Genomic DNA, 144,179 nt, shown 5'->3' with positions numbered 1-144,179 from the left:
TCCTGAAATGAGTGTCCTTTGTTGTTAAGATGAATGTAGACAGCCGAGTCCTGGCCTGAGGAGCTGGCTCTCCTGTGTTGAGCCAAGCGCCTGTATAGCGGTTGTTTCGTTTCCCCAATATAGGAGTCCACGCAATCCTCACTGCACTGAATTGCATACACTACGTTGTCCTGTTTGTGTCTGGGTATTCTGTCCTTAGGGTGGACCAGTTTCTGCTTCAGGGTGTTACTGGGTCTGAAATGTACCGGAATGTTGTGTTTGTAGAAGATCCTCCTGAGTTTCTCAGATGGACCAGAAATGTAGGGAATGACAATGTTCTTGCATTTGTTCCTGTTATCATCCTTATCAGTTATGTTCCTTTTTATGCTCTTTAGGAAAGCCCAGTTGGGATAACTGCAATTCTGATGTGCTTTCTTGATATGATTCTGCTCCTTCTCTTTTCCCTCTAACATTGTAGGAATGTTCTGAGCCCTGTGTTGCATGGTCCTAAAACCCCCCAATTTATGTTCCAGTGGGTGGTGAGAGTCGAAAAGTAGGTACTGGTCTGTGTGTGTGGGTTTCCAGTAGACCTCGATACTAAGGCTTCTGTCTTGTCGAATGTGTACATCACAATCCAAGAAGGCTAGATTATTCCCACTGACATCCTCCCGAGTGAAGTTGATGTTGCTATCCACTGCATTGATGTGTTTTGAGAAAGCTTCCACCTCATGGATTTTGATTTTAACCCAGGTATCATCCACGTATCTAAACCAATGGCTGGGAGCAACTCCTGAAAAAGTGGTCAAAGCTATATGTTCCACTTCCTCCATGTATAAATTGGCCACAATAGGGGACACCGGTGATCCCATGGCGCATCCATGCTTCTGTCTGTAGAAACTTTCATTAAACTGGAAATAAGTGGTAGTCAGGCAGAGGTCAAGCAGGGTGCAAATCTGATCCGTGGTGAGTTTCGTTCTATCCAGTAAGGAGCTATCCTGAAGGAGTCGTTTTCTTACAGATTCGACTGCTTCTGTGGTGGGAATGCAGGTGAATAGAGAAGTGACATTGTAGGAAACCATGGTTTCATCTGAATCTAGTTTGAGGTCTGCAACTTTAGTAGCAAAATCTTGAGAATTTTTGACATGATATGGTGAATTCCCAACCAGAGGAGCCAAGATGGTGGCTAGGTGTTTGGCAATGTTATATGTGACCAAGTTTATACTGCTGATAATAGGTCTGAGAGGAGCTCCTTCTTTGTGAATCTTGGGGAGTCTGTATATGAGAGGCACGGCTTCCCCAGGGTACAATCTGTAGTAAAGAGATCGGTTGATGGCTTGGTCCATTTCTAGTTGTTGCAAACAGCTAACAACTTTCCTTTTGTAACCACTTGTGGGGTCCCTCCTCAATGTTTCATAAGTGGTTGTATCACTGAGGAGACTGGTCATCCTGGAGTGGTAGTCCTCTGTGTTTAGCACCACTGTGCATCTCCCTTTGTCAGCAGGAAGGATGGTGATGTTCCGGTCTCTTTGAAGCACTGTAAGAGCCCTCCTTTCTTGGCTGGTGAGGTCGGAGGGGGGTGCTTTCACACTGGATAGAGCAGCTGATATCTTCAGTCTAAGTTGTTCTGACTCTGTGTTGGTCAGGTTGTTGTTCCTGATGTCTGTCTCTGTGGCTGTGATGAGTTCTACTACCGTAATCTGCTCAGGTGAAACTGCAAAGTTAAGACCCTTGGATAAGACATCTCTCTCTGGTTGGGTGAGTACCCTGTCGGATAAGTTCTTCACCCATTTCTCTTCTATGTCCTGTTGTTTAGCCTGGTCAGATTTCCTCCTCCAAGTCAGCCCTTCTGTCTTGCCAGAGGAGGTGGTTTTAGACAACAATTTTTGAAATTTGCGCATCTGTCGTTCCTTACCTTTGGTGTGTTGTGAAAGCTGTGCCGTCTCAGTGAGATCAGAGACTTGTTCCAAAACTTCACTGGGAAGAAGGGCTGTCAACTCCTCAAACCTCAGTTTAGTCTTATTCTGGAGAGCATCGATGGTGAAATGTACTTGTTTCACTCTCTCAATGAGAAGCTGCTTTGGGCTTTCTGCAGGATTATCTCAGTTCTGTGTCCTTTAACTGTTGAAAATAGGCGTAGGCTAGTGGGGATAATGGTGGATTGTCGGCATCTCAGATTAAAACGCAGGTGGTTTCTGTAGTCTGCCAGTTTTCTGGAACACTTCTCATACTCCCGCACCAGTCGAAGGGTTCTCATCCCAAAATGCGTGGAAACATGTCTGTGAAGATTCTCAATCATCCAGGTCATAGTAAACTGTGGGTGGTAGAAAAGGGCAACTGGACTTGCTTGAAGATTCTTGAAAATGTTTCACCTCTCGTCCGAAAGGCTTCCTCAGTTCTGTCTGACTAATAGGGAGTATCAGATATTTATCCTCTCCTGGATCAGAATTGTCTAATAGATGAGCTGGTCATCAGAATTCTGATTCTGATCCAGGACAGGATAAATATCTGATACTCCCTATTAGTCAGACAGAACTGAGGAAGCCTTTTGGACGAGAGGTGAAATGTTTTCAAGAATCTTCAAGCAAGTCCAGTTGCCCTTTTCTACCACCCACAGTTTACTATGACCTGGATGATTGAGAATCGTCACAGACACATCGCCATTACTGTCATTACCATCACAATCATCACTGTTGTCATCACTGTCACCATCACCAATACTGCCATTACCATCACAATCACCGTCGTCATCACTGTCACCATCACCAATACTGTCATTACCATCACAATCATCACTGTCACCATCACCAGTACTGTCATTACCATCACAATCACCATCGTCATCACTGTCACCATCATCAATACTGTCATTACCTTCACAATCATCATCACTGTCATCATCACTGTCACTATCACCAATACTGTCATTACCATCACAATCATCATCACCATCATAATCACTGTCACCATCACCAATACTGTCATTACCATCACAATCATCACTGTTGTCATCACTGTCACCATCACCAATACTGTCATTACCATCACAATCATCTTCATCTTTGTCAGCATCACCAAAACTGTCATTACCATCACTGTCATCATCAGCAATACTGTCATTAAGATCACTGTCATCACCATCACCAATACTGTCATTGCCATCATCACTGTCATCATCATCATCATCATCATCATCACTGTCATCACCACCATCACTGTCATTACATCACCATCATCATTACCATCACAATCATCATCACCGTTGTCATCACTGTCACCATCACCAATACTGTCATTACCATTACAATCACTGTCGTCATCACTGTCACCATCACCAATACTGTCATTACCATCACAATCATCATCACTGTCGTCATCACTGTCACCATCACCAGTACTGTCATTACCATCACAATCACCATCGTCATCACTGTCACCATCACAATCATCATCACCGACATCATCACTGTCACCATCGCCAATACTGTCATTACCATCACAATCATCATCATTGTCATCATCACTATCATCAGCAATACTGTCATGAACATCACAATCATCTTCATCTTTGTCAGCATCACCAACACTGTCATTACCATCACCGTCATAATCAGCAATACTGTCAATAAGATCACTGTCATTACCATCACCAATACTGCCATTGCCATCATCATCACTGTCATCATCATCATCATCATCACCATCATCATCATCATCGTCATCATCATCACCACCATCACTGTCATTACCATCCCAATCATCATCACCATCATCATCACTGTCACCATCATCAATACTGTCATTACCATCACAATCACTGTCATCATCACTGTCACCATCACCAATACTGTCATTACCATCACAATCATCACCGTTGTCATCACTGTCACCATCTAATACTGTCATTACCATCACAATCATCACTGTCGTCATCACTGTCACCATCACCAGTACTGTCATTACCATCACAATCACCATCGTCATCACTGTCACCATCACCAATACTGTCATTACCATCACAATCATCACTGTTGTCATCACTGTCACCATCACCAATACTGTCATTACCATCACAATCACCTTCGTCATCACTGTCACCATCACCAGTACTGTCATTACCATCACAATCACCATCGTCATCCCTGTCACCATCACCAATACTGTCATTACCATCACAGTCATCACTGTCATCATCACTGTCACCATCACCAATACTGTCATTACCATCACAATCATCATCATTGTCATCATCACCGTCGTCATCACCAACACTGTCCTTACCATCACCGTCATCATCAGCAATAGTCATTACGATCACTGTCATCACCATCACCAATACTGTCATTGCCATCATCACTGTCATCATCATCATCATCACTGTCATCACCACCATCACTGTCATTACATCACCATTGTCATTACCATCACTGTCACCATCATCATTGTCAGCATCACCATCACAGTCACCATCACTGTCATCATCAGCAATACTGTCATTACATCACTGTCATCACTATCAGCAATACTGTTATTACCATCACCATCACTACATTATCATGTCATCACCACATCACTGTGATTACCATCATCATCACCACTGTCATTACCATCACCATCATCACATCACTGTCATCATCATCACTGTCATCATCACCATGTTCATCGCCAATACTGCCATCACCATCATCACTGTCATCACTGTAATCCCCATGTTCATCATCCCTATCACCAATACTGTCATTACCATCACCACCACCATTAGTGCTGCCATCACCACCATCATTATCATTACCTTCACCATCATTATTACAGTCATAATCATCCTCATCACAATCATCACCCCTTTCAGTCCATCATCTTCAACATCACCACCACAGGAGGCAGTGTTTTGAAGTTCCTGCTGTGTTCCACACCCAGTTTTAACATGTTTATATTTCTGTGAGTGGAGTATCGTGGTATATCACTGACTCTCAACACCCTGCTGTGTGACACTGAATAAAACACATCCAGAGTCGAGTGTAATCTCACCAACGGGGACGAACGGGTTCTCCTTGGCCTTCCTGAGGAACTTGGATCCCTCAGACTCATCATACAATACGAAGGACATCTTGGTGGAACTGAAAGGAGACACATTAAGTCTTAGATTGAATGAACGCTGTTAAATACTGCTACGCTACAGTCAGATACCGTGGAATGAAGTGAAGCGCAGAACTTCCTGGATTGTGTAAGTGTTAAAAAAAAAATAAATCACTTCTTTCCTGGTGTCCAGGTGACAAACACCAACATCTGATCTGATTAATCATTTCATCAGACACCAGGAAGTGCTCAGCATCAGTACAAAACACTGTGGGTGCGTTTTACGGGAAGGTACGTGTGATGTAATGAAGCAGAGACACCATTACTACCCTGAAGTTGATTTTCCGAGAACAGCATGTTTTCCAGTGTTTTACTCCTTTAATACCACAGCAACCATCACCACTTCTTACCTTTATTACAGAATTGACTGTTACAAAGCACTGACACTGGAGACTCCTCTTACAACTGTTCATCATCTCAGAGCTGCTGTTAGAGAGAATTAATCAACTACTAACTGGAGAATTAATCTTCTGGAATTATTTTGAGGAAATTAATTATACAGATGTAAGTCTTTTATTTTATCAGATGGAGAAATTTATTTTTCGGATTTTTCGCGTTCCTAGACGCGGCGTAATACTTCGCATCGTCCTTGCATGGGCGCAGTCCTTAAATAGCCCAGACATAGTTCAAGGTGTTCTTTGTTAACGGTGCGTGTGCCGGAGCTCGTTAGCTGGTGCATGTGCACTATATATTCCTATGTAAATATGAACATAAATAAATATAGAGATAAATGGGAGGTTTGATAGTGTCAAGTATAAGAATGTTGTTCACTCTCTTAAAAAAACTGCTTTGGGTTTTGGATTTGTACACACACACATACACACACACACACACACACACACACACGCATGGCGCAAAATCATAGACAAATCCAAGAGCAAAGTACACTATATAGTACTACACCTTGGGTTAAAAACTGTTTACACTTTAAAACTCTTGCATTTAAAATATTAGTATGTCTTTAAAACAGCAGTAGAACATTCCATTCTAATTACTAAGCTTAGCCATTTAAATGAAGAAAGACCAGAAAGACCAGAAAGTTTGCATCTCATAGTTTGCATTTGAAAGCAAACTTCTGTAGAGGTCATGTTTGGATAGTGTTGGAACATACTTGAGAGACACCTTTTTCAGTGTCCCATAATTCCTTTAACCAGAGCCAACATGAGACTTTATGTAGTCGTAATGAGTCTATTTTAAGCATTGTTTACAAAGGACTTGTGCAAATATAAAATTTATTTAATATTTCCGTATTCCTCTTGTTAAAGTTATAAACATTGTCGTTGGCAGTGGCTGTTCATTGCTAGTGATGATGACTGCTTCATTTGGATGTGCAGAAATGCAGTTGGGCCATGAGGCCTGCACCAGAGCAACAGAGTTGCCTGCAGCAGTGGCACAAACGGCCTGGCTGAGCTGCCATGGAATGTCTGGCCTTGTGAGCTCTCGCATACTATTCTCCTCTCCTAACAAAATCCCTTGCACAGTAAGGTAAGACAAACGATGTCATGCCCCCATTGTGTTGTCTCTCTGGACCACCAAACATGATGCCAAGTGCTGCACAAAAGTGCTACAGACCTGATTGGTATGGAAGTTGCCCCACAACTGACAACTGACTTGCTGAGTGATGCCATCCATTGGCCATTTGAGTGGCACTTTTGTAGGCCATCTGGTGGTATGCCATTGACCCTGTTAGGTCCATCTGCCACAATGCCCTGAAAAGCGCCCTGCTGCCAGCACCTTATTGGTGATGCACTCTGTTTAATGCATTGCTGGAACCCAGGCAGGTGCTACCACTTTGGCTCAGAGCAGACCTTGGAACAATGGTGATTAAGGGGTAACTCCATTTTCCCCAATACTCAAGTCCTCCTGGACCTGAGACTCACCACTGGTTGCAGTTTAAAATCATACGCAGGACTCAAACATTAAACATCACTGCTTATCTAACCAGCATAGTAAACAGTTTAGTTGTGTTCACCAGCCAAAAAACAAAACAAAAAACAACCCCTACAGCATTAGTTTTCATTATCTTATTAACTCACTACCTAGTTGTCCAGCTAACATGAGCAATGAAAAGTGTTTATGGTCTGTAGACATTGCTGTCTGCAGCAGAGCTTCAATGGGGGCCGTGGGGGCCGCACCCTCACAGCCAAGCCCCACTGCTAGCAAAAATAAATTCTGCAAGCAGCAGTGTTTCAAAATATGTTCAACAAATGGGTTAATCAGAAAGTGTCTGGTGCATTTTAATCAAGGATTTTTTTTTTTTATCAAGTGTTACTGTGTCCCTATAGGCCTTCTCCTGTCAGTGCATGGGCAGGTTGGGCTTACATGGGCAAATTAGTTAACTTGGCACACCTGTAGAAGGGTGTGGATATAAAAGGGGCTTTTCTTTCTTACCTGGAGGGACTTGCCTTTCTTCGTGTAGGCACACAATTTGATTTTGGCTTTTTACCAGCACAGTCTCATACTCTATTTATCCCTCTCCTCCTTTCTTTTGTTTCTGTTTCTCTCTCACATAGCTGACAGACTGACAACTTCATTTGCATCCACGCATGCATGCCATCTTTCACACCTTTACCCCTTGACCTGAGTAGTGATTATTGGCTCTTTTTAATAAACATTGCTTGTTTTACAATAGATTTTTAGTTGTAGAACTCATTTTATGTTGTGTTCTGCAAGCCGGCCATAACATGTGTTGGGGGCTCATCTGGGCTAACAAAGACCGGTTGTGAGATTGGACCGCAATTCAGATGAGAACATCTTCTGTTTTTTTGTTTAAATACAGTCTGGAGGGGCACCCCCAGTTAATTTTAGCCATTACCCTACTAACAAGGCAGAGGTTATTGGCTTTTATTGTAAGATGGTCGGGCATAAGGTGTCTGAGTGTTCACAAGAAGCGTAAGCCTGCAAAAACTATGGCCTTGATATCATCTTGTGAGTCTGGCTTGTCTCCCAAAAGTGTTAATGAATATTGGGAAGACTCCTTTGTGACTACCAGTCGGTGTGGAGATGGCTGGGGTCAGCCTGATTATACTCCTTTTATTACAGAGGGCCTCATGTCTTTGCCTGATGGGTCACATGGTGTGTGTGTCTGTATTTTGCAAGACACAGGGGCTGCTCAGTCCTTTTTGTTGGCTGATGTTGTCCCACTATCAGACCGCACTGCGACAGGTTCCCATGTGCTAGTTCAAGGGTTTGATATGACCTCTGTTCCAGTTGCTTTACATGAAATCCATCTTACATCTAAGCTAGTCACCGGTACTGTCTTAGTTGGGGTGTGTCCCTTGCTCCCAGTGCCTGGGGTTTCTTTTATCTTGGTTAACAACGTAACTGGGGGGAATGTGGGGGGTAATTCTGTGGTATCTTCACTCATCGCGGTGGATGTGCCGGAGGCACTGCCGAAACCTGATGAGTGTTCACATAAGCATCCAGATGTGTTTCCAGCATGTACTGTCACACAGCTGATGGCAAAACTGCTTGATGCTAGTGTAGATTCAGAGTTTGTAGGGTTAAAAGACACCTTTCTTGCTGCACCTGAGGTCGAGGAGTCTAAATGGAGTAGTTCTCCAGATTCTCTTGTGGGGCAGGTAAATACTGGTCCTGTTCTCACAGCTAATTCCACTGAGGGTTTGGAAGCATCAGGGGTGGTGACTAAGCTTGTCAAGACACTACCTCCAGTGGAAATTGTTGATGGTGAGGTAAATTCCATCATAGTAGAGTTTGATAGAATTGACACCTATTCTTTGTCTGATCTATTTAAGATCACCGAGTGAGGATCTGATGAAGGAGCAACTAGCGGATAGCACTCTTAAGCCCTTGTGGGATCTAGCTTCATTGAAGTAAAATCGGGGGGTGAGTTACCTTACTACTTCATACAGGATGGCTTGTTGTGTAGGCAGTGGGTGACCAAGAAAGATGCCTTTTCCAACACTGTGGTACAGGTTGTGCTTTCTGAATTTGGAATCCGAGGACCTCAATGCCTGAAAGGTGGTGATTTCTGGAATCACTTGTGGAAGGGTGAACTCAGGCTGAAAGCCAGGTGTCCAAATGTTCTGTTGATTCCTGTGGCCAACGCAGACACATCCTCCCATCCTCCCAGGAACCATCATTGGAGGTACAGCTCCCCCCATCAGTCCTGGTCATGTGGCTCCCTTGCTTGCCACCTGGATCCCTGGTGGGGAGCCAAGTGGTGTGGATGAGGACTGTGCATCCTTCTCATCACCATTAACAACAGATCCTTTGTGCAGGCTATGTCCTCCCCCCTTTCATCTGACTCGTTCTTATTCTCTCTGAAAGCCATGTGGTGAGGGACAATGTGTGACAGGGCAGCTGCTGGATGGCAGTGGAAGCCCTCAGCTCAGAATTGAGATCCTCACCAAGGACCGCGTGAACTGGAAGCAGACTGTATCCCAGGGAGTCCACCACTTCAAGGAAGAATGGACCAGGCTGTGGGATGAGAAATGAGCCCAGGTTGTGGTTCCCTGTCAGCTGAGGGGGTCTTTGTTGGAACTGGCCCATAATGGGATAGCTGGACATATTTGGGTACGTAAAACCTGTGACAGGATTGTGCAAAGGTTTTTCTGGCCAAGATTGAGGAGGGATGTTTCCTCTTGCATAAAATCATGCCATCTTTGCCAGTTAACTGGTAAACCTAATCAGAAGGTTCTTGTCACCCCTTTACAGCCCATCTCTGCCATCTCAAACCCATTTGAACATCTCCTTATTGACTGTGTTGGTCCATTGTCCCATTCCAAGGCTGAACATAGTTTCTGCTTGACTGTGATGTGTCAGTCAGCATGTTATCCAGCTGCCTATCCTTTGAGGTCCATTACTACTAAGGCAGTATTGAAAGTTCTTACAAATTTTGTCTATTTTTGGAATACCTAAGGTCATTCAGAGTGACCAAGAGTCTAATTTCATGTCAAAATAGTTCTTCAGGGTGTTGTGACAACTTAGAGCCAGGCATGACCTCTCAATTGTGAATCATTCACAAAGTCAGGGTGCCCTGGAATGTTTCCATCAGACCTTGAAGTCCTTATTAAGCACTTACTGTGTAGAGCTCAGATCTGATTGGGAAGAGGGTCTCTCATGGCTACTGCTAGCAATCAGGGAGGTTGCTCTGGAAAGCACTGGCTTTATTCCAAATGAACTGGTTTTTGGACATATAGTAAAGGGGCCAAATGCTGTCTTGGCAGATGGATGGTGCACTTCAGAGGGACCTGTCAATGTTTTAGACTATGTTAGCAGGCTATCGACTTTATGAGGCTAGGGCGGCTGGTAGATGCAGACTTGGTAAGTCTCAGTCAAGGATGTAGCATTTAAATGGAAAGCTGAACCGTGGAGTTTTAAACCAGGTGTCCTGGTGTTAGCATTGTTGCCCATCTTGAACAGTCCTTTCCAGGCAAAATTTAGTGGACCTTATGACATTGCTAAATGCCTCTCTGACCATAATTATCTAATTAATACCCCTGATTATAGGAAGAAGGTGCAGGTATGCCATGTTAATTTATTGAAACCATATTTTTCCTTGATGCAGCCTGCATCAGTTGGGTTAATAGCTTCCACTCCAGTTAATGAGAACCCTGGGTCTGACTGTGCCTTGTACCCTGTGGTTAAGAACTCCGAGGAGATAGATGCTGTTGATTAGGATTCAGAGGCTGGAGTGAATAGTCCCTCTCAGGGTATTGCAGAGGGTCAGCTTAGGAACTCAGAGGTTCTAGCAGATCTATTTTTACATCTCCATCACTTGATTTCTGTGGAGAAATCAGATATAATTGGGTTAGTGGTGTCTTTTCCTTCTCTCTTCCCTGATGTTCCTACTCATACATACTCATAGATAGACAAGCTCTCATTAGTTTTAAATGCAGCAGCAAGAATCCTTACTAGAACTAGAAAATATGACCATATCACCCCTGTCATATCCACACTGCATTGGCTCCCAATCAAATTTCATATTGTTTATAAAATACTATTACTGACCTTTAAAGCACTGAATGGTCTCGTGTCACAGTACCTGAGCAAACTTCTGATCCTTTATGACCTGCCACACCTACTTAGATCAAAAGGTGCAGGCTATCTGCTGGTACCTCATATAGTGAAGGCTACATTGGGGGCAGAGCCTTTTCTTACAAAGCCCCACAGTTATGGAATAGCCTTCCAAGTAGTGTTCGGGAATCAGACACAGTCTCAGTGCTTAAGTCTCAGCATGCCCGTGTTACCTTCTGGCTCTCCATTTTTAGTTATGCTGTCATAGTTAGTTTTGCCAGAGTCCCTGCTTGCACTCAGTGCAAAATGTATACTGTTCCTACTTATCAGGTGACATTGGGCATACCTAACAACCTGTGTCCCCCCTCCCCCCAAAATCTGTCCCTCTGAGTTACATGTCAATCCTGAGATTGAGATGCTGACCTCTTCTGCTCCTCGGACCTGACTGATTCATCCTGATGCCCTATGTCTGGTTGGAGTGTCATCACATCGCTCCTGTGGAGGATGGCCTCATATGGACAGTTGAAAGTCACACTTGGAAGATGCTCTGGACACTTACAGTAATGCTTTTATGGCTGAGGACAAAAGTTGACTTGCTAACTTTAGGACTGCAGTAGTCATGAACAGTTTTGCACTCAAGTTTCCATCAATGTAGAGTTTATAACATCAATGAAACAGACTTCATGTTAAAACTGTTAATTTTATAATCCATTGTCTGTTATCACCCAAATGAGGATGGGGGTTCCCTTTTGAGTCTGGTTCCTCTCAAGATATCTTCCTCGTGCCATCTGAGGGAGTTTTTCCTTGCCACTGTCACCACAGGCTTTTCATTGGGGATAGGTTAGGGATAAAATTAGCTTGTGTTTAAAGTCCTTAAAATACTGTAAAGCTGCTTTGCGATAATGTCTATTATTAAAAGCGCTATAAAAATAAACTTGACTTGACATCCCTGATCAAACACAATACTTATGTTGATGGGGCACTGCCAAAAAAACCAGCATGCGTACCATATCAATCCCAGGAAGAGAGAACAAATAAGTAGGGAAGTTGACTACCTCCTAATCCAGCTGAACCCAGTTTCAGTGCTTAGAGCACCTCTTGTCTGCTGGTAAACAAACCAGATGCAGAACATGTTGAATCAGCTCAGTTTACCAGTAAGTTCAACCTTCTTAAAGAATATTGGCAGGCACCTTTAACATCTAGGGCTAGGGAGTTGTCTTTTTACTCCTGACAATTTCCTACAATATGAGGTTATGCACTTTGGGCTACGAAATGCACCTGCCACTTTCCAGAGACTCATTAATCATGTCTTATCTGGGATGTGTGGTTGTGAGGCCTACCTTGATGATGTTGTCCTCTACAATGCTACCTGGACTGAACATACAGAGCAGATTAGAGAACTCTTTTCTCAGGTCACTGCAGCCAACTTTATGATCAATCTGGCTCAATGTGAGTTCGGGAAGGCCAGAATTGCATATCTTGGCAAGGTAGTTGGGGTGGACAAGCTCAACCAGTGGAAGTGAAAGTTGAGGCCATATGTGACTTCCCTGTGCCCAAAACTCACTGGGAACTCTGGAGGTTTCTTGGCATGGTAGGATATTACAGGGTATTTTGTAAGAATTTCGCTCCTGTAGTTGCACCATTAACTAATCTCCTCAGTCCCAAGATACAATTTGAATGATCCGAAAGATGTCGAGAAGCTTTTGACAATGCAAAAACAATGCTTGCAACTGTACCTGTATTGTTGGCTCCAAATTTTGACTGACATTTCAGTGTTCCCGTTGATGCCAGTGAGAGTGGCATAAGTGCTGTTTTATTACAGCTGAGTACTGATGGGGTGGGGCCATTACGTTGGTCTCTTATCTTGTAGACTTGTAAGACATCCCTGCCAAGGAGTAGGAGAATCTGCGCATCAGGGTCAAGTTCAGGTATGAGGTGAGCAATAGGCTTAAAGTGGGAGTGGTGTTTGGCAGCCTCAGGAATAGGTATTTCTGGCCTATCATCCGGCATATGGTCGCACTCTGAGTGTGGGAAGAGCCACGCTGAGACTTCCATCTAAGGGCTGAGCGATAAAGCCAGTTCCTCTTCTTCCAGACATCTCTGTGACTCCAGCACATGTGCACAGAGTGTAGGGAAAATCTGAGCCTGTGAGGTTGAACAGGTCAAAGAACTCGAACTGAGTAAGAGACCTATTGCTGTGGTCGTTGAGTACAGCATAGACTTTTATCGATCTGTCTGGTTGTTCTTTTGAATGCACCTTTATGAGGCAGATTTTGTAGCAGGAATGGGAGGTGTTGAATTTACCACACACTTCTGTGCATTTGGAGATTAAGTCAGGAGAACCTTCTTCCCTTTCCTCCCTGCCATGCTCTGAGTTAGGCTCTTTAAAGGTCCATGGAGCTGGTCCTGGGTGAAGAGCTGCCACATGTTTATTGCTGTCACACTCTTTGCACTTAATGACTGTTTTGCAGTCTTTAGCCATGTGATTTATTTTATATAAAATAAAATATAAATATTCACGAACACTTATCTATAAAGATGCAACATACAGTATAAACTCACGAACAAAGCTTCTCCAAGGCTTAACACTGGCAGATGTGATGGATTAAACAAAGCATGCTCTGGAGCACATTACCATGTAGATCACAAAAACAAGATGGCTGGTCTGAACTATAACCCCGACGGAGTGATCACAAATGACCAATAGCAAACCCTCTATACCAAACTGACATCAGTCTTCAAAACAACCACTAGGAGGCACTGCAATGCACTTCACCTATATATGTGACCTTACCTTATAGCTGACTGACTGGCACCTTCATTTGCATCCATACACACTCAGACCAATATTCACACCTTTACCCCTAAACTTGAGTAGTGATTATTTGCTTTATTTAATAAAGATCACTCATTTAACAAGAGATTTTTGGTTGGCCACCTCATTTCATGTTGTGGGCTATGAGTCAGCCATAACTATAGTCCCCTCTAAAACACACACACACACACACACACACACACACACACACACACAGGTGAAGTTAGATTGGCAGAATGGTCACCCAGCCAATTCAGCAGAGTCAGAGAAGACAGAACAAATTCAAAGTCCATTGATGTAGGCTACAGAACTAACCTTAAATATGTGAAAAAGCTTGAAGCCATCAACAAATTTAAGGCCAGAGATGATACTGTATCAGGCTGTGTAGACAGTAATGTTGAATTTACTTTGCAGTGTTTTGCTTCATGATTCCAGCTCACATCCATGGAAGGACACAAGTTCCAGAGGCTGAGGGGCAGCCTCTGGTCTACTGCCAGTGCCAGAGACTGACAGGTTGGCCTCTGCTCCACTGCCAGCTCCAGAGCCTAGGCCAGAGGCTGACAGGGCAATTCTCCCCCACTGCCAGCTCAAGAGCCTACACCATAGGTCAACAGGATGGCTTCTGCTCCACTGCCAGCTCTAGAACCTACACCAGAGGCAGGCAGGGCAGCCTCTGCTCCACTGTCAGCTCCTGCGGCAGCACCAGAGGACAACAGGGCAGCCTCTGGTCCAGATTTCAATGCAGATTCAAGTTTTGTCAAGTTTATTTTTAGAGCACTTTTAACAATAGACTTGTTGCAAAGCAGCTTCACAGAATTTTAATGACTTTAAACATGAGCTAATTTTATCCCTAATCTATCCCCAATGAGCAAGCCTGTGGTAACAGTGGCAAGGAAAAACTCCCTCAGATACACAAGGAAGAAGTGTCGAGAGGATCCAGACTCAAAAGGGAACCCATCCTCATCTGGATGACAACAGCCAATGTGATCATAACATTTTTAATATGAAATCTGTTTTGTTGAAGTTATAAACTGTTCACTGATGGAAACTTGAGTGCAAAACTGTTCATAGTAAATGCAGTCCTAAAGTTAGCAAATTAACTATAGTCCTCAGCCATAAAAGCATTACTGTAAATGTGCAGAGCGTCTTCCAAGTGTGACTTTCAACTGTCCATATGGGGCTGTCCTCCACACGAGCTATGTGATAAGACTCAAGTCAGACGTAGGGCATGAGGATGGATCAGGCAGGTCCGAGGAGCAGAAGTGGTCAGCATCTCGATCTCAGGGTTGACATGTAACTCAGAGGGACACATGGGGAAGAGAAAAGAAAGAGAGAGAAAACACAGGTTGTTAGGTATGCTCAATGTCACCTGATGAGTAGGAACAGTACACATTTTGCACTGAGCGCAAGCAGGGACTCTGGCAAAGCTAACTATGACAGCATAACTCAAAGGGGAGAGTCAGAAGGTAACACAGACATGAAGGCGCCCTGAGACATAAAGCAGCCAGCACCATCAACAAACTCGAGTGAGCAAGTGAGTGGGGGACTGACAGCATCCATACATCCCAGTTTACTAAAACACTCTTTGCCTGAGGACCCTCCAGAACTACTCCCTTACCTAATAAAATTAACAAAAGGCTTGACTAAACAGATAAGTTTTCAGCCTAGACTTAAATGATGAGACTGTGTCTGAGTCCCGAACACTACTTGGAAAGTTGTTCCATAACTGTGGGGCTTTGTAAGAAAAGGCTCTGCCCCCGATGTAGCCTTCATTATATGAGGTACCAGCAGATAGCCTACACCTTTCGATCTAAGTAGGCGTGGCAGGTCATAAAGGACCAGAAGTTCACTCAGGTACTGTGGCGCTAGACCATTCAGTGCTTTAAAGGTCAATAGTAGTATTTTATAAACAATACGAAATTTATTGCCAGCATTGAGCTCTTCACCCAGCTGCCCGGCTTTGAAGATATCATCTCAACGTCTGGCTTTGAAGACGTCACCGCCATACCACCTAGCTTAGGCTTTGAGGAAGACGTCACTATCATGCTGCCCGACTTGAGCAAAGACAAGAGCATTGCTCAGACAAAGCCACAAAGCCAATGACTTTCCCTGAGCCCATGCCAACACCTGCACCCATGCTGATGTCAGTGTCCATGCTCAAGCCCATGTTTGAGTCCATGACTAGTCCTGAACCCAAGTTCATGCCTACCCTGGAGCCTGAGCCCATGTCCAAGCCAGAACCCAAATCCTATCTCGAGCTCAAATCTTATCCAGAGAACATGTCCATATTCAGTCCAGAGCCCAAGTCCTGTCCAAAGCCCAAGTCCAGTCTGGAGCCCAAGACCTGTCCAGAGCTTGAGCCCATGTCTAGGTCCTGTCCAGAACATGAATCCAAGTCTCGTCCAATACCCAGGCCTCCGTCTGAGTCCTTGCATCTATTCAAGGCTTGACCTTAGTCCAAGCCCCCACCTGAGCCAAGAATCCGGGGCCAGGTCCAGCCAGAGCCAGAGCGGAGCACTGATGGCACAGTGTCCAATGCCAGGCCCTCATCCCCAGGGCCATCAAAGATGGGTTTTATCTCCTTGAGGGAGCTCTTTGGGGGGGGTTCTGTCACATCCACACACATTGGCGCACACAACAGACTTTCACTCACACACTCTCTGTACAGTGCATGCCTATAATGACTAACATCTGCCCGAGATTAAGGCACAATCAGCACGCACATAAAAGGACACTGCACACACCTAGACTTTGTGAAGTATTGCATTGTTGATCACCATTACCGAGCCTTTGTAATCTTACTGTCTTTTTGATTTCCTGACTCTTGCTCTGTTTTTTTTTTCCGATCTAGTCTTGCCGAATCTAGTCTGTTTGTGCCTTGCTCGACCTTTTTGCCTGTTCATCGATATTGATTCAGCCTGCCATTTTGGACTATATGCCTGTATGTTTCTTTTATAATAATGACTCTCTTCCTGCATTTTCTTACAATAAGTCAATTGTCCAGTTACTTTTTAGTCTGTGAAAATAGAGGGACTATGTAAAAAAATGGCTGTAATTCCAAAAGGTTAATGTGATATTTCTGTTCAACCCAGTGAATTAGAGCTGAGAGGCTACACATCATTAACAAATTAATTGTGAAAGACCTTGTGGTGGTGCACAGAGGCAACGTTACAAAACTTGTCACTGTTCAAACACTTATGAACCTGACTGTATTTGTGATGCAGATGACCTGTCTGCAGGCTATTTTGGAGTCTGATAGCCTGCAGGAAACACTGTTCTTTAGTTGGCTTTTCCATGACTGGATGCTCTGAAAATGGTTTACAGATGGCAATTCAAAGAATAGACTGTGTGGGTGACTGAGGTCTGAGGTGGTTTATTTTGTGCCTTCCTCAAGCACCATGACTGTTAAAGGTCCTGTAAAGTTAGGAGTTTGTTGGCTGTGATGTGTTCTGCTATTCTCACCACTCTCTGGAGAGCCTCGTGCTTGTGTATAGAGCAATTCCAATACCATACAGTAATACACCCAAGCAGGGTGCTCCCTGTGGTATACTGGTAGAAGCTGGTTAAAATTTGTAGGTTCCATCCAAACTTCTTCAGAAGTAGCGCCTCTAATGTGCTGGTCTTGTGATCCTCTCGGTGTGGAGAGACCAGCTGAGGTCATCAGCAGTGATGTGGACACTGAGGAAATTGAAGTTCTTGACAGTTTCCACAACAGCTCTATTGATGTGAAAAGGGATCTGTATTCTGCTCTCGGACTTCCTGTAGTTGACTATCATTTCCTTAATTTTCTTGATATTAAGAGAGAGATCATTGTCATGGCACCATTCTGACACACCTCTGATCTCCTCTCTGTAGGCTGTCTCATCTCTGTTTGTGATGAGGCCCAGGATGGTTGTCTCACCAGTAACCTTGAAAATGATGCTGGAACTGTGATTGATAACACAGTCATGAGTGAACAGACAGTAGAGCTGGGGGCTGAGTACACATCCCTGTGGGGTGCCTGTGTTTAGCAGGCATTAAGTGTGGATCAGGTTGAGTTGCAGATTCTCACAACTTGGGGTCTGCCCATCAGCTGACAGCCTTAGGGACAGATTAAATATGTCTGGGAAGACCTCTGCTAACTGGCGCATGCTTTAAGGATCTGGCCATGGATGACATCAGGTCTTGGTGCCTTGTGTGGATTTACTACGGTGAAAGTGTTGACCATGCCCTCACTCCATTGGTAAACTGTGCAGGTAACCAGTTTATCCTGTTTGAGTGTTTATACAATTCTAAGCAACTGGCACCCAGTTTTTCCTTTGTTAATTATGGTACCAGTTATTCCTGCTTGGGTGCTAGGTTGTTAAAATATTCTTTTTCAATAACAATAATGGGCAGCATGATGGTGTAGTGGTTAGCACTGTCGCCTCACAGCAAAAAGATCCTGGGTTTGAGCCCAGGGGCTGGCAAGAGCCTTTCTGTGTGGAGTTTGCATGTTCTCCCTGTGTCCGCGTGGGTTTCCACCGGGTGCTCCGTTTTCCCCCACAGTCCAAAGACATGCAGGTTAGGTTAACTGGTGGCTCCAAATTGACCGTAGGTGTGAATGTGAGTGTGAATGGTTGTTTCTCTCTGTGTCAGCCCTGCGATGACCTGGTGACATGTCCAGGGTGTACCCCACCTCTCACCCATAGTCAGCTGGGATAGGCTTCAACTTGCCTCTGACCCTGTACAGGATAAGCGGCTACAGATAATGGATGGATGGATGGATGGAATAACAATAATTGAGCTGACATCCAGAATTTTCAGCTGAATGGCTAACATGAATATTATAGACATATATGAATTTACCTAAAAAGTAGTTTTAAAATCCTGGCAAGTTAGCTACTTTTAGCAGTCAAGATTATAGATGTAGGAATATATTCTGAACATTATTTTAGAAATCCTGTCAGGTGAACTCAGGTACACATCATGGTACACATCAGGTACACTCCTTTTAAACCTGCTGAGAAATTATTTAAAAATTATTTGGGTTTAAAACAGTTTACACTTTGGGTTCAAAACCATTTACACTTTAAAACTGTTGAGTGTAAAATAGTATTATGTATTTTTTAAAACAGCAGTAGAACATTCCACTCTAATTACTAAGCTTAGCAATTTAAATGAAGACTAGAAACACTAGAAAGACCAGAAAGTTTGCATCTCATAGTTTGCATTTGAAAGCAAACTTCTGTAGAGGTGTTTGAATAGTGTTGGAACATACTTGAGATTCACCTTATTCCCTTAAGGATTCCCATAATTCCTTTAACCAGAACCAACATGAGACTTTCTGCAGTTATAGTGAGTCTATATTAAGCATTGTTTACAAATGACTTGTGTGAACATAAAATCTCTCTCATATTTCTGGATTCTCATCTTATCTCATCTCATTATCTCTAGCCGCTTTATCCTGTTCTACAGGGTCGCAGGCAAGCTGGAGCCTATCCCAGCTGACTACGGGCGAGAGGCGGGGTACACCCTGGACAAGTCGCCAGGTCATCATAGGGCTGACACGTAGACACAGACAACCATTCACACTCACACCTACGGTCAATTTAGAGTCACCAGTTAACCTAACCTGCATGTCTTTGGACTGTGGGGGAAACCGGAGCACCCGGAGGAAACCCACGCGGACAACATGCAAACTCTGCACAGAAAGGCCCTCGCCGGCCACGGGGCTCGAACCCGGACCTTCTTGCTGTGAGGCGACAGCACTAACCACTACACCACCGTGCCGCCTATTTCTGGATTCCTGTAGTTAAAGTTACAAACATCACAGCTTATCTAGCCAGCATAGTAAACAGTCTAGTTGTGTTCACCAGCCACAAAATAAAAACCACCCCCCACAACATTCGTAATCAATATCTTATCAACTTGCTACCTAGTTGTCCAGCTAACATGAGCAATGAAAAGTGTTTATGGTTTAGAGACAGTGCTGTCTACAGCAAAGCTTCAATGGAGGCCATGCCCCCACAGCCGAGCCCTACTACTAGCAAAAAGAAATTTTGCAATCAGCAGCATTGGTCTTTTTAAAAGATATGTTCAACAAATGGGTTAATCAGAGTGTCTGGTTTAGCACAGTTTCTGGTGCATTTTAATCAAATATTTTTGATTGCAGCAAGCACACTATTGTTCTTAAATATTCATTCATTCATTAATGATCACTTAATTTTTGGACCTGCTACTCCTCCTACAACTTTTGAGATAGCAACACACTCCAGATTTCCTATGCCTATGCACACTCCATTTCCTATGTCTATGCACACTCCAAATTTCTGTTTTTAATAATAATAATAATAATAATAATAATAATAATAATAATAATAATAAGTCCACCAAAAGAAGGTCAGGATGCCATTTCAATGGTGTAGCAGCCACAGTCCCACCAAAATGTGCATGAAAATAAGTCCCATACCGCCTGCACAGGTGCTGCGATGCTACTGGGCAACATAGCTCAGAACACTGTGCCAAGTACAAAAGCACTGCCACACACTGCGCTGGACAACCACGATGTTAAAAGAGCAATGATCTCACTGCAGTCCATAGTTAGGAGCACAGGCATCACCAACAGCGAACCAAGGCCTGGAGGGAACTGACACCCAAAACTGGGTCTGGAGCTACACCACAACCGGCGGACAAAACACTCAAACATAAACAAAAAACAAATGTCAAACTACACAAACACAAAAAAGAAAAACAAAAGGGAAAATAAAATAAAAAGCTCTGGTGAGAAGCGGCAACCAGAATGCGCAGTGTACTCTCAACAGGAAACGGGAACATGAACTGTTTTTTCATCTTAATTATTGTTTGTGTCACAATAAAACAATTTTCACCTTTAAAGTAGGAGGGATGTTGTATGTTTCAAATGGTGTTAACCCTCCAAAAATCCATTTTAATTCCAGCTTGTAATGCGACAGAACAGGACAAACACCAAGGGAGATGAATACTTTTGCAAGACACTGCATATGAATGATATTACTGTAATTGTTAGGACTAGGACTGTTTTGGCCTCTAGAGGCCGCTGTTATTTCCTTTTCGTGTCATGTTTGTTTTGGCCTCTAGAGGCCGCCACTGTTCCTGTGTTTTGTGTTTGTTAATTGCCTGTTTAGTCCTGATTATTTTCACCTGTGATCAATTTAGTTTGTGTATTTATACCCCCTGAGTTCAGTCCTCTTGTCACGGAGTCTTTGTGCTGTTATGTTTATCTCCAGTTTCCTCTGTACCGTGTTCTTTGTTTTGCACTTTGGTTTTCTTTTGGACCTAGTAGTGACTGTGTTTTTGGATCTTCTGAGCTTTGGTATTTTTGCCTTTTCTTTTCTGGTTTTTTGGCTTTTGTTTTGTACTTTTGGATTTTTTTTTCCCTTATATCTTCTGAGCGTTTTTGGATTATTACTTTTTGGATTTTTTGTGTATATATTGTAAACAAACCTTTTGATACTTTTTCTACTTCTGCCTCATGCCTCTGCATTTGAGTCATCCCCCTAGTGGCCTAGTGGGGGTTTGCTGGATTATCACACCAACGAACCAGGTTGGAATCCCAGCAAAACAGTAATCAGCAGATACACAAATTGGGGTTTGGAACTGATCCATTGTTCTAAGTTATTTACATTTTTATTGTTTGCCTCTGTTACTTCTTATTTTTGATTGTGTTTTGTGTTAAGTGGTTAAGGCTTTGGGTTACTGACCTGAAGGTTCAAGCCCCAGCACTGCCAAGCTGCCACTGTTGGGCCCTTGAACAAGGCTCTTGACCCTCTGCTAACCCTCTCTGTATTATGGCTGACCCCAACAAACTGGTGATATGAAAACAATTTTACTGAACTGTAATTTCCAGGGTGTCCCAAAAATCTCCATATATAGAGGAAATTTATTTATTTATTTATTTATTTATTTATTTTCGCAGCGGCACGGTGGTGTAGTGGTTAGCATTGTTGCCTCACAGCAAGAATGTCCTGGGTTCGAGCCCCGTGGCCGGCGAGGGCTTTTCTGTGCGGAGTTTGCATGCTCTCCCCATGTCCGCGTGGGTTTCCTCCGGGTGCTCTGGTTTCCCCCACAGTCCAAAGACATGCAGGTTAGGTTAACTGGTGACTCTAAATTGACCGTGAATGTGAGTGTGAATGGTTGTCTGTGTCTATGTGTCAGCCCTGTGATGACCTGGCGACTTGTCCAGGGTGTACCCCGCCTTTCGCCCGTAGTCAGCTGGTATAGGCTCCAGCTTGCCTGCCACCCTGTAGAACAGGATAAAGCGGCTAGAGATAATGAGATGAGATTTATTTTTGCAAAACAGCAGGTGTGTGAAACCGAGTTCATCCTGAGTGGGAGAGATGATTCTTTGTGTATTTCCAAAGAAATAGCGATCATGTAGAGAGGAAGTTACCAATAAATTATATTTTGAAGACGCATTTATCTGTCACAAAGTCTTGCAAAAGTATTCACCCCCTTAGTGTTTGTCCTGGGTTTTTTTTTTTTTCGCATTACAAGATGGAATTAAAATGGATTTTTGGGGGGTTAGCACCATTTGGTTTACACAACATGCCTACAACTTTAAAGATGAAAATTGTTGTTTCATTGTGACACAAACAATAGTTAAAATGAAAAAACAAATCTGGAGTGTCAAGTTGTCAAGTTTATTTGTATAGTACTTTTAACAATAAACATTGTCGCAAAGCAGCTTTACAGAATTTGAATGACTTAAAACATGAGCTAATTTTATCCCTAATCTATCCCCAATGAGCAAGCCTGTGGTGATGGTGGCAAGGAAAAACTCCCTCAGACGACATGAGGAAGAAACCTCGAGAGGAACCAGACTCAAAAGGGAACCCATCCTCATTTGGGCAACAACAGACAACATGACTATAATATTAACAGTTTTAACATAAAGTCAGCTTCGTTGATGCTAGAAACCCCCCACCGATGGAAACCCGAGCGCAAAACTGTGCATGACAACTGCAGTCCCAAAGTCAGCAAGTCAACTGCAGTCCACAGCCACAAAAGCACCACTGCAAGAGTCCAGAGCGTCCTCCAGGTGCGACCCCAAACTGTCCACATGGGGCCGTCTTCCACAGGAGTGATGCAATGAGACTCCAACCAGACACAGGGCACCAGGATGGATCAGGCAGGTCTGAGGAGCAGAAGAGGTCAGCATCTTGATCCCAGGACCGACATAACTCAGAGGGACAGATTTGGGGGGGAAGAAAACACAGGTTGTTAGGTATGCCCAATGTCACCTGAATAAGTAGGAACAGTATACATATTGCACTGTGTTCGGTTATCCCACCAAAAGGGGGCATCAAGACGCAGTAGATCGTAATAACTCTTTGTGGTTCTTTATTCCTTTTCAATTCAAGTTTAGTTCCACGTTTTCTTTAGTGGTTTCACACTTTTTCATTAGCTGAATTCATGTTCATTTCCACATTTCTTTAGTTGAATTTAAGGTTTACTTCCACAATCTTTAGGTTATTAACCTATAAACACAAGAGGCCATAAGGCCATGATGTAAGTGAAAGCTAAGTCCACTAAACAACAACATCAGAGTACACAAACATATATAGCAATAGGCTAAAGATGAAATATGTACCCAGAATTATAAATATTAGTTAAATTAAATCGCATTATACTACATGTCTATAATGTCAACATATCAGTAAATGCACATTTAACTGAATAAGGAAAAGGCCACAATACAACAACAGCCTTGCTCTTTAACTCTAGCCACACAAGTTTAGCATTTCAAATAAACCACATAGCATAGCAGTTAGCAATGTAAATAAACAGCATAGCACAGTTAGCACAACATAGCAGTTAGCAATATAACACATAGCCATAGCCAGTAAGTTTAACACTATATTTACACAAGACAAGCCCACAAATAATACTTATCTGGGCATCCAAGAGCACAAAGCCATAAATGCAATTATCAGTAAACTAATTCATTGTCAACGCAAACGTCGGACCAAATCAGATACCGCGACCAGCGCCAAGCTTACAATCAGTGGATTTCACCCAGTGGACTAAAACAGTGGATTAAGGCCAAAAGTACAATTTAAAACCGCAGCTTGAATGGATGAAGGAGAGATGACTTACCAGTGGTGTACTGCTGTCTTGATGGAACGCCATCTTAAAACTTTGGATCTTGCGCCGGTTTAAAGCGCATGTGCAGCTCCAATTGGATGCCAAATTGGCAGCTTCAGATCGCATTGGCTCGCGTCACAACAGTTAAATTTGCCCTGCACACCAACCAGGGAAGACATCTCTCTCGCTCATTTTCTTGCATTGCGTTGTTTTCAATTTCATTTGCCACGTGCAACCTAGTGAACCCCACCCACTATCTCGGCCATGCACCGTGAGCAAAACAAAACAAAACACACTGAGTACAAGCAGGGACTCCAGCAACTAACTATGACAGCATAACTAAATGGGGAGAGCCAGAAGGTACATAGGTATTCACCCCCCTAAAGTCAATACTTTGTAGAGCCACCTTTTGCTGCAATTCCAGCTGCAAGTCTCTTGGGGTATGTCGCTCTCTTCGTTTAGCACATCAAGCCACTGGGATTTTTGCCCATTCCTCAAGGCACAACTGCTCCAACTCCTTCAAGTTAGATGGGTTGCATTGGTGTACAGCAATGTTCAAGTTATGCCACAGATTCTCAATTGGATTTAGGTCTGGGCTTTGAATAGGCCATTCCAAGACATTTAAATATTTAATAATAACAACAATAATAATAATAATCAGTTTAATTTATATAGCACCTTTCTCATACCCAAGGTCGCTTTACAATTAGGGAGAACAAAAAGCCCACCAAAATAAGGTCAGGATGTCATTCTAATGGTGTAGCTGCCACAGTCCCACCAAAAGGTGCACAAAGATAAATCCTAAACCACCTGCACAGCCGACACAACGCCACTGAGTAACATCGCTCGGAACACCACGCCAAGCACAAAAGCACCGCTGCATAGAGCACTGGACAACCACAATGTTAAAGGAGCAATGAGTTCACTGCAGTCCATAGTGAGGAGCACAGACATCATCAATGGCGAACCAAGGCCTGGAGGGAACCGACGCCCAAAACTGGGTCTGGAGCTACACCACAACCAGTGGACAAAACACTCAAACAAAAACAAAAAATAAACATCAAACTACACAGACACAAAAAAGAAAAACAAAATAAAATAAAATAAAAAGGTCTGGTGAGAAGCGGCAGCCAGAATGCGCACAGCATACTCTCAACTATTTCCCTTTAAACCACTTCAGTGTAGCTTTAGCAGTATGTTTAGGGTCATTGTCCTGCTGGAATGTGACCCTTCAGCCCAGTCACAAACCTCTGGCCAACTCAAATAGGTTTTCCTCCAGAATTGCCCTGTATTTAGTGCCAGCTATCTTTCCTTCAGTCCTGACCAGCTTTCCTGTCCTTGCAGATGAAAAATATCCCCATAGTATGATGCTGCCACTATTGTGCTTCACTGTAAGAATGGTGTTCTCAGGGTGTTGGGTTTGTGCCACACATACCGTTTCCCATGATGGCCAAAAAGATCAATTTTTAGTCTCATTTGACCACAGAATCCTCTTCCATGTGTTAGGGGAGTCTGCCACATGCTGTTGGGTAAATTCCAAACGTGTTTTCTTCAGCAGTGACTTTTTTTCTGGCCACTCTTCATAAAGTCCTGCTCTGTGGAGTGTATGGCTTAAAGTGGTCCTATGGACAGTGTGGCAACAGGGGCATGGTCAAGTGGCAGTTTGTGAATGGAGGGCAGGGTTGGGGAAGGTAAGTGGCTCAGTCATTACACTTGGTGTCAATTAATGTGTGTGTGTGTGTGTGTGTGTGTGTGTGTGTGTGTGTGTGTGTGTGTGTGTTGCAGGGATGGAGCATAAAAGGAGAGGGAAAGCAGAGAAGAGCTGACTCCTGACCAGAACATGTGAGTGAGTGAGTGAGTGAGTGAGTGAGTGAGTGAATGAATAAATAAATAAATAAATAAATAAATAGCACAAGTGAAGCTGAAAAGCTAAACAAAACAAAGTTTGCAAGAACTTCAGTTCCCACCTGCCGTGCTTCTGTACTCCACCCACATCAGGGATTTACTACAGTGGTGCCGAAACTTGGGAGTATGGAAGGGAACCACCCCATGGAGTCCTCCCCATTTATGGAGTTCGTCCATGCCCTTGCTGCTGCCCAGCAGAACCAGCATCAAGCGCTGACTGCCCTCCAGAAGGACCAAGAGCAATGCTTTGAAGCTTTGATGCTGGCCCAGCGGGAAGCTCGCCAGGCATTCCGGCATCTGCTGGTGTCGGCGGGGCATCTACTGTCACCACCATGGACTCCCCTCACGTCACCCTCACGAAGATAGGCCCACATGACGAGTGGAAACCTTCATTGCTCTCTTAGAGCAGGCAGCCCAAGCGTGGGGGTGGCCACTTAAGCAGCGCATGGCCTGCCTCCTCCCACTCCTGACAGGCAATACGCAGCTCGTGGCACAGAAGCTCCCTGCTGACAGCTGGCTTATCTACACCGACCTCAAGAGGGCCATCTTGCAGCGGGTCGGCCACTCCCCGGAACAACATCGCCAGCAGTTCTGGAAGCTGACACTGGAAGAGGTCAGCCGACCATTCGCATTTGGCCAACAACTCCGGGACACCTGCCGGCGGTGGCTGAGGGTGGAAGACTGCGATGCCGACGGGATCATTGACCTGGTGGCACTGGAACAGTTCATCTCTTGGCTTCCAGAAGGAATGGCAGAATGGGTCCAGTGTCATCGCCTGGCATCACTCTAGTGAGCCATCGAGTTGGCAGGGGACCATCTGGCAGCGGTTCCGATGGCAGGCAGATGAGGCGAAGGCGCCTCTCCTCGTTTCTCTTCTCTCACCCTCGCCCCATTCCCCCACTGCAGAGGTGGGGGCTGGCTCCTCCCCAGCTGGCCCATCGCACCCATGGTGTCCTCCCGTCTTCCTCTTCTGTGTCTGTGTCCTTCCCCCCTCAGGTGAGTGATGCCCATAACACCAGTGCAGAGGGAAAGCCTGGGCCAGTATGCTGGCAGGGCAGGGAGCCGGAGCATCTCCAGAGTCAGGGCTCCACAAGGGAGGTGGAAGCTGTGATCTGGATCCCCGACGTGCCAGAGACTGCCCCTGATCAGGCCGGAACATATCGCATACCAGTAAATGTTCAAAGGGATACACATCACGCGTTGGTGGATTCCGGTTGTAATCAGACCTCAATTCACCAACACCTGGTGCAAGGTGAGGCACTGGGGATAGCACAAGATGTGAAAGTGTTGTGTGTGCAAGGGGATGTTCACAGTTATCCCTTAGTGTCTGTCTGTATTCTATTCCAGGGCCAAATGCATCGAATAAAGGCAACAGTTAATCCTCGTCTCACCCACTCACTGATTTTGGGGACTGATTGGCCAGGGTTTAAAAAGTTGATGAAACATTTATCACATAGTGGGTCCTGCACTAGTAGGTTACAGGAAGATCCTGATGTGGCGTTGACTGGAGAAACTGTCACAGAGCCGTCTATGTCAACACTGCATTAGAGTGACATGAGGGGTGAGGAGCAGCCCGCTCCCCCTCCCTCTTTTGGGGATTCTCTTGAGGATTTCCTGTTTGAGCAGTTCCGAGACAAGACTCTGTGGCATGCGTTTGACCAAGTGAGAGTAATCGATGGTCAACCTCGTCAGCCCAGTGCAACCCTGACCTTCCCATATTTCGCTATTATTAAAGATAGATTGTACCAAGTGACGCAGGACACTCAAACTAGTGAACAAATAACCCAGTCATTGATCCCAAAGAGCCATAGGGAACTCGTATTCCATGAGGCTCACTTTAATCCCATGGCTGGACATTTAGGGCAAGATAAAACACTAGCCTGAATAATGACCCAGTTCTATTGGCCAGGGATTCACGGGGATGTCTATCGGTGGTATGCGGTGTGCTGCGAATGCCAATTAGTAAATCCCGCGGCCACTCCAAAAGCACCTTTGTGCCCTCCCTCTAATCGAGACCCCATTTGAGAGAATTGGTCTGGATCTTGTTGGGCCATTAGATCGGTCAGCACGGGGATATTGCTTTATTTTAGTTATGGTGGACTATGCAATGGGATATCTGGAAGCAGTACCTCTCCACAATATCTCAGCATGCAGTATTGCGGAGGCACTCTTCCGTATTATCTCCCAGGTCAGGATTCCAAAAGAAATCCTGACAGATCAAGGCACTACATTTATGTTACACACACTATGCGAACTGTATGGGTTATTGGGGATAAATAACAGGGTTTTCACTATTCGAATTATTATATGGGTGTAAGCCGCGTGGCATTTTGGACATGCTATGGGAAAATTGGGAGGAGAGACCTTCGCCTAGCAAGAATGAAATTCAATACGTTCTCGACCTGCGCACAAAACCCTCACACACCTAACCCAGGAGAATTTATGGCAGGCACAAGAATGTCAAATCTGGCTGTATGACGGGGCATGCACCTTAGAGAGTTCACACTGGGAGACAAAGTGCTCATATTATTGCCCATGTCAAGCTCCAAATTAATCACCATGTGGCAAGGACCCTTCGAGGTCACACGACGAGTTGGGGATGTCGACTATGAGGTGAGGTGAATGGATAGGGGTAGGACATTGCAAATTTACCACCTCAACCTGTTAAAACGGAATGAGTGGATCCCTGTGGCATTGGTGTCGGTAGCCCTGGAGAAGGCGGAGCTGGGGCCGGAGGTAAAAAAAGGTAACATCTCAAACCCCTCCAGTCCCTTGTGGAGACCGCCCAACTCACGGAAGTGGCCAAGTTGCAAAAGAAATTTTCCAATGTGTTCTCACCCCTTTGCGGTCATACCCACCTCATAGAACACCACATTGAAATGCCCCTGGAGGTGGTAGTGCGTAACCATCCTTACCACTTGCCCAAACACAAGAAAAAGGTGGTTTGGGATGAACTCAAGGCCATGCTCAAAATGGGCATAATTGAGGAGTCCCACATTGACTGGATCAGCCCAGTGGTCCTGGTTCCCAAGACCAATGGGTCAGTCCGGTTCTGTGGACTATAGAAAGGTCAATGCAGTGTCTAAATTTGATGCATACCCAGTGCCTCGCATTGATGAGTTGCTTGATTGGTTAGGTGCTGTTCGCTTTTATTCAACACTGGATCTATCAAAGGGATATTGGTAGATCCCCTTGACTCCTCTATCCCCGAGAGAAAACTGCCTTTTCCATGCCGTTTGGATTACACCAATTTGTCACACTCCCTTTTGGGTTATTTGAGGTGCCCACTACGTTCCAGTGGCTCATGGACAGAGTCCTGTGCCCTCACACTGCCTACGCGACCGTATACCTAGATGACATAATAATCTACAGCCATGATATGCAGCACCTGGAACATCTGAGGGCCGTTCTAAAGTCACTGAAGTGCGCGGGTCTCACAGCTAATCTGAAGAAGTGTGCAATTGGGTGGGTGGAAGTACGGTATCTGGGGTTCCACTTGGGTCATGGGCAGGTGTGGCCCCAAATTAAAAAGACTGCAGTGATTGCGGCCTGCCCGAGGCCCAAGACCAAAAAGGGGGTGAGACAGTTCATGGGGCTGGCTGGATATTATCGTAGGTTTATACCTAATTATTCAGATGTCACCAGCCCATTAACCAATCTCACTAAAAAGGGGGCTCCAGATCTGGTCCAGTGGACAAAGCAGTGCCAACAGGCTTTCTCTGAGGTAAAAGCTGCACTGTGTGGGGGGCCACTTTTGCACTCCCCTGACTTCTCTCTCCCCTTTATTTTGCAGACTGATGCATCAGAGTGCTGGGGGCAGTTTGGTTCCAGAAGGTGGAGGGTGAGGAGTGCCCCGTGCTGTACATCAGCCGTAAACTCTCGATGTGTGAAAGCAAGTACAGCACCATCGAAAAAGAGTGTCTTGCCATCAAGTGGGCAGTCCTTGCCCTCTGATACTACCCACTGGGGCACCCTTTCACTCTCTGTTCAGACCACGTGCCCCTCTAGTGACTCCACCGCATGAAGGATGCCAATGCACAGATCACCTGTTGGTATCTCGCCCTCCAGCCATTTAAGTTCGAGGTGGTCCACAGGCCGGGGGCACAGATGGTGGTGGCGGACTTCCTGTCCTGTCGGGGGGGGGAGTCTGTTTCAGGCCAGATGCCTCCCCAGCCTGAGTCAGGCAGTAGGGGTATGTGGCAATGGCAGTGTGGCCAAGCAGCAGTTTGTGAATGGAGAGCAGGGTTGGGGAAGATAAGTGGCTCAGTCATTACACCTGGTGTCAATTAATGTGTGTGTGTGTGTGTGTGTTTGTTGCAGGGATCCAGCATAAAAGGAGGGTGAAAGCAGAGAAGAGCTGACTCCTGACCGGAACGTGTGTGAGAGAGAGAGAGAGAAAAAGAGATTGAGAGTGTGAGTGAATAAAGAAATAGCACATGAGTGAAGCTGAAAATCTAAACAGAATAAAGTTTGCAAGATCTTCAGTTCCCACCTGCTGTGCTTCTGTACTCCACCCACATCAGGTATTTACTACAGACAGGTACTCCCATCTCTGGATACACCCGCTGTGGATCTCTGCAGCTCCTTCAGTGTTATCTTTGGTGTCTTTGTTGAATCTCTGATTAATGCCCTCCTTGCCCGGTCTGTGAGTTTTGGTGGGCAGGGCCTTCTCTTGTCAGGTTTGTAGTGGTGCCATATCCTTTCCATTTTGCTATAATGGATTTAATGGAGCTCCATGGGATATTCAAAGTTTGGGATATTTTTTTATAACCCAACCCTGATCTATACTTCTCCACAACTTTGTCTCTGACCTGTTTGGAGGCTCCTTAGTTTTTATGTTGCTTGCTTAGTTGTGTTGCAGAGTCAGGATCCTTCCAGAACAGGTTGATTTATACAGACATCATGTGACAGATCATGTGACACTTTGATTGCATACAGGTGGATCTTAATCAACTAATTATGTGATTTATAAAGTGAATTTCTTGGACGAGCTCTTATTTAGGGGTTTCATACAAAAGGGGGTGAATACCTATGCACACTCCAGATTTCTGTTTTTTTTATCTTATTGTTTGTGTCACAATTAAACAACAAATTGCACCTTTAAAGTGGTAGGTATGTTGTGTAAATCAAATGGTCCGAACCCCCCCCCCAGTTCATTTTAATTGCAGCTTATAATGTGACAAAACAGGACAAACACCAAGGGGGATGATTACTTTTGCAAGACACTGTATATATTAGAGCACAGTGAAATTTGTTTTCTGCAGTTAACCAGTCTGAAGCAGTGGACACACACACACACACACACACAAGTGAATACATACATACCCAAATCATTACATTACATTACTGTCATTTAGCAGGTTAGAGAAGCAGCTTTGGGACCAAAAGGTTGCTTGTTCGATTCCTTGGGCCAATAGGAAAATGTGTGGGTGGGGGAGTGAATGAACAGCACTTTTCCCTCCATCTGTATGAGCAAAGCAAGCACTGAATCTTATCCAGAGCAACATACCCAGGGCAGCCCAGGGAGCAGTTGGGGGTTTGGTGCTTTGCTCAAGGGCACTTCAGCTATTCCTGGTGGTCCAGGAAATCAAACCAGCAACCTTTTGGTCCCAAAGCTGCTTCTCTTACCATTAGACCATGGCTGCCCAAAACAAACAAACAAACAAACAAACATTTTGATAAAAAGCATGAATTTCCCAGCATATGGAATCTTTTGGGACACTGGGAAAATGTGACAAATAAAGGCTTCCTCGTTTTCTTCAGGCTCAAAAAAAAAAAAAAATACATTCGGAGTAGGCATCTTTGAATTTTAAATAATTAAGAAACAAATGTATTTCGTTCACCAAAAACGTTAAAGCTGATTTTTTACTGACTGAAAACTTCAACAACTGAAAATTTCAACAACCTCCAACATTTAGGAAATCATCACATAGCAATTCATTTGGGTTTATTTACACGTGTTATTGATAACACTACAGTACACAATGAAATTAAAATGCTAAATTGTTTTAATAAGCATTTTTTCACACCTGAAAATTACTTAAAATGACAAACTCATCTGGCTCAAATGATCTTCACATAAATAGGATTTTATCCCCTTTAAAGTGCCTGAAGTAACCTAAAGCACTGAGGAAATTTAATCCTCGAAAGTCTACTGGTCCAGAAGGTTTAGATGCTGAGTTCTTTAAACACTCTTCTGACTTTAGTGCAGAGCCTTTAACTTACACATCTCATCTAACAATCAGAAGAAGAACCCCAATAAAATGCGAAAAATCTCTCCAGCTGTTAAAAGGTGGAAAACTTCATCTTTCTTTCAAGCACGAGGGACCTGATTTATTAACTGTACATATACATGGCTGTGTGTGTAAACAATGCAAATATACTTTCTATCCTCTGATCAGGTTTTGCTTCTGCCTGTGGATGTGTATATACAGGAACCCCTAGTGGTACAAAGGTGTAGTAGCAAGTAAACTGAGATGAAGGAATGCATCATCAGTCCATTAGTTGATCTCGATTGCAGGGCTTTTAGCTCTGAGGGCATTTCCAGTAGACTTTGGAGATGGATCTGGCAACCAACTGTGTGTTAAATAATGACATGTCTTACCTTCATTCATGTTTCTAAGACTCTCTGTATACAATACAACTCAGGAATAGTTTGTCAAATGCAAAAATACATATATTGGTACAATACATTTTTGGCAAAAAAAAAGTCTGACAGTTTCCTTCATTGGGTGGAACTGGGGTGATTTCTTGATAATTATTTAATTTCTGTGAACAAAATTTATTCTGTTCTGAGGTGAGGGTTATGTGTGTTTTGGTTTATTTACCTCATGGTTGGCATGCGTTTTCTAACTGTCTACAATCTTATTAATTCTGAAAAAGAAATGTAGAAATGTTACCGAGTTCATCAGGTAGTTCAACTAAGCTCATTCAAACAAAGCAGACAGCTAAAAACAGCCACCAGCCACAAAGCTTTCATCAAACTCTCAGAGACCACACCAAGTCATAATTTGACCTGCTATAATTCAGCCAGTAATTCAGTCAGATCACTCTTGTCTTTTCAGTTTATGGGAAACAAAACCTAATCTAGAGTATTTAAAACCATCATGGTGCTAGCATGCTCCTTTAGCTAACAGGAACATTTATTTGTAGACTCTGATAATCAGATGATCTCATATAATATTGATCATTTTATAAAGAAATGTCAACATATCTGACCTCAAGGCAATGTTAACGTTAACATGTTCATGTTTTGTTATTGCTGTTGTCCATTTTCGGTTCGTCATGCAATGAAGTGTTTTTCTTGTTTAATTGCGTTTTGGATTTATTAAAACATACATTTTTATTTACATCCTGATGTTTTTATAATCTTTACAGGAAAAAAAAATACATTTCCTTATCTTTTTGACCAATGACAGTTGAATTGGACTTCAGTCTTGTTTGTTTTTGTAAATAATATTCTAAAAAGTTTTAAACAAAGAAATAAAAGTACTTTACCCTGTGGGGGTAAGAGAGTCCAGGGATTTGTGATCAGTAAGTGGGTGAATGTGAACATGAGAACCATGATTTGGAGTCTATGGCGGCTATTATTATCTCCATTCACACCTACGGTCAATTTAGAGTCACCAGTTAACCTAACCTGCATGTCTTTGGACTGTGGGGGAAACCAGAGCAAACCCACGCAGACACAGGGAGAACATGCAAACTCCGCACAGAAAGGCCCTCGCCGGCCACGGGGCTCGAACCCGGACCTTCTTGTTGTGAGGTGACAGTGCTAACCACTACACCACCATGCCACCCGCTATTATTATTACTGATTGTGAACCATCACTTTACCTCTGTGATTCTGAATCATGAGCAGTCAGACAATGGTGGTGGACATTTGTTTGAAACGGACTTGAATATGATTTGCACCTGTTTGGTGTAGAATGCCGAACGATCAGGGCATCTTGTCACTTGTGGATGTCGCCACATTTGGAAATTAAACTTTTGAAGATATACTGTACTTCCTCATGGTAATGAACTTTAATCTGAGGCCACGTGCCTCGTGAAACAAATCTCAGTTCTGAATCACACGTCATATCCCTTCATAGTTTATCAAAGACGTGTACAGGGTGTATTTTATTCTCCAAATGTTCCTTAAAGTACAGTTTCTCATTAACCAACAGGATATACAAACACAAAAAAATATTAATCTCAATCTCACACATACACACTTAGGAACGCTGAATCAGGACTAGCAGTGATGCTTTTATGTTTTGCTTTTCAAGATCTGAGTTCTTTAAAGTGCTGTGGCTTGAGAAAAATGTTACTGCAGATGGATGCTGATGATTTCTTAAGGCAGAGCCAGTGGAACACACACACACACACACACACACACACAATGATGATATCATCACCAGGGTGCAAAACTAAAACTGAATTAAAGTAAAGTCAGTCTTGGTGCCGTTGCTGTGATCAGTTGTTCTCGTGTGCTTTCTGTTCCAGTGCTCTCTGGGCTTCAGCCGGCTCCAGAACATACTCCTTATACATGGAGTACACCACACCTGCAATGACAGCGCAGACTGATACACACCGATACTTATGATCATACCGTTAACATGGGCAGACAGTGATGTCACCACGACAATCTGAATGTCTCTGGAGCACTGTATCAGGAATGTGGTGTATTGTTCCTATTTCAGACAGTGTTAATGTGTGTGTTCAGGTTCTTGTGTAGAACCGTACCTAAGGTCATGGCTCCCACCAAGAAGCCCTGCGCTGCCACACGCATGTGGATTCGGTGCACCAACATCTACATACTGCCTCTGTGCTTCATCTTATACAGCCTGTGGGCCACAATGGCAAAGAACCTAGCCATCCCTGTGGACACAACAACACTAATGTCATAACTGTTGTCATTATCATCATCACTGTCACCATCACCAAGACTGTCATTACCATCAGAATCGTCATCATTGTCATCATCACTGTCACCATCACCAATACTGTCATTACTATCACCGTCACCATCACCAATACTGTCATTACCATCACAATCATCATTACCATCGTCATCACTGTCACAATCACCAACACTATCATTACTATCACTGTCACCATCACCAATACTGTCATTACCAACACAATCATCATCCCTGTCGTCATCACTGTCACCATCACCAATACTGTGATTACCATCACAATCGTCATCACTGTCATCACTGTCACCATTGCCAATAATGTCATTACCATCACAATCATCATCACCGTCACCATCACCAATACTCTCATTACCATCACAATCATCATCACTGTCACCACCACCAATACTGTCATTACCGTCACAATCATCACCATCGTCATCACTGTCACCATCGAATACTGTCATTACCATCACAATCATCATCACCGTCATCACCGTCACCATCAGCAATACTGTCATTACCATCACAATCATCATCACTGTCGTCATCACTGTCACCATCACCAATACTGTCATTACCATCACGAACATCACTGTCACCATCACCAATACTGTCATTACCATCACAATCACCATCACTGTCGTCATCACTGTCACCATCACCAATACTGTCATTACCATCACAATCATCATCACTGTCACCATCGCCAATACTGTCATTGCCATCACAATCACCGTCATCATCACTGTCACCATCACCAATACTGTCATTACCATCACAATCATCATCACTGTCACCATTGCCAATATTGCCATTACCATCACAATCATCACGATCACTGTCACCATCACCAATGCTCTCATTACCATCACAATCATCATCACTGTCAACATCACCAATACTGTCATTACCATCACAATTATCACCATCACTGTCACATTGCCAATACTGTCATTACCATCACAATCATCACCATCGTCACCACCATCACCAATACTGTCATTGCCATCACAATCACCATCACTGTCGTCATCACTGTCACCATCACCAATACTGTCATTACCATCACGAACATCACTGTCACCATCGCCAATACTGTCATTACCATCACAATCACAGTCATCATCACTGTCACCATCACCAATACTGTCATTACTATCACAATCATCATCACTGTCACCATTGCCAATATTGTCATTACCATCACAATCATCATCACTGTCACATCACTGTCACCATCACCAATACTCTCATTACCATCACAATCATCATCACTGTCACCATCACCAATACTGTCACTACCATCACAATTATCATCACCATCATCACTGTCACATTGCCAATACTGTCATTACCATCACAATCATCACCATCGTCATCACTGTCATCACAATACTGTCATTACCATCACAATCATCATCACTGTCGTCATCACTGTCACCATCACCAATACGGTCATTACCATCACAATCATCATCACTGTCGTCATCACTGTCACCATCACCAATAATGTCATTACAATCACAATCACTGTCGTCATCACTGTCACCATCACCAATACTGTCATTACCATCACAATCACCATCACTGTCGTCATCACTGTCACCATCACCAATACTGTCATTACCATCACAATCATCATCACTGTCACCATCGCCAATACTGTCATTGCCATCACAATCACCGTCATCATCACTGTCACCATCACCAATACTGTCATTACCATCACAATCATCATCACTGTCACCATTGCCAATATTGCCATTACCATCACAATCATCACCATCACTGTCACCATCACCAATGCTCTCATTACCATCACAATCATCATCACTGTCAACATCACCAATACTGTCATTACCATCACAATTATCATCACCATCATCACTGTCACATTGCCAATACTGTCATTACCATCACAATCATCACCATCGTCATCACCATCACCAATACTGTCATTGCCATCACAATCACCATCACTGTCGTCATCACTGTCACCATCACCAATACTGTCATTACCATCACGAACATCACTGTCACCATCGCCAATACAATCATTACCATCACAATCACAGTCATCATCACTGTCACCATCACCAATACTGTCATTACTATCACAATCATCATCACTGTCACCATTGCCAATATTGTCATTACCATCACAATCATCATCACTGTCACATCACTGTCACCATCACCAATACTCTCATTACCATCACAATCATCATCACTGTCACCATCGCCAATACTGTCATTGCCATCACAATCACCGTCATCATCACTGTCACCATCACCAATACTGTCATTACCATCACAATCATCATCACTGTCACCATTGCCAATATTGCCATTACCATCACAATCATTATCACGATCACTGTCACCATCACCAATGCTCTCATTACATCACAATCATCATCACTGTCAACATCACCAATACTGTCATTACCATCACAATTATCATCACCATCATCACTGTCACATTGCCAATACTGTCTACCATCACAATCATCACCATCGTCATCACCATCACCAATACTGTCATTGCCATCACAATCACCATCACTGTCATCACTGTCACCATCACCAATACTGTCATTACCATCACGAACATCACTGTCACCATCGCCAATACTGTCATTACCATCACAATCACCGTCATCATCACTGTCACCATCACCAATACTGTCATTACCATCACAATCATCATCACTGTCACCATTGCCAATATTGTCATTACCATCACAATCATCATCACTGTCACCATCACCAATACTGTCACTACCATCACAATTATCATCACCATCATCACTGTCACATTGCCAATACTGTCATTACCATCACAATCATCACCATCGTCATCACTGTCACATCACAATACTGTCATTACCATCACAATCATCATCACTGTCGTCATCACTGTCACCATCACCAATACGGTCATTACCATCACAATCATCATCACTGTCGTCATCACTGTCACCATCACCAATACTGTCATTACCATCACAATCATCATCACTGTCACCATCGCCAATACTGTCATTGCCATCACAATCACCGTCATCATCACTGTCACCATCACCAATACTGTCATTACCATCACAATCATCATCACTGTCACCATTGCCAATATTGCCATTACCATCACAATCATCATCACCATCACCATCACTGTCACCATCACCAATACTGTCATTACCATCACAATTATCATCACCATCATCACTGTCACATTGCCAATACTGTCATAACCATCACAATCATCACCATCGTCATCACCATCACAATACTGTCATTACCATCACAATCACCATCACTGTCATCATCACTGTCACCATCAGCAATACTGTCATTACATCACAATTATCATCACTGTCACCATCGCCAATACTGTCATTACCATCAAGAATCACCGTCATCATCACTGTCACCATCACCAATACTGTCATTACCATTACAATCATCATCACCGTCACCATCACCAATACTGTCATTACCATCACAATCATCATCACTGTCGTCATCACTGTCACCATCACCAATACTGTCATTACCATCACAATCATCACTGTCACCATCGCCAATACTGTCATTACCATCACAATCATAATCAACGTCATCATCACTGTCACCATCACCAATACTCTCATTACCATCACAATCATCATCACTGTCACCATTGCCAATACTGTCATTACCATCACAATCATCATCACTGTCATCACCGTCACCATCACCAATACTGTCATTGCCATCACAATCATCACTGTCACCATCGCCAATACTGTCATTACCATCACAATCATAATCAACGTCATCATCACTGTCACCATCACCAATACTCTCATTACCATCACAATCATCATCACCATCATCACTGTCACATTGCCAATACTGTCTACCATCACAATCATCACCATCGTCATCACCATCACCAATACTGTCATTGCCATCACAATCACCATCACTGTCGTCATCACTGTCACCATCACCAATACTGTCATTACCATCACGAACATCACTGTCACCATCGCCAATACTGTCATTACCATCACAATCACCGTCATCATCACTGTCACCATCACCAATACTGTCATTACCATCACAATCATCATCACTGTCACCATTGCCAATATTGTCATTACCATCACAATCATCATCACTGTCACCATCACCAATACTGTCACTACCATCACAATTATCATCACCATCATCACTGTCACATTGCCAATACTGTCATTACCATCACAATCATCACCATCGTCATCACTGTCACATCACAATACTGTCATTACCATCACAATCATCATCACTGTCGTCATCACTGTCACCATCGCCTATACTGTCATTGCCATCACAATCACCGTCATCATCACTGTCACCATCACCAATACTGTCATTACCATCACAATCATCATCACTGTCACCAATGCCAATATTGCCATTACCATCACAATCATCACCATCACCATCACTGTCACCATCACCAATACTCTCATTACCATCACAATCATCATCACTGTCACCATCACCAATACTGTCATTACCATCACAATTATCATCACCATCATCACTGTCACATTGCCAATACTGTCATTACCATCACAATCATCACCATCGTCATCACTGTCACATCACAATACTGTCATTACCATCACAATCACCATCACTGTCATCATCACTGTCACCATCACCAATACTGTCATTACCATCACAATTATCATCACTGTCACCATCACCAATACTGTCATTACCATCACAATCACCATCATCATCCCTGTCACATCACAATACTGTCATTACCATCACAATCATCATCACCGTCATCACCGTCACCATCACCAATACTGTCATTACCATCACAATCATCATCACTGTCGTCATCACTGTCACCATCACCAATGTCATTACAATCACTGTCGTCATCACTGTCACCATCACCAATACTGTCATTACCATCACAATCATCATCACTGTCACCATCGCCAATACTGTCATTGCCATCACAATCACCATCATCATCCCTGTCACATCACAGTACTGTCATTACCATCACAATCATCATCACCGTCATCACCGTCACCATCACCAATACTGTCATTACCATCACAATCATCATCACTGTCGTCATCACTGTCACCATCACCAATGTCATTACAATCACAATCACTGTCGTCATCACTGTCACCATCACCAATACTCTCATTACCATCACAATCATCATCACTGTCACCATCGCCAATACTGTCATTGCCATCACAATCACCATCATCATCCCTGTCACATCACAGTACTGTCATTACCATCACAATCATCATCACCGTCATCACCGTCACCATCACCAATACTGTCATTACCATCACAATCATCATCACTGTCGTCATCACTGTCACCATCACCAATACTCTCATTACCATCACAATCATCATCACCATCATCACTGTCACCATTGCCAATACTGTCATTACATCACAATCATCACGTCATCATCACTGTCACCATAACAATACTGTAATAACCATCACAATCATCATCACTATCATCACTGTCACCATTGCCAATACTGTCATTACCATCACAATCATCATCATTGTCATCATCACCATCGTCATCAGCAATACTGTCATTACCATCACAGTCATCTTCATCAGCATCACCAACACTGTCATTACATCACCGTCATCAGCAATACTGTCATTAAGATCACTGTCATAACCAATACTGTTATTGCCATCATCATCACTATCATCATCAAAATCATCATCATCATCACTGTCATCACCACCATCACTGTCATTACATCACCATCATTACCATCACTGTCACCATCATCATTGTCAACATCCCCATCACTGTCACCATCACTGTCATCACCATCAGCAATACTGTTATTACCATCACCGTCACTGTCATTACCATCATCATGCCATCACCACATCACTGTGATTACCTTAATCACCATCACCATCATGTCATCACTGTCATTACCATCACCATCATCACATCACTGTCATCATCAGCAATACTGTCATTACCATCACTGTCATCATCACTGTCAATCACCATGTTCATCGCCAATCACTGTCATCATCACTGTAATCCTCATGTTCATCATCCCTATCACCAATACTGTCATTACCATCACCACCACCACCATTAGTGCTGGCATCACCACCATCATTACCTTCACCATCATTATTACAGTCATAATCATCGTCATCCTCATTACATCATCAATGTCATCACAATCATCACCCCTTTCAGTCCATCATCTTCAACATCACCACCACAGGAGGCAGTGTTTTGAAGTTCCTGCTGTGTTCCACACCCAGTTTTAACATGTTTATATTTCTGTGAGTGGAGTATCGTGGTATATCACTGACTCTCAGCACCCTGCTGTGTGACACTGAATAAAACACATCCAGAGTCGAGTGTAATCTCACCGATGGGACGGTCAAGATGGCGGTGCTCATGGTTGCACTGGCTTACGGCTCTCCTTTTCAGTGCTCTTTCTTTTGTTTGTTTTTGTATTTCTTTCTTGCTTGTTTGTGCAACATCGTTTCTGCAAACATCCAGTACACCCACCAGACACTTTTAGCCATCGGTGACCAACATCAGGTATCTGTTTCGAGTGAATTTCTCTTCACGCATAACATCCCAGATGACATAGCAAGACCGCCGGGCTCTCCGTGGATTGTTGTCGGGTCTAGGAGGCGGAGCAGATGAAGGAGGGAGAGGAAGCAGAAGCGGGGCTGCTGGTCCAGTGCTATGCTAAGGCTAAGAAAACAACCACATAAGCCACCTCTACTGAGCCTGTATCTCTCCAATGCCAGATCCCTGTTACATAAAACAGATGATCTGTAATTACAACTCGCTGGAAATCGCTATGTTCGGGACTGCTGTGTTTTTAATTATCACGGAAACCTAGCTTCATCCGGAAATACCCGATGCTAGCTTACAGCTAGCAGGCCACACTCTGCTCCACTGGGGCAGGACTGAGAATTCTGGTAAGAGCAGAGGGGGAGGGCTCTGCATGATAATTGGTGTAACAACGGAACAATTATAGATAAACACTGTTCCCCAGACCTCAAGTACATGTCCGTAAGATGCCGGTCTTTTTTTCTACCGAGAGAGCTAATTGTAGTGATTGTCACAGCTATGTATATTCCACCTGATGCCAGTGTAAACACAGCGCTCTCTCTCCTGCTGAACACCGTAAACAAACAGCAGCGGGCTCACCCTGACAGTGTTCACATAATCGCAGGAGACTTTAATAAGGCCAACTTGAAGACTGTACTGCCGAAGTTTTACCAACATGTTAAGTGTTCTACTAGAGGGGAGAACACTCTGGATCATGTTTATTCTAACATCAAGCACGCGTACAGAGCCATACCCCTCCCCCACCTCGGCCAGTCAGACCATATTTCCCTCCTGCTCTCCCCAGCCTACACCCCCCCTCAGACGCAGAGCCAGGCCCACCACAAGGACTATCACAACCTGGCCTGACAACGCACTCGCCAAACTACAGGACTGCTTTAAACAGACAGATTGGGACTTATTTGAACATCAGGAGCTGGAGACATTCACAGGAACGGTGCTGGACTATATCAAGTTCTGCATCGGAAATGTGACAGTGGATAAAAACATCCGGGTCTTCCCAAACCAGAAACCCTGGATGACCAGCCAGGTCCGCTCACTCCTCAGGGCTCGCGATGCTGCCTTCAGGTCAGGTGATAGAGCTCTGTACAGAGCTGCTCGAGCTGACCTGAAAAGAGGAATAAATAAAGCCAAAGCGGACCACAGGCTGCGCATAGAGTCCCACCTGTCCAGCAACAACACACGGGAGGTGTGGCAGGGCATTCAGGACACCACAAACTTCAGAGACTGTGATGCGCCAACAGGAGACTGGAGTGTGCCGCTAGCAGAGGAGCTAAATCGCTTCTTTACTCGCTTTGAAACATCTGAGCAGCACTCATCTGCTCCTGCCCTGCCCCCACCACCACACAGTTCCCACACCACTCCTTTCACTGTACAGGAGCATAATGTCAGACCGGTGCTCCTGGCAGTGAACCCCAAGAAAGCTGCCGGCCCTGATGATGTACCTGGTAAGGTGCTCAGAGCGTGTGCCCACCAGCTTGCCCCTACCTTCACTAGGATCTTTAACCTCTCCCTGGCTCAGGCAGTCATCCTGCCCTGCCTAAAATCTGCAACAATAATCCCAGTGCCAAAGAAGTCTCCCGTCACCAGCCTGAATGATTACCATCCTGTGGCCCTCACCCCGGTAATCATGAAGTGCTTCGAGAGACTAGTTCTTCAGCACATCAAGGACCACCTCCCCCCAGACTTTGACCCCTACCAGTTCGCATATCGCACAAACAGATCCACAGAGGAGGCCATTGCCGTAGCTCTCCACTCTGCGCTTAATCACCTGGAGCAGCAGCAGAGCTACGTCCGCATACTCTTTGTGGATTACAGTTCAGCTTTTAATACAATAATCCTGGACATCCTTATTAGTAAACTGGACACTCTCGGCCTCCCCCCTCTCACATGTGCCTGGTTAAAAGACTTTCTTACTAACCGGCCCCAGACTGTGAGACTTGGCCCCCACTTCTCCTCCACCCGCACATTGAGCACCGGCTCTCCACAGGGCTGTGTGCTGAGCCCCCTCCTATACTGCCTCTACACCCACGACTGTAGTCCGACCCACAACAACGACAACCTTATCGTCAAGTTTGCTGATGACACCACAGTGGTCGGACTCATCTCAAAGGGAGACGAGGCAGCCTACAGAGAGGAGGTCCTGAAGTTCGCAGCCTGGTGTTCAGAAAATAACCTCGCTCTGAACACCAAGAAAACCAAAGAGCTCATTGTTGACTTCAGGAAGCACAGCACCGACCTAGCCCCCCTCTACATCAACAACGTGTGTGTGGAGAGGGTCCACACCTTCCGGTTTCTTGGTGTCCTCATCTCCGCCAACATCTCCTGGTCAGCAAACATTACAGCAGTCGTTAAGAAGGCTCAGAAGCGGCTACACTTCCTGAGAGTCCTCAGGAAGTACAACTTAAGCTCCAACCTGCTGCTGACCTTCTACTGCTCATCCATCAAGAGCCTGCTGAGGTACTGTATCACAGTATGGTATGGCAGCTGCACTGCTGTAGACAAGGAGAGGCTCCAGAGGGTAGTTAAGGCAGCACAGAAGATCATTGGCTGCCCTCTCCCCTCCCTGATGGACATTTACACCTCTCGCTGCCTTAGCAGAGCTAAGAACATTATCAAGGACAGCTCCCACCCTGGCTTTGATCTGTTTGACCTGTTGCCCTCAGGGAGGCGCTACAGGTGCATCAGGACAAAGACAAATAGATTAAAAAACAGCTCCTTTCCAAAAGCCATAACCGCCCTGAACTCAGATATGCTCTGACTTTATAGTCCATTTTATTTTACTATTTTACTAATTTATAAATGTGCAGTACTTTATAAGGTGACTCTCTATGCAATACTTTCACAATGTGCAATACCACACTCCATAATGGGAAACGCAATACATGCACCTCTGGACTGTGCACCTTACACACAACACATATCTCAAGTCTGTGCACCTTACCTTACCTTGCAATAATTCATAATGTGTAATATTTTATCTTATAATGTGAATCTCTCATGCAATAATTTAAAATGTGACTGTCTCTGTGCAATACTTTATATGTGCAATACCTCACTCCATAATGTGTAACACATCACATACACCTCAGACTGTGCACCTTCCCCCCCTTTTTTCCCCCTTCCCCCCCTTCCTCTCTCTCTACATGCTGTTTGCACTGTTATTGGAGATGCTTTAATCTCATTGTACATGTGTATAGTGACAATAAAGGCATTCTATTCTATTCTCCTTGGCCTTCCTGAGGAACTTGGATCCCTCGGACTCATCATACGATATGAAGGACATCTTGGTGGAACTGAAAGGAGACACATTAAGTCTTAGATTGAATGAACACTGTTAAATACTCCTACGCTACAGTCAGATACCATGGAACGAAGTGAAGCGCAGAACTTCCTGGATTGTGTAAGTGTGAAAAAATAAATAAATCACTTCCTTCCTGGTGTCCAGGTGACAAACACCAACATCTGATCTGATTTATCATTTCATCAGACACCAGGAAGTGCTCAGTGTCAGTACAAAACACTGTGGGTGTGTTTTACAGGAAGGTACGTGTGATGTAATGAAGCAGAGACACCATTACTACCCTGAAGTTGATTATTTTCCAAGAACAGCATGTTCTCCAGTATTTTACTCCTTTAATACCACAGCAACCATCACCACTTCTTACCTTTATTACAGAAAGCACTGATACTGGAGACTCCTCTCACAACTGTTCATCATCTCAGAGCTGCTGTTAGAGAGAATTAATCAACTACTAACTGGAGAATTAATCATTAATCTTCTGGAATTATTTTGAGGAAATTAATTATATAGATGAAAGTCTTCCGGATTTACCCAGAAATCCGGATATTTGACAAAACTCTTGAAAATCTCCGGTTTTCCGAATGGAGAAATTTATTTTTCGGATTTTTCGCGTTCCGAGACGTGGCGTAAATCTTCGCATCATCCTTGCATGGGCGCAGTCCTTAAAAAGCCCAAACATAGTTCATTGATTAAAGACAGGTGTTCTTTGTTAACAGCGCACTTCTTCTTCTTCTTGGATTTTTATGGCGGTTGGCAACTTAACGTATGAGGTGCATTACCGCCACCTGCTGGACAGGGGTATGGTTCAAGAGCCTATTCTACAACTAACCTGGGTGATTTAAAAAAAAAAAAAAAAAGATTGGTGACACTAGATCCTCTGAATAAGCCCTGTATCCCTCAGAAACTTAAAAACATAATTATAGCAGACATGGCCTGAGCTTACTTTCAAAAGTTCCTGTATACTCAAACTTAGTTTTTCTTTTCTCAGCTGTTCCATTAAAACATTCCTTTCTGCTTGATATTCAGGACATTCACACATGACATGTTGTACAGATTCTGGGCTACCACAAAACTCACATCTTCCATCTACATGCTTACCCATAAGTGCTAGGGTGACGTTCAGCCTAGTGTGCCCAAATCTCATCCTTGAAAGAATGTCTTCTTCTCCCTTACTCCTGTTTGAGGATCTACATCGACCTATACTATTTTGTATGCTGTATAAATGCCTTCCAGTACGTCCACTGTCCCATAGAGACTGCCATGATTCTCTAGTTTTTCTTTTTATTATGCTTTTGACTTCAGCCTTGCTGTAGTCCACTTCTAACTCAACATTGCTGTTGCTGGCAGCTTTTTTGGCACAGCTATCAGCCATTTCATTGCCTGCTACTCCTATGTGAGCAGGTACCCATACAAAAGAAAGTTTTACTCCGTTTTTTAGCAAGGTGTTGCAGACTTGTGATATATTGGACACTACATCCTGCCTTGATTTTGACTGCCAGGTATCAATGCTGATCAGCGCAGAACTGGAGTCTGAGGCAATAACTACCTTGTCAGGCCTATTCCGCTCCACCCACTGCAGTGCAATCCACACAGCAACTAATTCAGCCGTGTAGACGACCAAGTCATCCGTGACTCTCATGCCTACTTCAGTGCTGTGTTCAGGGATGACAAATGCAACCCCAACTGATCCATCTGTTTGTTTGGAGGCATCTGTAAATATTTTAACCTCATCCCAATATTTCTCATTTAAATACTCTTGCACTCTGTATTTATCCAGTTCTTCACCTTGTTTTTCTTCCAGCAGCAGGAAATCAGTGGGCACCCCTTCCATAACCCAAGGCGGAGTAGGTGGAATAAACACAGTAGGGCTGATTTTCAGGTCCCCAATAGCCATACCTTTCACCCTTTCACCAATCGTCCAACCATAACTCCTGGAGTGTGCCTGCAACCTTTCTTGACATGGCTGTAATACACACTGGCTTATGTGGTCATCTCTATGTCCTTTCAGATTTACCCAAAATACAGAGGCAAGCTGATCCCTTCTGAGATGAAGGGGCATGTCCTCCATCTCAACTTGTATGGCCGCCACAGGGGTGGTGTTCATGGCACCACAACACAGCCTTAACGCTTGGTTCTGGACCACATCCAGTTTCTTCAGTAACGTATTGGCTGCTGAGCTATAAATGAAACTACCATAATCCAGTACAGACCTTATTAGGCCAGTGTATATTGACCTCAAGGCATGTCTATTTGCTCCCCAATCTGTACCACGTAGGCATCGCATCACATTAAGGACTTTTTTGCATCTTTCCAACATACTATCAATATGCAGTGCCCATGACAGCTTTTGGTCTAGCCACATGCCCAAATACTTAAAAGAGTTAACCCTTTCCAGTTCTAGACCAGATATTGCGATTTTAATGTCTTCCACCACCTTCTTTCTAGTAAAGATCATTGTTTTTGTTTTTTGCACAGAGATTCTGAAGCCCCATCGAATGGCCCATGTCTCCACCGCAGTGACTGCCTGCTGAATTTTCCTGCCCACAAAGTCAAGATTTCTCCCTCTTTTCCACAGGGCACCATCGTCAGCATATAGGGCAACCTCCACATGGTTCTCTACTTCGCTAAAAATCCCATTTATCATTATGGCAAACAACAGGGGGCTGACTATGCTTCCTTGTGGAATGCCATTTTCAATTGCATAGCTCTGACTAAATAAACCATTTATCCTAACCTTAATGGTTCTGGCTGTTAGGAACTCCCTGATCCAAATAAACATTCTCCCCTTAAACCCCATTTTTTTCAGCTTAATCAGCAGTCCCTCTTTCCACAACATGTCGTAGGCTCTCTCAATATCAAAGAACACAGCTACAACATTCTCCCTGTTTGCCTGCGCTCTCCGTATAGCATCCTCTAGGACCACTAATGGGTCCATTGTGCCTCTGCCCCTTCTGAATCCACTCTGGTAGCCCTGTATCAAACCTTTCGATTCAATTATATAGTTCATTCTGTCATTTATCATTTTCTCCATAGTCTTTCCCATCTGTGAGGTTAGAGCTATCGGCCTATAATTACCTGGGACTTGCGGGTCTTTGCCAGGTTTCCTAATAGGAATAATGATGGACTCTTTCCATGCTTTTGGAATTACTCCCTCTGTCCAAATCTTATTATATAGCGCCAATAGCACTTCTTTTCCCTTATCTGTTAGATTTCTCAACATGGAGTAGCATATCCTATCCCCCCCAGGAGAGGAGTTGCCTAACTTCCTGAGAACATTATTCAGTTCAGTAATAGTGAACAGTGCATTCATTTCCCATCCTATCACATCTGTACTGTCCTCTGTTCTCACACTTTCCTGCTGATGATTCTGTACCGTCTCATCTCTTGCCATCCTTTCCTGTTGGGAGAGGTTTTCAGAGCTATGAACTTTGCTCAGCGTTTGGGCTATAATCTCTGCTTTTCCAATGTCGGTTGTAATTACAGTATCCCCATCTAACAATCCAGGGTATCCATATTGCTTCCCACTCCCCTTCATCCTCTTTATCATACCCCATACTTTCCCCATTGGCGTATCCCGCCCTATCAAATCGCAGAACTTTCTCCAACAATCTTTCTTGGCCTGTTTGATGGTTCTCCTCACATTTGCCTGGGCCTTTTTAAACAAAACCAGATTCTGAAAATTATGAGTTCTCTTCAACACTCTAAACGCTTTATTTCGCGCTTTAATTGCCATTCTACATTCGTTAGTCCACCAAGGGACAATCCTACCTAGGCTCCCAGGTTTAGTTTTAGGGATTGCTGCTGTAGCTCCTCCAACTATGCCAGCACTAATCTGTAAACACAACTCTTCTACATCTCCATTTATATCTACTAGGGACAGTAGAGCATCACTGACCTCTTTAAATTTTTTCCAGTCAGCTTTTCCCAGAATCCACTTCTCATTGTGAACCACTTGCTCTGCTGTATAATTCATTCCCACTTCAATTTTAATTGGGAAGTGGTCACTGCCCACTGCATTAACTCTCAGCACTTCCCACCCACACTTGTCTGCCAATGTTGCTGTAACCAGCGTTAAGTCAATGGCAGACTCTGTCCCTCTTGCTATATCCATTCTAGTGCCTGACCCATCATTTAGACATACCAATTCTTCCCCATCCATAAATTCTAGAATTACATCCCCATTACCATCACTCTTATCTCCCCATAATGAGCTGTGCGCATTAAAGTCACCACACCATATCACTCTCCCTTTTGTACCCTCCCAAATTTTTTCCAACTGACTCAATCGTAATTTCTGACATGGGTTGTAGAAATTAATCATTTCTATAGATTATTTCCCTATCCAGACCTCTATCATCACATATTCTAGTTCTTTCCCTCTTTTGACCTCCCTATACTGAGTGTCTGTTCGTATAAATGTCATAACTCCCCCACCCCTACCATAATCTCTGTCTCTCCTAACTGACGAGTATCCTTTAATACAGAAGTCAAGCTTAGGAATCAGCCATGTTTCTTGGACGCAAATAACACTGGGTTTCACACTAAGCTCATCAACATATTTCTTAAACTCTTGTCCATTTTGTATTAGACTCCGTGCATTCCATTGCAGAATGACAATACCCATTATCCAGTACCACCACATCCTTGAGATCGAGTTATGTCATCAGTCAGATTTAGAGCATCTCTGACCGCTTCCCACTGCATATGAATACCTAGGAACTTACTAGCTCCTTTAACTACGTATTGGATTTTCTTAGTTCGGCTATCAGTTTGGGCTGCACAGTTGATAGCATAAGCCATAAATAGCACAAAGTCGTTTTTAGGTACAATAAGCGTCTCTTCCTTGATAACTTCGCATTTCCTACATTGCTCACTTACTCTGGTTCTCTCAACTGGTTCTGTTTCCACCTTCCTGACAGCCTTCGTCGCTTCTGCGTAAGTAATGCCATGAGTGACTTTAACTCTCTGTACCTCTCGCATCCTTTTATTCACTTCACACCCACCGTAGGCTGAACTGTGTTCACCCCCACAGTTACAACACTTCAGTTTTGCATCCTTCTTACATTGGCCATACTCGTGTTCTTCACTACATTTACTGCACCTCTGTTTCCCTTTGCAAACCGCCGCAACATGCCCAAATCGCTGACATTTAAAACATCTGAGGGGAGGTGGGACATACAACCTCACTTCGTAGCTCATGAATCCAATAAACACCCTCCTGGGGAGTAGGGGTTCATCAAAAGTTAACACTATAGATAGACTATCCGTAAGCGCTCCATCTCGCTTGGTTTTCAACCTCTTAGCCTCCTTAAGCTTGACATTTCTGATACTAGATTTGATATTATCCACAGATTCGGCTAATGGGATACCTGAGATTACCCCTCTCACCAGCATCTTATCATGTGCCACCGTACACTGAACTCTATGGCCATTTAACTTTTTTACCGTGACTGCGCGCTTTTGCTGTTCTTCATTTTTGCACATGATTAGTAGCCCGCTTCTTATTTTCTTTGCACTCACCTCCCCAAACTCCTTTTGTAACGCGCCGGTAAGCAGAGATGGACTCCATTCATCGAAGTTGGCACCTTCCTTTAGCAACTTCACAAGTACTTTGTGCTCCACAACTTTACTATCAACTTTCGCCTTTTTCTCACCATCAGCAGTACTGTGCCCCTTCCCGATTTTGCGTTTAGTTCCTAGTGTACTCCATGGACCTTCCAGATTTACCAAACTGTCAGTTTCAAACCTCCCGCTAACATCCATACCCTCATCTTCCACCTCACTGCCTGACGCGTCACTTCCTACCTCCTGACCATTCCCAGCCCAGTTGCCACCAACCGCCTGCACGCCACCACGTCCTCCACTCCTCTCAGCCATCCTCCTCCTCTGCCAAAAACCTGTTTTCCTAACAGCGCACTTGCCGGAGCTCTTTTGGCGCGCGCGCCCACGGCGTGCCTTCAGGTGCACGAGCTAAGGCGCTCAGGACTGACACAGTTCTGCGCAAGCACAACACAATCACACTAGAAAGCATGTTCAAGCTGCTAGTGTAGCTGCAGTCTTTTTAGTTGCAAATTACAAGTATTTCCAGAGCTGACTGACTGATTTCTCTTTCTAATTAAAAAAAAAAAAAAAAAAAAAAAATATATATATATATATATATATATATATATATATATATATATATATATATATATATATATAATAGAAAAATTTCACTCTGACACCCAACTTTTGAACATCATTAAAAATTTATTCTCTACAAACGTTTCAAGAATAAATTGTTGGCTGACAGAGACTTTTTACTCTACATATATATATATATATATATATATATATATATATATATATATATATATATATATGTAGAGTAAAAAGTCTCTGTCAGCCAACAATTTATTCTTGAAACGTTTGTAGAGAATAAATTTTTAATGATGTTCAAAAGTTGGGTGTCAGAGTGAAATTTTTCTATTATATATATATATATATATATATATATATATATATGGGCGGCACGGTGGTGTAGTGGTTAACGCTGTCGCCTCACAGCAAGAAGGTCCTGGGTTCGAGCCCCGGGGCCGGCGAGGGCCTTTCTGTGTGGAGTTTGCATGTTCTCCCCGTGTCCGCGTGGGTTTCCTCCGGGTGCTCCGGTTTCCCCCACAGTCCAAAGACATGCAGGTTAGGTTGACTGGTGACTCTAAATTGACCGTAGGTGTGAATGGTTGTCTGTGTCTATGTGTCAGCCCTGTGATGACCTGGTGACTTGTCCAGGGTGTACCCCGCCTTTTGCCCGTAGTCAGCTGGGATAGGCTCCAGCTTGCCTGCGACCCTGTAGAAGGATAAAGCGGCTAGAGATAATGAGATGAGATATATATATTAGTTTTTGAATATTACTGCTGAAGTCCACTTCAAATGGCTGTTACTTTTAGCCCCTACAAAGGGACCCTTCAGAAAATAGAATATAGAGATGATCACCTGGGGCGGCACGGTGATGTAGTGGTTAGCGCTGTCGCCTCACAGCAAGAAGGTCCGGGTTCGAGCCCCGTGGCTGGCGAGGGCCTTTCTGTGCGGAGTTTGCATGTTCTCCCCGTGTCCGCGTGGGTTTCCTCCAGGTGCTCCGGTTTCCCCCACAGTCCAAAGACATGCAGGTTAGGTTAACTGGTGACTCTAAATTGACCGTAGGTGTGAATGTGAGTGTGAATGGTTGTCTGTGTCAGCCCAGTGATGACCTGGCGACTTGTCCAGGGTGTACCCCGCCTTTCGCCCGTAGTCAGCTGGGATAGGCTCCAGCTTGCCTGCAACCCTGTAGAAGGATAAAGTGGCTAGAGATAATGAGATGAGATGATCACCTGAGAACCACAGATCACACTTCCACATCTCATCTCATCTCATTATCTCTAGCCGCTTTATCCTGTTCTACAGGGTCGCAGGCAAGCTGGAGCCGATCCCAGCTGACTACGGGCAAAAGGCGGGGTACACCCTGGACAAGTCACCAGGTCATCACAGGGCTGACACATAGACACAGACAACCATTCACACTCATGGTCAACTTAGAATCACCAGTTAACCTTACCTGCATGTCTTTGGGGGAAACCGGAGCACCCAGAGGAAACCCAAGCAGACACGGGGAGAACATGCAAACTCCACCCAGAAAGGCCCTCATCGGCCACGGGGCTCGAACCTGGACCTTCTTGCTGTGAGGCGACAGCACTAACCACTACACCACCGTGCCGCCCCAGGCAGCACTCAACATTTAAAATGAGGTTGTCTTGTATGAGATTGTGGCAAATAAGAGAACCGGTATTGATGTGGATAAATGGGATTATTTCGCCAGGTGAGTCTGTCTTTAAGACAGTGTTAGCAATATTCTACAGTAAAATAACCACTGATCCAATTATCGCCTACACTAAATCCCTATCAGAAGGAGTTTAAGTACCTTGGGGTCTTGTTCAGGAGTGATGGCAAAATGGAGCGTGAGATGGACAGGCAGATTGGGGTGGAGTCAGCAGTAATGCAGGCATTGTACTGGACCGTCATGGTGAAGAGGGAGCTGAGCCAGAAGGCAAAGCTTTCGATTTACCAGTCAGTCTATGTTCCGATCCTCACCTATGGTCATGAGCTTTGGGTAGTGACCGAAAGGATGAGATCGCAGATACAGGTGGCTGAAATGAGCTTTCTCCGTAGGGTGGCTGGGCTCACCCTTAAAGATAGGGTGAGGAACTCAGACATCCAGAGGGATCTTGGAGTTGAGCCACTGCTCCTTCATGTTGAAAGGAATTAGCTGAGGTGGTTCAGGCATCTGATTAGGATGCCTCCTGGACACCTTCCTTTAGAGGTTTTCCAGGCACCTCCAACTGGCAGGAGACCCCGGGGTCGACCCAGAACACGCTGGAGAGATTATATATTTCATCTGGCCTGGGAGTGCTTTGGAATCCCCCAGGAGGAACTGGAAAGCATTGCTGGGGAGAGGGACACCTGAAATACCCTGCTTAGCCTGCTGCCACCATGACCTGACTTCAGAAAAGCGGAAGAAAATGGATGTATGGGTGGAAAAATGGATAAAACCCAATCACAAATACCTCTATACCACTATACTACACCATTTTAGCTTGGTAAATTAGCTATCTAGTTAGTAATGTAGCTCATATTAGTGGGATTTCAGTCTCAAATTGTATTTAATAAAAATAATATATTTTACTGTAACCATGACAACCATCATTGCTGAAGTTAGCCAAGTTACCTCATTAGTTATAGATTTGTTGTCTGAACAATTTGAGGTCAAACACAAAATCCTCCGATCTTCGTGTGATTTGATATAGTCTTACATTTTTTAAAAGTATAAATATAGCAAATATCAGCTAACAAGTTTGAGTAAAATACTCACATGTACTCGGACTCAAAGTCAGCAGGAATTTACATTTACACATCACACTATGAAGTTTAGAGATATTTGTTTGATTATCTCATCTCATTCATCTCATTATCTCTAGCCGCTTTATCCTTCTACAGGGTCGCAGGCAAGCTAGAGCCTATCCCAGCTGACTACGGGCGAAAGGCGGGGTACACCCTGGACAAGTCGCCAGGTCATCACAGGGCTGACACATAGACACAGACAACCATTCACACTCACATTCACACCTATGGTCAATTTAGAGTCACCAGTTAACCTAACCTGCATGTCTTTGGACTGTGGGGGAAACCGGAGCACCCGGAGGAAACCCACACGGACACGGGGAGAACATGCAAACTCCGCACAGAAAGGCCCTCGCCGGCCCCGGGGCTCGAACCCAGGACCTTCTTGCTGTGAGGCGACAGCGCTAACCACTACACCACCGTGCCGCCCATGTTTGATTATTTTTTATGTTATTTTTAAAATCTGGAATGTTTAATATGAATAACCTGGGAGTCGGAGACGAAGGTGTTGATACAATGTGCGGTCACTATCAGGTGGAATTGGAGAAATCTGTGAAACATCTGAAGCTCTTTGAGGTATCAAACCTGTTCATTATCTCACAGAATACCAACATGGTTTTAGCAAATAAATTACTGTTACTAAAGGAATATTTAGCATGCAGTTATCTTACTGCTGTACAGTGATTGTACAGTACCTTTAAATATTCTTAAGCATCATTATTTAATGTGCTGACTCCAGTAAACAAGTAAAAATTATCAAACTTGAGAATTTATTAGCCTTTAATTAAACAGCTTTAAAACACCTCATTAAATACACCCAATAAAAAGTCTTACAGGTCAGAAAGTCAGTACAGGAAAATAAATGAAGTTACATGAGGAGGTGAAATGTGGAAAGGAAACAAAAAACAAAGAAAAATTAATTTTGTAAAGCAGTATTTTGACTATAACTAAAGTTTCCTCTTTACCCTAAACACAGTGGAGATACGAGGTTAATGCAGCTAACAGGTAATGAAAGTGTGTGTATTCACCATCACGCATGTCTGTGTAATTTTACATGTACAGTGGAGTCCAAAAGTCTCATAAAAAATGCTTCTATTTTCCAAGGTTTACAAATTTGCAAAAAAAAAAAAGTTCAAATGCAAAATGTTTAAATGCAAATTTTAGTAATAACCTGAGTGAAAGTAAAATTTTGTTTTGGGAAATTTATTCAGTTTGGTACTTCTCCCTTTCACTTTAATGACAGTTTGCACATGAGCTGGCATGGAGTCCAAAAGTTTGTGTAAAACCTGATGATTTATGTTCGATCAGAATCATGGGAGTGTCATCTGAACATGTTCTTCAGTGGAAGGGATAAATCTCAAGGCATATCTAACCTTCAGTATCACCATATTGCAAATTTGCTGAAATTTATCCCTTCCACTTCTTCATGAAACAAACACCAATGTAATTTCAGTGTGGTCTCAGACTTTAGGACCCCACTGTATATGAACCCAGTTCATGCAGCTGCAGTTTGACATGACGATAAAACACAAAACCAAAATAAGATAATGCTATGATAAGTTTAAAAGTCCTGATTAAAATGTCCCAAAATTCCACCATCACACACAGACACACAAACAAACAAAAAATCAAATAAAAAGTGTAATCAGTGCCAGATTCTTCATATAAAACTTGAGATATTTTAATGATTATTAAATACTTAGCTACCTAGTTTAAGAGTGATTAGTTATTCAAACCCTGATTAGATACACCTCCCAAACCTTCACCAAACTCTGGTTTATAATCTGGATAAACTAACACATATAAAAACGCTTTTTAATGCTCATCTATTAAACTCAGAAAAAGGACAAAACAAAAGATGCTTCCACATGATTTCTGTTCTTAAAGGATCAGTTTGGGATTTGACCCCTGAATCACTGCTGTGATACGATATGATTTCATATCCTCTGACTGATATGTGACCAAAGTTTTTTTCAGAATCTGGGATACACACCAGTTGTTTGTCCTTAAAAAAAAAAAAAAAAATCACTTTGTAAGCAGGTTAAATGCCTAACAGGAGGATTGTTTGATAAATAACATATAGATCCATTTGCTCTGCCAGCAGGGGGCGATGATGCTTCAATGCTGTTTTTCCCAGATGTCTGGTTTCTCCAGCTCCTCCACTCCCCTTGGCTTTAGAATCAGTCATGAGTTACATCAGTTATTTGTGGCTCCAGAACCCTACACACACACATACACACACACACACACAGTCATTTTCCAAGACTGGAACAGTGTGCACGTCTTTAAGCCACTAGATGAAGACACTTCCTGTTCCTAACAGGGGCTCAGGAGTCATTTTAAGAATAACTGACCAGAATAAACGACTTTCACGTTCCAAAAAGTTTAGTTCAACGTTCACCAAAAATATGAGCACAAATACAAGTTCACGCACGACACTGCTTAACACAATACTAACTTTAACATTCACATAAACAAGAGTAGGGCACACACACACACACACACACACACTGCAGGAGGCGATTGTTACCTGTGGTGTCAAGTTCTTCTTCTTACACCACTGCTCAAAGTATTTCTTTGCAGCTTCCAGTTTATCTGGTTGCTTACAATAAACTCTGATGCGTTTCTCAGAAAAGGTTTCAGGCAGCAGGATGGACACCTGCAAAAAGCACATAAGACGTCAAACATGAACCCGATCTTAAATTAATTTGTCCAAGAACTTGAGTCCAGGAACTTTTAGTCCAGTAGCTTCAGCCTGACTAATTGAACCAAGGAACCTGAACCCATGAATTACAGTCTAAGATCGTGTGTTCAAGAACCTCAACCCAGGAAACTGAGCCCATGAAGTGTAGTCCAGGAACTTAAGCCTCGGAACTTAAGCCAAGGTGCTCAAGACCAGTAACTTAGATTCAGCCATGGGTGACTGCTTTAATACTGCATGATGAGAAGCCTGGGTTCAGAATCTGAATCCACCAACACATACCACTGATAGGAATCCAGTGATACATGGCTTTTATGGCAGATTCAAGTAGAATATATTTTGATGGTATAAAGATTCGCACTCGTTGGACATGAATATGACTGATATCAATAACATATAAATGAAATATCTTAAAGATAAAGATAAATGAGTGCCGTGTTAGTAAAGTAGCCTTTGCTAATAGCTGTTAAAGTAGAGTTTTGATCTGCTCCTGTAAAAGTTTTGTAAAAGTGACCCAACAGATGTTTGTGTGAAGTGTAATGGAGCCTTTTTTTTCAGAAATGACACTTGATATGTACCTCTTCTTTGGGGATTTCAATGGCTTCGGTGGGGTCAGTCTTTCTGTAGAAATAGACGTTGTCCATGGGGTTTTTGTCCTTCATGCCATAATCTATAGCAAATACCTGCCAGATCATTATTAAAAATGAATTCCAGATTCTAAAATTGTTATTATCAAAGTGTAAAATAATTTATTAGGTGTTTATTTACATACATTGACAATGAAATCTTCATGCTTTAGTTCAACATCAGTGCCATCAGGTCTGGACTCAGCCAATTGTTGGCGTATCTTTTCCAAGTCTTCCTAAAAAAATTTTATTAAAAAATAATAATAATCATCTGCAAAGTTATACCAAACACATGTAACTTCAGGTTGTTCATTTTTCTATTGTGGACAAAACACTGTGCTTGACCATAGTACCAGAGTTCCTGGTTCCATTTTGCTCAAACAGGGTTTAACTAGAAACGTATACTCCACACTGAGCCCTCTCCGAACCCCTAATGTTTCAAGGCCCTGAAGAGTGGATATTACAGTTACATACCAGTACTATGTTTATGATTTACTGATCATAAACATAGTACTGCGGGCGGCACAGTGGTGTAGTGGTTAGCACGGTTGCCTCACAGCAAGAAGGTTCCGGGTTCGAGCCCCGTGGCCTTTCTGTGTGGAGTTTGCATGTTCTCCCCATGTCTGTGTGGGTTTCCTCTGGGTGCTCCGGTTTCCCCCACAGTCCAAAGACATGCAGTTAGGTTGACGTGGGGCGGCCTTGGGCTGAGGTGCCCTTGAGCAAGGTACCGAACCCCTGACTGCTCCCCGGGTGCTCTGGTGTGGCTGCCCACTGCTCTGGTTTGTGTGTGTGTTCACTGCTTCAGATGGGTTAAATGCAGAGGATGAATTTCACTGTGCTTGAAGTGTGCAAGTGACAAATAAAGGTTTCTTCAATTTAGCATTCCATTCACCAACTGTCATTACAGCTAAAATGCACACTCCCTCACACACTGAGAATAATATTGTATGAACACTCCAACATCAAATAACCACCATTAAGAAAGTCCAATTTGAATGTGTTCTGTTTGCTCGGGGAAGGGCCTGAAAATATTCAACATTCTATTAATAAATCCATCATTGGATGGAGCCTTAAAATATTTTGCTTGACTGTATAAGGAAAGCAGTAGAATGCAAGTAAAACTGGGGATATTAGCTCATTATTCCAGTTACAGGGATGAGAATTTTCCGCTGATCGGCAGATTTCCGGCTTTTTCAGACCAAAATGATTGTTTTTGAGATCGATGTAAATCCGGTGAGAAATTTTCGGAGGGGGGTGTACGGTTAATGATCTGTGGTCACCTTATAACATCTTGATTCTTGGTGGGCTCCAGGTTTACACACTTGAGTCTTTCGACATGTCGTAATTAACATTAACTTTTGCGACAATGTTCGACTTATCTGCGGTAGAATTTTCAGGAAATCCCATCGCGTGCAGTGTATAAACACAAATTTGCATGCTCTCCACGCATTGCTTGCAATCGCCATTCACCAACCGTACACACTGTTTGACGATATGCATTGGTAACATCGGAAAGACATGTATTCAGGCGGGATATTTTAGCATATCGACAATGGCAAAAGTCCTAGATAAGAAAGACGAGGATCGAGCGAGGGAGATTGATAAAGGTGCAGGAATAAAGAACTGTTTTCAATGGGCTTGGTTAGAAAGAACACTGAATGTCAAGATCGACAAGCAGACCGTCACAACGAAGCTCGGTGATCACATACGGAAAATAGACGTCCCAGGAGAAGTACTTTGCTCATTGTGTTCTGACATGATAAACTCCGCTAGTAGAGGGGCAAGGACTATTGAACTTCACATACACACCAAAAAACACAAAGGCAGGTCGAAAATTATTTTGCCTGTTCAATGATTCATTATATTTATAATGTATATCGCATGAATCAATGCCATTGTGTGTGTGTGTGTGTGTGTGTGTGTGTGTGTGTGTATATATATATATATATATATATATATATATAAAATACATGTCATATACAGTGGGGCAAAAAAGTATTTAGTCAGCCACCAATTGTGCAAGTTCTCCCACTTAAAAAGATGAGAGAGGCCTGTAATTTTCATCATAGGTACACGTCAACTATGAGAGACAGAATGGGGGGAAAGAATCCAGGAAATCACATTGTAGGATTTTTTATGAATTAATTGGTAAATTCCTCGGTAAAATAAGTATTTGGTCACCTACAAACAAGCAAGATTTCTGGCTCTCACAGACCTGTAACAACTTCTTTAAGAGGCTCCTCTGTCCTCCACTCGTTACCTGTATTAATGGCACCTGTTTGAACTCGTTATCAGTATAAAAGACACCTGTTCACAACCTCAAACAGTCACACTCCAAACTCCACTATGGCCAAGACCAAAGAGCTGTCAAAGGACACCAGAAACAAAATTGTAGACCTGCACCAGGCTGGGAAGACTGAATCTGCAAGAGGTAAGCAGCTTGGTGTGAAGAAATCAACTGTGGGAGCAATTATTAGAAAATGGAAGACATACAAGACCACTGATAATCTCCCTCGATCTGGGGCTCCACGCAAGATCTCACCCCGTGGGGTCAAAATAATCACAAGAACGGTGAGCAAAAATCCCAGAACCACATGGGGGGACCTAGTGAATGACCTGCAGAGAGCTGGGACCAAAGTACCAAAGGCTACCATCAGTAACACACTACGCCGCCAGGGACTCAAATCCTGCAGTGCCAGACGTGTCCCCCTGCTTAAGCCAGTACATGTCCAGGCCCGTCTGAAGTTTGCTAGAGAGCATTTGGATGATCCAGAAGAGGACTGGGAGAATGTCATATGGTCAGATGAAACCAAAATAGAACTTTTTGGTAAAAACTCAACTTGCCGTGTTTGGAGGAGAAAGAATGCTGAGTTGCATCCAAAGAACACCATACCTACTGTGAAGCATGGGGATGGAAGCATCATGCTTTGGGGCTGTTTTTCTGCAAAGGGACCAGGACGACTGATCCGTGTAAAGGAAAGAATGAACGGGGCCATGTATCGTGAGATTTTGAGTGAAAACCTCTTTCCATCAGCAAGGGCATTGAAGATGAAACGCGGCTGGGTCTTTCAGCATGACAATGATCCCAAACACACCGCCCGGGTAATGGAGTGGCTTCGTAAGAAGCATTTCAAGGTCCTGGAGTGGCCTAGCCAGTCTCCAGATCTCAACCCCATAGAAAATCTTTGGAGGGAGTTGAAAGTCCGCGTTGCCCAGCGATAGCCCCAAAACATCACTGCTCTAGAGGAGATCTGCATGGAGGAATGGGCCAAAATACCAGCAACAGTGTGTGAAAACCTTGTGAAGACTTACAGAAAACGTTTGACCTCTGTCATTGCCAACAAAGGGTATATAACAAAGTATTGAGATGAACTTTTGTTATTGACCAAATACTTATTTTCCACCATAATTTGCAAATAAATTCTTTAAAAATCAGACAATGTGATTTCCTGGATTCTTTCCCCCCATTCTGTCTCTCATAGTTGAAGTGTACCTATGATGAAAATTACAGGCCTCTCATCTTTTTAAGTGGGAGAACTTTCACAATTGGTGACTGGCTAAATACTTCTTTGCCCCACTGTATAAGTGTGTAATATATATATATATATATATATATAAAATACATGTCATATATAAGTATGTATCTTTTATAAATGGGTTAGCTTATCTAATGTAGCATGTTGGGGAGAATCATATTATCATATCTATATTTCTGATAAAATTTTAGGTATGATACCATGTATAACTCTCCTACTTATTGCTCATTTCATAAGGGGACGGGGGAATTGCTGGCGTGTGCCGCGTGGGAGTGTCTGCCCAAATTTTTTAGGCCAAGATGAACTTATAGTTTTTGATTTTAAAAAAAATTTCCAATATGTAATGCCAATTGTACATGCCTGTTCTTTAATTCAGAATCAACATCTTGATCTTCAAATTGACCGTATGGTATCTGTATTACATTACACAACATCCTGTCCAGATAAAACCTAGTTAGTACACACAACAGTTGAAAGGGAAGTGATGAGTGATGTTGAAATATATCGTGCTTTTGTAGTGGTTGGCCCCAGGTTGTGGAATGACTTACCTGCTGAACTCAGGTTTGCTCCTTCTTTAAATGCTTTTAAGAGCCAATTAAAAACACACTTTTTTAGACAGGCTTTTGGCTAGGTTGTTTTTATCTGTTATTTGCTTTTCTTATTGTACAACTGGGCCCACTTTGTCTTTGAATTTGTTTTAATTTATACCTTTTTTATTAGGTTTGTTTTGCTTGCTATTGTTTACTGTTTATTTATATTATTTTTATTTCTTCCTTTCCTATTGTTTTTGGCTTTGATACATTGTAAAGTGCTTTGTGACTGTTTGTCTGTGAAAAGCACCATACAAATAAATTTTACTTACTTTTTTTACTTACTTACTTGAATGTTGCCTGCTTAATATGCAAGACCTCCTGCTACCATGATAACATCAGAAGAAAGCTTAAGAGAATTATATGATAGCACTTTTTTCTGGTTTGCACGTCATTGTAAAGGATTAGAGTATTCAAAGACATGAATAGCTAAAATGCAGAAACATAATACTGTAGAGCTCGTTTATATTAAAAGGTGCATTGATTTTTTGAAATCATCAAATGTGAATTGATTAAAAACAAGTCTCTTGTCCCATATTAATCATTTTCACCTGGTAGTCCACCAAGAAGGGGAATTTATTTCCAAATAAATTGCAACTTTTTGCTGATAAAATTAATTGTTTTGGGGTAAAAAAAAAAATAGCCAAAATCATTAGCTCCCGCCCCCTGGGCCCCCACCGGAGCTCTGCCCCTGGGCCCCGCTGGGTGCCTGTGGCCCCCAAACCCACGGCTTTTTTCAGACTTTTTAAATATTTTTCATTCTCATCCCTGCAGTTAGATTTTTTTGGATATTACTCTATTTTTCTTCCAATTTAGCCACTGCTTATCGTCAGGTAAGGCCAAAGGTGAACATGCTGATTTATGTAGTGTGCTATTCTTCAAAGCTAACTGCTGATTGGGCCATTAACTCATAAAAATGAAGGTTTTATGAACAACTCTGACTTAACTGATAATGGTAAATACATAACTGAAGGTTGTGACCTCTGACCTTTGACCCTGTAAGATTTTTTTGAGGTCTTGTTTGTCCCACAAACTTATACAAGCGTCTGTGAATGATGTTCTCCAGGATGGACTGCGCTTCAGCCAGGTTTGGATCAGAGGAGTACAGAATCTGCTCAAAAATGTGGTCTATGGAAGGGTAAGGAGGACACATCGATAAGTCATTGTAAACTTACACACCATAGCAAATTAAAGTTGTGTGTGCAGGAGTTATGCTTGTACGGATAATCAGTTATACAATATTTGACAAAATTCAACCAAAACTGTGAGTTTGTGAACACTTAAAATAACATCATTAGAGGTGTACGTCACAAGAGCAGTTAGCATTTTGTTCATTAACCAGACTGAGGTGTAAGTGTTGTACTGAACTGCAAAACTATTATATGCAATTCAAACAAAAATATCTCATCTCATTATCTGTAGCCGCTTTATCCTGTTCTACAGGGTCGCAGGCGAGCTGGAGCCTATCCCAGCTGACTACGGGCGAAAGGCGGGGTACACCCTGGACAAGTCGCCAGGTCATCACAGGGCTGACACATAGACACAGACAACCATTCACACTCACATTCACACCTACGGTCAATTTAGAGTCACCAGTTAACCTAACCTGCATGTCTTTGGACTGTGGGGGAAACCCACGCGGACACGGGGAGAACATGCAAACTCCGCACAGAAAGGCCCTCGCCGGCCACGGGGCTTGAACCCGGACCTTCTTGCTGTGAGGCGACAGCGCTAACCACTACACCACCGTGCCGCCAAACAAAAATATTTTGGGAATAAAATAAGATCATCTTCTATAGTTTGCAATACCACTATGATGTTACTGTAACAGAATGTTTATTTGGAACTGTTCACATCTGTTGGTATTTTAGCTGTTAACGAACCTTGGCCACTTCCCAGCTGTAATTCATGATATACTTTATATCAATATATTACTTACGTATATCATCATGCAATGGTTTGTTGGCTTCTCAATTTAGATCCAATTATGGCTTGGATTTTCAAACACTTCGGTCTTGATTGACTAACACTAATAACTGTATATAATTGTGCAACTGATAATCAGAACATGTCAATTAAAGGCTAATTAACTGACCTGTGAGCTTGGTGTAGGCCTCCATGTCATCTATGGTCTCTGATATTTTGAACATCCTTCCGGAGGATCCCTTGATCTCAATGTGAGGATTGGCCTTCTCCAAGGCTTCCATTATCCTACAATGTGGTTATTTTGTAGTTTATATCCCAGCTGTATGGAAATTGAAGCTGCATGTGTGACAGTAAAATCTGACCATCCCTCTACAGTTCTATGGCATCATAAAAAATCAGAGAGCCATCACTGGAGTAAGATAATATATCGGTACAGAGGTACATGCACAAACTGGTTGAAGCAGCAAAGGTGAAGTTCAAGTTAAATTGGATCAGGGCAATTCCATGTAAATGTCAACCTCACCATGCAAAAATAAAGCAACATGTAATACATCAAAACCACTCCCAGAGATATCACCTAGGCCTGTATTTTACAGATGTGAATAAGTTGAACCAATTTGTCACAAGAATTGTTCTCTTCACCTTCACTACTTTAGCTAATGACAATCAAGAATTTGGTGATTTCAATGCACAATTGAGTACTTTTTTCAACAACCAAAATATGATACATATATTCGCCCACAACAATGTTAAGCATCCTTTCAGGACGCAATGGGGTTATTGAAGCAAACTGTAAATGAGGTATATGATTTCGCATTTCATTGTCACCGTGGAGCCATGTTGATGCGACACCGATTTACAGGACAGGCACTGTCACGTCCGTAACATTTTTTTGAAAAAGTTCTTATTATACATCCGTATGAAATGCAACACAGAACACACTCTTTGCGCAAAACTAATTCATTTTGAGTTGATATATTAAAATAATTATATTTTCTGATTTTCTAAACATATGCCATGTCTATTTCAGACGCGTCACATCCATAACGGAATTTCGTCACATCCATAACGCTGACTTTTCCTTCCGAAACTCTGCATGAAATACAAAATATTTTAAACAAAGATTTTTTTAATATTCACCTTGGACCCCTCTATCAAATGGATATCTCCATTTCGACATTAGGTTTACAATTTCACAGAGTTTGATAAAAATGTACAGTCACCCAAGAAAAGTGATACTTTTTCTGTCACATCCATAACGCATCTTTTATTGGCGTTTTCTGGCATGCCCTAGATGTACTATGGGGATTGTTCTTGTTCTATCACTTCTCCAGTATGGTACAGCCTTAAAATATGCAACACCTGTTTAAATACTGGGAGACAATAAAACATGCACTGGGTCATTTGTTGCCATTTTGAGTTCAAGTGTCACGTCCATAATGCTGGAATTGCTCATCAGCCAATTTTAAGCACCTGGCAACTTTTTTGTAAAATAACCTACATACCAGTATCAACCATCATTTGGACATATTGGAACAGACATGAGGCAGCCATGGCTACATTTGGCCTGAGGTACATGAATTTGAAGATCTGTTTCAGAATGTCTTTATCACTCTTTGTGGCCAAATCCACCTTTTTATCAAAATACTGCGAGCAGTCTTCTTTGATGCAGCCCTACTGGATATCTGAGGTCCAGTTGAAGACTATAGAAAAGATGTAGAGAACATACCAGCTGGAAGTCATAGTGGAGTCCTCCAGTCTCTGGTCTGATGAGTCTCTGGACAATGAGGCTGTCATTGTCATTATGCACAAATTGGATGAGACACTCAGATTTTGCAATATTTCCTGACAGCTGAACAAGATGTACAACACTCCCCTTTTTAAATATACATTATTGAGACTATTTCAGGATTTGTTACTATTGTCAGCAGTACATTTCATATGCCACAAGTTCAGTAGGTAATTTAAGAAACTGTAGATCCCAATGGTACATCTAACAAATGCTACTGGCAAGCTCTCCTGGTGTCCTGAAAATCTACGGTCTCTGGCAACACCAGACTCTGCCCTTCAGCCTCTATAGAGCACCAGCAACCTTCAGTAGCTCACAGAGATCATGAGTTACTCCATTGCTTTCTGAAATGTATCTGGACAATGTTGTGGTTCAAAGGACTTGACAAAACACAGCCTATTACTAAGACCAAGGTACAAGTTTTTCTTGGGTTGGCAAGGTACTAGAGGTGTTTTATCCTTAACTTTTCCACTACTCTGAAGACACAGCCTGAAGAAAAGGTAGAAGTGGAGCAACAATGCTGATACAGTTTTTCAGCAGCTGCCTTTTATTCTTCACATCAAGGTATCAAAGGTTGGGCTGAGAGGAGTACTCTACCAACAGGCAAGGGTTTTAACTGTTGTAAACTATTCCCCACAACACAAATATCTGCAGCAGTAGAGCAGCAAGCATTAGCTGTTAAGTGAGGTATTGAAGACATGCTCTAACACCTTCAATCCTTCACATAGTCCATATAAACATCTTCGGTCAAGGTTTAAGGTAATTCTTTTTGAAAACAGGAAGCTTTAAGCCACTACTGTAACACACTGAAAACCATCATACCAGACCTAGCAGATATCATACTGGGAATTAATTATATCCTTCCACCTCTCTTTGCAAGTTGACAAAGACAATACAGCTATATTCTAAAGTCCTTCCTGCACCATGCCCTGGTCTTCCCAGGCAGTCTCCTATCCCAGTACTAATCAGGCCCTTAAAGCACATTGGGTGGCACCAATCTCCATTTCCATAGCCATTGGCCTCTCACCTATAGATAGTTTTCACATGACGTCACAGAGTCGGGGATACCCTGGTGGCGGCCATCTTGGAGGGCAAGCTTACCGTACGGGTCACTGAGCACACATTGTAGTGCCCGAGTTACATTCATTTATATATTATTTACATTTATAGTTACATTACTACTATTTAAAGCTAGCAATGGTGCACACCTGTTGTATTCATGGCTGTCGTAATAGGTCAGATGATGAAGTCAAGCGGCGCTTTTATGGAATTCCCACTGTACGGGAGCACGAAGGCAGCAAACAAACTCGGCATACAAAGGAGAAATCTATGGCTTGCGAGAATCAACTGCAAGGATTATCAGCCTTCCAAACACAGCAAAGTCTGCTCCGATCATTTTATAAGTGGTAAGTTGTTTAAATAAACAATCAATTGTGTTTAAGTTTGTTTTTGGAAACCAAAACATGTAAACAATCTCTGGAGAATGCCTAACTGGAACCGCTGAGTGTACGTTTACATTGTAATGTACACTTAATATCGCTCGTTTGTCACGTTTCTATTTGAAACTTGTCACTTCACTCATGCAAGGGTCATTTTTGAAAAACATTTTAGGTCTATTCCGTATGATTTAATTTGTGTTTGGGATGCAAACAGTGCGCCTTTTGGCGGATGCCGCCTGAATCGCGCAGATCCGTTTTTTTTTTTTTTTTAGGGGGGCGTTGGGAGTGTCTGATTATAATTTCAAAGTAAATTCTGTATTAAAATTACTAAATAAGCAAATCCGTTACAGTCCATGAAACAGGAAGTATAAGGATGAGAAAAAAACAGTTTAAATCGGGAAGCTGCACACATTTGTGCAGCCCGAGCGGTGTGCAGGACTGTGCAAATGTGCGCAGCTTCCCGATTTAAACTGTTTTTTTTCTCATCCTTATACTTCCTGTTTCATGGACTGTAACGGATTTGCTTATTTAGTAATTTTAATACAGAATTTACTTTGAAATTATAATCAGACACTCCAACGCCCCCCCTAAAAAAAAAAAAAACGGATCTGCGCGATTCAGGCGGCATCCGCCAAAAGGCGCGCTGTGAATATATAAAGTTGTATATATATCAGACAGCCTTTAAAGTTTGATGAAGTCAGTTTCAGGCTTTGGAGCAGGCTTTGGCAGTTTCAGGCTTTGGCAGCCCTGCATAGTCACTTGAAAATGCATCTTTGACCACTTCGTAGGGGTCAATTCCCCCAATCAAGGCCAGTTTGGCTGCATACCGTTGTCGTGAGATGTCGTCTAATGTATCTATATACTTCTGTTTGCTTGATTTTGCCGACATTGATCTTTATTTTAGAAAACTGACTATATAACTTCATAAATTCGTCCGAGATAACATAGCCGGTAGTGGCCATGGTCTGTTTTGTTTGCCCTCCAAGATGGCAGCTGGGGGGCGTTCCCCGGAATGCCGTGATGTCAGTGAAAACTATCTATACAGCTAGGGTTAGAGTGTGTGTGTGTGGGGGGGGGGGGGGGGGGGCTGGTCCTCTGGTAACTGTGAGTTTGACTCCCCACTCACATCTGTATTGCAACATGCCTTGCCAGATGGCAGCAGGCACCATTTTTATGATGGTCTTTGGTTTGACCTGACTGTGAGTAGAACTCCTGACTTCCTGATTGAGAGGTGAACATGCTAACCACTAAGCCAGCTATATTAGTACTAGTTTAGTTTAAATATTGATGGTAACAATACTCACATTTCTTCGATTATTTTGGTCACAGTGTGCTGATAGGCTTTGCGGTGTAGACAGTGTCTTGTGTGAAACATCTCATATAAATCATGGACTTCCTGGAGAAAAGAGAATGCGCATTAAATGTACCATTTGATAAATATTAAATCATCATCTTTGGCTTGAAAAACAAATCTCTTCCTGCATATTGATGTAAATGTACTCTCTTCAAGCTATTCAAATACTGATGGTAATGATATTCACGTTTCCTCAATGATCCGTGTCAGTGGCTAACCACCTATTCTGGAAATGTTTGGATGGCTCTCTGAGTTTACAAAGCACTGCACTACCTCCTTCTTCTTTTGGCTGCTCACATTAGAAGTCACCACAGCAGATCATCTGGATCCGCATATTTGATTTGGCTTTTTTTTTTTTAACAACAGATGTCCTTCCTGATGCAACCCTTCCCAGTCTATCTGGGCTTGAGGCCAGCACTAATGCCGCTTTTCCACTACAAACGCGGCTGAGCCGTGCCGTGCTGAGTCGAGCTGAGTCGAGCTGAGCGGGGCTGTTGGAGTTGCATTTCGACTACAACCGCGCTGAACCGTGCTGGCTGGAAGTGGGTGGACACATTGGGTGGAGTTAGCGAAAGTGAGTGGACGTCACGTGATGTCGTTAAGCAGCACAAACAGTGACATCAGTGACAGTGGCGGAACAAGTCAGAGCCGGGCCGGGGGCGGGGCAAATGACCGGGCCCTTTATTAAAGCTTATTATAACATCATTTTAGGCTACAAAATGTCCGCAACTGCGGTGTTTACCAATTTCAACACTACCGGGTGCGACTATGTTATTTAGTACATCAAGTCCTTCAAACGAACATGTAACTCAGAAACAAAAAACATTAGGATACTGTACATGGCTCATAATAAAACATCAATAGCCTATACTGCGCACATTATTTGAAGGGCATACGAATGAGCGCTCAGAGGTTGCAACGGTGACAGGAAGAGTCAGAAATAAAAGGAGGGCGGTGCAAACCTCACTGAATGCACTGTGTTTACCAATTTCAACACTACGGGGTGCAACTATGTTATTTTGTACATTAAGTCCTTCAAACGAACATGTAACTCAGAAACAAAAAAACATTCGGCGACATACTGTACATGGCTCATAATAAAACATCAATAGCCTACTGCGCGCATTATTTGAAGGGCATACGGCGAGCCTTGCGCTCCGCGAACTCGTCCACGATGCTCTGTATGATCTTTTAAGCGGTAGTCTCACGACCCGGATAGTAAACAATAAACATGGAGGACATGGAGTCGTTAGTGTTGCTGGTCTTGGTGCTGTGGCTTGTTGTCACCGACAACGCCAACAGATACTGGCAAGAGCGTATAGATGAGGCGAGGCGCATAAGGCTTCAGAAATTCTCGTAATTCGTAATTATTCTTCTTCCGGGTTTGCAGTGTTTACAGATCCCAGCGCGCTCGCGGGGCGTGTGTGGGCATGTGAGGACACTCCTCCTCACCAATCAGTGCACAGGGGAGTGTCTGCTCACGCCTCCAGCCTCACTCGGCACGGTTTGGCTCGCTTCAGCCCCACTCCAAAACGGTGCGAGTTTTAGGGGCTAAGCAGGGCTGAAACGAGCTGAGTCGTGCTGGTTTTTGGTAGTCGAAACGCGAGCCGTGTCGGGCTGAAGTGAGCTGAAGCGAGCTGAAGTGAGCTGAAAAAGGGTAGTGGAAAAGGGCCATAAGTATACATTGGATTGTGCAACCCCAAGAGCTGGGTATTTTACCTAACCTGCATGTCTTTGAACTGTGGGGTAAACCAGAGCACCTGGAGGAAACCCATGCAGACATGGGGAGAACATGCAAACTCCACACAGAAAGGGCCCTGTCAGCCAAGAGGTTTGAACCTGGAACCTTCTTGCTGTGAGATGACTGTGCTAAACACTGCAACACTGTGCTGCCCCAAAGGACTGCACTAACGACATTCATAAATTCATAAATTTAGACCATGGGCAGTGACTCCCTGGACCACTATCAGTTTAGCTTTGTGTCGGCTGCATGTTATAATCTTATTAAATATTCAGACATCAGAATGCATTTTGAAATCCTTCAAAATCTGAATGTATTTTGAAGACAAAAGCATGGCCATATCCTAAAGCTTAGAGAAGCGGGTTTGGGACCGAAAGGTTTGATTCCTGGAACAGCAGGGAAATGTGTGGGCGGGGAGAGTGAACGAGCGCAGCACTTTCCCCTCCATTTGCATAGCATCATTGAGCAAAGTACCAAACCCCCAACTGCTCCTTGGGCGTGTGTGTGTTCACTGCTTTGGATGGGTTAGCTGCAGAGCATAATTTCCCCTCGGGTATAAAAAATACAAAATACGGAGCATCACAGGTGAGGATACCCATAAGCATACCTTGTCTCTGGCACAGATGAACTTCTTCCCCTCGACCTCACACACTCGGGCAAATTTGATGAAACGGTTGTGGTCTGAGCTGTTCGGGATGCCCAGGTGATACGAGTCTCTGTTCAGATGGAAAATATATTATAAAATATATAGTGCTTTGTAAATATAAAATTTGTCCCGAATAGAGGCTATTTCTTTGCAAAGAAAATGTAATGTATGTTGATACAGAAGTCAGTGCTGTAACTCAAAACCCCTTGTCTAAGTCAAGTTTATTTTTATAGCGCTTTTAACAATAGACATTGTCGCAAAGCAGCTTTACAGAATTTGAATGACTTTAAACATGAGCTAATTTTGTCCCTAATCTATCCCCAATGAGTAAGTCTGTGGCGACAGTGGCAAGCAAAAACTCCCTCAGACGAGTAAATATCAAAGAAACCACCATGCTCACTCACTACTCAGATGACTTGTGTATAACTCAAGTCATATTTAATACTTTGTTTTCAGGAACCTTCAGATGGCTATGTCATGATCCGCCCCGGACTTCCACTCCAGAGATTTACTATCTCCCAGTTCAGCGCAATCCGGATCTGGGACGGGACTTCCATCTTGCCGGCATTCACTTCCTGGTCTGCTCTGCTGTGTATAAATAGGCCGTTCTCAGAAGGGGACTTTGCCGGAGGATCAGGCGTAGGCTGGGGAGGAGAGTGGAGGAACTTTTCACGGCGCGGAATTCAAAACTCAAACCAGACGGTAATACTGATATACTTTGCTGCACAGAGAATGTGAGTGATCATGGCAGAACAATCCGATGGGCAATTAAACTATATCGGGGATGATATGTTTTGGGAGGAAGCCAGCCGGGTACAAAAGTTATCGGATAGGGACAGCAGTGGAGAATCGGTAGTTTCTATAGTTAAAAAGTCCAAGGTAACTAGGAAGCCTAGAGAAACAACTGAGAGTGTTCAAGTCACCCAGCAAGTTTGGAAAGTCATTGTTATGTTTGTAACTAAAAGTGGGCCATACTTACACCCAATTCACATCACTGAAGCTATCAAAAGAGAAATAGGGAAGATAAACCATGCTACGTTCTTAGGAAATGGAAGACTGCTGATTTTTGCTAGCTCAGAAGAGCAGCGAGATAAAATCCTGAAAAAAGACACACTCAATAAAATGAAAATAACGTCACACATTCCAGGGTCAGGGGCCAAAATTAGAGGAGTCCTATCAGGAATACCAACAGATGTATCCATGGAAGAGATTAAAAAGAGCCTAACCAAGTTTGCAGTTGCTGATGCTAAGCGTCTTACCAAAGGCAGAGAGAAAGTTGATAGCATGTCGGTGCTTCTTACCTTCAGTAAAACCTTACCACCAAAAGTGCAAATGGGATATATGTCCTATCCTGTTCGCGAATACATTCCACCCCCTTTAAGGTGTTTCAAATGTCAAAGGTTTGGTCATGTAGCAAGTCAATGCAGAGGGAAAATGAGATGTGCCAAATGTGGCGGAGAGCATGAATATGGGGACTGTAAGGAAGACGCACTGAAGTGTTGCAACTGTGGAGGCCCACATAGTGCTGCATATGGAGGCTGTGAGAAACAGAAAGAGGCCAAAGAAATCCAGAAGTACAGAATCGAACACAAGATCTCATATGCAGATGCAGCTAAATTTGTACAGAATGATAAGAGAATTTCCCACATCCCCAATGCAGCACAATTTACATATGGTCAACCTAATATAAGCAGAGTTCATTGAATGAGAGTCACTATCATGGCAGTAGACCTAGCAATACCCCACCTCCACATAGCTGTGCATGCAAAACTACATACACAACAGACACACTGTTAGACAAGAAAAATGAGTTTGTTGCTTTCCTTTGTGCAGTTATTAATAAATCACTACTATATACCAAGAAAAGTGATAGGATTAAATCTGTAGTTGATATCGCCAATGATTTTCTGGGTGCCACTGTTAAAGCTGATGTGATTCATGAAATGTTGAACGTTAAATATGGCCAGACTCAAACTAATTGAACTTATTATGGTGCTTTTCATCCTACAGTGGAATGCTAGAAGTCTAATTGCAAACGGACAAGAATTTAAAAGGTACCTACATAATCTTGCAGATAAGCCTGAGGTGATATGCATTCAGGAGACCTGGTTGAAGCCACATTTAGACTACACCATTAAAGGGTACAAAACTATTAGAGCTGATAGATGCACTGATAAGGGTGGTGGATGTATAACATTTATTAGGGATGGGATCCTTTATAGACATGTTAATGGAGGTAAGGGACATGAATGTATTATAACGGAAATATTTAATGGGCCTAAGGTAATATATAAAATCATTAATTATTACAACCCCTGTAAAGCTTTGTCAACTGAGATTTTAAATGATATTATCAAGACTCATACAGAAGTTTGGTGCGGTGATTTTAATGCACACAACAGTCTATGGGTTAGCAACCATACAGATTTAAATGGCATGGCAGTTGAGGGTATGATCGATGAAAGGCTATTAGTTTGCCTAAATGATGGTACTGGTACTAGAGTCAATACTTTTCAAAATAAGACTTCATGCATTGATCTTGCATTAGTCGATAGACGGTTAGCGTATAGGTGTCAGTGGGTCGCCGACCAAACGACTACTATTGGCAGTGACCACTTTCCAATCTGGTGTAAATTGGATGTGGAATTTAGGTCTGAACCTGATTACATACACCATAAATGGGTTTTCAGGAAGGCTAAATGGAATGATTTTAAGAGAATATCTGAAAGCATGTGTAGGTATCATGCCGCCATTTTGTCTCTTTAAGAAACTACATTTCCCATCAGCCTACTTCCGCGTTGACCTACGTCACGCTGGGGCGGGATCATCTACGTCATCATACAAGGAAACATAAAACAATGGGACAACGCTTCCATCTTTGTCTCTCGCGTCTGGCTTCTGATGAATCTGGACGTATAAAGAGGCGCTCTCCACCCAAAAAGACGTCTTCTTTCTTGCAAGATCCATCACTCAGCGCGATTTTCTTACTTACCCTTGGCAAAGGTAAACTCTAGAGTCGCGCGATCTTTAAACTCAACCTGAGTTACAACCGGTTTACTTGCATTAGAAGTGACGTCACGACTGCAGCCCAGGCAGTTAAAAGTTAAGAAGCAATTGAATCCTTTTTAACTCAAAAGTGCTGTGCATCTGATTCTGATCAGAGACTTTTCCTCACGAACGCTGAGGTTCGGACCAGGAATCCTCTGCTTTCCACGGGAACCACCCAAGTGCTCCGCTGGACCCGAAAGTTTTCTACACCTCCATCCCGAGCAGCTCACGTGCTCCCACGGCGAGGCCTGAAACTACACTGGCGAATAGTTCTTCATATCTTGCTAAAGGCAGGATTAAGTAAGATTTTGGCATTTGGGCATAATTAAGATAGTCTTAGGAATTTGCTTTTATTTGAAATAGTGTGAATTTAAACCCAGGTTTATCTGTTACACTGTCAGACACGCAGCGTGTTGATTTATTTTGGTTCTATGTTCTCAATTGTTTAATAGGCTGTGCATGCTTCTCTCTGACTAACACTAATTTCCTTATCATACATTTTGACCTTATCAAGGTTTCAGTGAGTTTGGTAATGTTATGAGTGTGGAATCTTCTTGTTACTGAGACCACGTGCTCAACAGGCCTGACCAGGCCTGATACACTTTAGATAGCTTCCCTTTGTCTGCTTAGCAATACAAAGCTAATCAAGGCCCACCATGTGCTCAGCAGGCCATCAGGCCTGATAAACCACACCTCAGCTAGAAATCCACAAGCTAGCTTTTAGTTAGCTACGGCTAATACCCTTGTCTTTAGCAACACGTGCTCAGTAGGCCTCACCAGGCCTAACAAACACACTTTAGCTAGGCCATAGGGCCTTTTCCAAACACACTAGCAAAACAAGGCTAATCTAGGCCTCCACCACGTGTAGTTAGCTACACGAGGCTAAACACGTGGTCAAGTCCCACACACACACAGGCACACATTAGCAACAGAGCTAATCCTTTGTTCTATTTAGATAACATTCTTTTGTTTTAGCTAGCAACAAGCTAGGCCATACACACACACACCACACATGTGTATATACACACCTCACTGCTTGTATATATTGATTTATTATTTTTATCTTTGTTATAATAAATTCATTTATTAAACAAACTGTTTATTTGTGTGAACAATATGAAGTCCCCAATCTCCCTCGAATTCAAAAGGGTGCATATATGTTATGTAATATGGTAAGTGATCGTAATAATTTGGAAATATACCATAATTTAGCTGTTTGGTAATTTATTATTAAGCACCAGGATTAATGGTATGATTCACTAAATGATTCACTAAACGATTCATTGAATGATTCACTAAATTATTCACTAGACGATTCATTGAACGATTCACTGAATGATTCACTTCAAATGAGAGTGATTCTATGGTATGATTCAATTCAAACGAGTCAAATCAAATGATTCAATGGGATTGATTCATTTTAATTACTGACCTTCAAAATTTAATGAGACTGATTTAACGAGATTGATCACTTAATATCAATAATTAACTGATTGCACCCACACATGGTTAATCAGTTGCTAGAACCTGACAAGTGTGAATGTTATGAATGAGAGAGTCAGCTCTTTTATATATTCTATAGCGCGTCAATATATTCCAATTCAGAAGGGTAAGAGGAATCCACAAAATGTCCCATGGTGGGATGATAATTGTACCAAAGCAATTAATGACAGAAATAAAGCTTTTAAAATATTGCGTAAAACCTTAACAACTGGTAATCTTCTAGAATATCAAAGGAAGAAAGCAATAGCCAGGAGAGTCATTAAAGAGGCTAAAAGAGCTTCCTGGAGAAACTTTTGCTCATCGATTGGCAAGGAAACTACTTTAAATCAAGTGTGGACAATGATCAAGAAAATGACAGGCAGATATGACCCTTCACATATTCCAGTTTTAATTGATAAGAATCTCCAATATGTTACAGATATTGACAAAGCCAACATTTTGGCTAAAACCTTTGCTGATGTACATAAGGGTAATCACTTGGGTGAATGCTTTAGGAAAAGGAAAGAGGAAACCATGACTGTAAACAAGGATGTTTTAACCAAGTTGGAAATGTCCATGTCTAACATGGACGTAGATTTTAGTTTGACAGAACTGAAAACTGCTTTAAGTAATACTGCTTACTCTGCCCCTGGCAGTGACTATTTATGCTATGCCATGTTTAGGCAGCTGCCTGATGTAGTGCTTCAGTCAATTCTTGCCTTATTTAATCAAGTGTGGAAGGAGGGTACCTTACCAACTGCCTGGAAAAAATCAACCATTCTCCCGTTCCATAAACCAGGCAAAGATAAAAGTAACCCAGGAAATTATAGACCTATTGCTCTTACATCACATCTTGGGAAACTGATGGAAAAAATGGTAGTGTTAAGACTGAATTATTTTTTGGAATATGATCAGTTACTCCGCAACTATCAAACTGGGTTCAGGAAACAGAAGTCCACGTCAGATGTGCTGGTCAAACTTACTAATGAAATTGAGAAGTCTTTAGTCATGAAAGAATGTATGGTGGCAGTTTTTCTGGATATAGAAAAAGCCTACGACACCATGTGGAGGGAAGGATTGTTAATTAAATTAAGGAAATTGGGAATTGAAGGTAGGATGTATAATTACATTTTAGACTTCCTCTCTCAGCGTACTTTGAGAGTCAGAGTGGGTGAAGCCATTTCAGAGGAATTTCTAGTAGAAAATGGAATACCCCAAGGAAGTGTGATTAGTCCTATTTTATTTAATATTATGATTAATGACATTTTTGAAAGGGTGGGACAAATGAATGAAGGCCTTTTATATGCTGATGATGCAGTTATCTGGAGGAGGGGACGTAATATATCACATATTACTAAAACAGTCCAGAGGGACATACATGATCTAGAACAATGGGGGATGGATTGGGGTTTTAAGTTCTCTGTGCAAAAATCTCAAGTGATGTACTTCACTAGGAAAAAAGTCTCAGACGATTTTCAAGTTATACTCTATAATCACCCGCTTGAAAGAGGAAATAAATTTAAATACCTGGGTATTTGGTTAGATAGTAAGCTCACATGGAAATCTCATATTGAATATGTTGAAACAAAATGTAAGAAGGTTCTAAATTTGATGAGAATGGTTTCTGGTCTTCACTGGGGTGCAGATAGACAATCTCTGCTCAACATTTATAAAGCATTGATAAGATCAACCATTGAGTATGGCTGTATGGTATATGGTCCAGCCTGTAAAACATCCCTACTAAAGCTGGAAAGAGTGCAATTTAAGGCCCTGAGAATAGCTCTGGGAGCTATTAAAACAACTCCTACAAGTGCTCTTTTGGTGGAATCAGAGGAATCCCCTCTTAACCTGCGCTTTATGAAAATTGCCTTGACATACTGGATCAGATTGCAGGGTAGTGCTGACAATCCAGCTGTGACAGTGCTCAATGATTGTTGGGAGTATTGTAAAGAATCTAAGGGGTTTGGATGGAATATTAAACAGGCTGTAAGACTATGTGGGCTAAACAGCTTGGGGTTTAGTGCTGCAATGGCTATTAGTAGTGTCCCTCCATGGATCCTCCCTACACCTGATGTCAGTATTGCACTTCTTACAGAAAAGAAAGAACACCCAAATGATCACACTTTTGCAATATATTGCAAAAACTATGTCTTCTTCCTTCCAGGAACATCTGCAAATATTTACTGATGGCTCTAAAAACATTCAGGATGGCCAATGTAGTATAGGACTTTATATATCAGAACTGAATAAGACTTATGGATATAAATTGAGTAACTTATCAATCTACACTATTGAACTAACTGGAATAATTACTGCCTTAAGATGGATCGAGGAAGTCAAACCCCTCATATCAGTCATATGTACCGACTCATTATCTGTATTACAAAGCTTTTCCTCAGGTAACTCAGCAAGAGATGATTTAATCATTGAGATGAAACACCTTCTAGCTCATTTGAGAAACCTTGGACTTGCTGTCAGCTTCTGCTGGGTCCCAGCTCACATTGGCCTTAAGGGCAATGAGATAGCAGATAAAACTGCTAAGAAAGCTTTAGATCGTGTGTGCACTGATATTTATATTCCTTTAGGAAGAGGGGAAGCTAAATCCATTATAAAACAGAGATCATGAAGAGATGGCAAGAAGAATGGGAGACAGGAACAAAGGGTAGACAATACTTCAATGTACAGCGTCAGGTTGGGGGTAAAAGAATTACATATTGGCAGAAGAGAAGAAGTGATATACACAAGATTAAGGTTGGGACACACTGGTCTCAATGCCACATTACATGTATTAGGGAAAACTGATGAGCTCTGTGTAGAGTGCTGTTGGGGTTCAACCCAGTCAGAAACGGTCAATCGGTCAACTTATTTCTCGGGACCCCTGCCCTCGTACCACCCAGACGTCTGGGACGGAACACCGCAAAAAAACAGAGAACCAGAGATCGGTTTAACTGCTGTTTATTCACATTCTCGCCAAAGATGAAAGATTACAAACACCCTTTATAACAAATCATAATCTCTCCAAACGGCTATTGTGTCTGTCGAATGTGTGTGTGTTTGTATGTGACCTCAGAGAGGGGTGTGTGTGTGTGTCTCTATGGGAGGGTGTGAGTGAGTGACATCATTTTGATATCTGTATGTGTGTGTGTGTGTGTGTGTGTGTCACATCGCAGACCCTGTCGCCATTCAGACACATCTCATATCAAAAATAAACAAAATGTTCCCAAACAATGTCCAGCCGAGACAGAAGGTCATTTTAACTGAACCGAAGTTAATCCTTAAATTTTGTCACCATTTTAATAAATTACTGCCTTCTTGGTCAAGAATAATACTTATACAAACCTAACAAATGCCAAGTAAAGGAAGATGTGGAGCATGTTCTTTTCCACTGTAGGAAGTACAATGGACAGAAAAAGAGGGTGAAGATGGAGACATTAATACCATTCTTAAGGAAGAAGGTATACAAGTAGGAAGAATTAAAGCCCTTATGTCATACCTTAATGATACAAAGCTCATAGAAAGAATTTAGGAATTTATTTATTTATTTATTTTTTTTTTTTCCCCTCGCCCAAATGGATTTGACATGATCATTTCACACACTCCTGTGCAGTAGGTGGCGGTATACAAGTACATTGTGATCTGCCATTACTCAAAAGAAGAAGAAGGGGACTTTGCCAGAATGTCTTGTCTGTTTTTCATGTTATCTCTGTGCCAATTTTTGCTTCCTGATTTTTGCTCTCTGTTTTGCCTAGTCTTAGCCACAGTTTTTTGTACTCACGTTTTGTCATTTTTTTCTTGTTTTTTGCACTATGGTTGTTGTCTGAACTGTTTCATGTTTTTTTCATATTAGCACTTTGTCTACCTCGTTGTTTGTCGGGATTATTTTTGCTATTTTTGTTTGCTGACTTATTTTTTTGGACTTTTAATTAAATAATTTTTTATTTATTGGATTTTCTGGTTTGTGTTCTGCTATTGGATCCTAACTTGCCACTTCTTGCCACCCTTAACAGGCTAGCTAATTTATGTCTATTGATTTTGTATTTTAGTGACTGTTGCCTGTTGTTGCCCAGAGCTAGTTCACTTTAGTGAACAGTTACTTTTGTTCCTTCTTTAAATTATGTATGTTTTTCTTTTTTCATGTCAATATGGTACAAGTATGCTTATGTAATACTGCTGTAAGTTCATGTTAATATACATTAATATTAGTACCTTAACTTTAATACACTTAAGTGTCTTAAAGACAGACTCACCTGGCGAAATAATCCCATTTATCCACATCAATACCGGTTCTCTTATTTGCCACAATCTCATACAAGAAATCCTCTCTACGTTCATGTTTGTACTTCTGTTAATGGAAGAAGAGATTATAAAATCAGTTTCAACATAGACAGTAAATGAAAAACAAATAAATAAACAAAAACAACTCTACTGTATCTTGTGAGCCAGAGGAGTCAATTAGTGCTTGGATAAATATGAGGTCATCATCATTCTTCTCAACATGGAGGTTATATTTCTTCATCACAGCCTGCAGATTATTCTTCTCCACCAGGTGGTCAAACATCTGCACTGACGCAGTCTCATGCTGCAGGGAAACACAGGGGTAACACTGAACATAATAAACAAGCATTATGTGGTACACATGCAGGTGGTTTCTGTGCTTTATAGGTTTTCTGACACCGGCATCATCCAAATGATGTTTCACTGATGAAAAGAGAATAAAAACAATAGTTGCCCAGAAGGGCACTCAGTAAAACGCATATCTCCATCAAACCACGTACTCGGATTTTCATCAAAATCTCAATTGTTCCTTGGCCCATGGCCCACCTTTCCTCAGAATTTCATCAAAATCTGTTGACTACTTTTAGAGTTATGTTGGGCAGAAACAAACAGAGGAGAAACTAGAGGCAGGCAAGTGGGTGTGCGGGGCTCAGTATGACTGGATAAATAGAGAATGATACTTCACACTGAAGGTGTGTGAGAGAGGCTTAAAGCATATACGCAGAACCATGGCCTCACTTTCGTTTATAAATGCCTTGCAACCTCAAGAATGGCATAGGAATAGTTTTAAGCATTAACAATAAATCTCATATCTCGTTATCTCTAGCTGCTTTATCCTTCTACAGGGTCACAGGCAAGGTGGAGCCTATCCCAGCTGACTACGGGCGAAAGGCGGGGTACACCCTGGACAAGTCACCAGGTCATCACAGGGCTGACACATAGACACAGACAACCATTCACACTCACATTCACACCTACAGTCAATTTAGAGTCACCAGTTAACCTAATCTGCATGTCTTTGGACTGTGGGGGAAACCGGAGCACCCGGAGGAAACCCACGCGGACACGGGGAGAACATGCAAACTCCACACAGAAAGGCCCTCACCGGCCACGGGGCTCGATCCCGGACCTTCTTGCTGTGAGGCGACAACGCTAACCACTACACCACTGTGCCGCCCATATCGTAATTTTTATGATTAAAATGATTCATATAGGTAGCGGTCTGAATGAATGACCTTGACATCTGTGACATCACAGCAGGAAGGCTATCGGTCTCATCGCCATTTCTGCTATACTAAAACACAGAGCTGACTGCAACTCTGATCCCCCATTTTCAGCTAATTTATCGCCATGCCACGTAGATGTGTTTTTGGTCGGTGCAGCAACATGACAGAAGGTGGATTTGCATTGCATTCATGGCCCAAGAATGTTCAAACTGCAAAGATTTGGACGCGTTTTGCGAGAAGTTCATGGGCACATTGGGCGGCTACGAAGTGGTCTCCTCTGCTCTGCACATTTTACTGAAGACTCGTATGAGACCTCTGATCTGTTGAGGAGTGTTGGCTATAAGCCCGTCTTGAAAGAAGGTGCAGTACCAACAATTAAAGGAAAAGAAATCTACAAGAAAAGGGAAAGTAAGTTCAGTTGCACCAGTTCTCCCAGAGCATGAGCTGAGCAGTAATAGTGGAGTACTCAGTATGGAGAAAATAGAGAATGAGTGGACCAGTCATCTCCGCTAGATATGCTTTTTTCCCCCGCTACATATGCTTGCCTCAGTAGCAATATCTTGCTTTTATGTGGATGAAGTGAATGAACAGAGAACTGAATGAAGAACTGAAAGTAAGATTGTTTCAAAAACAATCGGCCACAAGCTCGGCCTTCAAAAGCAAGAACATAGATGGGTAAGCCCCGACTCTCATTTGGTTACATAACAACAAAAACAACACATTGTTTCCCTGCATTTAGATTAATACATGTAACTTGTATTGTGTGTTTAAGTTAGCGGAAAAGATTATTTAATTTGCTTCAGAATGTGATTGTCTCAGTTCATCTGATTATTTAATGAGCCTTTTACGTTTTATCATTGAAAATGCATGCATGTACATGTATGTTGCATAAGTTATAACACCCATCCTGTTTTAACGAGAGTCACATGAGACTGTCAGTTCAGTTCCATCCAATTCCCCAGACGGCTTTCTTCTCTGGCTTTATTTCGTAAGGTGGGGGCCTCTGTGGCCAACGTGTTGCTATCGGATTCACTTTCCGATGGTTCGAACTGATACGATTCTACGTGTATAGCATTAGCATGTACACACACTCCAATTTCAGGACTATCGCAGTCAGATGTATTACTATCTGAGGAATCTCCAATAAATCAGAATGAAGAGGCCACTGCAACCGCTCTCTCCTGCCGAGTCTGGCTTTGGTCTATAGCACCGGTTCCCGCTGTGACGTCACGCACTCAGGGCTAGCTGGCTCAGCGGGGCAGCTCGAATGCCAACTGCGGTTGATTTTAACTCTCAAAAATATATATTTTTATTCCCATTTATGCAGCATACAAGAGTCAAGGATGGAGATACTATCCACTCAGAAATGTATTTAAAAATAAAGGTTCTGCGTATCTCCTTTAAGTAGCACTGCTGATTCACAGTTAACAACAGTCAGCTGAACTTAAGAGGGAGACAGGGCGCTGTGAACTTTGGGCATTGTAGTCTTGGGAAGCCATGTTTGTAGTTCGGTTTGAGTTTTGACTCACAACACCATTACTGAATCTAGCATGCATTTAATGACATGCACATGCCTGGTATATGTGAATGGACGTGTTCTGCGTTTTCAGGCGTGTTAGTGTGGACGGAGGTTGTTTATGATATGGAGCTAAACCACTCACCTAGACGGAGATCGTGTTTGTTTTAAAATGTTGTTTTAAAACTAAAACGTATGAATGTGGACATACCCTGATATAGGTAAATGTTAATTCCTTTTCTCAGATTGCACAAAAAGTAGTGCTGGGGACTGTGATAAATCCTAATGCAGATCCCACTGTTCTGATTGCATTAAAAAAGTAAACTTCTTTTGCTCAGATTTTATGCATATAGTGGTGTGTTCTTTATAGAATGACAGTGTTCTTCAAAATTAGATTTTAAAAGTTGCAGTATATCACTTTGCTTACAGTATCGCAGTAAACTGAATCGTAACCCCTGTATGTTTAAAGGTGGTGGTCTAAATGCTATTGAAAACTCCATCTCAGACACTTCTCCTGAAGTAAAATTTGGCAACCTCAGAGACACGAACTACATTCAACCACTCTAAATCCGAGGAACTTTCCACACATACATATTGCTGTAAATTGATGTGACAAAATAGTGTGCATGTGTGAGTATGTTGGCTAGATAACCTTTTTGAGCAGAGATAAAGTCTGTTCCATTGGGAAGACGGAACTGTATTTACGGGCTCCTGTTTTGGACAAAGGAGAATCGCCTGTTACTCCGTCCTGTAGCAAACATTTTCATGACTGTTCTTATTAACAGTCAGATCCATCGTCTGAGAGAAGCTGTTGCCATGGTTGCCCAAACTGACAGGCAGCATGTGTGGCTTACATTTTCTTGCTCCAAGAGCAAAATCTATCTTTAAAAACAGAGTTGTTTTTGTCTCTATCCTGAGAGGCAGGAATGATGCTGTGGTCAGCGTTTATGCACCGCTTCAGTTCTTACCTTCCATTTCCGTTCAGGACGGACCTTTGCTATAAACAAGTTGTCAAACAGATGAGAAAATGGGCCGTGACCTGTGGAAAATTGTAAACAACTTTAAAACAGTATTTCTTATTCTTGTTTTTCTGTGAAATTAATGATGTGTTCTTTAACATGAAGTACCGAAACTACAGCTCGGCCCTACACTATGAACTATATTCCTGAATTCTTATATTCTTACACTTGACTCTGAGATGTGTTTGAAATGAACAGTAATGGTTTACACTAAACAGACTCACTTTTTTCATGCTTGACTTACAGCAGGGGTTTTCAAAGTGTGGGAGAGTCAGCCCCCCCTTGGAGAGCAAATAAACAACAGCGCCCCCCTTAGAATTTTTGTTGTTGCTATACTTAATGTTCCATTTGTATTTTTAAAAAATGGTTGTTGTACACATTTTTTTATTTTTCACATTTTAAACATCTGTGCTTTTTAAAACATCTTGTTTTACACATTTTAAACATCTCATAGCATCGTTAGCTAGCACCTCTTGGCAGACAACACACTGTGGCAGTGGAGCATCTTCAGATCCAGTCCATGAAAATCTCATCTCATCTCATTATCTCTAGCCGCTTTATCCTGTTCTACAGGGTCGCAGGCAAGCTGGAGCCTATCCCAGCTGACTACGGGCAAAAGGCGGGGTACACCCTGGACAAGTCGCCAGGTCATCACAGGGCTGACACATAGAAACAGACAACCATTCACACCTACGGTCAATTTAGAGTCACCAGTTGACCTAACCTGCATGTCTTTGGACTGTGGGGGAAACCGGAGCACCCGGAGGAAACCCACGCAGACACGGGGAGAACATGCAAACTCCACACAGAAAGGCCCTCGCCGGCCACGGGGCTCGAACCCAGACCTTCTTGCTGTGAGGCGACAGCGCTAACCACTACACCACCGTGCCGCCCCCATTAAAATCCAAACTTTAAATAATCGTGGTCATACTTCCTTCTTTTTCCAGTCCCCCCAGGATTCCGTGGGCCTTTTTTGTGATTGTTGCGGGCTAAAATGTCTGATGTTGCGGGGGTTTTCCAAAAAAAATTGCGATGAAAGTTGCGGTGTTTTTTAGGTTTTTGTTGCGATTACATTGCAGGAGGAAGTGAAAGTTGTGAGAAATTGTTACAGTTTTCTCTTTTTGTGATTAAAATTGAGTGATATGTTAAATATTAAGTTATTACTGAAAAACTATTGATTAAAAAAACAAAGACACTGAGAAATGGTCCAATAAACAACTTGACCAATATAAAAGATTACCAGGACTACAAAAATGCAGAAAAATAGGCTTTACTTATCCAAATGCACCTGTTGGTTCAAAAGTTAAAGTGCATAGAACCTCACAGCACAACATGAAGTTACCTTAAAATATAATATAAATGCCTCAGCTTTCATGTAAGAAAAAAAACCTATTAATACTAGTGCTGTGTGCAGGCAGTCTCTCCTGAAGACTAAATTAAACAATAATTATAAACTAATAAAATAAATGGCTCAGGCTTCATAGAAGAAAAAAAAACAATTTGAACAGAATCTCACAGTATGATGCTGAAGCTGCCTAAACAATGGAAAATAAAATACCATTTTGGCAAAAATGTTGGCATCCATTAATTTCTTGTATTAAGTAAAAAAAAATAAAGTGCACACAGTCCTTCACTGTAAACATAACACACTTTCAGTAACAGAATTTAAGCCTACATAATCACTGACTCGCACATCATGCAATGTTGCCAGATTGACTGCAAGATGGCAGCGCTCGTATTGCAGAGCGAGGCTCAGCGTCTCTTCAGATTCTGCAAATTAGTAGTTTTTCTCATACTCTGTTTGGGTCTGTTCGTACAGAACAGCATCTCCCTAACATCATACACCCGACAAGAGCTTCTGGACATCAGATTTCAACCATCGGACAGTTTTATCAGCAATCTTCATCTCTTCCCTGAGCTACGGAGATCACCGGACACTCCGGGGATTACCAAGCCGACAGGAAGTACTCACAGGCGGCGCAGGGACCGTAAACAAAGACGGGGAAGACGCGGAGGGGTGAGAGCTAAGCTAAAGCTAACACCACATCGACTCTCCTTATCCAGCATTTTCCTTGCAAACGTGAGGTCCCTGGCAAACAAAATGGACGAACTACGACTTCGGATTACAAGCAATAGACAGATTATGGACTGGAATGTCATGATATTCACGGAAACGTGGCTACACAGCGAGATACCCGACAATGCTATCCAGCTAGTCGGGCGGCACACTCTCCGAGCAGATAGATCAGCTGATGGCTCCGGTAAGACAAGAGGCGGTGGATTGTGTATTTATGTCAACAAGGCTTGGTGCACAGACTCTGTCATTGTTGAAAGCCACTGCTCAGCGAACCTAGAGTTTCTCTTGGTTAAATGTAGACCTTTTTATTTGCCGAGAGAGTTTACATCTACTATCATTACAGCTGCATATATACCCCTGGATGCCGATGGCAAACGAGCAATGTCTGATCTCCACACAGCCATCAGTAAACAACAAACTGCACACCCGGAGGCTGCATTCATCATAGCTGGCGATTTCAACTACACCAATCTAAAGACTGTACTTCCCAAATTTAATCAACATGTCTCATTCCACACCAGAGACAACAAAACCTTGGATCATGTGTATACCAACATACCTGGAGCCTACAAGGTTACCCCCCTTCCCCACCTCGGACAGTCTGACCATCTCTCTTTGTTCCTCACCCCCACCTATTCACCACTCATCAAACGTGTGAAACCAACTGTGAAGACCATTAAGGTATGGCAAGTGGGGGTAGATTCAGTACTCCAGGACAGGTTTAACGACACAGATTGGAGTGTGTTTGCCTCCCAGGCTACCTGTGGCTCCCAGATAGACATTAACTCTTACACTTACGCAGTAGGAGAGCATATCAACACCACTATTGACAGTGTTACCACAGAAAAACAGATCACCACATACCCCAATCAGAAGCCTTGGATGAACAGGGAAGTGCGGCTCCTGCTGAAAGCACATAACAATGCGTTCAGATCAGGAGATGCACTCGCCTACAGTACATCCAGAGCAGAACTGAAGAGGGGCATCAAGAAGGCCAAGCACGAATACAAGCTCAAGGTGGAGGAACACTTTGCGAACAACGACCCCCGGCGCATGTGGGAGGGCATCCAGGCCATCACAGATTACAAGAACAGCAAGACCTCATCTGCCACCATAGATGTGTCCTTCCTAAACGAGCTCAATGACTTCTATGCCCGTTTCGATAAGGACAACAAAGAAAAGGCCATAAAGATCACACCCTCTGTTAACCCTCAGCTGCTCATTCTCTCACACACAGACGTCCAAAACGCACTGAGTCGCATCAACGCACACAAGGCTGCGGGCCCTGATGGTATTCCAGGATGTGTGCTCAGAGCTTGTGCTGAGCAGCTTTCAGGAGTATTCACGGACATCTTCAACCTGTCCCTGGCCCAAGCAGTAGTACCGGCGTGCTTTAAATCAACATCCATTGTGCCAGTGCCAAAACACTCCTCCCCAAAGTGCCTAAATGACTACCGCCCAGTGGCACTTACTCCTATAGTGATGAAGTGCTTCGAACAACTGGTCCTGGCACACCTCAAAGACTGTCTGCCTCCCACACTCGACCCACATCAATACGCCTACTGCAGTAACAGGAGTACAGAGGATGCAGTCTCCACAGCGCTACACTGTGTACTCTCACATCTGGACAATAAAAACACTTATGCAAGAATGCTGTTTGTGGACTTCAGCTCAGCATTCAACACTGTCATCCCCGCCAAGCTAATCACAAAACTCACAGACCTTGGAATCAGCACCTCCCTCTGCAACTGCAACTGGACTTTCTGACCAACAGACCACAGCACGTTAGGTCAGACCACATCACATCTTCCACCCTCACACTCAGCACAGGAACTCCGCAAGGATGTGTGTTGAGCCCCTTCATCTACTCTCTTTTCACCCACGACTGCAGACCTATGTATGGATCCAACTCCATCATAAAGTTTGCAGACGACACCACAGTGATTGGACTAATCAGCAACAACGACGAGTCAGCGTACAGGTCAGAGGTTAAACACCTTGCTGCTTGGTGTGCGGACAACAACCTGCTCCTTAACACCAGCAAAACAAAAGAAATCATCGTGGACTTTAGGAAGGAGAAGGGAGGCACCCACACCCCCCTCCACATCAATGGCATGGAGGTGGAACATGTCTCCAGCTTCAAATTCCTGGGGACCCACATCTCAGAGAACCTGACCTGGTCTACCAACACCTCCCACCTCATCAAGAAGGCCCATCAGCGTCTCTTCTTCCTAAGAACACTGAAGAGAAACCACCTGTCTGCTGTCATCCTGGGCAACTTCTACCGCTGTGCAGTAGAGAGTATCCTGACTAACTGTGTTACAGTGTGGTATGGAAACTGCTCTGCTGCTGACCGCAAAGCACTCCAGAGGGTGGTGAAAACTGCCCAAAACATTATAGGTGCTCCACTTCCGGACATTGAGGGAGTCTACAAGAAGAGATGCGTGCGCCGGGCACGTAGCATCCTCAGAGACTCTTCCCACCCAGCCAACAGACTCTTTCAGCTCCTTCCGTCCAGGAGGCGATTCAGGAGTCTGCAGACCAAAAGAAGCAGATACAGGAACAGCTTCTTCCCCACAGCCGTCACCCTACTGAACTCTGCCAGCAGGTGATCCCACACCCTCCTTCTACCTGTATTGACTCTTGTTGCACTTAATAACTGCACATCTGGTTCCATAGCTGTACATATTCTCTACTGTTGGATCTATTTACACAGCCAGTCTTGCATATGTGTGTATATATGTATATGCTTACATCCACACTTGAGTTTAGGTGTGTATGTATAGGTGTATGTATGTATGTATGTATGTATATATGTATGTATGTGTGTGTGTGTGTATATTCTGAATGCCTATTTAACTTTTATTGTTTGTCTATTCACTAGACATCTGTATTGCAAGTTAGTTCTTCAGTATATAGCCTTAAGGATAATTATAACCACCCCTTTTTTATAGCCCTACCTGTACATACTTCTCCAGTAACTTTTGTACATATACTGCACAGATGTATATGTGTATATTCTGTATGCCTATTCAACTCTTATTCTTTTATATTCACAAGACATCTGCATAGCAAGTTAGCTACTTCTGTATATAGCTTTAAGGATAATTATAATTATAACCACCCTTTTTATAGCCTACCTGTAGTTACTTCTCCCTTAACTACCGTACATATACTGCACAGAACTATTGAACATCCTATTTATTTATTTATTTATCTGTACATTCTCTACTCACTATAACCGTCTCATTTGCACTAGCTGTACATAGCTGCATCCATCTATACATATTGCTTATCTGCACATACTGTATTTATTTGTATTATACTGCATTTCTGCTATTTGCACTTCTGATTAGATGCTAATTGCATTTTGTTACCCTGTATTTATACTGAGTAATGACAATAAAGTTGAATCTAATCTAATCTAATCTAATCTAATCTAATCTAATGCTGACGTTTTCCAGTCCAAAATATGTTCAAAACTCACCAAAATCCACTTAAAACCAATCTGGCAACACTGAGCGCATGCTGCTTCTCTTGAACGTAAACACGGAAGTAAGGCGGAAGGTAGTTTGTCGACGTCACCTCAAGACGACGCCAACGATTGGTCAAATTTGCGGGAAAGTTGCGGTGATTGGATATAATTGCAACACCGCCATGAATTCGCGGGGATTGGTTGAATTTGTGCTGAAGTTGCAAATCGCAACATCCTGGAGGCTCTGTTTTTTTTGCTTGGCCCAGACTCTGTCTCCTCACTCACTGTAGCTTTAGGTACTAAAAATCGATCCATTTTGTCTCTGGTAAAGGCTCCTCACGTTGCGCCCCCCCCCCCGAAGAACTCTGGCGCCCCCCAGGGGGGGCGCGCCCCACACTTTGAAAAGCCCTGACTTACAGTATATTACAGACAGAAACAGAAGAGGAACACAAATGAGTTTGTCAATGTGAAAACACAACTGCGCTAAAAGTGGCGCATTATGAAACAAATAATGTGCAAAGACCATCTACAATGATTTACAATGAACAGTGTGTGTGTGTGTTTTCACCCAAGTCATGGCACAAGCCAGCGATTTGAACACACAGGATGTCTTTTTCAGTGATATTTAGTTCTGGTTGTTTGTCCCTCAGAGATTTAAGGAGACAGCCTGCTAAATGCGCAACACTGAAAAACACACAAGAGGCAACATTTTAATTTCAAATATATACAACTGTCTGACTTCTTTATCACATTTACTACTTTGTCTCATTTAGTCCCCACATCACGTGGGACTGTAGCAGTTCGGATGGGTGGGTGGAGCACAGAAGGATGGCAGGCCAGAACTGAGTTCACAAAACCCATTTATTTTTAGCTTTTCAGCCCTAACTATGCACACACACACACACACACACACACTCCTGTCGTCTGGTTGGGGAGAGAGCTCCTTCTGCTCTCCCTCTCTTCCTTAAATAGGGCACGGTCACTGGGGAAGACACAAAAACAGGTTAATTCACCTCAGGTGTAGTGATTCTGCCACTTACCTTCCCTGACTCCACCCTCCGGTCACAGACCGATGCTTGACCACGCCCCCACTGCCACATACCCCCACCGCCTGACTCAGGCCGGGCAGCCGTCCGGCCTGCAGCCGACTCACCCCCCCCCCCCCCCCCCCCCCCGAAGGGAGAGGAAGTCCGCCACGACCATCTGTGCCCCCGGCCTGTGGACCACCTTGAAGTTAAAGGGTTGGAGTGCCAGATACCAATGGGTGATCCGTGCGTTGGCATCCTTCATGCGGTGGAGCCACTGGAGGGGCGCGTGGTCCGAACAGAGGGTGAAAGGGCGTCCCAGCAGGTAGTAACAGAGGGCAAGGACTGCCCACTTGATGGCCAGGCACTCCTTCTCTATGGTGCTGTAGCGCCCCTCACGCACTGACAGCTTACGACTTATGTACAGCACTGGGTGATCCTCCACCTCCACCTACTGGGACAAAACAGCCCCCAGCCCTCTGTCCGGCGCGTCCGTCTGCAATATAAAAGGGAGAGAAAAGTCAGGGGAGTGTAACAGTGCCCCCCCCACACAGTGCAGCCTTTACCTCAGAAAAAGCCCACTGGCATTGCTCCATCCACTGGACGGGATCTGGTGCCCCCTTTTTAGTGAGGTCAGTCAGCAGGCTGGTGACGTCCGAATAATTAGGTATAAACCTACGATAATAGCCAGCCAGCCCCAGGAACTGTCTCACCCCTTTTTGGTCTTGGGCCTCAGGCAGGCCGCAATCGCTGCTGTCTTGTTAATTTGGGGACGCACCTGCCCATTGCCCAAGTGGAAGCCCAGATACCATACTTCCACCCACCCAATCGCACACTTCTTCGGGTTGGCTGTGAGACCCGCCTGCCTCAGCAACCTAAGGACGGCACTCAGGTGTTGTAGGTGCTGCGGCCAGTCATTACTATAAATAATGATGTCGTCAAGGTACGCGGTTGCATAGGTGGCGTGGGGGCGGAGGACCCTATCCATCAGCTGCTGAAACGTAGCGGGCGCCCCAAACAGCCCAAAAGAAAGTGTGACAAACTGGTGTAAGCCAAATGGTTTGGAAAAGGCCGTTTTTTCTCTGGATAATGGAGTCAAGGGGATCTGCCAATAACCCTTCATCAAATCCAGTGTCGAGTAAAAGCGAGCCGTGCCTAGTTGATCGAGCAACTCATCAACATGAGGCATTGGGTATGCATCGAATTTAGACACCGCGCTGACTTTTCTATAGTCCACACAGAACCGGACCGACCCATCGGCCTTGGGTACCAAGACCACCGGGCTGCTCCAGTCGCTGTGGGACTCCTCGATGATGCCCATTTCGAGCATGGCCTCGAGTTCTTCCTGAACCACTTTTTTCTTATGTTCGGGTAGCTTGTAAGGGCGGCTACGCACTACTACCCGCGGGGGCATCTCAATGTGGTGCTCTATGAGGTCGGTGCGGCCGGGCAGGGGCGAGAACACATCCAAAAATTCGGTCTGCAACTGGGCAACCTCCGCGAGTTGGGTTGGGGAGAGGTGGTCTCCACAGGGGACCGGAGAGGTATGCGATGCCAGTGCTCCCTTTTGAACCTCCGGCCCCAGCTCCGCCTTCTCCGGAACCACCGACACCAATGCCATGGGGACCTCCTCATTCCAGATTTTGAGCAAATTGAGGTGGTAAATCTGTAGCGCCCCACCCCTGTCTGTTTGCCTCACCTCGTAGTCGACGTCCCCGACTCGTCGTGTGACCTCAAAGGGTCCTTGCCACCTGGCGACCAATTTGAAGCTCAATGTGGGCAACAGTACGAGTGCTTTATCTCCCAGTGTGAACTCCCTAAGGCGTGTGCCCTTGTCGTACAGGCGGGTTTGCCGTTCTTGGGCCTGCCGCAAATTCTCCTGGGTTAGGTGTGTGAGTGTGTGGAGTTTTGCGCGCAGGTCCATAATGTATTGAATTTCATTTTTACTTGGTGAAGGTCCCTCCTCCCAATTTTCTCACAGCACGTCTAAAATTCTGCGCGGCTTATGCCCATATAACAATTCGAACGGGGAGAACCCCGTGGAGGCTTGGGGGACCTCTCGCACTGAAAACAACGAGGGTTCGAGCCACTTATCCCATATTACGTGCGTCCTCACTTACGAATTTCCTAATTATATTTTTGAGGGTGCGATTGAATCGTTCGACTGAACCGTCCATTTGTGGGTGACACACGCTGGTGCGGATCGGCTTAATACCCAATAACCCATAAAGTTCATTCAGTGTTCGTGACATAAACGCGGTGCCTTGGTCAGTCAGAATATCTTTCGGGATTCCAACTTGGGAGATGATGAGGAAGAGTGCCTCCACAATACTGCGTGCTGAGATATTGCGAAGAGGCACTGCTTCCGGGTATCGCGTTGCATAGTCCACCAGAACTAATATAAAGCGGTACCCTCGTGTTGACCAATCTAATGGCCCAATGAGATCCATCCCAATTCTTTTGAACGGGGTCTCGATTAATGGGAGAGGGTGCAAAGGCGCTTTTGGGATGGCTGCTGGATTTACTAACTGGCATTTGCGGCATGCCGTACACCACCTATGGACATCGCCGCGAATCCCTGGCCAATAGAACTGGGCCATTATTCGGGCTAGTGTTTTATTCTGCCCTAAGTGTCCAGCCATGGGATTAAAGTGAGCTGCCTGGAATACCAATTCTCGGCGGCTCTTCAGAATCAAAAGCTGCGTGACTTGCTCTTTAGTTTGAGTGTCCTGTGTCACTCGGTATAATCTATCCTTCATAATTGCGAAGTAGGGGAAGAACGGGGAGGCGTTTGGCTGGAGCATTTGACCATCGCTTACTCTCACTTAGTCAAATGCATGATGCAGAGTCTTGTCTCACGACTGCTCTAATGGAAAATCCGTGAGAGATTCCCCGAGAGAGAGAGGAGGAGCCTGCTGCTCCTCACTCTGACGCGGAGCTAACGTAGATGGCTCTGTGACAGCTGCTCCTGCCAACGCGACACCGGGACCTCCCCTAATTAAACTATGGCAGGACCCACTCTTCACTAGGTGACTCATTAATTCCCCAAATCCTGGCCAATCCGTCCCCAAAATTATTGAGTGGGTACGGCGAGGATTAACCGCCACCTTCACTATAAATTTTTCCCCTCGAAAAAAAATGTGGACCGACACTAAAGGGTAGTTGTGAACATCCCCGTGCACACACAACACCTTCACCAATTGTGCTCCCCCCAATGCCTTGTCTTGCACCAGGCTTTGGTGGATTGAGGTCTGATTACAACCAGAATCCACCAATGCCTGATGTGTATCCCCTTGGATACTCACCGGTATGCGATACGCTCCGGCCCGATCGAGGGCGGCTCCTGGCACGTCGGGGATCCGAACCACCGCGCCCACCTCCATTACCGAGCACTGCTGTTGGAGGTGGCCCAGCTCACTCACCTGGGGGGGGGGGAGAGACAGACACAGAAGGGAGAAACGGGAGGGCACCGCAGGTGCGGCGGGCCAGCTGGGGTGGGGCCGGCCCCCGCCTCCGTGGTGGGGGAATGGGGTGAAGATGAGACACAGGAGGAGAGAGAGAGAGAGGAGAGGGGAGAAGAGGTTGTCTGCTGTCCTGCCGTCGAGACAGCCACCAAATGGTCCTCCGCCAGCTCGATTGCCTGATCCAGCGACGCTGGGCGGTGGCACTGGACCCACTCTGCAGCTCCGGCTGGTAGACATGTGATGAACTGCTCCAGTGCCACCTGGTCGATGATCCCCTCAGCATTGTGGTTGTCAGCCCTCAACCACTGCCCGCAGGCGTCCCGGAGTTGCTGGCCAAACGCGAACGGCCGGCCGACTTCCTCCAAGCACAAAGCGCGGAAGCACTGCCGTTGTTGCTCGGGGGTGTGCCCCACACGCTGGAGGACGGCCCAGCGAAGGTCCGCATAGGCCAGCCGGCAGTCGGCGGGGAGCTGTAGCGCGGCCAGCTGCGCCTCTCCCATTAGCAGAGGGAGGAGGCGCGCCGCGCGCTGTTCCATCGGCCACCCCGAGGTCTCTGCCACCTGCTTGAAGAATGTGAGGAAGGCCTCGGGGTCATCCTGCGGGCCCATCTTCGTCAGGGTGAAGGGGGACGGCCCCGCGGTGGTGGACCCTGCCGACGCAAGGAAGTGCCAGAATGCCTATCGCTCTTCCTGCTGAGCCAGCACCAGGGCCTCAAACCGCTGTTCCTGTTCCTTCCGGAGGGCGACTAGTACCTGGTGCTGGCTTTGCTGGGCCGTGGCGAGGGCATGGACCAGCTCGGCGAAAGGGGAGGACTCCATGGGGCTGTTCAGCTTTGGCGCTCCAAATCCCGGGTTTCGGCACCACTGTAGCAGTTCAGATGGATGGGTGGAGCACAGAAGGACGGCAGGCCAGAACTGAGTTCACAAAACCCGTTTATTTTTAGCTTTTCAGCCCTAACTATGCACATATATACACACACTCCCATCGTCTGGTTGGGGAGAGAGCCCACTCTGCTCTCCCTCTCTTCCTTAAATAGGGTGCAGTCACTGGGGAAGACACACAAACAGGTTAATTCACCTCAGGTGTAGTGTTTCTACCACTTACCTTCCCTGACTCCACCCTCCGGTCACAGACCGATGCTTGACCACGCCCCCACTGCCACAGGGACATTGTCACTCTCTCACTTCTTGTATTAAATTGAATAACGAGCTAAATAACAAACGAACTAACAGTAGTAAACACCGCAAGGGTGTGTCCCTGTTTTAATGATACCACACCTGATTCAGAGGGATTGATGTTATCTTGTGCATGTGTCCAGCATACAGTGAATTTATGAGTAAAGGAAAAACTACAGGTCACAGTCATATCATAGATTCTCACACACACACACACACACACACACACCCTATGGAGTGTTCAAAGCGGTTGTGTGAAGCTCCAGGAAACACAAAGTATGCTCCTCCCAGCTGTTTAATGTATCGTAGTCTCTGGAACTGAGGAGTGTCGATGATCTTCACCAGCAGGGGGTGGAGCTCAATGTGACCATGGATTGGGTCATTAAACACCTGAGCAAGAGAACAGACATGATTATTATTATTATTATTATTATTATATGACAGCTCATCCAAAGGAATGCATTTATAAAATTTTCTCTACATTTTGGTCAATTGGCTTATTTTCAATTGTTCCCAACAATATACATCATGTGCTTCTTCCAAGAAATGTGAAGTCAGCCAACTGCATCTTGGAGAAAGGCACTGTCTGCCCTCTTCCACATACAGGAGCTCACTGATGCTCATAACTGGTTACTAGTGTCATTGTGATTGACAGCAGAGAGAGAAAGAATGTCCCTCCCACATAGAGCCTACACAGTCATAGCCAGTTTTGCTCACTTAGCTTTGGGATAGCTGTCATTGTCATAGTTTGAATTCATTGTTGGGATTTGGATCACCCAAAGTTAGGGTGAATGCTTTTCTGTTGCACCACTCAGAAGAACAACACAAGTGCATTTTAACAACTGGTATGTCATTAAACTGATGTCTTTAATGTTATCCAAAAATATACAGAGTAACTTTGCTCCAAGCGCTGAGCCTAACTCCACCCACTGCAAAATTTTGTAAAATGCTCAAAACTGGCCAAAGGGCTGGGGAAGCGGTGGTGTGAAAACTCCTGTGAACCAAATGTATCAATCAGGTTATACTTGAAAATGAGTGAGGTTTCACAGACTCCCACTCAAGAGCAGGGGCTGGGGGAGTTGGTCCACCCATCTCTGATTAGAGGGCATTAACATTCTTTCTTTGTAATATAAAAATGTCATGATATAGGGGCAGCATGGTGGTGTAGTTTTTTTTTTGCAGTGGAGTTCCAGAGCAAGAAGGTTCTGGGTTCAAGTCCAGTGGCCGACAAGGGTCTTTCTGTGCGGAGTTTGCATGTTCTCCCCATGTCTGTATTGGTATCCTCCGGGTGCTCCGGTTTTCCCCACAGTTCAAAGACATGCAGGTTAGGATAATTGGTGGCTCTAAATTGACCGTAGGTGTGAATGAGTGTGAATGGTTGTGTGTCTCTGTGTGTCAGCCCTGCGATGATCTGGCAACTTGTCCAGGGTGTACCCTGCCTCTCACCCACAGTCAGCTAGGATAGGCTCCAGCCCATGACCCTGCATAAGATAAGCGATTATGGATAATGGATGGATGGAGCAATTTCATGATATAGAGAAGTGCCAAATGGTTGACTCTATGACAGCATTGGCCTTGCAAGATTCAGAATGAGTTTAACCAGTAGATGGTGCTTTGAGCCATTTTCAACCCACAAAATGCTGATTTTTATAAAATTGGTAATTTAGTCAATATTAACAGGAGCATTGTAATATCCTTGTCATGAATGGATAGGCACTGGACAATAGTGGAAAGTTTGAACTATTTACTGAACATATGCTGGCATCATTACATGAGTCATAACACCAGCAGAGGCGGCACGGTGGTGTAGTGGTTAGCACTGCTACCTCACAGCAAGAAGGTTCTGGGTTCAAGCCCAGTGGCCGGCGAGGGCCTTTTTGTGTGGAGTTTGCATGTTCTCCCCATGTCCGTGTGGGTTTCCTCCGGGTGCTCCGGTTTCCCCCACAGTCCAAAGACATGCAGGGTAGGATAATTGGTGGCTCTAAATTGACCGTAGGTGTGAATGTGAGTGTGAATGGTTGTTTGTCTCTGTGTCCGCTCCGTGATAACCTGGCAACTTGTCCAGGGTGTACCCCGCCTCCCGCCCATAGTAAGCTGGGATAGGCTCCAGCTTGCCTGCAACCCTGTAGAACAGGATAAGCGGCGACAGATCATGGATGGATAGATAACACCAACAGGAACATACACACTACTTCCTCATTACATCCTTTTCAACCATTCCATCACAAGCCTACATTGCAACCTACAGGGCATTTCTGAGATCACACTCCCATTTACTACAAGCACTGATGTGTTTCAACACAGTACAGACATATCATTAAGTTTCCAGCTCAAAAAACATATTTCGATGTGCAGCACCTCTTTAATATATTGCACATTTATTGCACTGATTTATTTACTTTCATTATTAACAATGTGTGACTGTTAAATTAAGTGTAGTTTGTCGTATTATATACTGCACAATAAGATAGCGTAAAATAGTAACGTCCTGAAACATTTTTTTTCTTTAACTATGGAAAAGATAACGAGTCATCTTAGTTGATTAGAAATTCAAATAAAACACAGTAACAAGTGTGTGATCCACATTTTATCTCATACCAAACATGGATATGGGGGTGGAGCTATAAATGGGACTGATCAGGGAGTGGTCAAATACAGTGAGTGGAGAAATGCTATTTATAATAACACTAGGGTTACATCGCACACTACATACAAAGTCGTCCACATACAGCATTAGTGTTAGCTATTAACACCAGCATCCTGTGGAAAACAGTTTTACCATGCAACACCTATTTTAAAGAAACTCTGCCCACATTCACAGGTGCTGTTGTGTGATGGGAAACGGACACAAAATTTCAGACTGTTTACAGATGGTTTTGAATCTGGATTAGTGTCTGTACCATAGCACAGTGACGAATGGAAAAGAAACGTAAATTACTTCCAGTATATCAATCAGTTAGAACACAGTGAAGAGTGATGGTTCAAGATTTATGATTTAATAAAGACTTGTGTAGTTCTTGGTAGTTTAGAGTTGACTGTAGGATACACACCTTGTATTCAGTTGGAAGCTTAGAAGAAGTGCCTAAAAAAAATAAAATTATATTTGTGTTAAAATATTTTGGCTCCCTCTGGGCAGACATGACATTTTTCTGACTCATTGAACCCTTCCCTCAATCACCAAGGATATGAATGCATTATTGATATTTGTTGGTCTGAAGATTTCGAGCAACTTGGCATGCAAATCTTGAATACCAGTAGAATTAGCCACAAATGTTTTAATTTGAACCATGGCTGGAAGGAAGGAAAGGGACATAAAAGCTAAAGTCAGCTAGCTAGCATTTTGTAAGCAGTGATTGCTCCCTTTTTTTGTTTGCCTGTATTTTCTTTGTTTATTTCTGTTCCTATAGACTTTGATCTTTATCATAATCCACCCATGGAACATTCTTAACCAGAATACCTTTTGAGTTGCATTCTCTTTTCTTTTCAGACCATAAGCGGCGCCCTGAGACTTCCATCACCCTAAACTTACTGGGCTTTTAGGTATAAGCAACTGCTTCTAGAAAATGAACCACCACCCAAATGCATTATCTGCTCATTGATTCTCCTGAGGTGGATGTTACTGTCCCTAATCCCCCACCCCACTCCACTGGCCTTCATTATCTCTTTTGGAACTGTTCCCTTCTTCCCCCTCCATCAGGACTGCACTTCCCCATTCCTTTTTTCACTGCTACCCCACTCAGTAAAGATTTTAGACATGAATATATTCTAAAATTACTTTCGATATCCTGTCTGCTGAACTCAGAGCATGGACATTTCAAAACGGGACCTGAACATTCTGATTGTGTTAGTAAATCAAAAGAGTTATTAAAAGTACATTGTTTCTTGACAAGCTTTGTGTGTTATAATTAATAATTGCTGTAAATCAGTGCTGAGATTTGAAGTCAGTGTTTTACCCTTCTGACGATTGTCTGAGGCCTGGTTGTCTCCTTGCTTTTTCCCATCTTTTATTTTCTTCTGATGTTTTTTTGGTACTTCATGGCCTGTCCTATCCTCTGCGTGGTGCTTTTGGCTCATCGTGGTGCTGAAATTCTGATTCTGGAGATCAGTATCAGGAGATTAGGTCTTTACACACTTTTAATTTTGCCAATAAAAACGTGAAAGCTAAAACCTGGAGAGGAAAGAGCAGAGCGTAGAAACAGTGATGCTTTATAAGTGACAATCGCTGGCTGTAACTCAGCTTTAATCCCTAAACAGGGTGGAGCCAGTAGTAATGTGTTGCTAGAAGCAACATCAACAGTTTTACAGGGTGGCACACTTGAACTGGTATGGCGTGTTTGTGCACATACTGTATTACCCCATAGAAACAATTGGTGTCTCAGTGGTTAAAGGGCATATCACGGGTAAATTCAGGAGCAAGATCAATGTAATTCTCCTATTTTATATTAAACTTTGGTCAAATATCTGTAACATTCTGCATTATCTGCAATTTTTTTTACCTTGCGCAATACCAGAAAAATTCAGTTGAAATCAAGCCATTTGAGGCGAATTGGTCCGCCTCTGAAAAACTTTGCATTTTAATTTCCCAGGAAACATTGATTTTCGTGACATCATCTGCGGGATGCCTCCCTCTGAATCCTATGTCAGCACTGGTTTGTTTATGAGAAAATGACCTGGTGGTTTTCTGCAAATTTCTTCAATGTTATCATGTAATTATTAAAATAGTTAACAGATGTATCATAGGAGGGTGTAGCAACACCAACCTTGATGGGATTAGTACTCATCGTTTTTCAAAAGACCAGACAATGAGAGAGAAATGGGAGCGCTTGGTCTTTCTGCTGTAGACAGATGGCCTTGTGCAAAATTACCCTTCTGGATGAGTGTGTAAAGGGACATACTTTCATATAAAAAAAACCCACAAAATTGGTCCAGAATATGCCCTTTAAGATATTGGACGACTGATCATTGGTCCCGAGTTCAAATCCCAGAACAACCAAGCTGCCACTTTTGGGCCCTTGAGCAAGGCCTTTACCCTTTGACTGCTCAGTTGTATAAATTAGATAAATGTACAACAAGTCACCCTGGATAAAGATGTATGCTGGCAATGTAAGTGATGCCATTGAGGCCCCTGATCCTCTGTCCCAACTCCAGTCCAGAGAATGGTGTGACAGGCTTTTTAACTTGTGTGTAATTTGAGTAAAAAATATTGTGTTTTCAGCTAGTGAGCTCCTGCCCTTCAAAGAGAAAGAGAAGGCACTACAGATGCAGAAAGAGCAAGCAGAGGTCAAAGAGACAGAAGAAGAATTACCACCAGATGCTTATTCTGTTGAAGACAAAGATAGCCCAGCTAAGAAGAAGCCTCCAAACAGAGTCTCTATGTCAGCAGCTCAATCATATGCTGAAATCACTTCAGAAAATCCAATTGAGAGGGAGTGAGTGCAGATCTACACACAATCAGTGAGAAAGTGTTAAGTGTGCATTACTAGAGACCAGAGGTTTAAGCTGTGACACGTGGAACATGGGGTGGATGCGTCGCATGGTGAGTGGTAGTGCCAGTCTGACGGAACATGGGTTGATTACCTTTTTGATGAGGAAGGGTCCTAGGTACTTGGGAGCCAGCTTGCAGGAGACAGTTTTGAGTGGCAGATGGCATGTTGAGAGCATGACTCGTTGCCCCACCCAGTAAGTGGGCGCCTTAGAGTGGCATTTGTCGGCCTGCCTCTTGGATGCTAGGGCGGCGCGAATGAGTTTTCTCTGGGCCAATGCCCACATCCTCCTGCAGTGGCGTATGAAGATCTGAGCAGAGGGTATGGCGATCTCCTCCTCTTGGTTGGGGAAGAGTGGTGGTTGGTAACCTAGGGAACACTGGAAGGGTGAGAGACTTGTGGCAGATGGAGGAAGAGTGTTATGAGTGTACTCGATCCAGGGTAGGCACTTACTCCAAGAACTGGCATCCCTGGATACCATGCACCTGAGTGCAACCTCCAAAGCCTCGTTCGCCTGTTCTGCCTGGCTGTTGGTCTGTGGGTGGAAGCCTGAGGAGAGACTACAGGTGGCCCTGATGAGTTTGCAGAAGGCCCTCCAAAACTGTGCAGTGAACTGAGTGCCCCAGTCAGAAATGATGTCGGTGGGTAGTCCATGTAGGCAGAAGACGTGGTGGATGAGTAATTCTGCGGTTTCTTTGGCTGAGGGGAGCTTGGGCAGAGGAATGAAATGGATGATCTTGGAGAAACGGTCAATGACAGTGAGGATGCATGTGTTGCTACCTGAGTTGTGGAGTTCTGTGACGAAGCCCAGGGTGATGTGAGACCAAGGTCGATGTGGAGTCGGAAGGGGTCTTAGCAAGCCGGCATGGGGTTGATTGGTTGTCTTGTTCTGGGAGCATATGTCGCAGGCTGTCACAAATTCTTGGATGTCCTCCTTGATGGATGGCCACCAAAAGCGCTGCTGGATGAGTGCCAGGGTTCTGGCAGCTCCCGGATGACAGGCCAGCTTGGAGCCATGCCCCCACTGCAGCACCTGGGTTCGCACAGGACAGGGAACAAACAGATGGTTAGGAGGAATGTTGTTGGGGTTACCTTCACTGGGGTCCTGCTCCAGGGCCTTCTGTATGAGCGTCTCAACCTCTAGAATTGCGGCTCCCACCAGGCAGTGTGGAGGAAGGATGGTCTCGGGCGGCTTAGACTCCTCTTGGTGGGAACAAAACATCCTGGACAGGGCATCAGGTTTGCCGTTCTTGGAGCCTGGGTGGTAGGAGAGCATGAAGTTGAACCAGGAGAAGAAGAGAGACCAATGGGCTTGATGGGAATTAATGTGTTTGGCAGACTTGAGATACTCCAGATTCTTATGGTCGGGCCAGACTAGGAAGGGGAGCTCTGACCCCTTGAGCCAGTGCCTACACTCCTCCAAGGCTAGTTTAACAGCCAGTAGTTCTCAGTCGCCGATGTCGTAATTCCATTTGGCTGGAGATAGTCGGTGAAAGAAGAAGGAGCATGGGTGGACCTTGTCGTCACTGGCCCTCTGGGATAGTATAGCTCCGACCCCTGACTCAGAAGCATTGACCTCGACAATCAACTGCTTGGTAGGATCGGGTATGGTGAGAATGGGTGCTGTGGTAAACCTGTGCTTGAGTATGGAAAAGGCTTTCTCTGCTTCCTCCCCCCACTTGAATTGGATCTTGGTTGAGGTCAGGGCTGAGAGAGGTCCAGCCACCATGCTGAAGTTGTGAATGAAGTGCCTGTAGAAGTTGACGAATCCTAGGAAGCACTGGAGCTCTTGTCTCAAAGATGGGATGGGCCAATCGGCAACTGCCTCGAGCTTGAGGGGGTCCATCTGGATCCTTGCCAGGGAGACGATGAATCCCAGAAACGAGACAGAGCTCTGGTGAAATTCGCTCTTTTCCGCCTTGATGAACAACTTGTTCTCTAGCAGGCACTGGAGGACCTGCTGGACGTGACCTCGATGTTCCTCCAGGGAGTGGGAGAAGATCAGGATGTTATCCAGGTACACAAAAACAAATATGTTTAGGAAGTCTCTTAAGACATCGTTAACGAGTGCCTGGAAGACTGCAGGTGCGTTGGTCAGGCCAAAAGGGACCACGAGGTACTTGTAGTGACCAGTGGTGGTGTTAAAGGCCATCTTCCACTCGTCCCCCTCCCTGATCCTGACAAGATGGTATGCATTGCATAGATCTAGCTTGGTGAATACCTTGGCTCCCTGGAATAGTTCAAAAGCTGTGGTCATGAGCGGTAGTGGGTCGCAGTTCTTGACTGTGATGGTATTGAGACCTCGATAGTCAATGCAGAGGCAGAGCAACTTGTCTTTCTTCTCCACAAAGAAGAATCCTGCCCCTGCTGGGGAGGAGGAAGGGCGGATGATCCTGGCTGCCAGAGACTCAGTGATATACTTCTCCATGGCTTGCCTTTCGATGGGAAAGAAAGAGTAGAGACATCCTTTGGGTGGCGCTGTCCTGGGTAGGAGGTTGATTCCACAGTCATAGGGTCTGTGAGGAGGGAGGGACACTGCTCAGGTCTTGCTGAAAACAAGTTTGAGATCCAGATATTCCAAAGGCATGTGAGAGAGGTCGGGGAACTCACTGGTTGAAGGCTGCAGTGGTTTGGCGGGAGGCAGAGCGGAGTTCAGACAGGAAGCTAGGCAGGACTGGCTCCAGCCTAGGATGGTGTTGTCAGCCCAGTTAAGGTGGGGGTTGTGCTGCATTAACCATGGTAATCCTAGGACGATGGGTACGTGGGGGTTGTTCATGACGTGAAGCTGGATGGCTTCTGAGTGGTTACTGGAAATCCTTAGGGTGAGCGGGGCAGTGAGGTGGGTGATGCTGGTCAGGCCAGTGCCATTGAGTGTCAGGACAGTGAGAGGGATGTCAAGAGCAAGTAGCAGGATTCCCAGACGCTTGGGAGTGGCGGAGCAGATCAGGATCCTGTCCACCCCTGAGTCGACAAGGGCCTGGAGGTGGTGATACTGGTTGTCACAGATAATGATGACAGGAAGTAATGGACAATTAGTGGGGGACTGGTTTCGAGCATTGCTCACCAGGGCCCCTTGATTCACTGGTGGGCTCGTCCTTTTAGCGGGCAGGCTTGGCAGATGTGTCTCAGCTGACCACAGTAGAAGCAGGCCCCCGTGCTCTGCTGGTGATGTCGTTCCTCCGCTGACACCCGAACCCGATCTGCCTGCATGGGTTCGACGGATGCAGTGGGAGGTGGAGAGGAGGTGAATCTGGGGTGGTTTTTCTCTCTCCTTTATTGCTGGATCCAAGCATCGATGCAGCTGGTGAGGTCCATGAAGCTGGAGAGGTCTGATGGCAGTTCCCGCGATACCAACTCATCCTTGATGGCATCGGACAAGCCGTGCAGGAATGTGTCGATTTGGGCGTTCTCGCTCCAACCGCACAAAGCTGCCAACATCCGGAACTCGATGGCGTAATCCGAGGTAGACCGGGACCCCTGCTGCAGCTCCATGAGCTCTCTGGCCACTTCCCGGCCGGACAGAGAGCAGTCAAAAGTTCGCCTCATCTCCTCAGAGAAATCCTTGAAACTGGAACAAAAGGGTGCATTGGCATCCCAGACCGCAGTTCCCCACTCTCTGGCCTTGCCGGTGAGGAGCGTTATTGTATATGCTACCTGGGAATGTTCTGTGGGGAAGGCCAGAGGTTGCAGTTCTAGGATCAATGAACATTGAGACAAAAACAGTCTGCAAGTACCTGGTTCTCCATTGTAGGGCTAAGGTGCTGGAAGTCTTGGTTCGTGGAAAAAGGTGGTGGCAGGAGCTGAAATAGGAGATGGCTGAGCAGGGGTAGGTATGGCTTGACAGCGCTGCATCTGCATGATGAGAAGGTTGAGCACGTTGGACAGGGTGGCGAGGTTCTGGGTAATTTGTTGTAGGTCTTGTTGGTGGGTCCCGAGGAGAATCCCTTGCTGCTGGATGGCCATTCTCAGATGGGCGAGTTCCACTGGATCCATGTTGGCCAGAATGTACTGTTAGGGTGGGTGGAGGTATGGTGAAGTTAGGATCCAAAAACAGAACACAGACAGTAATCTAATAAATAAGATGATTTAATACAGGGAAGAAAGGGTGTGACAAAAGGTAAACAAACAGGATGAAAAACAAATAGCAAAAATAGTCTGGGCAAAATGAGAACAAACAACTTGACAAAAACATGAGACAGGCAAAGACAAAAATGCTAGCGCAAAAAAACATAAGCAAGAAAAGACCCTTAGTGCAAGAAACCATGAACCAGAAATAACCCTTAGTGCAAAAAACCAAGAACCAGAAAAACGCTAGTGCAAAAACCATAGACAAGAGAAAATCACTCAAGACAAAAACCATGAGGAGCAAGAGAGGCACAGAAATGGCTAGAGAAGCAAACGAGACATTCTGTCAAAAACAGAGTCTGAGAATGGCCTTTAAATAAGCAGCAGTGAAAACCAGGAAGTGAGTTCGGGGAGAAGGAATTCCTGTCCAAGATCCGGATCAGCACTGGCATGAAAGATCCGTAATCTCTGGAGTGGATGTCTGGGGTGGAGCATGACAGAGAGTCCTTACTAGAACTAGAAAATATAACCACATCACCCCTGTCTTATCCACACTGCATTGGCTCCCAATCAAATTTTGTATTGCTTATAAAACAGTACTATTGACCTTTAAAGCATTGAATGGTCTCACGCCACAGTACCTGAGTGAACTTCTGGTCCTCTATGACCCGCCACATCTAATTAGATCAAAAGGTGCAGGCTATCTGCTGGTACCTTATATAGTGAAGGCTACATCAGGGGGCAGAGCCTTTTCTTACAAAGCCTCACAGTTATGGAACAGCCTTCCAAGTAGTGTTCGGGAATCAGACACAGTCTCAGCATTTAAGTCTTGGCTGAAAACAAAAAGGAGTAGATCTGGAGGGTCCTCAGGCAAAGATTGTTTTAGTAAACTGGGATGTATGGATGCTGTCAGTCCCCCACTCGCTTGTTCACTCAAGTTTGTTGACAGTGTAGTGGCTGCTGCTTTATGTCCCGGGACTCCCTCATGCCTGTGTTACCTTCTGGCTCTCCCCTTTTAGTTATGCTGTCATTATTAGTTTTGCCAGAGTCCCTGCTTGTGCTCAGCACAAAATGTATACTGTTCTTACTCATCAGGTGACATTGGGCATACCTAATAACCTGTGTTTTCTCTCCCCTCACACACACACTCTGTCTGTCCCTCTTAGTTACATGTCAATCCTGAGATCCAGATGTTGACCTCTCCTGATCCTCAGACCTGCCTGATCCATCCTGATGCCCTACGTCTGGTTGGAGTCTCATCACATCACTCCTGTGGAGGACGGCTCCATATGGACAGTTGAAAGTCACACTTGGAAAATGCACTGGACACTTACAGTAATGCTTTTATGGCTGAGGACTACAGTTGACTTGCTAACTTTAGGACTGCAGTTGTCATGAACAGTTTTGCACTCAAGTTTCCATCAACGAACAGTTTATAAGAGCAACAAAACAGACTTCATGTTAAAACTGTTACAATCAAGTTATCTGTTATTACCCAAATGAGGATGGGTTCCCTTTTGAGTCTGGTTCCTCTTGAGGTTTCTTACTCATGTTGTCTTAGGGAGTTTTTCCTTGCCACTGTCGCCACAAACTTGCTCATTGGGGATAGATTAGGGATAAAATTAACTCATTTTTAAAGTCACTCAAATTCTGTAAAGCTGCTTTGCAACAATGTCTATTGTGAAAAGCGCTATGAAAATAAACTTGACTTGACTCACTTCCACAGTCTGAAGTTATCTCAGATCATTGTCTCATCTCATTCAAAATATGTCTGAGTAATAATATATGCACCTCACCACGCTACTGTATTAAACGTACATTCACGTCAACTACTGCACAGAGCTTTATAAATGATCTCCCAGAGTTATCCACTTTGATTGGGTCACTGTCAGCCCCTGCAGAACTTGATCAGGCAACTGAATGCTTAGAGTCAATGTTCCGCCATACTTTAGATAATGTAGCTCCTCTTAAAAGGAAAATGGTCAGAGACAAAAAATTAGCACCCTGGTATAATGATGACACTCGCACTTTAAAATAGACCACTCAAAAATTGGAACGTAAATGGCGTCAAACAAAATTGGTAGTGTTCAAATTAGCATGGAAGGAGAGCTTCCTGAAGTATAGAAAAGCTCTTAGTGCTGCTAGAGCAACATATCTCTCCTCCCTAATAGAAGATAAGAAAAATAATCCTAGATTCCTATTTAATACTGTCGGAAAATTAACCAGGAATAAGTCCACTATAGACACATGCACACCTGCAGTATGTAGTAGCAACGATTTCATGAATTTTTTTTAATGACAATATTGAAAATATCCGACAAAAAATTCAAACTATTAATTTAAGGTCAGACAATGTAAGTGACCCTGTAGTTAACAATATAACTGTATCAGATCAGCAATTAGAATGTTTTACTCCCCTTAGAGAAATCAAACTACAAACTACTTTCATTAATCTCTGCATCAAAATCCTCAAGTTGTGTACTAGATCCCTTACCTACATGACTCTTCAAACAGATAATACCTGCAGTATTGACTTGACTCATGTCATCTGAGGGAGATTTTCCTTGCCACTGTCACAACAAGCTTACTCATTGGGGATAGATTAGGGATAAAATTAGCTCATGTTTAAAGTCATTAAAATTCTGTAATGCTGCTTTGTGACAATGTCTATTGTTAAAAGCGCTATACAAATAAACTTGACTTGAATGAACACAGGACCATCAAAGGTTAGATGGTGCCTACACTTGTAATTCTGTAGTAAAACTTCTCTGTTGTGATGTAGCTAATTCAAAGCCATGAATTCATCTTAAATTAGGAGTAATTGAGGGTTTTACGAGTACACTCATTATTTATGTTAATTATTAGCTCTTTTACAACTGAAGCACTTCTTGTTAATGAAATTATTACTGATCAGGAGTCTATTGGACTGTATTTCACAGAAACATGGAAGAAACTAAACTAAACCAAACCAAACCAAACCAAACCAAACCCCGTGATTATGAGACACATAGAAGAGGGTTCCCTTTTGAGTCTGGTTTCTCTCAAGGTTTCTTCCTCTGGCTTGTTCATTCAGGAACTAAATCTAAATATCTGGATTTCTGCTGCTTTGTAACAATGTTCATTGTTAAAAGAGCTACATAAATAAAATTGTATTGACTTCCATCCTCTCGGTCTCGTCACTGCTCACTCAGACAAGATGGCGGCAGGTAGCAATGGAATTTTGTTTGAGCTGCTCTTTTACTGTTTGATTACATCATTTAGTTTGAATCCACCCACTGATTGGCTGGTAGAGCTAGATGTGATACTGGAGGACAGCTGGGGATACCTTTCAGGATGGTTGCTTTCACAGAGAACAAGTTTCAGCCATGCAAAGCTACATGATCTTCTATTATCACCCACGTTGAAGTGGGAAGGTCAAGGACGCATGGTTGCCAAGCTTAACAAAGGTTGCCAAGCTTAACAATCAGTCAAGCGACTGAATGGTGAGTCTGAATAGACTTTTAATAACCTACAGCCTGTTGATATGTGGACGTATTCACCCATGTCCAGGTATTGTAACCAGGAAACCTAAATAGCCCTGTGTGATGTGCAAAAAATCTGTAAGGAGTAATAGCAAAGCCATCACATGTGACATTTGTGATCAGTGGGTTCACATCAAGTGCTGTGATATACCTTTTATGATCATGCAGTTCAGACCAATGAAGACATCACATTTGTACGTGACAGATGTGGACAAGCTGCCATCGCCAATTACCCTGATGATGATGAGGACCCTGCCCCTTTGCATGACTCAGCCACTGAAGGGGACCCAGCTAACTCATCTGCTGTTGACCCTAATCCAGACCAGTGCCAGTGCTTTCAGAAGAAAGGACTCCATTTTCTCCATTTGAATGCTCGTAGCTTACTCTCTAAGCTGGACAAAGTGAAGCTGATTGCAGTGAAAACAAAAGCAGCAGTCATCGAAGTAACAGAGTCCTGGCTGGGCCAATCAGTTGGTGATAGCAAAGTTGAGCTCCCTGGTTATCTTGTTCATCACAAGGATCAAAACAGAAATGGCAGCGGAGTCTATATCTTCATGAGGGGTGATCTTGCGCTCAATCCTCGCCCTGATCTGGACTTAGATGGACTCGAAACCTTTTGGATAGAAATTATCCTACCAAAAACACGTTCCATACTCACCAGAATCGGTTATCGACCACTAAAACAGAATGACTTCTATGAACTGTTGGAGCGATCTTGTAATGAAGCAAATGGTTTTGTAGAGTATGAATGCATTGTGTTGGGAGATTTTAATACAAATGTAATGTCAACATCTGGTAATGCTCTTCTCAATTCACTATATCAGTATGAACATATGTATGGACTTAAACAGCTTATTAGGAAACCAACTAGAGTGAGCAACAATTCCGAGTCTACTACAAACTTAATTCTAGTATCCAATGAGGATATGATATGTCAGTCTGGTGTAATTTATATTGGACTGAGTTATGTAAACCTTCTGCACTCATAAAGTCATAAAGGCTCAAGTTCATGGACATACGGTAACAGCATCTGCATCAGAATCATGAAATGGTACAACAAGGATGAATTCACAAAGTTACTTAGTGAACAGGATTGGACTAAAGTAACAAATAACACCAATGTAAAGGAAGCTTGGTCGACCTTCAAATCTATCTTCAGGGAACCTTTAGATAAACTAGCACCATTCAAGGAAATTCGTATGAAACAAAGGACAGAACCATGGATGACATCAGAGATACTAAATCTTATTAGGCAGCGAGATCACTTACTATCTAAGTTTAAAAAGACCAAAGATCAATCTGTTTACGAACAATTCTTGTACTGTAGAAATCAGGCCAGATACAAAAAGGATAAAGCCAAATTTGATTATTATGTTGATGCTGTAAATGATAAAAACAATCCCAAAAAGTTGTGGAACATATTAAAGGAGTTAGGATCGTCATCTAGATGTAAAAATAAATGGAGTAATATTGGACTTATGATCAACAATGCTCTGAGCTTTGACAAAGATAAGGTGGCCGCTCATTTCAATATTTTTTTCACCATGATTGCATCATCACTAGTTGATAAACTACCCATTTGTACAGGGCTATTTGGTTATTCTTTGATAGAGACATATTATAAAAGGCTAGGTGTCAAAGACAACATCGTTGTTCTGTCATGAGTATCTGATGATCAGGTGTGTAACTTACTTGAAAAGGTAAATGTGAACAAGGTGACAGGATTGGATAGTTTATCTGCAAAATTTGTTAAAGATAGTGCATCTGTAATTGCCTCGCCTATAACACACATTTTTAATTTATCAGTCCAGAATGGTGAAATACCTGATGACTTGAAAATGGCAAGGGTTGTCCCTCTGTATAAGAAAAAAAACTGATGCTGGTAATTATAGGCCTGTATCTGTACTGAGTATTATCATAAAGATTTTTGAAAGAATTGTACATGAACAGCTAAGTAGCTTTTTAAATGATCATAATCTCTTGCATGATTTTCAGTCAGGTTTTAGATCTGCTTATTGCACAGATACTTGTCTAATACATCTTATGGAGCATATAAAATCAGAATGTGATAAAGGCAATTACACTGGAATGGTCATGTTGGACCTACAGAAGGCATTTGATACTGTCAATCATGAAATTCTGTTGTCCAAGTTAAAGTGAATAGGTATAGCTGTATCGCTGATAAAATGGTTTGAGTCATATCTCACAGGTCGATCTCAAATTGTTGTTGGGAGGACAGCACATGTGGAGAGCTTGGGAATTAAACTAAGAGAGATGAGACTGAGATGGTTTAGATTAGATTAGATTAGATTAGATTAGATTAGATTAGATTAGATTAGATTAGATTAGATTAGATTAGATTAGATTAAACTTTATTGATCCCTTTGGGAGGGTTCCCTCAGGGAAATTAAGATTCCAGCAGCATCATTACAGATAAACAGAGAAAAGAAATAGAGAAAAACTTCTAGATAAATTAAAATAAATTAAGTATTTACATATACAAATATAAAAGAATAAGATATGGGGAAGGGGGAGGGGGGAAGGGGGGGAGAAGTGGGGTTAGGGTAAGTGTGTGTGTGTGAGGGGGGAAGCAGGAAAGATATTGCACTTTATATTGCACATTATATTGCACATTGTCCAGTATTGCTTATTGTTAGGCTAGGCTACTGCTCTTTCCCGTCCTCTGTCCTCCTGTTACCCCTCCTCCCCCCCAGAGAGGAGTTGTACAGTCTGATGGCATGAGGGACAAAGGAGTTTTTGAATCTGTTCGTCCTGCACTTGGGAAGGAGCATTCTGTCACTGAACAGGCTCCTCTGGTTGCTGATGACGGTGTGCAGAGGGTGACTGGCATCGTCCATGATGTTCAATAGTTTGTCCATAGACCTCTTCTCTATCACCGTCACCAGAGAGTCCAGCTTCATGCCGACCACAGAGCCGGCCCGCCTGATCAGTTTGTCCAGCCTGGATGTGTCCTTCTTGGATGTGCTGCCCCCCCAGCACACCGCGGTGTAAAACAGGACACTGGTGACCACAGACTGATAGAACATCCACAGGAGTTTCCTGCAGATGTTAAAGGACCGCAGCCTCCTAAGGAAGTATAGCCGGCTCTGTCCCTTCCTGTATAAGTGATTGATGTTGCAAGTCCAGTCCAGCTTGCTGTCCAGCCACAGCCCAAGGTACTTGTAGGAATCCACAGCCTCCACCTCGACTCCCTCGTTCAGAACTGGTCATGACCTTGGTCTGGACCTCCCAAAGTCAATGACCAGCTCCTTGGTTTTCGAGGTGTTGAGCTGCAGATGGTTCCTGCTGCACCACACAGCAAAGTCCCTCACCAGGCTCCTATACTCCTCCTCTCTGTCATCACTGATACACCCAATGATGGCTGTGTCATCGGCAAACTTCTGAATGTGACACAGCTCCGAGTTGTAGCAGAAGTCCGCGGTGTACAGGGTGAAGAGAAGAGGGGCCAGCACCATGCCCTGGGGTGCTCCAGTGCTGCTAATCACAGTGTCAGACGTGATGTCCTTCAGCCTGATGTACTGTGGCCTGTCAGTGAGGTAGCTGGAGATCCAGGTGACCAGGCAGGGGTCCACTAGCATCCTGTTCAGTTTGTCCTGAAGCAATGGGGGCTGGATGGTGTTGAAGGCACTCGAGAAGTCCAAGAAGAGGATCCTCACTGTGCCATTTCCCTTATCCAGATGCAAGTGGGCTCAGTGTAGCAGGTAGAGCTTGGCGTCTTCCACACCAACACCTGCCCAGTACGCAAACTGCAGACAGTCCTGGGCATGTTGTACCTGGGGTCTGAGGAGGCTAAGGAAGAGCCACTCCAACATCTTCATCAGATGTGAAGTGAGTGCCACCGGTCGGAAGTCATTCAGCTCGCTGGGCTGATTCTTTTTGGGAACTGGAACGATACATGATGTTTTCCAGAGGGTGGGCACTCTCCCCAGCTGTAGGCTGAGGTTGAAGATGCGTTGGAGTGGTTCACCCAGTTCAGCAGCACAGGTCTTCAGTAGTCGTGGACACACCTTGTCAGGGCCTGCTGCTTTCCTGGGGTGAAGCTTCCTCAGTTGACCTCTGACCTGGTCTGCAGTAATGCATAGAGGAGTCTGTGTTGAGGTGGGGGAGGAGGGGGCTGCTGTGATGACTGGGGGGAGGTGTGTTGAGGGAAGAAGGAGAGATGGCTGCAGTGAGGGAGAGGGTAGGGGGACGTGGGCTGGTTGAACCGATTGAAGAAGTCATTCAACTTGTTCGCCCTCTCCACTGTCCCCTCAATGACTCTGGTCTTTGTATTGTGGCCTGTGATGGTTTTCACACCTTCCCAGATCTCCCTCATGCTGTTCTCCTTCAGTTTCTGCTCCACCTTTCTCCTGTAGCTGTCCTTAGCTTCCCTTACACAGCGTTTCACCTCCTGCTGTGCTGCTTTCATCGCCTCCCTATCCCTGCTCCTGAAGGTGGTCTTCTTCCTGTTGAGGACAGGTTTGACTTCCTGTGTTACCCATGGCTTGTTATTAGGGTAACACCGTACAGTCTTAGCGGGGGAGACCACGTCTGCATAGAAGTTGAGGTAATCTGTCAGACAGTGTGTCAGCCCCTCTATGTCCTCACAATGTACAGCAGAATTTGGAATGCTATATTACATACATACGTGACTGAGAATGGTTTTGTACAGAATCCTGCAGATCACTGTGTGTATACAAAACACACTGTGTGCATACAAAACATTATGAAAAGGTGATATTACTTGTATGGGTTGACGATCTTATCATTGCAGCTAGTAATGAGGGTGTGCTCAACAGCGTAAAGATGATGATCACTGAAAGGTTTAAAATGAAAGATCTGGGAAAACTGAAGCATTTTCTGGGGATAGATTTTAATCAAACAGATGGTCAAGTTAAAATATCATCGAAGAAATATGTGACCAAAATACTGGAGAGATTTGGAATGCAGGTCCAGAGAGACTTCATGTGAGCCAAAACTAGAGTACATAGAAGATGTTGAAAAGATGAAAGAGCCACGAAAGTACAGAGAGGCAGTGGGAAGTTTAATTTACTTATCCACATGCACTAGACCAGACATCACCTTTGTGGTCAGTAAACTATCTCAGGACTTTGCTGAACCTTCAGGAGAACACTGGAACACAGTAAAACATGTTTTCAGATACCTCAAAGGTACAGCAGAACAGGGGTTATGCTTCAAAAGGAGTGAGACAGAGAAACTAGGACTCAAAGTGTACAGTGATGCTGATTGGGCATCAGATGCAACAGACAGGCGTAGTACATCAGGATGTTGTGCCAGTCTAAGTGAGGGAAGTTCTCTGATCTCATGGAAGACAAGAAAACAAGCGACAATAGCACTGTCTACTTGCGAGGCAGAATACATATCCTTAGCATCAGCTATACAGGAATGTACAGTGGTGCTTGAAAGTTTGTGAACCCTTTAGAATTTTCCATATTTCGGCATAAATATGACCTAAAACAGCATTAGATTTTCATAGAAGTCTTAAAAGTAGATAAAGAGGACCCAGTTAAACAAATGAGACAAAAATATTATACTTGGTCATTTATTTATTGAGGAAAATGATCCAATATTACATATCTGTGAGTGGCAAAAGTATGTGAACCTTGGCTTTCAGTATCTGGTGTGACCCCCTTGTGCAGCAATAACTGCAACTAAACATTTCTGGTACAGTAACTGTTGATCAGTCCTGCACACCAGCTTGGAGGAATTTTAACCCATTCCTCCGTGCAGAACACCTCACATGGGTTTCCTCACATGAACTGCTCACTTCAGGTCTTTCCACAACATTTTGATTGAATTAAGATCAGGACTTTGACTTGGCCATTCCAAAACATTAACTTTATTCTTCTTTAACCATTCTTTGGTAGAATGACTTGTGTGCTTAGGGTCATTGTCTTGCTGCATGACCCACCTTCTCTTGAGATTCAGTTCATGGACAGATGTCCTGACATTTTCTTTTAGAATTCGCTGGTATAATTCAGAATTCATTGTTCCATCAATGATGGCAAGCCGTGCTGGCCCAGATGAAGCAAAACAGGCCCAAACCATGATACTACCACCACCATGTTTCACAGATGGGATAAGGTTCTGTTAGGACTGGGACTGTTTTGGCCTCTAGAGGCCACTGTTATTTCCTTTTCTGGTCATGATTGTTTTGGGCCTCTAGAGGTCACCACTGTGTTCTGTGTTTTGTTTTTGTCTTATTGCCTGTTTCCTGCCCCGCCCTGTCCTTAATTAGTTTGTGTATAAATACCCCTCTGTTTGTTCCCTTGTCACGGAGTCTTTTTCCTATGTTATGCTGTTAGTGCTAGTTCCCTCTGTCCCATGTACCTTGCCTGTGTCTTTGTATTCTTGGTTTTTGCTTCTTTCTTTTGGACTTTGTGGATTTTGTTTTTGACCTTTTTGATCTTCTGAGCGTTTGAGTTTTTGCCTTTTTTCTTATTTGGATTTTGGACTTTGAACCTTGGGATATTTTATTTTTGTTTATCTTCTGAGCTTTGGATTATTCTTTTTGTTTTTTCCCTTGGATTGTACATAGTGTAAATAAACTGTTTTTGATACTTTTCTACTTCCGCCTCACGCCTCTGCACTTGTGTCATCCCCCTGGTGGCCTAGTGGGGGTTTGCTGGATTAGCACACCAGCGAGCCAGGTTCGAATCCCAGCAAAACCCTAACAGGTTCTTATGCTGGAATGCAGTGTTTTCCTTTCTCCAAACATAACGCTTCCCATTTGAAACAAAAAGTTCTATTTTGGTCTCATCCGTCCACAAAACATTTTTCCAATAGCCTTCTGGATTGTCCACGTGATGTTTAGCAAACTGCAGACGAGCAGCAATGTTCTTTTTGGAGAGCAGTGACTTTCTCCTTGCAACCCTGCCATGCACACCATTGTTGTTCAGTGTTCTCCTGATGGTGGACTCATAAACATTAACATTAGCCAATTTGAGCAAGGCCTTCAGTTGCTTAGAAGTTACCCTGGGGTCCTTTGTGGCCTTTCTGACTATTATATGCCTTGCTCTTGGAGTGATCTTTGTTGGTCAACCACTCCTGGGGAGGGTAACAGTGGTAGTGAATTTCCTCCATTTGTACACAATCTGTCTGTCTGTGGATTGGTGAAGTCCAAACTCTTTAGAGATGGTTTTGTAACCTTTTCCAGCCTGATGAGCATCAACAACGCTTTTTCTGAGGTCTTCAGAAATCTCCTTTGTTCGTGCCATGATACACTTCCACAAACATGTGTTGTGAAGATCAGACTTTGATAGATCCCTGTTCTTTAAATAAAACAGGGTGCCCACTCACACCTGATTGTCATCCCATTGATTGAAAACACCTGACTCAAATTTCACCTTCAAATTAACTGCTAATCCAAGAGGTTCACATACTTTTGCCATTCACAGATATGTAATATTGGATCATTTTCCTAAATAAAAAAATAACCAAGTATAATATTTTTGTCTCATTTGTTTAACTGGGTTCTCTTTATCTACTTTTAGGACTTGTGTGAAAATCTGATGATGTTTTAGGTCTTATTTATTCAGAAATATAGAAAATTCTAAAGGGTTCACAAACTTTCAAGCACCACTGTAAGTACTTAGAGCAACTACTCAAGGGTATAGACAAATATCAATATGCACAAACAAAGGTGTATGGAGACAATCAAGCTACTTTAGCACTAGCCAAAAACCCAGTTAACAGGCAAAGGTCGAAGCGCATTGACATTAAGTACCATTTCATAAGAAAAGCTGTAAACAGTGGAAGGGTAATTTTGGAATACTGTCCTACTGAGCAAATGATTGCTGATGTGATGACAAAGCCAGCCACCAAGCTAAAACTCAAGAAATTTGCTCAGGATTTGTTTGGCACTTAGATGTGCAGAGTGTTTTTGTTTACATGGCTAAAGGGAAACCATATTATTGTGTTTTATATTTTATTTCCAGATAACCCAGAGAGCTAAGAGCGAGTGATGTTAAGTGTTGTAACTTGATGGCACCCTTACTCCCTGTATGATGGTAGACTGATGTACTGCACTGCTGTATTGTATGTTTACAGTACGTATAAGACATGGCATCACCACACTCCCAGAGAGCACCAGTTGTTGTTCTGTGTTAGCCATGGTGAGGAGACGGCACCGTGACCATCCCTACCAGTTCACACTTTATTGTTAAATAAATATGCCAAGAGGCTAAAGATGATCCTAGTTTGTTCTGCTTATTCTCCATATGCAGTAGAGGACTGCGCACTCCAATAAAAACCTTAACAACATTAAAGCTGATTTTTTACTTACTTAATACAAATGAAAATTTCAACAACCTCCAACATTTAGGAAATCATCAAATAGCAATTCATTTGGGTTTATTTACACATGTTATTGATAATAACACTACAGTACAAAATGAAATTAAAATGCTAAATTGTTTTAATAAGCATTTTTTCCACAGCAAAATTACTTAAAATGACAAACTCAGCTGGCTCAAATGGTCTTCACATAAATAGGATTTTATCCCCTTTAAAGTGCCTGAAGTAACCTAAAGCACTGAGGAAATTTAATCCTCGAAAGTCTACTGGTCCAGAAGGTTTAGATGCTCAGTTCTTTAAACACTCTTCTGACTTTAGTGCAGAGCCTTTAACTTACATATCTCATCTAACAATCAGAAGAAGAAGAACGCCAATAAAATGCGAAAAATCTCTCCAGCTGTTAAAAGGTGAAAAACTTCATCTTTCTTTCAAGCACAAGGGACCTGATTTATTAACTGTACATACACATGGCTGTGTGTGTAAACAATGCAAATATACTTTCTATCCTCTGATCAGATTTTGCTTCTGCCTGTGGAAGTGTGTATACAGGAACCCCTAGTGGTACAAAGGTGTAGTAGCAAGTAAACTGAGACTAAGGAATGCATCATCAGTCCATTAGTTGATCTCGATTGTAGGGCTTTTAGCTCTGAGGGCATTTCCAGTAGATTTTGGAGATGGAGCTGGCAACCAACTGGGTGTTAAATAATGACACGTCTTACCTTCATTCATGTTTCTAAGCCTCTCTGTATACAATACAGCTCAGGAATAGTTTGTCAAATGCAAAAAAAAATATATGTTGGTACAATACATTTTTGGCAAAAAAAAAAAAAAGTTTGTCAGTTTCCTGTATTGGATGGAACTGGGGTGATTTCTTGATAATTATTTAATTTCTGTGAACAAAATTTATTCTGTTCTGAGGTGAGGGTTATGTGTGCTTGGTTTATTTACCTCATGGTTGGCATGTGTTTTGTAACTGTCTACAATCTTATTAGTTCTTAAAAAGAAATGTAGAAATGTTACCGAGTTCACCAGGTAGTTCAACTCAGCTCATTCAAACAAAGCAGACAGCTAAAAACAGCCACCAAATCCACAAAGCTTTCATCAAACTCTCAGAGACCACACCAAGTCATAATACTGACCTGCTATAATTCAGTCAGTAATTCAATCAGATCACTCTTGTCTTTTCAGTTTATGGGAAACAAAACCTAATCTAGACCATTTAAAACCATCACGGTGCTAGCATGCTCCTTTAGCTAACAGGAACATTTATATGTAGACTCTGATAATCAGATGATCTCATGTAATATTGATCATTTTATAAAGAAATGTCAACATATCTGACCTCAAGGCAATGTTAACGTTAACATGTTCATGTTTTGTTATTGCTGTTGTCCATTTTCGGTTCTTCATGCAATGAAGTGTTTTTCTTGTTTGTGTTTTGGATTTATTAAAACATACATTTTTATTTACATCCTGATGTTTTTATAATCTTCACAGGAAAAAAAAAAATTCCTTATCTTTTTGACCAATGACAGTTGAATTGGACGTCAGTCTTGTTTGTTGAGGTAAATAATATTCTAAAAAGTTATAGCAAAGAAATAAAAGCCCTTTACCCTGTGGGGGTAAGAGAGTCCAGGGATTTGTGATCAGTAAGCAGGTGAATGTGAACGTGAGAACCATGATTTGGAGTCCATGGCGGCTATTATTATTATTATTATTATTATTATTATTATTATTATTACTGATTGTGAACCATCACTTTACCTCTGTGATTCTGAGTCATGAGCAGTCAGACAATGTTGGTGGACATTTATTGATAATGGATGGCTGGATGGAGCAATTTCATGATATAGAGAAGTACCAAACGGTTGACTCTACGTCAACATCGACCTTGCAAGGTTCAGAATGATTTTAACCAGTAGATGGTGCTTTCATAAAATGCTGATTTTTATAAAGTTGGCAATTTAGTCAATATTAACAGCAGCATTGGATTTGACCAATATCTGATCAGCCCTGTTTATAGCTCCACCCCCATATCTATGTTTGGTATGAGATAAAATGTGGATCACAGACTTGTTACTGTGTCTTATTTGAATTTCTAATCAACTAAAATGACTCTTTATCTTTTCCATAGTTAAAGCCCCCCCCCCCAAAAAAAAAAAAAAGTTTCAGGGCTGTGTTGAAACACATCAATGCTTGTACTAAATCGGAGTGTGATCTCAGAAAGGCCCTGTAGGTGACAATGTAGGCTTGTGATGGTACAGTTGAAGTTCAGTTTGTGTTTATTGTTTAATATCCTTTTCACGAAAGGATACGTGAACAATAGTGGAAAGTTTGAACTATTTACTGAATATATGCTGGCATCCGGTGGTGTAGTGGTTAGTGCTGTCGCCTCACAGCAAGAAGGTCCGGGTTCGAGCCCCGTGGCCGGCGAGGGCCTTTCTGTGCGGAGTTTGCATGTTCTCCCCGTGTCCGCGTGGGTTTCCTCCGGGTGCTCCGGTTTCCCCCACAGTCCAAAGACATGCAGGTTAGGTTAACTGGTGACTCTAAATTGACCGTAGGTGTGAATGTGAGTGTGAATGGTTGTCTGTGTCTATGTGTCAGCCCTGTGATGACCTGGCGACTTGTCCAGGGTGTACCCCGCCTTTCGCCCGTAGTCAGCTGGGATAGGCTCCAGCTTGCCTGCGACCCTGTAGAACAGGATAAAGCGGCTACAGATAATGAGATGAGATGCTGACATCATTACATGAGTCATAACACCAACAGGAACATACACACTACTTCCTCATTTTTTTTTGCTTTTATTTTGCACTATATTGCCTTTACTTTGTATTACTTCTTTCGCCTATTTATTTATTTGTAATTGGCATTCATGGTGGACAGCAAACTAAGAATTTCATTGTGCCAGTGGACATGTCCTTACTGTTTTACACAGGATGCTGGTGTTAATAGCTAACACTAATGCTGTATGTGGACGACTTTGTATGTAGTGTGTGACATAACACTAGTGTTATTATAAATAGCATTTCCCCACTCACTAAAAAAAAAAATCCCCACTCACTGGATTTGACCAATATCTGATCAGCCCTGTTTATAGCTCCACCCCCATATCTATGTTTGGTATGAGATAAAATGTGGATCACAGACTTGTTACTGTGTCTTATTTGAATTTCTAATCAACTAAAATTACTCTTTATCTTTTCCATAGTTAAAGCCCCCCCCCCCCAAAAAAAAAAAAAAGTTTCAGGGCTGTGTTGAAACACATCAATGCTTGTACTAAATGGGAGTGTGATCTCAGAAATGCCCTGTAGGTGACAATGTAGGCTTGTGATGGTACAGTTGAAGTTCAGTTTGTGTTTATTGTCATATGCACAGTGTCACCCTGCAACAACTATTTTAAAGAAACTCTGCCCACATTCACAGGTGCTGTTGTGTGACAGGAAACAGACACAGAATTTCAGACTGTATACAGATGGTTTTGGATCTGGATTAGTGTCTGTACCATAGCACAGTGACGAATGGAGAAGAAACGTACGTTACTTACAGTATATCAGTCAGTCAGAACACAGTGAAGAGTGATGGTTCAAGATTTATGATTTAATAAAGACTTGTGTAGTTCTTGATAGTTTAGAGTTGACTGTAGGATACACACCTTGTATTCAGTTGGAAGCTCAGAAGAGGTGCCTGAAAAAAAAAATTGTGTTAAAATATTTTGGCTTCCTCTGGGCAGACATAACATTTTTCTGACTCATTGAACCCTCCCCTCAATCACCAAAGATATGAATGCATTATTGATATTTGTAGATTTCAGGCAACTTGGCATGCAAATCTTGAATACCAGTAGAATGAGCCACTAATGTTTTAATTTGAACCATGGCTGGAAGGAAGGAAAAGGACATAAAAGCTAAAGTCAGTAAGCTAGCATTTTGTAAGCAGTGATTTCTGCCTTTTTGTCTTTGCCTGTATTTTTTTTTTGTTTGTTTCTCTTCTTATAGACTTTAATCTTCATCATGATCCACCCATGGAACATTCTTAAGCAAGATACCTTTCGAGTTGCATTCTCTTTTCTTTAGAGACCACAAGGGGCGCTCTGAGACTTCCATCACCCTCATCTCACTGGGCTCTTAGTTATAAACAACTGCTTCTAGAAAATGACTCACCACCCAAATGCATATCTGCTCATTGATTCTCCTGAGGTGGATGTTACTGCCCATAATCTCCCACTTCCTCACCCCACACCACTGGCCTTCATTATCTCTTTTGGAACTGTTCCTTTCCCCCACCTCCATCAGGACTGCACTTCCCCATTCCATTTTTTGCTGCTGCCCTACCCAGTAAAGATTCTAGACATGAACATATTCTAAAATTACTTTCGATATCCTGTCTGCTGAACTCAGAGGATGGACATTTCAAAATGGGACCTGAACATTCTGATTATATTAGTAAATATGGTTATCAAAAGAGTTATTAAAAATACATTGTTTCTTGACGAGCTACAGTGATGCTTGAAAGTTTGTGAAGCCTTTAGAATTTTCTATATTTCTGCATAAATATGACCTAAAACATCATCAGATTTTCACACAAGTCCTAAAGGTAGATAAAGAGAACCCAGTTAAACAAATGAGACAAAAATATTATACTTGGTCATTTATTTATTGAGGAAAATGATCAAATATTACATATCTGTGAGTGGCAAAAGTATGTGAACCTTTGCTTTCAGTATCTGGTGTGATCCCCTTGTGCAGCAATAACTGCAACTAAACATTTCCTTTTAACTTGGAGGAATTTTAGCCCATTCCTCTGTACAGAGCAGCTTCAACTCTGGGATGTTGGTGGGTTTCCTCACATGAACTGCTTGCTTCAGGTCCTTCCACAACATTTCCATTGGATTAAGGTCAGAACTTTGACTTGGCCATTCCAAAACATTAACTTCATTCTTCTTTAACCATTCTTTGGTAGAATGACTTGTGTGCTTAGGGTCGTTGTCTTGCTGCATGACCCACCTTCTCTTGAGATTCAGTTCATGGACAGATGTCCTGACGTTTTCCTTTAGAATTCGCTGGTATAATTCAGAATTCATTGTTCCATCAATGATGGCAAGCCGCCCTGGCCCAGATGCAGCAAAACAGGCCCAAACCATGATACTACCACCACCATGTTTCACAGATGGGATAAGGTTCTTATGCTGGAATGCAGTGTTTTCCATTCTTCAAACATAACACTTCACATTTGAACCAAAAAGTTCTATTTTGGTCTCATCCGTCCACAAAACATTTTTCCAATAGCCTTCTGGCTTGTCCATGTGATTTTTAGCAAACTGCAGACGAGCAGCAGCGTTCTTTTTGGAGAGCAGTGGCTTTCTCCTTGCAACCCTGCCATCCACACCATTGTTGTTCAGTGTTCTCCTGATGGTGGACTCATGAACGTTAACATTAGCCAGTGTGAGAGAGGCCTTCAGTTGCTTAGAAGTTACTCTGGGGTCCTTTGTGACCTCGCCGACTGTTGCACGCCTTGCTCTTGGAGTGATCTTTGTTGATCGACCACTCCTGGGGAGGGTAATGATGGTCTTGAATTTCCTCCATTTGTACACAATCTGCTTGACTGTGGATTGGTGGAGTCCAAACTCTTTAGAGATGGTTTTGTAACCTTCTCCAGCCTGATGAGCATCAACAATGCTTTCTTTGAGGTCCTCAGAAATCTCCTGTTTGTGCCATGATACACTTCCACAAACATGTGTTGTGAAGATCAGACTTTGATAGAGCCCTGTTCTTTAAATAAAACAGGGTGTCCACTCACACCTGATTGTCATCCCATTGATTGAAAACACCTGACTCTAATTTCACCTTCAAATTTACTGCTAATCCTAGAGGTTCACATACTTTTGCCACTCACAGATATGTAATACTGGATCATTTTCCTCATAAATAAATGACCAAGTATAATATTTTTGTCTCATTTGTTTAACTGGGCTCTCTTTATCTACTTTAAGGACTTGTGTGAAAATCTGATGATGCTTTAGGTCATATTTATGCAGAAATATAGAAAATTCTAAAGGGTTCACAAACTTTCAAGCACCACTATATGTGTGTTGTAATTAATAATTGCTGTAAATCAGTGCTGAGATTTGAAGTCAGTGTTTTACCCTTCTGATGATTGTCTGAGGCCTGGTTGTCTCCGTGCTTTTTCCTGTCTTTCATTTTCTTCTGACGTTTTTTTGGTCTTTCAGGGCCTGTCCTGTCCTCTGTGCGGAGCTTTCGGCTCATCGTGGTGCTGAAATTCTGATTCTGGAGATCAGTATCAGGAGATTAGCTCTTTACACACTTTTAATTTTGCCAATAAAAAAGTGAAAGCTAAAACCTGGAGAGGAAAGAACAGAGTGTAGAAACAGTGATGCTTCATAAGTGACAATCGCTGGCTGTAACTCAGCTTTAATACCTCAACAGGGTGGAGCAAGTAGTAGTGTGTTACTATGAGCAACATCAACAGTTTTACAGGGTGGTACACTTGAACTGGTATGGCGTGTCTGTGCACATACTGTATTAGCACATAGATGTGATTGGTATCTCGGTGGTTAAGACATTGGACTACTGGTCCTAAGTTCAAATCCCAGAACAACCAAGCTGCCACTTTTGGGCCCTTAAGCAAGGCCTTTACCCTTTGACTGCTCAGTTGTATAAATGAGATAAATGTACAACAAGTCACCCTGGATAAAGATGTATGCTGGTAATGTAAGTGATGCCACTGAGGCTCCTGATCCTCTGCCCCATCTCCAGTCCAGAGAATGGTGTGACAGGTTTTTTAACGTTTGTATGTGTGTAATTTGAGTAAAAAAATATTGTGATTTCAGCCAGTGAGCTCCTGCCCATCAAAGAGAAAGAGAAGGCACCACAGATGCAGAAAGAGCAAGCAGAGATCGGAGAGACAGAAGAGGAACTACTGCCAGAAGCTTATTGTCAGTGGCTATGTCAGCAGCTCGATCACATGCTGAAATCACTTCAGAAAATCCAATTGAGTGGGAGTGAGTGCAGATCTACACACAATCAGTGAGGAAGTGTTTAGTGTGCATTTATGTTTTAGACTTTTAGAACATATCTGCATACCACATGGGTGAGGAAATGTGGAGTTTGCATGTTCTCCCCGTGTCTGCATAGGTTTCCTCTGGGTGCTCCAGGTTCCTCCCACAGTTCAAAGACATGCATATTCAGTAAAATACCCAGCTAATAGGGTTGCACAAGCCAGTGCATACTTAGGCCAAGTTTACATTAGACCGTATCTGTCTCATTTTCTTCACGGATGCACTGTCCATTTACATTAAAACGCCTGGAAACGCCGGGAAACGGGAATCCGCCAGGGTCCACGTATTCAATCTAGATCGTGTCTGGTCCGGTGCTGTGTAAACATTGAGAATACGCCGATACGCGGATACGCTGTGCTGAGCTCTAGCTGGCGTCGTCATTGGACAACGTCACTGTGACATCCACCTTCCTGATTCGCTGGCGTTGGTCATGTGACGCGACTGCTGAAAAATGGCGCGGACTTCCGCCTTGTATCACCTTTCATTAAAAAGTATTAAAGTATGAAAATACTGCAAATACTGATGCAAATACTGCCCATTGTGTAGTTATGATTGTCTTTAGGCTTGCCATCCTTCCACTTGCAAGTGGTAAGTGATATGCGCTGGGATCACACACACAGCGGCTCAGTCCCAAATCACAGCTTGTGCACTTCACTCGCGTGCTCTGTGAGCTGTGCAGGGCCGGAGTGCGCACCCTCCAGAGGGCACTCGCTGTTCAGGGCGGAGTGATTTGGAGCGCAGGATGCCTGCGGAGCCGAGCATATCCGTGTATTGGCGTTGCTATGTGCACGCGAATTGTGTATTGGCATTGCTGTGTGCACACTAATCGTTTTAAAAACGTTAATCTGATGATCCGCTGATACAGTCTAATGTAAACCCCACCTTAGTGCCAGACCCAAGCCCGGCTAGATTGGGGAGGAGTTGCCTGAGGAAAGGCATCTGGTGTAAAACGTGCCAAATCAAATATGCGGATCATAAATTGGGAAGGATGATCCACTGTGGTGACCCCTAATGGGAGCAACAGGAAGAAGAAGACATGGGTGAAGAAATGTAAATTTTTTCACAGACAATACATATTTGGATATTTTTGTTTACTTGCTCTTAGTGATATAAAGGGTAGAATGTCACAGAGACAGTATTAATGTGTTCATTAGTAGTAGAATTACTTTTTCCTGATTTGAGATTTCTTCTGACCTCTAACCCGGCGCTAAGCCAGAAGTTATGATGGCGGCGCGCATGAGTGCTGTGGCTTGTAGCCCTCTAGTTCGGTGCTTTTTAATGTGTTTAGTTTGTTTCTCATGGCATTTACATGGCGAGCTCCTTCAGCCACGATGTGTATATAGCCATGCAAACCTGATCAGCATCGTTTTTCAAAACAGCATTCCTGTCACGGACTATTTCCAACAAGCCAACAACATACCGCCCGAAATATCGAGGACACCGGGATCTCCATGGATTGTTGTCGGCTCCCACAGGCAGCGGCGATGGAGACGGGACAGGAAACAGAAGCGGGGATGTCGAGCCGGCCTGATAAAGAGGCTTAAGAAGGATCCTCACAAACCACCGCTCCCCAGTGTCTTCCTGGCAAACGTAAGATCTGTCGTGCAGAAAATGGATGACCTGGAGCTACGGATAGCAACCAACAACTTTGTCCGGGACTGCTGTGTGTTGATACTGACTGAGACCTGGCTACATCCTGCTATACCCAACAATGCTGTGCAGCTAGCAGGCCGCGTCATTCACCGGAACGACAGAAACAGTGACTCTGGTAAGAAAAGAGGAGGTGGTCTATGCATGTACATCAATAATGACTGGTGTTCACAAAGCCATGCCACTTACAAATACTGTTCCCCCGATCTCAAGGTATTAACTGTCATCTGCCGCCCTTTTTACTTACCTAGGGAGCTAACTGTTGTCTCCATCACGGCTGTGTATATCCCTCCAGATGCTAACGTGGACTTGGCCCTAAGCTATCTCCATGGATGCATTAGCAAACAACAGCAGGCCCATTCAGATGGGGTACACATAATAGCTGGGGATTTTAATCAGGCATGCCTGAAAACTGTTCTCCCTAAATTCACCCAATACGTGCAATGTGCCACCAGAGAAAACAACACCCTTGATCATGTTTACTGTAATCTTAAGCATGCATATTAAACAGAGCCACACCCTCACATTGGCCAGTCTGACCACCTTTCGCTGCACCTCATACCCGCCTATACTCCCCACATCAGGAAAAGTAAGCTGGCCACCAGGGTGATCAAAACCTTGCCTGAGGACGCCCTCTCCCAGCTTCAAGACTGCTTCGCCACCACGGACTGGAACCTGTTTGAAAGCCAGGTTTTGGAGGAATTTATAGTGACTGTGCTATCATACATTGTTTTCTGTATTGAAATGGTTACCATCACCAAGCGCATCAGGATATTCCCCAACCAAAAACCCTGGATGACTAGTGAAGTACGGCACCTCATCAGGGACCGTAATGCAGCATTCAGGTCAGAAGACAGAGAACTGTACAGCACATCCAGAGCTAGCCTGAAGAAGGGCATCAGGGCTGCTAAGGCGGAATACAAAAGGAAAATAGAGGGATACATCACAGAGAAGAACCCACGTCAAGTGTGGCATGGACTGCAATGCATCACCAACTACAAGGGCCACGACATCACACCCCCCTCCGACGATGCTTCAATGGCAGAGGAGTTAAATAACTTCTTTGCCCGGTTCGAGGCTAATGGTCAATCAGCACCCCCCCAAGCTTTCACCAACACCACGTTAATCCTCCAGGAACATCAGGTGAGGAGGGTGTTGAGGGAGGTTAATCTACGGAAAGCAGCTGGACCTGACGGAGTACCAGGCAAGGTACTTAAGGCGTGCGCAGACCAACTCGCAGGAGTCTTCACTAAGATCTTCAACACCTCCCTGTCCTGAGCAATCGTCCCATCCTGCTGGAAATCCGCCATTATCATTCCAGTTCCAAAAACGTCCGCCAGCAAAAACCTGAACGACTTTAGGCCAGTGGCATTAACATCTGTGGCAATGAAGTGCCTGGAAAAGCTGGGTGCCCAGCACATCAAGGGCTACCTTCCTCCATCCTTCGACCCCCACCAGTTCGCCTACAGGGCAAACCATTCCACTGAGGACGCCATCGCCATCACTCTCCATGCAACGCTGAGCCACCTTGACCACCCTGGTAACTATGCAAGACTACTTTTCATAGATTTCAGCTCAGCCTTCAACACAATAAGCCCAGACATTCTGATCAAAAAACTCCTGGACCTTCGCCTCCCCCCCTCCACCTGCACTTGGATTAAAGACTTCCTCTCCAATAGGCCACAACAGGTGAGACTCGGACAGCATCTTTCCCCTCCGCTCACACTCAGCACTGGCTCTCCCCAAGGCTGTGTGTTGAGCCCACTTCTGTACACTCTCTACACATCGGATTGTACCCCCACCTACCCCTCCAACCTCATCATAAAGTTTGCAGACGACACCACAGTGGTAGGTCTCATTTCAGGGGCGATGAGACGGCATACAGAGCAGAGGTGCAGTCACTCGCAACCTGGTGCTCATCAAACAACTTCCTTCTCAACACAATAAAAACCAAGGAAATCATCATAGACTTCAGACACAAACGCACTGCCCATGCCCCACTAAACCTCAACAACGACTGTGTTGAAAGGGTGCCATCATTTAAATTCCTAGGGGTGCACATTTCCGAAGATCTCACTTGGTACACCAACACTAAGGCAATAACCAAGAAGGCCCAGCAGCAACTGCACTTCCTGAGAATTCTCAAGAAAAACCATCTGGAACAGAGGCTGCTGGTGTTCTTCTACCGGTCAATCATCGAAAGCATTCTCACTTACAGCATCACAGCTTGGTATGCAGGATGCTCGGCAACGGACAGGAACGCTCTGCAGAGGGTCATTAGCACAGCCCAAAAGACCATAGGCTGCCCTCTGCCCTCCCTGGAAGAGCTTGCCAACGCCCGCTGCCTCTCCAGGTCCAGGTCCATTCTCAAAGACTCTGCCCACCCAGCCCACCACCTGTTCAACCTGCTTCCCTCCGGCAGGCGGTTCAGGTCCATAAACGCCCGCACTACAAGACTGTCCAACAGCTTTTTCCCCTGGGCCATACGTTCACTTAACAAGAGCAATATCCCCCTGAAGACATTAGCCACCCATCAGCCCAACCCCCTCCCCCCCTTCTTCGTTTGCCATGATTAACTGTACCTCTGGACATTGACTTTGAGCACTTGCACTTTATCACGAGGCACTTTACAGTCTGGTGCTGCTATGTTTTGTCATGATGCTATACTTTTGGTGCTGGGGAGTGTCTTGTTTTGTCTGGGAGGGAAGGAGGGAGTAGTGTTTTGTGTGAGGGGTGTAGTGTATAGGCTTGGGGTGGGAGTGTTTGTTTGAGTGGGAGAGGTGGGGCTGTCCTTGGAGCTGGAAAGAGGGTGTGTGTGAGAGTGTATGGAGTCCTGTCTGTTTACATATTTATTATTTTTTTACCACCTGTTAGTCTTGAAGCACTGATCAAGAGTTGCAATTCTAATTTCATTGTATTTGATACCAGGTATTTTATGCAATGACAAATAAAGCTTCTATTATCTCATCTCATCTCATTATCTCTAGCCACTTTATCCTTCTACAGGGTCGCAGGCAAGCTGGAGCCTATCCCAGCTGACTACGGGCGAAAGGCGGGGTACACCCTGGACAAGTCGTCAGGTCATCACAGGGCTGACACATAGACACAGACAACCATTCACACTCACACCTACGGTCAATTTAGAGTCACCAGTTAACCTAACCTGCATGTCTTTGGACTGTGGGGGAAACCGGAGCACCCGGAGGAAACCCACGCAGACACGGGGAGAACATGCAAACTCCGCACAGAAAGGCCCTCGCCGGCCCCGGGGCTCGAACCCAGGACCTTCTTGCTGTGAGGCGACAGCGCTAACCACTACACCACCGTGCCACCAGCTTCTATTTTATATATATATATATATATATATATATATATATATTAGGGTGCCAATAAAAAAATGAAGTTATCTATTTCTCAAGTCTCACCCCCCAGTTTTTTTCATTTGGGCTAAATATATCATGCTGTGAAATATTAGCTAAATTTATTGATGTTTAGAGATGGCACAAACTCCCTGAAATTTGGAATTATTGTGTGATTTTGGCTAATGACTTGTTTAAAAAAAAACTTGGATAGCATGTAAGGAAATCATATGAAGCTACTAATTTGCAGAGATGAAAACTTTATTAAACAGTATTGAACACTTAAATACATAGAAGCAATAAAAGGACCAAACATATTTTTTAAAGAGTACTCTTTTTCACTGTTGGATGCTGTTTTCGATGGTATTTGACAACTTGTAAAAGATACTGTTTTTGATCCTGATGAATGGTGATGCCATCATTGAACTGCTGAACAAGAGCTACACCTCTTTCAGCTGAATCGTTGACAACTTTCAGTCCACCAATTAGTCTCTTTCCTTCCTGGTAATCTTCATCTTCTGGCCATTCCTCTGGGGCTTTTCCTAAGAAGCCTGTTGGAATGCGAAGGCTTGTGAACAAAATGTGGGTGTGCTTTGTAATGAAGCTTGAGATGCTCAAGGTCTTGATATTTTCTAAATCTACATCTTTTCGTGGCTTGTCAGATTCTCCTCCTTCAGGTCCAGACAATTATACAACAGTTGGATTTTCATAGGCTTTGTGCCACCTCTAAATATTGTTGCATCTTATTCTAAATTTATATTTCATTTTCTTGCTATTAAAGGAAAATAATTAGAGGGTGAGACTTTAAAAAATGCAAAACTGAATTTTCCCCATTGTTATGATTGGCACCCTAATATATTCTTTTTATTTTATTTATTTTTTATTTTTTCTATGATTATGGTTATTTAGTTTGTTTGATTTTGTTTTGATTTTACTGATCACTGTTCACACATGTTCGAAATAAAGATTTCAATTAAAAAAAGAAATTCAATTTCATGTCTTGAAGCTTTAGTGAGCTCTCGGCTTTGTATTAACCATAGATTAGCTTCACACTGTCTCTGCTGATAATACGAGGCTTGCAGCTGTTATTTGATAGCTTTCGATGCACTATTGTGCTTTTTATGTTATTTTTATTTCTTGTAACTGTTAGACTTATTGTCTTGGCAAATTTTAATCAAATAAAAAAGAGTGATTCATGTACTGTACCTTGTCTCTACTTTAAATTCATTTTTTCTTGGAAGAAAGTTCTCACGAGCTTTACACAGGCACACCTGCAGTATGTGGTAGCAATGACTTCATTATTTTTTTCAATGACAAAATTGAAAATATCTGACAAAAAAAAAAAAAATTCAAACTACAACCCCGATTCCAAAAAAGTTGGGACAAAGTACAAATTGTAAATAAAAACGGAATGCAATAATTTACAAATCTCAAAAACTGATATTGTATTCACAATAGAACATAGACAACATATCAAATGTTGAAAGTGAGACATTTTGAAATTTCATGCCAAATATTTGCTCATTTGAAATTTCATGACAGCAACACATCTCAAAAAAGTTGGGACAGGGGCAATAAGAGGCTGGAAAAGTTAAAGGTACAAAAAAGGAACAGCTGGAGGAGCAAATTGCAACTTCTTAGGTCAATTGGCAATAGGTCATTAACATGACTGGGTATAAAAAGAGCATCTTGGAGTGGCAGCGGCTCTCAGAAGTAAAGATGGGAAGAGGATCACCAATCCCCCTAATTCTGCACCAACAAATAGTGGAGCAATATTAGAAAGGAGTTCGACAGTGTAAAATTGCAAAGAGTTTGAACATATCATCATCTACAGTGCATAATATCATCAAAAGATTCAGAGAATCTGGAAGAATCTCTGTGCGTAAGGGTCAAGGCCGGAAAACCATACTGGGTGCCCGTGATCTTCGGGCCCTTATAGACGGCACTGCATCACATACAGGCATGCTTCTGTATTGGAAATCACAAAATGGGCTCAGGAATATTTCCAGAGAACATTATCTGTGAACACAATTCACCGTGCCATCCGCCGTTGCCAGCTAAAACTCTATAGTTCAAAGAAGAAGCCGTATCTAAACATGATCAAGCAGCGCAGACGTCTTCTCTGGGCCAAGGCTCATTTAAAATGGACTGTGGCAAAGTGGAAAATTGTTCTGTGGTCAGACGAATCAAAATTTGAAGTTCTTTATGGAAATCAGGGACGCCGTGTCATTCAGACTAAAGAGGAGAAGGACGACCCAAGTTGTTATCGGCGCTCAGTTCAGAAGCCTGCATCTCTGATGGTATGGGGTTGCATTAGTGCGTGTGGCATGGGCAGCTTATACATCTGGAAAGACACCATCAATGCTGAAAGGCATATCCAGGTTCTAGAGCAACATATGCTCCCATCCAGACGACGTCTCTTTCAGGGAAGACCTTGCATTTTCCAACATGACAATGCCAAACCACAGACTGCATCAATTACAGCATCATGGCTGCGTAGAAGAAGGGTCCGGGTACTGAACTGGCCAGCCTGCAGTCCAGATCTTTCACCCATAGAAAACATTTGGCGCATCATAAAACGGAAGATGCGACAAAAAAGACCTAAGACAGTTGAGCAACTAGAATCCTACATTAGACAAGAATGGGTTAACATTCCTATCCCTAAACTTGAGCAACTTGTCTCCTCAGTCCCCAGACGTTTACAGACTGTTGTAAAGAGAAAAGGGGATGTCTCACAGTGGTAAACATGGCCTTGTCCCAACTTTTTTGAGATGTGTTGCTGTCATGAAATTTAAAATCACCTAATTTTTCTCTTTAAATGATACATTTTCTCAGTTTAAACATTTGATATGTCATCTATGTTCTATTCTGAATAAAATATGGAATTTTGAAACTTTCACATCATTGCATTCCATTTTTATTTACAATTTGTACTTTGTCCCAACTTTTTTGGAATCGGGGTTGTACTAATTTAAGGTCAGACAACTTAAGTGACAATTTAAGTAACCCAGTAGTTAACAATATAACACAATATAGTCAAGATGATAGATGTAGGAATATATTCTGAAGATTATTTTAGAAATCCTGTCAGGTGAACTCAGAGTGTGAGCATTTGAGGTTCGCTTGTTACAACCCCGATCCCAAAAAAGTTGGGACAAAGTCTCATCTCATCTCATTATCTCTAGCCGCTTTATCCTTCTACAGGGTCGCAGGCAAGCTGGAGCCTATCCCAGCTGACTACGGGCGAAAGGCGGGGTACACCCTGGACAAGTCGCCAGGTCATCACAGGGCTGACACATAGACACAGACAACCATTCACACTCACATTCACACCTACGGTCAATTTAGAGTCACCAGTTAACCTAACCTGCATGTCTTTGGACTGTGGGGGAAACCGGAGCACCCGGAGGAAACCCACGCGGACACGGGGAGAACATGCAAACTCCACACAGAAAGGCCCTCGCCAGCCCTGGGGCTCGAACCCAGGACCTTCTTGCTGTGAGGCGACAGCGCTAACCACTACACCACCATGCCGCCTTGGGACAAAGTACATATTGTAAATAAAAACGGAATGCAATGATGTGGAAGTTTCAAAATTCCATATTTTATTCAGAATAGAACATAGAGGACATCAAATGTTTAAACTGAGAAAATGTATCATTTAAAGAGAAAAATTAGGTGATTTTAAATTTCATGACAACAACACATCTCAAAAAAGTTGGGACAAGGCCATGTTTACCACTGTGAGACATCCCCTTTTCTCTTTACAACAGTCTGTAAACGTCTGGGGACTGAGGAGACAAGTTGCTCAAGTTTAGGGATAGGAATGTTAAGCCATTCTTGTCTAATGTAGGATTCTAGTTGCTCAACTGTCTTAGGTCTTTTTTGTCATATCTTGCGTTTTATGATGCGCCAAATGTTTTCTATGGGTGAAAGATCTGGACTGCAGGCTGGCCAGTTCAGTACCCGGACCCTTCTTCTACGCAGCCATGATACTGTAATTGATGCAGTGTGTGGTTTGGCATTGTCATGTTGGAAAATGCAAGGTCTTCCCTGAAAGAGACGTCGTCTGGATGGGAGCATATGTTGCTCTAGAACCTGGATATACCTTTCAGCATTGATGGTGTCTTTCCAGATGTGTAAGCTGCCCATGCCACACGCACTAATGCAACCCCATACCATCAGAGATGCAGGCTTCTGAACTGAGCGCCGATAACAGCTTGGGTTGTCCTTCTCCTCTTTAGTCCGAATGACACGGCGTCCCTGATTTCCATAAAGAACTTCAAATTTTGATTCGTCTGACCACAGAACAGTTTTCCACTTTGCCACAGTCCATTTTAAATGAGCCTTGGCCCAGAGAAGACGTCTGCGCTTCTGGATCATGTTTAGATACGGCTTCTTCTTTGAACTATAGAGTTTTAGCTGGCAACGGCGGATGGCACGGTGAATTGTGTTCACAGATAATGTTCTCTGGAAATATTCCTGAGCCCATTTTGTGATTTCCAATACAGAAGCATGCCTGTATGTGATGCAGTGCCGTCTATAAGGGCCCGAAGATCACGGGCACCCAGTATGGTTTTCCGGCCTTGACCCTTACGCACAGAGATTCTTCCAGATTCTCTGAATCTTTTGATGATATTATGCACTGTAGATGATGATATGTTCAAACTCTTTGCAATTTTACACTGTCGAACTCCTTTCTGATATTGCTCCACTATTTGTCGGCGCAGAATTAGGGGGATTGGTGATCCTCTTCCCATCTTTACTTCTGAGGGCTGTTGCCACTCCAAGATGCTCTTTTTATACCCAGTCATGTTAATGACCTATTGCCAATTGACCTAATGAGTTGCAATTTGGCCCTCCAGCTGTTCCTTTTTTGTACCTTTAACTTTTCCAGCCTCTTATTGCCTCTGTCCCAACTTTTTTGAGATGTGTTGCTGTCATGAAATTTCAAATGAGCAAATATTTGGCATGAGATTTCAAAATGTCTCACTTTCGACATTTGATATGTTGTCTATGTTCTATTGTGAATACAAAATCAGTTTTTGAGATTTGTAAATTATTGCATTCCGTTTTTATTCACAATTTGTACTCTGTCCCAACTTTTTTGGAATTGGGGTTGTACATACACGTCAGGTACACTCCTTTTAAACCTGCTGAGAAATTATTTAAACATTATTTGGGTTTAAAACAGTTTACACTTTGGGTTCTAAAACATTTACACTTTAAAACTGTTGAGTTTAAAATAGTATTATGTCTTTAAAACAGCAGTAGAACATTCCATTCTAATTAATAAGCTTAGCCATTTAAATGAAGACAAGAAACACTAAACTGTGGCTGGTAAAAGAGAGCAACTGGATTTGTTTGAAGATTCTTGAAGATGTTTCACCTCTCATCCGAAAGGCTTCTTCAGTTCTCTCTGACTAATAGGGAGTATCAGGTATTTATCCTCTCATGGATGAAAAGCAATCCTAAGGTGTTGTTGAGTCATCTTGTTGGTGTTGGTTGGTTTCCACACAAACAGGATGACTCAACGACACCTTAGGATTGCTTTTCATCCATGAGAGGATAAATACCTGATAAATACCTCGTGAGGAGTCTGCCACATGCTGTTGGGCAAACTCCAAACGTGTTTTCTTAAGCAGTGACTTTTTTTCTGACCACTCTTCCATAAAGCCCCGCCCACTCTGTGGAGTGTATGGCTTAAAGTGTTCCTATGGACAAATACTCCCATCTTCACTGTGGATCTTTGCAGCTCCTTCAGTGTTATCTTTGGTCTGTTGCATCTCTGATTAATGCCCTCCTTGCCCGGTCTGTGAGTTTTGGTGGGCGGGGCCTTCTCTTGTCAGGTTTGTAGTGGTGCCATGTTCTTTCCATTTTGCTATAATGGATTTAATGGAGCTCCGTGGGATATTCAAAGTTTGGGATATTTTTTATAACCCAACCCTGATCTATACTTCTCCACAACTTTGTCTCTGACCTGTTTCGAGGCTCCATGGTTTTCATGTTGCTTGCTTAGTAGTGTTGCGGAGTCAGGGTCCTTCCAGAACAGGTTGATTTATACAGGCATCATGTGACAGATCATGTGACACTTTGATTGCACACAGGTGGCTCTTAATCAACTAATTATGTGACTTATGAAGTGAATTGGTTGGACCAGCACTTATTTAGGGGTTTCATACAAAAAGGGGTGAATACCTATGCACACTCCAGATTTCTTTTTTTTTTTCATCTTAATTATTGTTTGTGTCACAATAAAACAATAATTTTCACCTTTAAAGTGGTCGGCATGTTGTGTAAATCAAAAGGTGCTAACCCTCCAAAAATCCATTTTAATTCCAGCTTGTAATGCAACAAAACAGGACAAACACCAAGGGGGATGAATACTTTTGCAAGACACTGTATATATTAGAGCACAGTGAAATTCGTTCTCTGCAGTTAACCAGTCTGAAGCAGTGGACACGGACACACACACACAAGTGAATACATATATACCCAAATCATTACATTACATTACTGTCATTTAGCAGGTTAGAGAAGCAGCTTTGGGACCAAAAGGTTGCTTGTTCGATTCCCTGGACCAGCAGGAAAATGTGTGGGTGGGGGAGTGAATGAACAGCACTTTTCCCTCCATCTGTGTGAGCAAAGCAAGCATTGAACCTTAGGCCACACCAATTCGATTAGTTGGTTCTCGGAATCGCCACTTGAAGAAAATTCAAAATGAAAAAAAAAATATTGAAGACTGCAGGTTGAGGTCACGTGACATTGAAAACCAATTAAATCGCCCCTTTCACTTTAGATAAAGACTTGTGGAAGAAACATGCCTGTGGAGGGGAATCCTGCAAAGCCTGTGTTTGTGATTGTTAGGATATTCAGCGAACAGAAGTGTAAAATCTTTGACAGGTGTGTCGAAATTCAAGAGGGCATGTTGATGAATATTCACCTCGGTTAAATTTATCGCGGAGTTTTAGTCACAGGCTACCATCCGCATATCTGGTGAAACAGCGCGATTTTGTCATTCTAATGCTATTAGTCACAAGACTGTTGTTTCAGACTTTTATTTTCAATTATCCTTAATGCATATGGGTGGGAATAAGATAAGCTATTAAAAGAGCCATATGAAATGTGTAACAATAATGTATTGTCTTTGTTTTGTTTCTCTATTATGAAAGCCCTCTATTTCCACCGCTAATTTTACCATCAGAGCATTTTTTTATTTTATTTTTATTTCGCCTGCTCGCGTCATATTTTTCCTGAAAAAATCCAAGAACCAACTAATTAAATTGGTGTGGCCTTATCCAGAGCAACATACCCAGAGCAGCCCAGGGAGCGGTTGGGGGTTTGGTGCCTTGCTCAAGGGCACTTCAACCATTCCTGGTAGTCCAGGACATCAAACCAGCAACCTTTTGGAACCAGAGCTGCTTCTCTTACCATTAGGCCATGGCTGCCCCCCCTCCAAAAAAAAAAAAAGTTTGATAAAAAGCATGAATTTACCCAGCATATGGAGTCTTTTGGGACATTGGGAAAATGTGACAAATAAAGGCTTCCTCTTCTCCTTCAAGCTCAAAAAAATACATTCAGAGTATTTTAAATAATTAAGAAACTCCGGGTGCTCTGGTATCCCCCACAATCCAAAGACATGCAGTTAGGTTGACGTGGGGTGGCCCTGGGCTGAGGTGCCCTTGAGCGAGGTACCGAACCCCTGACTGCTCCCCGGGCGCTCTAGTGTGGCTGCCCACTGCTCTGCATGTGTTCACTGCTTCAGATGGGTTAAATGCAGAGGATGAATTTCACTGTGCTTGAAGTGTGCATGTGACGAATAAAGGTTTTTTCTTCTTCAAAAAGAAACAAATGTATGTCTTTCACAAAAAACTTTAAAGCTGATTTTTTACTTACTTAATAAAAATGAAAATTTCAACAACCTCCAACATTTAGGAAATCATCACATAGCAATTCATTTGGGTTTATTTACACGTGTTATTGATAATAACACTACAGTACACAAAAAATTAAAATACCAAATTGTTTTAATAAGCATTTTTTTCACAGCAAAATTACTTAAAATGACAAACTCAGCTGGCTCAAATGGTCTTCACATAAATAGGATTTTATCCCCTTTAAAGTGCCTGAAGTAACCTAAAGCACTGAGGAAATTTAATCCTCGAAAGTCTACTGGTCCAGAAGGTTTAGATGCTCAGTTCTTTAAACACTCTTCTGACTTTAGTGCAGAGCCTTTAACTTACATATCTCATCTAACAATCAGAAGAAGAACCCCAATAAAATGCGAAAAATCTCTCCAGCTGTTAAAAGGTGGAAAACTTCATCTTTCTTTCAAGCACGAGGGACCTGATTTATTAACTGTACATACACATGGCTGTGTGTGTAAACAATGCAAATATACTTTCTATCCTCTGATCAGGTTTTGCTTCTGCCTGTGGATGTGTATATACAGGAACCCCTAGTGGTACAAAGGTGTAGTAGCAAGTAAACTGAGACTAAGGAATGCATCATCAGTCCATTAGTTGATCTCGATTGTAGGGCTTTTAGCTCTGAGGGCATTTCCAGTAGATTTTGGAGATGGATCTGGCAACCAACTGGGTGTTAAATAATGACATGTCTTACCTTCATTCATGTTTCTAAGACTCTCTGTATGCAATACAACTCAGGAATCTCATCTCATCTCATTATCTCTAGCCGCTTTATCCTTCTACAGGGTCGCAGGCAAGCTGGAGCCTATCCCAGCTGACTACGGGCGAAAGGCGGGATACACCCTGGACAAGTCGCCAGGTCATCACAGGGCTGACACATAGACACAGACAACCATTCACACTCACATTCACACCTACGGTCAATTTAGAGTCACCAGTTAACCTAACCTGCATGTCTTTGGACTGTGGGGGAAACCGGAGCACCCGGAGGAAACCCACGCGGACACGGGGAGAACATGCAAACTCCACACAGAAAGGCCCTCGCCAGCCCCGGGGCTCGAACCCAGGACCTTCTTGCTGTGAGGCAACAGTACACCACCGTGCCGCCCAACTCAGGAATAGTTTGTCAAATGCAAAAAATTATATATGTTGGTACAATACATTTTTGGCAAAAAAAAAGTTTGTCAGTTTCCTGTATTGGATGGAACTGGGGTGATTTCTTGATAATTATTTAATTTCTGTGAACAAAATTTATTCTGTTCTGAGGTGAGGGTTATGTGTGCTTGGTTTATTTACCTCACGGTTGGCATGCGTTTTGTAACTGTCTACAATATTATTAGTTCTTAAAAAGAAATGTAGAAATGTTACCGAGTTCACCAGGTAGTTAAACTCAGCTCATTCAAACAAAGCAGACAGCTAAAAACAGCCACCAAATCCACAAAGCTTTCATCAAACTCTCAGAGACCACACCAAGTCATAATACTGACCTGCTATAATTCAGTCGGTAATTCAATCAGATCACTCTTGTCTTTTCAGTTTATGGGAAACAAAACCTAATCTAGACTATTTAAAACCATCATGGTGCTAGCATGCTCCTTTAGCTAACAGGAACATTTATATGTAGACTCTGATAATCAGATGATCTCATGTAATATTGATCATTTTATAAAGAAATGTCAACATATCTGACCTCAAGGCAATGTTAACGTTAACATGTTCATGTTTTGTTATTGCTGTTGTCCATTTTCGGTTCTTCATTCAATGAAGTGTTTTTCTTGTTTAATTGTGTTTTGGATTTATTAAAACATGCATTTTTATTTACGTCCCGATGTTTTTAGAATCTTCACAGGAAAAAAAATACATTTCCTTATCTTTTTGACCAATGACAGTTGAATTGGACTTCAGTCTTGTTTGTTGATGTAAATATTATTCTAAAAAGTTATAACAAAGAAATAAAAGCCCTTTACCCTGTGGGGGTAAGAGAGTCCAGGAATTTGTGATCAGTAAGCAGGTGAATGTGAACGTGAGAACCATGATTTGGAGTCCATGGCAGCTATTATTATTATTACTGATTGTGAACCATCACTTTACCTCTGTGATTCTGAGTCATGAGCAGTCAGACAACGTTGGTGGACATTTGTTGGAAACGAATACGATTTGCACCTGTTTGGTGCAGAACGCCGAACGATCAGGGCGTCTTTTCACTTGTGGATGTCGCCACATTTGCAAGTTAAACTTTTGAAGATGTACTGTACTTCCTGGTGGTAATGAACTTTAGTCCGAGGCCACGTGCCTCGTGAAACACATCTCAGTTCTGTATCACACGTCATAACCATTCATAGTTTATTAGCAAAGATGTGTACAGGGTGTATTTTATTCTCCAAATGTTCCTTAAAAGTAGTTTCTCATTAACCAACAGGATATACAAACACAATGAGCAAAAATATTCATCTCAATCTCACACATACACACTTAGGAACGCTGAATCAGGACTAGCAGTGATGCTTTTATGTTTTGCTTTTCGAGAGCTGGGTTCTTTAAAAGTGCTATGGCTTGAGAGGAACGTTACTGCAGATGGATGCTGATGGTTTCTTAAGGCAGAGCCAGTGGAACACACACACACAATGATGATATCATAACACACAGCAATGTTTTTGTTCAGAAATTGAGGCACGTTTCAGGTGAGAAGACTCAGATAAAACATTTCACTCTTCTGTTCTCATTCGGCTTCACCTGGAGCATCTCTACACCTCCATCATCATTAAATCCACACCACTGTGCAACTTGGACCCACCCCACATCCATGTGCAGTACTTTACAGAACAGTAACCTCTCCTGTTGATGTTTAACTTGTGTGTCCTGGCCTGTGGTTCTGGAAATGTAAGTATTATAAAATATAAACTCTATAAATTATATATTTTCTAAAGATAAATAACCAAGTGACATCTGAATAAGAATGTGAGTTATCTTCAGGACACCAGGGTGCAAAACTAAAACTGAATTAAAGTAAAGTCAGTCTTGGTGCTGTTGCTGTGATCAGTTGTTCTCGTGCGCTTTCTGTTCCAGTGCTCGCTGGGCTTCAGCCGGCTTCAGAACATACTCCTTATACATGGAGTACACCACACCTGCAACGACAGCACAGACTGATACACACCGATACTTATGATCATACCGTTAACATGGACAGACGGTGATGTCACCACGACAATCTGAATGTCTCTGGAGCACTGTATCAGGAACGTGGTGTATTGTTCCTATTTCAGACAGTGTTAATGTGTGTGTTCAGGTTCTTGTGTAGAACCGTACCTAAGGTCATGGCTCCCACCACAAAGCCCTGTGCTGCCACACGCATGTGGATCAGGTGCACCGACATCTTCATACTGCCCCTGTGCTTCATCTTATACAGCCTGTGGGCCACAATGGCAAAGAACCCAGCCATCCCTGTGGACACAACAACACTAATGTCATCACTGTTGTCATTATCATCATCACTGTCATCATCGCCAGTACTGTCATTCCTATCTGTGGTTGGTAGAAGAGAGCAACTGGACTTGCTTGAAGACGTTTCACCTCTCATCCGAAAGGCTTCCTCAGTTCTGTCTGACTAATAGGGAGTATCCAGTATTTATCCTCTCATGGATCATCATAGAATCAGAATTCTGATGGCTACATTATAGGTGGCTGATAAAAGATGTCTTAGACACCCACCTCTGTTCAGTGATGGTCGTTCCAGGTTGACAAAAATGAACGATCCTCTCTGGCTAAGATGTCTGCCAGTTTTCTGGAAGTCCTCTCATACTCCCGCACCAGTCGAAGGGAACTCATCCCAAAGTGCGTAGAAACATATCTGTGAAGATTCTCAGTCATCCAGGTACATAGTAATCTGTGGTTTGTAGAAGAGAGCAACTGGACTTGCTCTCTTCTACCAACCAGAGTATCAGAAAACTCTGGTGAAAGGTGAAACGTTTTCAAGAATCTTCAACCAGAGTATCAGAAAACTGGTAGACATTTCAGCCAGAGAGGATCGTTCATTTTTGTCAACCTGGAACGGCCATCACTGAACAGAGGTGGGTGTCTAAGACATCTTTTATCAGCCACCTACAATGCAGCCATCAGAATTCTGATTCTATGATGATCCATGAGAGGATAAATACTGGATACTCCCTATTAGTCAGACAGAACTGAGGAAGCCTTTCGGATGAGAGGCGAAACGTCTTCAAGAATCTTCAAGCAAATCCAGTTGCTCTCTTCTATCAACCACAGATTACTATGTACCTGGATGACTGAGAATCTTCACAGACATGTCATTACTATCACAATCATCATCACCATCACCACTGTCACCATCACCAATACTGTCATTACTATCACAATCATCATCTTTGTCGTTATCACAGTCACCAATACTGTCATGACCATCACAATCATCATCTTTGTCAGCATCACCAACACTGTCATTACCATCACCGTCATAATCAGCAATACTGTCATTAAGATCACTGTCATCACCATCACCAATACTGTCATTACCATCACCATCATGTCATCACATCACCATCATTACCATCACTGTCACCATCATCATGGTCATCATCAGCAATACTGTCATTACCATCACTGTCATCACCGTCATCATCATCACTGTAATCCCCATGTTCATCATCCCTATCACCAATACTGTCATTACCATCACCACCACCACCACCATTAGTGCTGAAATCACCACCATCATTACCTTCACCATCATTATTACAGTCATAATCATCGTAATCCTCATCACATCATCAATGTCATCACAATCATCACCCCTTTCAGTCCATCATCTTCAACATCACCACCACAGGAGGCAATGTTTTGAAGTTCCTGCTGTGTTCCACACCCAGTTTTAACATGTTTATATTTCTGTGAGTGGAGTATCGTGGTATATCACTGACTCTCAACACCCTGCTGTGTGACACTGAATAAAACACATCCAGAGTCGAGTGTAATCTCACCGACGGGGACGAACGGGTTCTCCTTGGCCTTCCTGAGGAACTTGGATCCCTCGGACTCATCATAAGATACAAAGGACATCTTGGTGGAACTGAAAGGAGACACATTAAGTCTTAGATTGAATGAACACTGTTAAATACTCCTACGCTACAGTCAGATACCATGGAACAAAGTGAAGCGCAGAACTTCCTGGATTGTGTAAGTGTTTAAAAAAAAAAAAAATCACGTCTTTCCTGGTGTCCAGGTGACAAACAACGACATCTGATCTGATTCATCATTTCATCAGACACCAGGAAGTGTTCAGCGTCAGTACAAAACACTGTGGGTGCGTTTTACAGGAAGGTATGTGTGATGTAATGAAGCAGAGACACAATTACTACCCTGAGGTTCTCCAGTGTTTTACTCCTTTAATACCACAGCAACCATCACCACTTCTTACCTTTATTACAGAACTGACTGTTACAAAGCACTGACACTGGAGACTCCTCTCACAACTGTTCATCATCTCACAGCTGCTGTTAGAGAGAATTAATCAACTACTAACTGGAGAATTAATCACTAATCTTCTGGAATTATTTTGAGGAAATTAATTATCTTTGATGAAGGTCAAAAAGCTGAAACCTCTCTAACACCATCCTGGTGATTCTGTTATTTATTTAGATTACTGAAATTAAACCAGTCATGTGTATCATTTAAAATAAAAGTCTGGCTAGTTAAAGGTTAATCCAGTCAGACTGTTAGCATGATGGCTAACCGGAAGTACAGAGCTGACTGACTGATTTCTCTTTCTAATTTAAAAATATATATATTTTACGGACCAACTTGGCGAAAAAGTTCTTTCAGGGAAAATTAAGCAGTCTATAAATAAAGTTATCTGCCGCATTAAAGGTAAAAAATTACTGAAATAGTCCCGACCTTTGCTGAGATGTTTCCCTCCACAGAGCTGCTCCGGTTACCGGCTTTTCCTCCTCAGCATGAGGGCACGCAAGGGAGTGACGTCATTACGTACAGGATAAGAATGACGCACATAATCCGTGACAGCGGTGCATTCAAGAGCGCTGGGATTGTGGGTGTTTAGGAGTTGTTAAACTTTAAAGTGCATATTCTGGACCAATTTCTTTCTTTCTTTTTTTTTTAATATGAAAGTATGTCTCTTTACACACTCATCCAGAAGGGTAATTTTGCACAAGGCCATCTGTCTACAGCAGAAAAAAATAAAATAAAACCGTACTTGAGGGCGGCACGGTGGTGTAGTGGTTAGCGCTGTCGCCTCACAGCAAGAAGGTCCGGGTTCGAGCCCCGTGGCCGGCAAGGGCCTTTCTGTGCGGAGTGTGCATGTTCTCCCCGTGTCCGCGTGGGTTTCCTCCGGGTGCTCCGGTTTCCCCCACAGTCCAAAGACATGCAGGTTAGGTTAACTGGTGACTCTAAATTGACCGTAGGTGTGAATGGTTGTCTGTGTCTATGTGTCAGCCCTGTGATGACCTGGCGACTTGTCCAGGGTGTACCCCGCCTTTCGCCCGTAGTCAGCTGGGATAGGCTCCAGCTTGCCTGCGACCCTGTAGAAGGATAAAGCGGCTAGAGATAATGAGATGAATGAACCATACTTGCCAACTTTTCAAAATTCTCATGGGGGAGAAAAGTGCGTGAACGACATTTTCAGTTGGACGAGGGTCTGATGCGCGGTTGAAACGATAAAAACAGTGGATCCCAATGAATTACAAACCATTTGAAATTTATACAATTAAAGAGTTTTTGAATTGTTGATATTGTTCTATCAGTTACTATAGGCTATGGGATTCATGTATCAGGCATGAGAGAAAAGAAGAAACCTTTATTTTTCACCTCAGAGTGAAAAATCTGAAATAATACTCTTGTGTTGAATTTTAATATAATAACAATGAAAGGGAAGTCTTAAGTCAGATTTTTAGCTGAAAAATCTAGCAGAAAATTTAGCAGAAAAAAATAAAATAACAAAACCATACTTGCCAACTTTTCAAAATTCTCATGGGAGAGAAAAGTGCGTGAACAACATTTTCAATTGGCCAAGGGTACGATGCGCAGTTGAAACGATAAAAACAGTGGATCTCAATTAATTACAAACCATTTGAAATGTATACAATTAAAGACTTTTTGAATTGTTGATATTGTTCTATCAGTTACTATAGGCTATGGGCGGCACGGTGGTGTAGTGGTTAGCACTGTTGCCTCACAGCAAGAAGGTTCCGGGTTCGAACCCAGTGGCCGGTGAGGGCCTTTCTGTGCGGAGTTTGCATGTTCTCCCCGTGTCTGTGTGGGTTTCCTCCGGGTGCTCCGGTTTCCCCCACAGTCCAAAGACATGCAGTTAGGTTGACGTGGGGTGGCCTTGAGCGAGGTACCGAACCCCTGACTGCTCCCCAGGCGCTCTGGTGTGGCTGCCCACTGCTCTGAGTGTGTGCATGTGTTCACTGCTTCAGATGGGTTAAATGCAGAGGATGAATTTCGCTGTGCTTGAAGTGTGCATGTGACGAATAAAGGTTTCTTCTTTTTCTTTTCTTCTTCTAGGTCACACATATATATATATATATATATATATATATATATATATATATATATAGTGTTAATACTGTTTATATTGGTTTTTTCAATTATTCTATTTTTTTTGTGCAGTCCCTGAGTTCAGTGTGTTAATGAACGTTGAGAGTATATATATATATATATATATATATATATATATATATATATATATATACTCTCAACGTTCATTAACACACTGAACTCAAGGACTGCACATTTCACTTTACCTCGCTCATTTGCACTATTCCGCACTACCTCATCTTAACAGCTATTAGTTTGTTTATTCTGCTTATTTCATGTTTACTTGCTATACCTCAAGTGCCCTTGACTGTTTATTTGCTTCAATATGTATGTGTGTGTGTGTGTGTGTGTGTGTGTGTGTGTTTAGTCTATGTCTAATTCTTATCTAGAGTGTTAATACTGTTTATATTGTTTTTTTTTTTAATTATTCTATTTTTATTTTTTGCATTGCCTGTTTGCACTGTGGGTCAGAGAGGACTGAAATTTCATCTGTGCTGTATGTTGAGCATGTATAGCATATTTGACAATAAAGTTGACTTGACTTGACTTGAAATGCATCACTGGTGTCGCAAAGCCGTCGCGAACGCTTCTCAAGTCAGTTTCCGTGAGGCTTCCTCTACTTCCCTGCCTGCCGAGGGAAAGCCGGGCTGTGACAGCCTGCGACTAGTTGGAGACACAGCAATTGCGATAAAATATGCGAATTAGTGACAATTTTCACTTGGAATCACACTGAATTGATATTCGCATATTTTACCGCAATTGTTGTGTCTCCAACTAGTTGTAGGCTGTTGCAGCCTGGCTTTCCCTCGGCAGGCAGGGAAGTAGAGGAAGCCTCACGGAAACTGACTTGAGAAGGGTTCGCGACGGCTTTGCGACACCAGTGACGCATTTGCGGCTATTTTGAGAGAAATTTTGCCTCACAAATTTTTTGAACATGTTCAAAATTTCAGCAACGAAGGAGTGACACTTTGCAATTCATGCGAGGAAACTGAGAAGCCCCACGTATGTTTCAAGGCACTTTTGAAACTCTCTTGCAAATGACTTTCGCAATTTGTCGCAAGCTGTAGCAGCCCAGTGAGATACTACCCTTCCTCTACTTCCCTGCCTGCCGAGGGAAAGCTGGGTTGCGACAGCCTGCTACTAGTTGGAGACACAACAATTGCGGTAAAATATGCGAATATCAATTCAGTTTGATTCCAAGTGAAAATTGGCACTAATTCGCAAATTTTATCGCAATTGTTGTGTCTCCAACTAGTCGCAGGCTGTCGCAGCCCAGTGAGATACTACCTAAGGTGAAGAATGAAGAAAAAAAATTCTGATGTGAGCACCATCAGGAAAAAAAAATATATATAATTAACTTAATTATTATTAAGTCTGGAGTGACTGCGATTGTTGAATTTTTTTAAATGGAT

General features: G+C 43.1%; 2 protein-coding genes across 3 annotated transcripts; both read right to left on the bottom strand.

Moving 5' to 3' along the window:
* Positions 1–54,486: 54,486 nt before the first annotated feature.
* Positions 54,487–121,511, bottom strand: LOC132883337 (deoxynucleoside triphosphate triphosphohydrolase SAMHD1-like). 2 transcript variants are annotated; one of them, XM_060916809.1, is made up of 18 exons: positions 121,332–121,511; positions 118,842–118,873; positions 97,758–97,899; positions 96,855–96,886; positions 94,034–94,194; positions 88,709–88,824; positions 82,538–82,608; positions 78,979–79,131; positions 78,800–78,894; positions 69,984–70,092; positions 67,586–67,677; positions 64,783–64,830; positions 63,223–63,338; positions 62,116–62,255; positions 57,148–57,237; positions 56,954–57,058; positions 56,205–56,333; positions 54,487–55,894 (listed from the first exon to the last, which is right to left on the bottom strand). In XM_060916809.1, the coding sequence occupies exons 1-18, from the start codon at positions 121,450–121,452 to the stop codon at positions 55,871–55,873; spliced, it is 1,776 nt and encodes a 591-aa protein (XP_060772792.1). In that variant the 5' UTR covers positions 121,453–121,511; the 3' UTR covers positions 54,487–55,870. The 2 variants fall into 2 exon arrangements, with proteins under 2 accessions (XP_060772792.1, XP_060772802.1); XM_060916819.1 differs by lacking the exon at positions 64,783–64,830 and having other exon boundaries at positions 121,332–121,510.
* A 16,019-nt stretch (positions 121,512–137,530) lies between these two features.
* Positions 137,531–141,188, bottom strand: higd1a (HIG1 hypoxia inducible domain family, member 1A). The gene is made up of 4 exons (XM_060926664.1): positions 141,109–141,188; positions 140,196–140,284; positions 138,508–138,642; positions 137,531–138,326 (listed from the first exon to the last, which is right to left on the bottom strand). Exons 2-4 carry the CDS (start codon positions 140,272–140,274, stop codon positions 138,238–138,240), a joined length of 303 nt encoding a protein of 100 aa, XP_060782647.1. The 5' UTR covers positions 140,275–140,284; positions 141,109–141,188; the 3' UTR covers positions 137,531–138,237.
* Positions 141,189–144,179: the final 2,991 nt, after the last annotated feature.

Source organism: Neoarius graeffei, chromosome 1, assembly GCF_027579695.1.
Source record: "Neoarius graeffei isolate fNeoGra1 chromosome 1, fNeoGra1.pri, whole genome shotgun sequence".
Lineage (NCBI taxonomy): Eukaryota > Metazoa > Chordata > Actinopteri > Siluriformes > Ariidae > Neoarius > Neoarius graeffei.
This window is presented reverse-complemented; position numbering and strand designations above follow the sequence as displayed.

Bases quoted from the DNA above. Each gene is read 5' to 3' on its own strand.
- higd1a (XM_060926664.1), bottom strand. From the start codon at position 140,274: ATGTCCTTTGTATCTTATGATGAGTCCGAGGGATCCAAGTTCCTCAGG. The intron at 138,643-140,195 runs GTGAGATTACAC...TTGTGTCCACAG, and splicing joins GAACCCGTTCGTCCCCGTCG to GGATGGCTGGGTTCTTTGCC. The intron at 138,327-138,507 runs GTACGGTTCTAC...CTGTCGTTGCAG, and splicing joins GGTGGGAGCCATGACCTTAG to GTGTGGTGTACTCCATGTAT.
- LOC132883337 (XM_060916809.1), bottom strand. From the start codon at position 121,452: ATGAGCCGAAAGCTCCGCACAGAGGACAGGACAGGCCCTGAAAGACCA. The intron at 63,339-64,782 runs GTATGTTCTCTA...ACCACATTGTAG, and splicing joins TCCACTATGACTTCCAGCTG to GATAATGGAAGCCTTGGAGA. The intron at 57,059-57,147 runs GTATGTAAATAA...ATGATCTGGCAG, and splicing joins ATGAAGATTTCATTGTCAAT to GTATTTGCTATAGATTATGG.